General features: G+C 37.7%; 1 protein-coding gene and 1 pseudogene across 2 annotated transcripts; one reads left to right on the plus strand and one right to left on the minus strand.

Annotated features, from left to right (window-relative positions):
* Positions 1-20,706: 20,706 nt before the first annotated feature.
* Positions 20,707-78,703, plus strand: LOC131029878 (probable galactinol--sucrose galactosyltransferase 5; annotated as a pseudogene).
* Positions 78,704-85,554: 6,851 nt separating this feature from the next.
* LOC131029912 (uncharacterized) lies at positions 85,555-101,247 on the minus strand. Of its 2 annotated transcripts, none has more exons than XM_057960587.2 (8): positions 101,080-101,247; positions 100,822-100,935; positions 100,633-100,730; positions 86,895-86,967; positions 86,741-86,801; positions 86,431-86,516; positions 86,222-86,311; positions 85,555-85,960 (listed from the first exon to the last, which is right to left on the minus strand). In XM_057960587.2, exons 1-8 carry the CDS (start codon positions 101,236-101,238, stop codon positions 85,898-85,900), a joined length of 744 nt encoding a protein of 247 aa, XP_057816570.1. In that variant the 5' UTR covers positions 101,239-101,247; the 3' UTR covers positions 85,555-85,897. The 2 variants fall into 2 exon arrangements, with proteins under 2 accessions (XP_057816570.1, XP_057816571.1); XM_057960588.2 differs by having other exon boundaries at positions 85,555-86,009.
* Between the last annotated feature and the right edge of the window lie 42,932 nt (positions 101,248-144,179).

The following is a 144,179-nucleotide window of genomic DNA, read 5'->3' on the forward strand; positions in this document are numbered from 1 at the left end:
TACGTGTGATGAAGACTAAAAATGCAACTACTAACGAATTTTATGCAGGATGCAGTCAAAGACTCTCATTAAAACATCTTGCTTGCGATTTTTAAAGTAGTTGCACATATCATTTCTTAAAGGTTAATGAACACCATGCATGCTTTATCTATTTTTAATTTGTTTGCATGTTTTAACCCTTAGAACTGGGCCTGCCTCCCGATTTGCCTTGCACTTCGTACAGGCATTGGTGAGAGGGAACGACCCAAAGTGGTGACGGTCTAAAGCCAAGCTCTTCCGAACCACTCTAAATAACTGTGGATGCAACAAAAGTTGTAGACAACGGGTGCTGGAATGGTATTGCGATGATTTATTTGTCGGATCAATACCCACCCGAACGGATGCCCTTACTAGAATTTCTTGTTTTTAGATGCCAAAATCCTTCTATCTATTGGCTCAGGTGTTGTGATACATGCATGTCGAAGACACCTCTCATGTACTCCTCAGTTAGAGATAGAAAGTTCTTGGGAAGTGATGCCCCTTGAACTCAAAGCTTGGTATGCCCAAGAAGTGAGTGCACTGTAAGGGGGAGCTAGTGCTACCAAGCGTCTACTATCCGGCTGAGTGTTGTATTTTATGGTTAGAGGATTCAATAGATATTGCCCTTGCCAGCCATAGGATTTTTTGTGAATGTGCTTGATTGTCTTGAGTCAAAGTCAAACAAACATTTTTGTCTTCCATGATTGTCAAAAGTTAAATCAAAAACAAACTTTCAAAAGTGTTCATAATCAACTTGGGTTTTCAAAATCAACAACCTTCAATTCGAAACAAAATCCAAACAAAAGTCCAAATTTGTCCAAGTATTCATCCAACATTTGAACATGGCTTGTCAAAACATTGAATATCTTTGTTTAAAAATTCATGTCACTTTAGGCTAGGTTTTGCATAGTCCAACTTAGGTCCTAGGACATATTGTCATCTCCCTTCATTTTAGTCCTTTTTATTGCAAGCGTCCTCATTTTGCACTTAGGTTCAAAATAATTTCCCTAAGTTTTCATTTCATTGTCATATACAAGCTAGATTTCCATCTAGGTGACATTCATGCATTATCCTTGTCATGCTAAAATTAGGTCTTGCCTAGGTTGCATTTTGCATATTCCAAGTCATTGGTCTTCGCATATCCTTATTATTGTATTGTCATCTTGTCTGGGCTTCATCTTGTCATATCATATCCTTAGATCATTTTCATGTCATATCCTAAGTCATTGTCATAATCATTGCCTTCTTGCATTTAGTCTCAAAATTTGGTTTATCAAACTTGAAAAATCAAAACTTTGGATGATACCCTAAGTTGTTGTTAAGGAGCCTTGACCTTGTCTAAAATTTGTCCTTTCATTAATATCATTTTTGTCAAACCTAGCTTAGTATCCAAGCATATAGGTGAGACATTGTCAATTTGTCCTATTGTCATTTGGTCCTTTGTCCTTTAAGGTCTTGACTTCATTTCAATTTCCCAAGGTTGAGTCTTTAGCTTTGCACTTCAAAAGTTTGTCTCCAAAAATTCAAAAGGTACAAAAACATTAGGTTGCATTTGTCAATCCCATTAGTTGCATTGCATAGTGACATGTTTGTTGAAATGAGGTCTCAACCTTCTTACGAAGCCATGTCATCACAATTGAGAAATCAATCCTATCAATCCAATCTCTACATGTCTCAGAACTTGGATCAAACTTATCATGATGATGTAAATGTCCAAATACAAAAACTAGAGGAGAAACTAGCTCAATAAAAGGAGATTTTGGAACAAAAAGTGAAAAACATTGAGAAGAATAGATCACAAATGTCCAAAATGTTTCAAAAACTTCCAGGTCAAAATCCAAATATTGAGCCAATTGATGTAAGATCTCTTATCGAACAATCAAACATACCAGATCTCCTCTCACAAATAGAGATGATGAAACAATTTCAAAAAACAAGCACCAATTTCAATCAAGTCCCAAATCAAAATTCATTTGGTCAAATTTCATTCAATCGAATCTCGAATCAACAACATATACAACCAACACAACCAATGGTTCAATTTCAACAATATGTCCAACCAACTATATAATGTCCACAAATAGTTCAACCAATGGTGGAATATCAACAAGTTCAATCAACATATCAATGTCAACAACCACAACCAAACATTCAAAAACAAAGGTTGCAGCACACACCAAGCCAAATTTTGAACATGTCAAACCAATTTGATCAACATCAAAACATGACATCAGACCAGAACCAACTCCTTGCCAAACAAGTTCAAATTCCAGATACAACTATGTCAAAACCTTGAAAGAAAGGTGGCCTTATTGCAAGGATCTTAAGGAAATTACCAAGTGAGTTCTTTGAGGAAGATCAAGATAATACACTTATGTCTAGCAATGCCTCACCCCCCCACAAACAAATTGACTCTCCAGTGGCATCTATCCCTACACCTTTAGAAGTTTCACAAGAACTTTCCATATTGTCCTCATCAAACAATACACCCAAGGATGAAATTACCCAAGGGCTATCCATAATTGATTGCCAAGATAATCCAATTCATGATGCACATCCTTGTCATGTTTTAGAAATACAAGACCCAATGCCACCATGCACTTTATTGCCATTACCTATTTTAGAGGACCCCATTTGAAGTCCTTCTTCCTCATGTTCAAGCATTGATTCCTTGCCAAAATCCATCACAAATGTTCAAAGTGCATTTCCTTCATGCCAAAACATTGATTCCTTGTTAGAATCCTCCATGCATATCCAAAGTCCAACCTCATGTCAAGATGATAATTTAGAGCATGAAGAAACGTGTCTTGAAACAGATCAAGATCAAGATCTTGAAACCTTATCATCCCATCCAATTGTTGACCAGGACCCCATCTTCCCAGACACTCATGACAATTCCCCTATTCTTGTCCATCCTATCCAAAGTCCTATTGACACTCCATTCCCCGAGCAAGATCAAGATATCCCAGTCCATCCAATCCCAAATGATCCCCTTCCATTTCATGAAAAAAATGTCCTTTCAAATCCCATTGGCATTCCACTTCCTAAGAAAGATCAAGATATCCCTTCCATCCTTTCCGATGATCCCATTAAAAGTCAAGAGAAAAGCACCTTTAAAGAGGATTCCAATGATCTTCCTCCTTGTCAAGATCAAATTATTCCTGTAAATCCTCCAAAAGATCTTTTTGTTCCTCCATCTCCTTGTCTTAATGCTCTATATACACTCCAAGATCTCATTTCTTTTGATGATCCCATTATTTCTCCCATTCCATCTCTTGAAGAGCCTGTCATTGAACCATGCCCACTACACAATCCTAGTCCCCCTCATGATCCTAATCCCCCTCATGATTCTAACATGTCAGTGCAAGATGTTCATGAACCCTTGACATGCATAATGGGTTCTTCCACTTTGGTACAATCCGATCCACTTCAAGATCTCATTATTTCTCTCACATCATATCCACCTCATAATGGACTCGTGTCTTCTTCCCAAAGAAAAGAGTATCCTACAAGTCAAGATATTCATAAAGGCAAAGGAGTAGATCTCCATAAGCAAGAATCCCTTCATGTTAAAGAAAATATTAAGGGTCATGGCCTCAGTGAAATTCCTCAAGACGTGGGTACCCCTACTGAATCCAACATCCCTTCAAAATCCAAACATATCCCTTCCCCTTTATACTTTCCATCCACTTAGGTCCTTATATCCCTTCGTCCTCTATGCAAGGTCAGCAAAGGCACACATCCTTGAGTAAATTCCATCCGTCCAAAAGAACTCCATTTCATTCATATCCATCCATGCATTCCTTTCCCCCTCCAAGCAATTTGAATGCCAAGTATAAAAGTCATAAGTCCAGCAATCCACATGTATTCAAGGATCAACATGTCCAATATAATCGACATGTCAAAGCAAAGAAAAATTTGATCTATAAAGAAAAGGAAAAATCCAAAAGGTCACAAAGGCCCACTGAGAAAAATAAAGCAAAGTCAAAATATATATGGGTTCCTAAATCCCTTTTGCAAGCAATGCACTCCAAGGAACCACAAAAGCATGAAAAATAAAAAACCATGTGGATCCCTAAGCGGCTCCTTGAAGCACAAAAGCCTAAAGAAACATCCAACTTGGCATCCAAAGTTTCTATTCCTCCATCCAACCCTCTCAAATTTGTTCCTCCATCACCTTCTTCATCCATTTTGGACCCTTATGTCCCAAAATCCCAAGCTATTCCTCCATCCAAATCTCACAATTTGAGATCCATTTTTCCTCCTTCAATCCACCACCCATCAAGGTGTGTTCCAATGTTGATCTTGCCTTCATTTCCATCTAGTGAAGCCCAATTCTTCCAATACCCTATCCATTATCCAATGCATATTTTCCATCCTTCGATCCCTTTGATCCCATCCTTTGCATAAATCCTTGCCTTAATTTCATCTCTTTTTCCATGTCCTTATCCTACCAACGTCTCTAAGCATACTTTTAAAGGTCACGGTCCATTTTTTTCAAGGCTACTATCCAAACAAAAAGATGCTTGAGTCCTTCTTCCATCCCCTATCATGTGTCCATCTTCTATTGAAAAAGTCAAAATAAAAAAAAATAAAAAAAGTGAGAAAAAAAGAAAAAGACAAAAAAAAAAGTAAAGCAAAAATAATTTGTCCACTAGTGAAAACTTGGCAAATAGGCATCATGCGTAATCTATGAACTTCTTGCATACCGTACTTGGGGACAGGTTTTATCCTATCATATCCTTTTGTCCTTCATTATTCCATTATCCTATCATACCATGTCATTACCCTTCATATCCTATTGTCTCTCCTATCCATTTCCTCTTTCCACCTTTGATCTTGACAAGGCTGAAGATCTTCATGAGCATCATGCATCCTATTCACAGCTTTCAGTCTATCATAGCTTTTGGTCATTTATCTATTGACTTATTACAACTTTTCATCCATATTCCATTGGCTTATCACCAACCCTTTGTCCATATTCCTTGGCTTATCGTAACCTTTTGTCATTATCCCTTAGTCTATCACATCCTTATCCTATTCATATCCTTTATCCATTTTTGATCTTGCTTATCTTGTCCATATCCTATCATCGTCAATACTCTCTTCATGTCCCTTGATCTTGATCTGACATAAGGAAATGAAATGCAAAACATGTTTTTCAAAAACCTCTTGACATATCCCTCATGCCATGTCACTGCTTTACATTGTCATATCCAGTCGCTTGTCCCATTGTCTCTATAATAAAAAGCCTTTGTCTTCCCTCTATCCACCAACATTTCAGAAAGCCTATTTATTCACCTATCATATTCCTTGCCTTGCTAGACACTGGGGGCAAAATCCTTGTGCATATGTTTTGGTCCTGTTCACTGTATATGTCTTTCAAATTTTCATTGGGTGCATGCCCCTTGTCATGATCAATTACTGAAGTTATTGCTACGTGCAGACTGGAGCTTTCTTATCATATAATGTCCTGAAAAAATCCCTAAAAAATCATATAATGTCCTGAAAAAATCCCAAAAAATCAAATAATGTCTTGAAAAAAATCCCTAAAAATCAAATAATGTCCTAAAAAAATCCCTAAAAAGTCAAATAAAGTCCTGAAAAACGAACAAAAAAATTGTAAAAAACTCGAAATTCCTACAAAGTGAAAAACAACAAAATCCAAAAACAATTTCCTTGGCATTTTGCATTTTGTCAATAAATGGTCCCCTTTGTGCATAGACAGATTGCTAAGCATACATCCAACGACAATCAATCAAACATTGTGCTTTAATGAAATCATGTATTAATAGATGAACTTTTCAATCAAACCAGGCATTCAAACTGATCAAAATTGTCATATCAATCAATCAACATCAATATCATTTGTCCTTGTCACTATTATCATGGGTCTTATACAAGGTGTGGTATACTCGAAACCAGATTGTGTCCTGTCTTAGACGGGGTACTGCATTCCCTGGAACCAGACAGCATGATCATTCTTATTTTCCACTTTTGACAATGACGATCAGACTGTTTGTTTGACTTGGTTGAATTGGTGCATCTTATCTTTTTACTGATTTATCTTTGGCTTCAATCATGTTCCTATGTTGCTCGATGATGTCACTGAGTGATTTAGAGTGACCGAGATGGTTTATGGTCCCTTTCCTTTTTTTTGTTGTTTTTGTTGTTTGTGGAATGTTTGTCACAAACTGGGGCAACTATATCAATGGGTGTCTATGATAAGTACATTCACTTTGTGAACGGCGCACATACCTTGACCCTTGATGTATGCACCCTAAGATGCTTCACTCATTCCTTGTCTGCGATGTGTCTGTCTTTTGCAAAAGGGGTTGCATTCCAGCTCTGGCCTTCAATCCCATGATGCTCTGCATCCGCTTTGCTACAATAAATAAAGGTTCTCACCTACTTATGTGCATTTGTGAAAGCAAGTTTTCTTTCATCTCTAACTGTCCTCTGTCTAATTTCTTCTTACTAACATTTCTTCTGCCAGTCTAGTCGCAGTCTTTTGCGCCTTCCATTGCTTGTCCTTTGTGCATCTGACCTTTGATTTTTGATCCGTTCGAACCTATCATCTTCTGTCATTCTTATTGATCACTTGGCCTCTTTTCTAGATTTTTCCAGCCAATTCCTCGAGGGGGCATGCATATGTTATTGTTATTGTCTGGGGCATTTTCATTATTGTTCTTTGAAACAATGCTTAAAATCGCATTATCTCAAAGAGGGGCAAAATGTAGACATCTAAAAATGGTCAACGCTTGCGGAGTCATACTTTAACATTTGCGCATTGCCTTATTTTAGGGTTCTTGCATCACATTAACATTTCTTCTATGTTGCGTACTTGGTCTTTATCATTTGCGAGCATCGAGTCCTTCTTCTACATTCCTCATTTTTATCACTTTCAAATTAGGTCTTGTCGATAGCAATCTTCAGTCATGATTTTGGTCGATCTTATCCTGTCGCATCAATGTGCGTGCTCATTTATCATCATTTTGGACATCGTCAATCCTAATCGATGATATAATTAGGGTTTTGTCCTCTTTTCAATCTTTCAATCATCTTTAGCTTGTTAGAAATCATTTGCGATTATCAACTTGTCAGCCTCGTCATTTTGTGATCGATTCGTCATCGATCCTTGTCCTTGTCAATCTCGTCATTTTGCGATTGATTCGTCATCAATCCTTGTCCTTGTCAATCTTGTCATTTTGTGATCAATTCGTCATCGATCCTTGTCATCTTCAATCATGTCAATTTGGATCGATTAGTCATTGTTCCTCGTCAATTGGCGCTTATCAATTTGATCTCCTTGTCAATCTTGGTCAATTTGTCAACCAATCTCAATCATTTATCAACATTGGTCCTTTGTCAATCAAAATCATGATCCTACCTACATTAATTTCTTGTTGTCTTGACCTAATTCTTTGCCCTCTTATTTCTAGGATTTTATGATTTGTTCATTTAATCCTTTTCTTCTTGTTTATGGGTTAAATAAATCTATTTATTTAGTCCTAGGTCTCTTTCATGAATTAATTAATGGATGAAAACCTATTAATTAATTCACCTAATTTCTATTTCATTTTTTTTCCTCAATTTTCTAATTTTCTAATTTCTTCTAATTTCTAATTTCTATTTCTATTTCAATCTTGTCATAATTTGTCATGCATTTTGCATAGCAACTTGCCATAATTCGTCATACTTCTTGCATAGAAAATTGTCATTTGTCATAATGTTGCCATTTTTTATTTGAATTTCCTTTCAAATCTATTCATGCTAATCTTGTCCTCACTCCAATTTGTCTATAAATTGGATGAGTTTCTTCAATCAAAGGAGATGAATCAATCACATTTTCGAGTAACCTTATGCTACGAATTTCATCTCTCAACAACTTGCTTTCCACATGCATTTTGCACTTGTAGGTGAGATCCACATCAAATTTGAAGGTGAAAGAAGAACAATGGAGCCACATGAAGGAGATATCTGCATCGGTTTGCTTCAATTTCATTCAATTTGAATATCTTGTCTTTATGTCTTCATTGATTGGATTAGGATTGCTTTCTTTGCAGTTTTAGGTTTTGTGATTGTCCTAATTGCTATTTGTTTTGATGCTTCTCAATTTCCTGATCTACACCCACAATACATATAAGTATATTGTAAGTAATATCTGAATAACTCAATGTTGAATGGTGGCTCGTCTAGTTTTGTCAGTATACCCGACTCCTTCGTATGGATAGCTAATTTCCACCTAGTATATGTTGTATCCATTCTGAGGTATTCTTCTTCCAATTCTCCAAAATACAAGGGTTTGTCAAGGTTGGTATCCAGGTTAAATACTTCATTCAGTGTACCAACAGAAAACCTAATAAAGGCATCTCCATTAGGGGCCTAAATATACCTCCCCACATAATTATAGTTTTTCACTAGGGTTTCTAGCAATTTCACACTTACATATGTTAGATATTTGGTTAGTCCCAAAGACACTGAGAGGGGGAGGAGGGGGAGGGGGTGAATCAATGTCTAACCGATAGATGAATGATTTAAACTTATTTGCAACTTTACAACCCAAATTAATATACCGGTAAGCAAGTAATAATATAGTAAAGAGAAAGAAAAGAATAAGCATCAATGCACACCATAACACAAATATTTTTGGCGAGGAAGCCCGGTAAGGGAAAAACCTCGGTGGGATTTGTGACCCACAATATTTACTCACTGGCCAATATGAATAAATATTACTCAGTATAACAGGGGCCTGCACATGTAGGAAGGCCAACTGCCTAGAGCTCACTGCTCAATACAAAAATGGAGTCACATTGACTACACAATTGGATGGTTAAATCCAATAACAATGTACTACTCAAAATAGCATCTGAAATGTTGGATTCAATACCAGTTTAAGCTATGTCTGATACCTCTGCCAAAACCTTGATTCGCTCTGCTCTGCTCTTATTTGCTCTTAAGATAAATACATCAAAATGCACATACAATTAATTGCTTTCATATACCGCTTACATACATACCTACATACATACTCTCACAATGTTCAAATGACCTACAAGATCTCATACATATATGAGTCTTTACAATAAATCATGTCGGCTATACAAATATAATATTACATTAGAATACAATTTGCATAAACAATATTAATTCCAAGTAGGCTTGGACTATTGGTATGATCTATTGTCGATGTAACTGGATGCTGGTGTGAATAAACTCTTGTAGTGACTGTCGGTGCTAGTAGGTGAAGTTTGTTGCCGATGTAACCTTTGAACCCTATTACCTATTGGTTGCAATCAATGACAACATCAACCATTCTCATCTGAGTGTATAATGCCAACAATCTCCCCCTTTGGCATTGATGGCAACACTCATGAGAAAAATCAAAACTGATATCCAAAATTTGAATTCCAAAAACTAAGAGTGCTCCCCCTAAGAAAATGATCTCTTTCTGTATATTTTTCTCATTACACAACTCCCCATTGGACATCAATGACAAAGGATGTCAAAAGTATCAAAAATTCAAAATTCACCTAGAAACTTGTAGCCAGTTATGTACATCTAAAAAATGTCTATCAAAACCAAGTTAAGACCTTGCAAAAACTTTATACTGTTAGAAATTATAGTATCTGTCTGTCGAATCATCCCGGTGAGATAATGCATCTGCTACTCTGGTGATCTTTCTCCTTGAATAGTTGCCTTAGATATCTCATTCTGGTGTGTTAACAAATTATCCAATCTAGGACCAAGTTTGTTCTTTAACTCCTGGGTTTTCATCTTTAGCCTTTCTTTTTCTCTTTCCAATTTCTCAATCTTCTCTTCATAAGTAGCCATCTCTTGATCCAAAACTGATGTGAGTTCCAAAGAACCAATCATATTGTTAGCAATTTCATCAATTTATTTCTATATTGTCTTTATTTTCTCATCAATATCTTTTGTTAGGTGGTGAGGTTTACATGCTTCCTTGTACAATTCCTTGTATTCCAGAATGGTGGAATTCAGTGTCGGTAACAATGAATCAATCTATTGTGTGCAATCCTTTATTGTTTTATCAAATAATTCATCCTTCTCCTTATTAACTCTTTCCTTAATGTTCTCCTCATTTATCTTATCTATAGTTTGAATATTAGAAGAAAAGAATTTGGACAATGTGCCCAATTTACCTATAGACCCAACAATGTGATCAACCTTGCACGTTGGTGCAATCATTTGCAAAATTGGTAAAGAATCATCAATAGCCTTAAATGCTAAGGTATTGCATTTCGTTATCTTCTTTATGGAATCTAGTAATACATCAGTTACATTTGTCAGCTTGTAGTCCATAGTAGAAGTACTGGGAGGAGTGGTAGGATCTGTAATAACTTTCTTCTCTTCTTCAAATACCTTAACCTCTTCCTTATCCACCTTCTCTTCCTTATTATCTTCACTTTTATCCTCATTCTTATTTACTATCGGTTCTGATTGTGTCTATTCTTGTTCCTTTTCTTTTTCAGCCGGTATCCCAACATTCTACTGAGTGTCAATAGTCTTGACCAGTGATTCAGGTTTCTCAACAATTATAGCATCATATTTCTTTTCTTCTGTAGTTTCTTTGTCCAACATAATATTGATGTCTTGAGTGTCAACATTCATTGTGACTAGAATGTCTGACTTGGAATCAACATTATATGTTTTCACTTCCTCTGATATCTTTTCATTTTTAGGCTCGTTTTCCTTTTCTGTCGGTGCCTCTGATACTACCGGTGGGGTGTCTTGTGCTGGTGGCGGTAGTTATCCTTAACTGTGATGTCAGGTACACTTCCAACCTTACCCTTGCCCTTATCTATTTTCTGATATACTTTAGTAAATGATTTATCCATTTTCTATCTATCTTTCTCTTCTCTTTTCTCCCTCTCAACAAAGAACATATCCAATTTGTCAGTTGTTTCATCTACAATCTCTTTTACTCTATCGGCCATAAGACTAACTTGTTGGTGACCACTCACAAAAACAGTCTTGTTAGCTTCAGATATTAAGTCATCTATTTCTTGGTTTGAATTAACAGGATGAATGGCTAACAGTGCCTCAACCTTCAATTTCTTATCTAACTCCATAATAGACATTCTCTTTGCTTCAAGTCTTAAGTACAAATCATTAGGAAGAACATCTACAACCTATATAAGAACCTTCTTATATATGTCCAGATACAAAATAATACTTTCCTCAATAGTATCCTTATCAAAAGAAACAAAAGAATGATAGAACTTATTGACATTACTAAGATTTCCTTCTTGAGTTATTTCATTTATTAGCTCTGCTTGTGAAAGAGTGTCTGGTTCCTTTTGTTCTGGTTGCTTCTTAGGTGTGACCTTCTTCTTCTGACCACTAGGCTCTCTCAGACCCTATTGTTTCTTCCTGAGTGTTCTATATTTCTTAGGAGATGGAGTAGGTTCCGGTGAGGGTTTTCTTTTCTTTCTATCCACCCTTTTGAATTCAGCAGTCTTACCACTGACAGAGTCAAATGAGGTAGCCACAGGAGAGATATGTACTACCAGTTGTTGTTCTGATTTTCGTTCTTGTTCAACAACACCTCTCATCGTATCTAGCTTCAACAATCCCTTATTAGTAACTTCTACAAACTTTGAAGCATCTTTTATTTCTTTTTCTCTTTTCTTCCTCTTCTTCTGCATAGTAACATCACTCTCTATAGTTCCAACATTTCCAAAAATCTTCTCAGTGGGTTCCAGTGGAGCATCTAGTAGTATCTTGGCATAAGATTCCAAGATGTGTGAGTCCACTTCATAACCCATCTCTGTTATCCAGACAGTTCTAGGTCTAACTGCCTCCATCCATACTTCATCTCTTTTCACAACAAAGCATATATGTTTGTCATATTTGTCTACAATGCTCTGAGGGATTCTTTCCCTTTGCCTCATTTTTGCTTGAAAGTTCTCGAAATACTCTTTTACCAGTTTGTCACCATCTGAGCCTATGTTGGTAATTGCCTCCTTAATCTATTTTCCAACAAAAATATCATAGGTAGATTCCTTATGTCCAATATTAGAAATCTCCTTTGAGAAATATAGCATTAAGCATACAATTAAATTCCCAAACTTGAAAGTTCCCTTCTTGTCACCTTTGATCTTGCTTAAATTTTATAACAGTTCATCTTTCAGCCATTCACAGATATCAATTTTTACATTATTCATAATCATCTCATAGGCACTATGAATGCATAAACTTGAAACAAAATTCAGTCTATTAGTGTGAGCAACTTTGTATCCAATAACCATACTCGCATATTTAACATTGTTGTCGGTTATATCACTAACCCTAAGTGATCTATTATGAAATGTAGCTCTGGTTTATTTCATAACCTCTTTATTTGGAATTTTCTTTTTATTCTCAGGCCTAGTGTGAGTAGAAGGTAGACCAATAATAGTCTTAATTGCTTCCTTACTGATCTTGAAAACTTAATCTAACCACAAAAATTCACCATGTACTTAGCTAAGAACATAATGGACAATCTCATCTAAGAATTCAGGCATGTGAAGGATGTTAGTGAACCCTAAATCTTCAATAACCTTATGTTTCGGTTTGACTACACCTTGGTTATCAGTAATAACATTCATGAATGCATTCCTTAAATCTTCGATGTTATAGTGAATGTATGCCCTAGGGTCTTCAACAAATGCGACTCCCTTCGGAATTTTTGAAAATGCACCAATGGAGTCATCCAACTTTTCTATCTTAGGGATGATTTTAAAGACTGGTCTAGGACGCTTGACATTTTCTACAATAGTAGGATTTGCAATGAATTCAGGAGTGAAAGATGAAGAAGCCATGTTGTAGGATAAATACCTTTTACTATCGAATGCAAGTGAAAACCTTGGATGCTCTGAAAAACCTTTTCTACTTTGCTTCCTGGATGTTTGTGCTCAACTTTTGTGCTCTTCAAATTCTTGAATGCTTTGGTAAGTTGAAATGAGAAATTCAAGTGCTTTATAACCAAAAAGTTAACTTACAACCGCATTAAATGCTTCATCGGTGAAGTGAATTTCCAACATATGTGTCGGTAAAAAAGAATTGTGACTTCTTACCACCGAGGGTAAATGCATGATCTTAAATTAGTTGCCTTACCCCTAAGGATTATTCCTTAGTTAGATGAAGAATCTCCTATCAGTGCAGAGACAGATTCATCATTCCTCTGATCTCTCTTCTTGATCCATTGTTTAGTTAATTCTTGCTTTATTTAATTCACCTTTTCTTTGCCTTTGTCATTAGATCCTCTATTGTTTGTCAGTACATTCTTGCTTCTACAAAATCTTGCAATATGCCCAATCTTGTTGCATGCATAACAGGTTACATTGTCTCTTTGAATAGATTTTCCATAACCTTGACTGGTTTGAGTTCTGCATTGATTAGATAGATGTCCAAATCTACCACAAACATAGAATTTTACATTCATTCTACAATTGTCTGAGTTATGACCATTTTTATTGCATTTGGCACATTGACCGGTGGATGAGTTTGTATTTTGATTATTCCTAAATCTGCACTGATTTGCTCTATGACCAAATTTGTTGCAATTAAAACATTTGCCATTAAATTTATAAGCATTAGGTTGTCTTGTCGGTTTGTTGTGTGATCATGATTGTTTGTAGTTCCAGAACTTTCTCCATGTTCAAATCCAAGTCCAATTATTTCTCCATCAGGTTTTTGACTTTTCAGTATATCATCAAGCTTGTCTGAACTATTCTTGAATTTGTCTTTGTATTCATTTGCAACAACCAACTCACTTTTCAAAGTACTAACTTGTCTCATAAGTTCCTCTTTGTCATGTTGTATGTGAATCAAATTTGTTTAAGCATATCATTTTCATAACTATGCCTTAGAGATTCATTTGATCTTTCATTAAGTCTTCTGGCCAAATCTTCTTCATTCCTCTTTCTATCTTCAATATCCTTACATAGTCTCATGGTTAAATCTTGCATCTCATTCCTCATGTTACTATTCTCTTGTCTCATTTCTCTGCAATATCTCTGAGAGTTTCTTTTTCTTCATCATCTTGGTTTTGCAGTTGCACATGTAATTATTTTCTCTTATTCTTTTCTATAACCAGGTTATCTTGAAGTGCTTTGATAAATTCCTGAGCAGTTTTAAGTTCATCTTCCAGTTTAATATTCTTCAATTTTTCTACATCAAAATCTTCAAGAGCTCCTTCCAACTGTTGTCTCAAACTTTCCATCGATACCGGTTTCAAAATCTTCCTCAAGTTGTTAGGCTTCTACAAATAGAGAACTAGGCTCTGATACCAATTGTTAGATATCTGGTTAGTCCCAAAGACACTGAGAGTGGGGGGGTGAATCATTGTCTAACTGGTAGATGAAAGATGTAAACTTATTTGCAACTTTACAACCCAAATTAATATATCGGTAAGAAAGTAATAATGCAATAAAGAGAAACAAAAGAATTAGCATCAATGCACACCATAACATAGATATTTTTGGTGAGGAAACTCGGTAAGGGAAAAACCTCGGTGGGATTTGTGACCCACAATATTTACTCACTAGCCAATATGAATAAATATTACTCAATACAATAGGGGCATGCACATGCAGGAAGGCCAACTGCCTTGAGCTCATTGCTCAATACAAAAATGGAGTCACACTGACTACAATATTTGATGGTTACATCCAATAACAATGTACTCCTCAAAATAGCATCTGCAATGCTGGATTCAGTACCGGTTTAAGCTTTGTCTGATACCTCTACCAAAACCTTGATTCGCTCTACTCTGCTCTTATTCACTCTTAAGATAAATACATCAAAATGCATATATAATTATTCGCTTTCATATACTGCTTACATACATACCTACATACATACTCTCACTCTGTTCAAATGACCTACAAGATCTCATACATATATGAGTCTTTACAATACATCATGTCGGCTATAAAAATATAATATTACATTACAATTCAATTCGCATAAAGAATATTAATTCTAAGTTGGCTTGGACTGTCAGTATGATCTGCTACTGGTGTAACTGGATGTCGGTGTGAATAAACTCTTGTAGTGATTGTTGGTGTTGGTAGGTGAAATCTGTTGTCGATGTAACCTTTGAACCCTATTACCAGTTGGTTGCCATCAATGACAATATCAACCATTCTCATCTGAGTGTATAATGCCAACAACATACACATTTGGGACAATCAGCTTACCCAAATTGGTCTTCCATGGGTTGCACAGTGGCATTTCCTTGTCTCTTCTCAGGTAGTGAAACAGGAACAATTCGTATCCTCTCACTTTGGTCCACACATCTCTGACATTTTTTATATTTATCTTCCAATTGGTCTCTCCCGGACAAATGTTGTTTCAATCTTCTAGACTTAGGGCCTAGTGCTTGCATTTGTTGTATCATATCTTGGTTCAATCTTTGAATCGAGGCTTCCTCTTCTTTCTTAGATTTCTTAGCCCTAGATTTAGAGCTTTTTGTCGCTCTTTTCTTTCTTATGGAACTCGAAGCCTCCATTTTGCAATCACAATTTTTTTCTCTAACTCTCACAAATTCAATTCTCTGTTCTATCAATTGCTTTGTTGTGTAAATATTGTGTCAAGCAATCTTGATTACATGCCCAATACATCCGCATACAACTCTTTAATGATGATCCTCTCATAAATCCACCTCTTGTGAACCATAAATCTACCTGATGCAAGCATTTAATAAAAGCTCATTGTTTCAGTTTTAAATCCTGATACAACAACAGCTCATATGCATATGTCTCTCCAATGAAACTTCATTTTTTCCGCCATTAGCAAAATCCCTTTTCCTTTTAGAAACTTTATCTTTCATGTCAGGGTAACATAAGCCGATGACACTCCTTTTGCTTTATCGGTATATGTCAACCCGATACTATCATCGGGCATTGGGGCAACTTCAAATGTGTCATGTCGACAAGCAGAGTTTTCCTGATGACCTTTTCCTTCAGCATAACTTTTCCCGCTATATCATGTTCCATCGGCATAATCTTTCCCGATGATCTTCTGACCAATCACTTTATCGGGTATCGGGGAGACTCAAAATGACATATCCCGACTCCTTTGGCTACACCAATGATCTTTCTTTGTTATACCTTCGTCGATGCACTTTTATCCTTGGTTGTGTTCATCGGGATAAGTCTTACAGATAGCCTCATTGGCTATCGGCAAGACAATATTTTTCCTTTTCCTCCAGTGTATGTTTTGTCGATGACCATAATCAGTATATGTTTCCCCGATCTACCTGACTTCCTTGGCTCCTTGGCAATGATCGATACAATGATTATGATGTCTACATATTATTCATGTTGTCTACTATGTAATTTTTAGCATACGTATCATGTAATTTTTAGCTAACATAAGATAAATGAATTACATATGCAGGAACTTGAACCCCTTTGAGGAGGATCCTGCATAGTGCAATGGAATGGCAGGTATAAGTCAATACACCCTATAGAAACCATTTATTAATTTCTTTCTTTCTCTTTAATAATAAGCCAGGTTTTAGCAACAATATTTTGTCAAAACTTTGATTTTTTTTTTCTCATCGAAACCACATGTTATAGCTCATTCCACATTCTTGGCCCTCCTAGATGCAACAAATCTAATACAGTTATCAACACTTGTGGCCCCAGTTGGGCTTATTCAAATTTTAATCTCAACATCAACTTTAGGGCCGACTTCTTCATTTGATGGAGTGCACGTACCACCGAATAGGTATTTGTCAGATTTATCTTCCTCGAGCGAGGGAAATTAAGGAAGGTACAAAAGTGAGACATGTAGTGCATCTAAAAGAGGGAGATCAACTATAAGTCAAAAGATTAGGAGAAAATTCAATAAATACATGCAATTTTTTCTTGCTCAAGGGGGGTCATATTCTTATGATGATGAAAGCATAGGCGACATCGAGGTGCCCTTGAGGTACAAACATCTACAAAAAACAATGGGTACCCAAGGAACTTCCTCCAATAAACACTGATTTTTGTGTTAACGAGAGGAAATATCGCATAGCACCATTGTCATTACATGGTTTGGGCCTATTTTCCATGGACGACATAAAGGTCCATTACAACAAAGTGGTTGAATTGATGGAGTATGTCGGACCTTGTTACAATTATAAAAATTGGATGCAAATTGTTTGATATAAAAAAATATGCGTAGGTATGCACTCTCAGCGAATTATATACAATGGAAAGATAATGATCAAAGTAAAAGAGTGGCTATGTACATTGATGGAAGGCCAAAAGCAATAGGGAATATTGCAAGTTTTATAAATATTACATGACTTGGGTCAACTAATAAGCAACCCAAATGCATATTTGAGGGGTGTGAGGGAAATCGTGTATTTGTATGTGTGATAAAATCAATAAGTGCAGGGGAAGAGATGCTAATTGATTACAATTTGAATCGCATAGATACAAACTGAAGAGGAGAAAAACTAGCAAGGTGAGATTAAGTGGTTAGTATGCAAACAAAACATTCAAACACATTAAAAACATGAAAACATCAACAAACCATATGAAAACACAAACAAACTGTTTATACCTTGCAAGTTTATACCTTCTCCTTCATATTGAGCCTTTGATGAAGCCAAAGATGCACCCTTCCTTGACTTGATTCGATTGGCTCCTTTGTTGAATGTGGATGACTCTCCAAAATTGTGCACAAGATGATTAGATGGAATGGATGAGGGATTTTGACTAAGTGATGGATGAGTGGAAAATTGAGTAGAGTTTGGGTGTTATGGATGATTTCTCAAACTCAATTTGAAAGCATAAACTTAGCTAACTTGGAGATGTGAAACAAGGGGATGGAGTCTTCAATTTATAGGAGAAGAGGAGAAGAAATGGAGGGCTAGGATTGATCCAAGATGAAGGGCCAGGATTCCATGTGAGCCCACACATGGCCCAAGAGGAGGTGACAAGACAAGTTTGGAGACCAAGAGATATGCCTTAAAGGAATTTCTTATCTCCACACTCCTCAAGGCTCATTGGGAAGACTTCCCAATGTGCCTAGGGAAGAGAAAGGAATAAAATATTCCTTGAGAGATCGGGATGAGGAATTAAAAATTATTCAAAAAGGATGATCATAGAGATTGGAGGAATAAGGAGGAATTAAAAATTCCTTGGAGGAGGGGATGTCTAAAGGAATGTAAGATTTTGAAAATCTCTCATTCATCTAGGAAAAGGGCATTTAAGGAAGGTGGTTGGATGGAAGGGACAAGGAGATGACTTTGTGGCTAATCATGAGGATTAGCCACTAGATACTCATTAGGAGAGGGATTAGAAGAATGATTAGGTGGGATTAGGGAAAAATGGGATTTGTAGGAGGATTTGACTAGGAGAGAGAATGAGTGGAGGGAATTAAAAATTAGAAGAATAATGATAAGTGACATTAGGGGGCTTCTAGAAGAATTCATTAGGTTAATGATGGATTAGGAAAAAAGTGATTTGTAGGAATCGCCTAGATTAATTAATTAATTAAAAGGAGGAATTTGGAGAGAATTAATTTTAGGGATTTTAGAAGAATAAAGGTAGATTGATTTATTAAATAAATCAATCAACAAACTATAGTGACAACATTAATTATATTTAATTAATATTGAGAAGGAATAGGAATTGGCACAATTAATAAATTAATTATGCGAGGAATTAAAATAAATAAATTAAAATAATTAATTTAAGTGTCTACATTTTGCCCCTTTTATCCAGTGGAAAATTTGACGATGGGTAAAAGATAGACGAAAAAAGATGCCCTAGCGTAAAACGTGGGTGGTGTATGCCCCCTCGAGAATTTTTTTGGAATTTTTTAGAAAATTGATGAAAAATTTTCGAAAAGAAGATGAAAGAAGAAGGGGTGAGAAATGAAGAAGAAAGAAAGATAGAACGGATTGAGAAAAATAAAAGAGGAGATAGAAGGAGGGAGAGCATGAAGGGAATGGGCCCACAAGGGGGTCCATATAAGCCACAAAGGGCCCAATGAAGGGTCATTGTTACACATAAGCATTGGAGCAACATAGAGACTAGAAGAAGAGAAGGAGAGAAGGATTGCATTCCCACCCGTGAGCACCGCGCTGAGAGGATCCGATGGTACGAGAGACCCGAGGGCTATGGACCACTGGTATGTACAACTATCCTCTATGATTTTGTAGATTTAGGCTATAATTAGGGCATAGATTAGGGTTAAAGTTTAGTGAGATAGACATGATGATCATTGTTTCAGCACGTGCACCACTAGGGTAGCGCAAGCGCTTGCAACTCGAAGGGGATAACTTGGGGTTTTGGGGTGAGCACTCACATTTATCATGGGCACTCATGCTTAGAGTTGGCACTCGCGGTGGGGGGTAGTTAGGGTTAGGGAAAGGTAGCATGGTGCGGGCAGTCGCACTAGGGTAGGTTAGGGTTAGGTCAGGGAGGGAGAAGGGATATCGCAGCGCGGGTGCTCGTGCTAGGGTAGATTAGGATTAGGTCAGGTGGGAGAAAAAGGTTGTGCAGCACGTGCACTTGCGCTAGTTCAGTCTAGGGTCCCAATTGGGGGTCTGTCAATGCCTGTGACTGTAGAATGGTGTGAGCACCATGGGTTTGGCGCAAGCGTTGAGTAAATCAGTGCATGTGCTAGGGAAGAAAGGGATTGAAAAAAGGCTTAGAATTTTTGGCTTGGGGTAAGGTATAGGTGCATCAGGGGCTAGAATAGGGCTTAAGGATATGAGATAATGAATTGGATTATTGGATGCAGGCGGATTTGGGACCGTTTCCATCGAGGGAGCACTAGCCAGTGACCATGAGATCATATCGATGGTTGCAGTCGAATGAGTTAGAGATCCTAGTTGCTGTGGGGTTAAATTTTGTGGGTAGGTGGTCGAGGATTTGATCCCACACTGCGATGATGATGGCTTTAGTGGAGAGGTGGGATAGTAGATATAACACCTCCCACTTACCTACTGGTGAGGCGATGATGATTCTACTAGATGTATGGAGGATCTTGAAGATCTCCATTCATGGTGTCATCCTAGAGTACCGATTAGATGCGACAGATTTTTACCTACGGGAGGTTTGCGAGTATGAGGCCTTGTCGATGTTGGATACGCACAGGATACATTTAGGTAGGGCGATGGGAATCTGACATTTACCTCATCTAGTACTTGTGATTTGTGGATTTTTGAGTGGACGGATTCTACCTGATCTTGGAGGACATGGGTTTCTAGTTGGATGGGGCAGGTGTGTTTATTTCATGGTACATGATTGTGTGCAATATGCTTGGGGAGCCTTGATGTTGGCTTAGTTGTACCATGATATGCATCTCATGGTGTACAGGGAGTATGTCAGCTTATCTACAGTAGTGACACTTCTCCATAGCTAGGCTTGGGAGCATATAGCAGTTCCACGACCACTAGGTTCACAAGATAGGCGGGCCTGTCGGCCATATATAGACAGGTACAGGGGCCTGCTACATTATAAACGGATACGATCGATATGGTTTTGGCGCCACATTTTTGATGAGCTTATGCAGTTCACATGGCAGAGATTTTTGGATACTGAGATATGGAGGGCGGACTGGTAGCTGCATTGGGCCAGAGTGGAGATGTGGTTGTTTGGTAGGTTTGTATATATTATGGAGTATTATGCCTCTTATAGAGTAGCGAAATAGTTCGGCCTGGTCCAGGACATGGTAGGAGACATACCATTGTATCCTCAGATGACACGAGAGGAGAGGTTTTGGGGCCTGACGGTGAGTCCATTGGAGGGCAAGACTAGTTTCCAGATGACACCATATTTGGTTTAGGATGAGCGGCTCGAGGCAGGAGAGGATCCAGGGACCACAGGATGATATAGGAGCTGGTGGGAGACACATTTTCAAATGCACCTTACCATTCTTTGTGTTTTGGAGGATGATGAGATGCAATTGGCAGTAGATGAGGTAGTTGGCAGAGAGGATGATGGACCAGGTAAGAGGGTTGTGGTTGCAGCAGGGAGGGGTGCTGGTAGACAACAGAGGAGGGTTAGGATGGTATGGAGGAGAGAGCTTGAGGCAAAACAGGGACAGGTAGGAGCACTACTGGTAGGGTTGGCAACTGAGGGAGGGGATGGTGGGGGAGAGGAGGTCGTACCTATGGACATTCTAGAGGCATAGGTACAAGGTGCAGGGTTAGAGGCTAGGGGAGGAGTGTCACATGCTGATTTTGACAGACTCCAACACCAGAGAGATGCCACCTGGGCGAGGCTACACTCGCTCGAGGATGAGCTCCAAATAGAGAGGGCTAGGAGGCAGAGGTGGATCGGTTTCAGCGAAAGATAGCAGAATTGACAGAGAGACTCCATATCGTGAGGATGGAGGTAGATGATCTCAGGAGGGATAGGGAGGATTCTAAGAAAATACTAGAGGAGGCACAGTCAGGGACCGCTATTGGCACCTTATAGGATGTTCTCTACTAATAGGATGATGAGATAGAGGAGCTATGAGGTAGGGTTCAAAGGGTAGAGGCGGATGCAACACAGCTTTGGGGAGAGAGGGATGTGGCCCATCAAATGTTGGTACCTGCTGGGTTTGGGAAGTTGTATTCTGATATGATGCAACAGAGAGAGAGGGCAGAGAGGGCAGGTTGGGAGGCAGCCTACTATAGGGGGATATACAAGGGAGTGGTACCTATGCAGCATTGAGCAACCTTGTACACTGAGAGTGTGTGATCTCATGGGATACATAGCCAGTGGCCCACATAGAGCCAGCAGATAGGCAGATCGGTGGGTTTTAGGCCACCTAGAGGAGGGGGAGCAGGAGGATCTGGAGGAGGAGGTGCAGAGGAGGGGGATGGGGAGATAGGTGGAGAGAGCTAGCTCCATTTTGGCTTATGTGTTATATTTTGACCCTTCAGGGTGATCATTGTATTATGACAGACACATATTCATCTTTTATGATTCTTATTATGATGCATGTATCTTATTATGATGGACTCTATTTATTATTTTATGATGTGATGCATGGATGATGATTATGGATGTATTGTGCTAACCTATTTGTGATACAGGGTGGATGCTTATATATGTATGCTTATGATGTGTTACTAATATTTTTATGGAAGTAGGATAGATGTATGTGCATGTGTGTATGATATGTTATGGAATGCATGATGAGTGATTATGCAGGTCCACATGTTTTGATGCACATATATGTTGTATATGAGGATGTTTAATGTATGATGAATATGCAATACAATAATAGATGTGGATACAAATGATTTATGATAAATATAGTCTAAATGCAATCTGCATGAGGAATGAATGATGAATGTAATGCCACCTACACAAATAATGCAATGTAAATGATCAATGCTATGCAAATGATGCAATCTAAATGAATGATGATATGAATGAATAATGTAATGTAAATTAAAGATGGACAATGAATGTAATCTAAGTGAATGAATTAATGCTATCTAATATGAATGGATAATGTAACCTAAATGACATATGCAAGATGGGTGTAGGATGCAATGCAATCTAAATGCAATCTAAGTGGTTAATGCTTGTGAAAATGATAATCTAAGTGAATAGTGTAATGAAATGAATAGATAATGTAACCTAAATGAATAGATAATGTAATCTATATGAATAATGAAATGAATGATGCCACCTAAGTGGATAAAATGAATGGATAATGCAATGAGTGATGCATTCTAAATGTAGAATGTTTTTGTGAATATGCCCGTAATAATACAATGATCTTAGATAAAAATAGAAGGATAAGGGGGGGGGGGGGATTGAAGACTCGGTGGGATTATTAGTTAGAATTAGGACTTTATGGAATGATGGGGAGAGTTGTACACAAAATATGTGGAAGCCAACCTAGTTTAATATTGCCCTAGGTAACCCACACCACTGATTATAGGAGCCAGGATGCCATGAGAAACCCAAGGCCCGGAATGACTCACAGTCAAATGGGAATTCCTTACACACAACTATGCAAGTGTTGAGGAACACTGATAAAAAAGTTGTGGGTGCATGCAAGGAAACCCTCAAACACACCGATACCTCTTCTACATGAGAAGGTAAGTGTTGATAAACACTAGTACCAGGTTGTCGGTTCATACAAGAGAGATCCAAAACACGCCATGCTATGAAAATATGCCCCAGTATGCACCTATTGTAAACATACCCGGATATGGAAGATCCGAGCAGTCATAGATAGATGCAGTCATAGGACAAAAGATGCAAGTAAAATGAAAATCCAAGAAATCAAACAAGTCACCCATATATGACAAACTGATGTCTCTTTCCAAGAGTAGGATTAGGATGGAGGATTAAACTACCAGACAAGGGAAGGATTCATCCCTAGGGTAAAGGATAGGGTGGGTGGGTTTGGATGAGGCAATTGACCAGATGACCCTAAAGACTAACCTGCAGACTCGAGACTGACCTCAAGACTTGATGAAGCTCACACAGAGGCACAAGCTCAGGAAAAAAGCCCAGTTTGATGGGACAATCTTTATTCACGATTTTGGCGAAGACTCGCCATCATACAAGTGATTATTATGGAGGGAGTGGAGGAACATCGTGGTGAGAAAATTGGATAGTGAGAATGATGGAAACGAGGTGATGGAGTGTTGACCTAATATACGATGGATCTAGATTATTTACCTTTTTCACCAAGGTACTTGCCCATAGCGCCACAAAGTGGTTTTCACTAATGGACGAATTGATTTCTCTTTACTTTTTCGTTATATATATATATATATATATATATATATATATATATATATATATATATATATATATATATATATATATATATATATATATATATATATATATATATATATATATATATATATATATATATGTTTTTTTTTGTGTCACAAGGCACCTGTTTACCAGTTTTTCACCAAAGTCACGATCTTTTTTTCAAGATCTTTTTCTCATTTTTTTTTTTTCTTGAATTTTTTTTTTTTTTTTTGATTTTTTGATTTTTATTTTTTTTTTGAAAATTGATGGCCTTTTGAGGACTAGGCATAGAATCTTTTTAGGTGCATGATGTTCATTGGATCATCCAAATGATCTCCTTCTAGAGTAGCCAATTGATATGCCCCTGATCCATATTTTGTTGTGGTCACATATGGTCCAAGCCAATTAGGCTCAAACTTGCCTTTCTTCTCTCTTTCTTGAAGGTTTCTCTGATTTTCCATGAGGATGAGATCACCAATTTAAAATTCTCGGGTTCTAACCTTCTTGTGATAACTCATGCGTAGGGAATTCTGATATACCCGGAGATGGTTTAAGGCCTTGAGACGCCTTTCATCTAGCAATTCTAGCTCTTGTAGTCTGGTAACTCTGTATTCCTCGTCTAGGAGGATATCCTGCAGTGACACCCTTAGAGAGGGGATCTCGATCTCAAGAGGGAGGATGGATTCAAAGCCAAAGACAAGGGAATAGGGGTAGGCACCTGTGGGTGTGCGGATGGAGGTGCTGTAAGCCCACAGAGCAAGGTGGAGTTGGAGGTGTCAATCACGGCCAACTTCATTGACTGTCTTTTTGAGGATTTTGATTAGGGTTTTGTTAGAAGCCTCAGCTTGACCGTTGCCTTGTGGGTAATATGGGGTGGAGAAGCGATGTTGGATATCAAATTTCTGGCATAGATCTTTAACATCCTAATTTTTGAATTGTCTGTCATTATCTATAATGATAACTTTTGGGATTCTATATTGACAAATCAAGTAGTTCAGAATGAATTTGGATATCTACTTACCAGTGGTGAAGGTAAGAGGGATGGCCTCCACCCACTTGGTGAAATATTCGGTGGCGGTGATAATGAATTTATGACCATTGCAGGATGTAGGGTGGATTTTCCTAATGAGATCGAGCCCCCACTGTGAGAAGGGCCAAGGTGTAATGAATGACAATAATTCTTAAGATGGCGCATGGATCTTGTCACCATGTTTCTGAAAAGAGATAGATTTCTTCACACAATTATATGTATCTATTTCCATTTTAGGCTAGTAGTATCATGTTTTCAAGAGCTTTTTAGCCAAGGTGAGCCCACTTGACTGTGCCCCATAGATGCCTCCATGCTCTTCACGTAGTGCCCATTCAGCCTCTTGTTTATCTAAACACCTTAGGAGGAAACCATTGAAATGCCTTCTGAATAAGGTGTCTCCAAGGATAGTGTAACGAGAACATTGGTGGATGAAGGTTTGTTGCTAGGTTTAGGTAAGATGTGGGGGAATGGTGTTATCTTGTAAGTAAGTGAAGGTCTCTTGATACCAGGGGATTCAGGACCAACGAGTACACACACCATTTCAGATTCTGATAAATCATATGCCGGTATGAATAATTGCTCAACCAAGAACTCACACTTCTGACTATGTGTCGGCATCTAAAGGAGGGAACCAATGGTGGTGATTTCATTTGTAGCTCTGTTGTTTGTTCATGGAATATGATCAAACTTGATTGTTGTAAAATGTTGCTTAAGATCTTCAACCATACTATGATAGGGAAGAATCTTGTCATATTTTGTTTGATATTCATCATTGACTTGTTTTATGACAAGTTGGGAATCACCATGGACTTCTAATTCCAATATCTTCCATTGGATAGCCAAGTGTAGTCCAGTAATCAGTGCCTCATATTCTGTGATGTTGTTGGTACATGCAAAGGCTATCTTGTATGATTTTGGGATACAATCTCCTTGAGGTGTGATCAATAGTATTCCTACCCCCGATCCATTTTGGGTGCAAGATCCATCAAAGTACAACTGCCATGTGGAGGATGTGGTGATAGTCATTATGAATTTGTCTGGAAATTCTGTAACGATCGGATGGTCACCTGGAAGTGGAGCATCAGCTAGTTGGTCTACGATTACCTATCCCTTGATAGCTTTTTTGTCTACATATTCAATGTCAAACTGGCTTAACAACATGGCCCATTTAGCAGCCCTGCTAGTGAGGGTAGCTTTTGACAAGAGATATTTAAGAGGTTCAATCTTAGCAATCAGTTTTGTTTTGTTGTTTAACATGTAGTGTTAGAGTTTTTGTGTACTAAATACCAATGCTAAGCATGCTCTTTCAATGGGGGTATGATTGAGCTCATACCCTACGAGTGTTCAACTGATGTAGTAAATAGCATGCTCCTTTTCCTGATCATCTGTTTGTGCCAATAATGCCCCCAATGCCACTGTAGTAGTAGATATGTACAAAATAAGAGGATTTCCAGAAGTAGGCAGCATAAGAAATGGAGGTGATGCTAGATATTCTTTGAGTTTTTCAAAAGTCTTTTGACACAGGCAGTACCATTTGAATTTTGTGTCTTTACGCAATAGGTGTGCAAATGGATGGCATTTATCTGCAAGTTGCGAGATGAAGCACCTGATAGATTGGAGTTTCCCTTGGAGGTTGTGCAGCTATTTGAGGGTCTTTGGGGAGGCATTTCCATGATGGTTTTCACCTTTACAGGATCAACCTTGATGCCTCTACGGCAAACAATGAAACTTAGTTGTTTTTCTGATGTGACACCAAAGACACATTTCTTAGGATTGAGGAGCAGTTTGTATTTTTCCAATCTTTCAAAGATCTGCCTTAAGATAGAAATGTGCTCATGTCTTGCTTTTAATTTTCCTAGAAGATCATCCACATAGTCCTCCATGATTTTGTGCAACAGGTCATGAAAAACTATTTTCATTACACGTTGATATGTAGCTCTGACATTTTTGAGACCAAAAGGTGTGACCTAGTAATAGAAAGTCCCCCATGGTGTTGTGAATGCAGTTTTGTGTTGATCTTCCTCTGTGATCCTAATCTGATTATATCTAGAAAATCCATCCATAAGTGATAGCATCTCATGTCCTGCTATGAGTTCCATAATCATGTCTATGTTGGGGAGCGGGAAATCATCCTTAGGGTAATCCTTGTTTAGATCTCGGAAATTAGTACAGATGCGAATTCCCCCAGTGGGTTTGTCAATGGGTACAATGTTGGATACCCTTTCAGGGTAGTCTATTGGTTTGATGAATTACACATCCAACATCTTGTGGAGTTTTGCTTTGACCAGGAGTGCATTGTGAATGCATCTTGCATAACTTCTTCTTTATAGGTTTTGCATCTGGATGAACAACAAGATTATGAACCACCAAGTCAGGATCTAGACCTGGCATGTCAGCATAGGACCAAGCAAAGTTGATTTTTTTCTTTGTGAGGAAATTGGTGAAGTCTTGTTTCTCTTGATCTATCAGGGACTTGGCAATGAGCACGTTCTTTGGAATGTTTTCGATGCCCATATTGATATTGTATGTTTCCTTTATTAACAAGTTTGACCTATCCTGTGGAAGATGACCAATGGTAGGGAGGTCAATTCCCTCATCCTGAAGTGCCTTTTCCAGGTTTTTGCTTTCGGATACGCCCTTTGTTTTTACTTTTTTCTCATCCAAAGGTGCCTTAGAGAGGTTTTCACCTAGGGAATCAATTTTTTTCTTTTTATTATCGTTTTTGTGACTAAGGGCATTGACCTAACTACCAAAGTATCCCTTTTCATGCAATTGAATCCTGTGCACTATGTTGCAGTCTTCCAAATTATGCATAGTCAAGAGAGTAATGAGAGTGTTATCATTGACGTAGATGTCTAAAGTGAGTTTGTCTTGTTGGCCCCAGTCTATAAGTTCGAGATGGACAAGATATAGCTCATGTGGAATGGGAGGGGTTATGGGAGTGATGGTGTTGATGTGGGTGTCAAAGAAGATATCATCTTCTTATTCAAAAGGCATTTCATGGAACTCCTCTTCGTTAGGATCTTTGACATCCAAAGAACAACTTGAAGGGGCACCAATGATAGTGATCTTAGGCACTAGAGTGTACCTCAAGCCCTTGTTATATTTGTATGAGATAGGATTTATTGGTACTTTTCTTCCTTTCTCCTCTGGTTCCAAGCCATGTCCTTTGTAACCCATCTTTTCTACTATAGTTATTGCTTTTGGATACATTTTTTTAGGTATTTTTGTTGGGTCTTCATCTTCTTCCTAGTACAACCATGAAGAGACATTTGTCTCAAGGCTCTCCTCATCAAGTGGACCCCATTGTTGAAAGGTGGTATCTTTGCATTGTATAATAGGTTTTTGATCCTTTTTTATTTCTTTCAGTTTGTCGAATAACTTGGGAGATAAGGGGAGATTTCCTATTAATAAGACATCCTCGAGTTTGTATTCTTCGCAGCCATTATCCAGGATCTTGATTTTGGGCTCTGCTTGGGATGAGGTGGAGGCGACATTTGATGTGTTAGATGGAGGAGTTCGAGAGGGTCTATTTAGTGGGCAATGATATGGATGCTTCCCCTCTAAAAACTTGCAATATTGAAAGGGTTGTGGATCACCTTTGATAGTGATCTCTCTTCCATTGAACGGGAATTTGATGCATTGATGATAAGTGGAGGGGATGGCTACAAGGAATGAATCCATGGGTGACCAAGGAGAATTGTAAGGGAGATCAAGATCTAGGACTTGGAAAGGGGTCTCAATTGTAATAGGGCCCACTTGAAGAGGCAAGGTGATCATGTCTTTAGAAACTCTTTCTGCATCATCATATGCTTTAATTGTGATTCTACCTGAAGTATCTACCAGGTACTCAGAAATCCCCTATTGTTTTATTAACTTGTATGTACACAAATTGAGTCTGGATCCACCATCTATCAAGATATGTTTGACCTTGTGCTTCTGGATAAGGGCTTTGATGTGCAGAGGTTTATTATGGTCTTCATCTGCAGGAGCGTCATTGGAAGTGAACCCAACATGTTGTTGGGCAGTGAGGTTTCCAATGAGAGCTTGAAATTGGCCAGCATTGATATTATCAAGAACGTGAGACTCAAGGAGGGCTTGTTCCAAAATTTCCTTGTGGACAGGGGAAGTCTTAAGAAGTTCTAGGATGGAGATCTGTGTTGGGGTCTTCCCAAGTTGGTCGAGGAGGTCATATAGGCGGGTGGAAGACATGGGGGGAGAGTTTGGTGGGGGAGGAGCTCCTTGGATAGTGAATCTGCCTCAGCAGGTGGTTACGTTATAGTCATTATGAGAGTAGGAAGCGGGAGGTGTACCGCCTTGAATGACTATCTTAGTAGGGTTAGGTCTACTTTGGGAAGGGGGAGGGTTAGCTCCTTAGATAGTTATGACATTGACATGGTTGTCTGTAGGCTCAATGCGACCCACTAAAAAGTCAAAGCCCGTTATGTGATTGGTGTAATCATAGTTCATAGTGTTAGATGATGAGCCTTTACCTTTATCATGTTTTGGGAAGGGTTTCTTGTATATTTTGAGTTTGTCATTGTTGTTACCAGGTTTTGAATTTGCTACCTCAATCTCACCTCTATCAATGAGATCTTGTATGTAGATTTTAAGCTTCATACACTTTTTTATATCATGCCCATTGATATGGTGATACTCACAATACTCATTCTCATTATACCACCTAGGTTTGGGTTGATTGGGGTCAAACGGGCGAGTTATTGGGAAGACCACTGCGCCTACTTGGACAAGCTTTTGAATGGGATCGACAAGAGGAGTAAAGTATCTTGCAGTCTTGTTATTGGATCGGGGTGGTCGCCCCTGGACTGAGACATTGTTATGGGGTTTTTGAGATTGATTTTGATGATTTTGATTGTTGAATTGGTGATTGGTGGTGGTGGGCTTTGGAGGAGCGACCACGGTCTGGACCGGTTTTGCATCAGTCACACCATCATTGACTACGTTCTTGTTTTTGGACCAAAATTTTAGTTTATCATTATGGTAAGAGGAAGAATTTTGACTTTATTTTTGGTAATGTTTTAAGGTTCCTTCCTCTAACAAAACACATTCAAGATTTGGGCCCTTTTCAGTTAATTTTTGGAAAGATTTCATTGAGATGTCAAAGGTCTTGATAGTTTGGGCACAAGATTCTTTTAAAATAATTTTATTTGGTGTTGTTCTAGCATGTCCCATTGGAATTCTTGATAAGATGTCACCATCTTTGCAAGAAGTTAGCAAAAGTCTCTCCAAGCCTTTGTTTTGTGTTAAACCAAAGGTCCATCATGGAAAAATCATTGGCAATGTTGTAGGCATAGTGAACCACGAACTTCTCTACTAAGTCAAGGAGGTGATATAACCTCGAGGTAAGGATAAGAACCATGCAAAAGCATCTCCCGTGAGACTCTTAGGGAAGAGCCTTCGAAGGTATAAGTCACTATAGGAGACTTCTTGACATAAGATGTGATACCCTTGGATATGGTCTTGAAGGTCCCCTTTCCCCTCATACTTCGTGAACTTAGGCATCTCAAACCGTGGGGGGTATGGTGCAACTAATATAGATAGGTCATAAGGACAAGGACAAAATTCCTCAAACAAGTAAGGTTTCCTCTTGTTAGTCCCTTCCTTCATGTCTTTGATAATGTTTTGCATGTCCTGGATTTCTTTAATGAGGTCTTGTTGTGGGTTTTGGACATGATGAATTGTGTTTTCCCCTAGAATCAAATGAGTCATGGAAGGTGGACCACCACCACTAATGTATTGATATGATGAGGAAGTGGGGATGTGATATGTAATGACCGATGTCACAGGGACTTGAGTGACAGTTTGTTGTGACCCGCAAATTGTTGTGACAGGAGGAAGTGAGGCTCTAATGAAGTTAGCAATATTGTTGAGAGGAATGGAGGATTGTGGAATAGAAATGTATGGTCGGGTAGAAGAAGATGGCATAGAAGCATGTTGGAGAATAGACGAGATCGGATTTGATATTGGCATAGATGCTAAGAAGGAAAAGGGCGGAATGGATACCACAGGGACAAATTTCGCAGGTGATATTGATTGGGGTTGAATGATGGGCGAGGGTGCAAATGATTGAGTTTGAAGAATGGGTGTGATGGTATGAGTAGGAGCAAGGTCTCCTTGTGGTTGTTGACCAAGAATGGATCTATCAAAATCAGGGGGGAGTTGAGCTCCATTTTCAAGGAGAGTCTTTAGAAGAGCACTAGGATTATGTCGGATAAATTTCTCCAACATTTCTTGATTATAAGAGTCTTCCAAGAAAGTTCGCACTTTCGGAGAGAGTTCATCTTGATCAACCATATTAGGGTCTTGTGGTTGATTTTGGATCCTGGGTTGCACACTTTATGTAAGATCTTGTGTAGAGTCTTCATATAGGACACTAATGGTTGGCATGCCATATTGTTGTTTGACCATCTTTTTCTTTTGAGATCGAGTTGTGACCATACAAGAATAGTGTTAGAAAGGTTGATTAGAGGAAGAAGAAATTTGATGAAAAGACTTGGCAAGGATCTTGGATTTTGGATTTAATTTGGATTTGATGAAATTGGATTTTATTGATTGGTAGAGTCCTTGGATTAGGGCATGGTTTTGATTAAGATTGCACCTTAGTCCTTGGATGAGGATTTTAGGTGGGAGATGTTGATGAAACCACAATCAAGGTAATGACCAAGTTGGGTAAAATTTAGACCTTACGATGATGATCAAAGTCTTTCTTCTACTAAGGATTGACTAATGACCCTCAACAAAGTAAAGACGTGAGATAAGAGTCTTGATCAACTTAAAAGATTGGGCAAAGGTACTTGGAGAGGACTCTTCTTCAAGAACAAAGCCAAATGATTGATTGATTAAGGATGAGATCTAAATAAAACTTCACAAGGCATAAAACCTTAACGTGAGGGTAAAGGATGATTTAATTTGGATTTTAGAATTTATTTGATGATTGATTTGTGATCAATTCATGTGCTAAGTCCTTAGGAAAATATTGAGGATGATTGATCAAAGAGAGATGATAGTGATGATTAGAATAAATTTGATGACTAGGCTATTCTTGGCATGAACATGACTCAATATATGATTGGTTCGGATGGCAAGTTGTATGAAGGGATGCGACCACCCTGATTCTGATGATAGTAGGTGTTAAAAGACAAACCTGAACCTTGATGGAGGGAATGGACTCTTAATTCATCACTAGCATCAAAATCATTGCTATGACGATGGATGTAATCGTGGTAATGGTGCAAAAAGGTCCTATGTTTAAGCAAGAGTTTGTGATTTGTGTACCAAAACTTTCAACGTTTAATAAGTTGTGCTTGTGTGAGCTTCTTATTCTCGATAGGTTGGTGGATTGACTTCTTGGGATGCTTATACGACTTGGGCTTATGAAACATGAGATGGAAGGAGCTCTGACGTAGTTTGGGACTTGATTGATGTTGGTTCAAAAATTTTGTGTGACTAGGACATGACCTTGAATATGACGTGGACTAGATTTGAATTTGGTGATAATGACTAGGATGTTGACTAATTATACTCTTGGCAAGAAGACAAAGCAAACACATTGGACATTAATTCAAATAAGCACATCAAGCATATCAAGCTACCCTAAGGAATTGGATGAGGAGGAAAACCTTTGCTTGCTGATTCAGGTACACACCAAATAGCTAATCAGAATACGGCCACTGGGTCTCACACAATGGATTCCCATTACCACATTAGCCAAATCCAAATGCTAATGGGGGCACGATATGGCAAGTCTCTTGGGGGAGTTACTATCTCCCTTGCACAAAGATTATCCACCTTTCGGAGGTGAATCGGGTGGCCTCTAATCCTAGAGTTCTTAATATGGATTTTCGTTCGAAGACTACTCTTTGTAGTCATGCAAGAGCAATTGAGGCCTATAGCCCTACAAATTACCAAATAAGATGTAGTCACGCAAGCATGATTAAGACCTAAAGGCCCTACAAAATGACCAATATGAGAGTGAACTCCCAAATAGCTCCATCCTCTTAAACTTTAGTCTCAAGATGCCTATTTATTATAGTGAGTCAGAATACCCAAGTCTGGTTGTACTCACTTGGGTCGTTCCCCTCTCACCAATGCCTAAGAAAATTAGGAGGGCAGACATGCTAAAGGAAAGCACACAACAAACTAGAAAAAGTGTCAAAGGTCGAGATTTCTGATTGTCTAGATAGACAAGAGCATACTCTCCTACTATCACACTTTTCCCCAAACAAAATCAAGCACTTTAGTTCTTTTACCTTCCTAATCAAATCTAGGTGCTTAAGATAAAAAAAAACACAAGATTTCTTTGTATCTACTTGGCAACCTACAAAACAAAATGATTAGTAGTTTTTTAATCAATGCATTCTTGGGCAAGCGGGCTGCAAAACAATTGTTCATAGCATAGGATGATGTCTTGGACTGATCGAAAAACCTGCAAAAAACATCAAAATTTTGATTAGAAGAAAAAGGTTTGCAGAAACAGCGGTCGTGTTGTTCTACAGACACCCGCGTTGAAGCGCCTGCGCAGGCACTCAAACGCCTGCGTACGTGCTAAAAAAATAGAAAATTAAAAACAACAGGAACTGTACGAAAAATTTAAAAATAACAGAATATAGTTGCAGTTGCCCTGATGTAAAGTCGGGCGCACTAAAACGTGATCGTAAGCGCTGAAATAGGTTAGCAACAAAAAAAATAACAGACAGAAAGCCGAAAAATTGAAAATTTAAAAATGAGCGCGAAATCACTCTCGTGCTGGCACTATTCACTGGGTGCTCGCGCTGAACCAGAAATTTGGAATAAAAGATTGCAAAAATTATGCTAACTAATAGATTTTTTTATCTTTTTTTGAATTTTTTCCTTTTTTAGTATTTTTTGCTATTAATTAGGTAATAAAAACAAGAAATAAACCAAAATATTAAACTGAAAAGAAATGTGAAACTACAGTTGTCAGACGCACTGTTTTAGTGGTGGTCGCGCTGTTCAAGGATCCTATAGAAAAGGTGGGTTAAAATTTTAAATCTTAAATGCTCGCGCTAAAGTGTGTGTGCATGCGCTAAAACTACTATCGCTTGTGCTGAACTTGTGGCACTCGCGCTGATTTGCAGACACTCGCGCTGTTTCGATACCTGCGACAAAAAAAACTCACAAAAACTAAAAAAAAGTTAAATTTTAAGGACGTGGGTCCCACTGAGCATGCCAGAATGAAGAGGGGAAAAACCAGCAAGGTGAGATTAAGTGGTTAGTATGCAAACAAAGCATTCAAACACATTAAAAACATGAAAGCATCAACAAACCATATGAAAACACAAACAAACTATTTATACCTTCTCCTTCGAATTGAGCCTTTGATGAAGCCAAAGATGCGCCCATCCTTGACTTGATTGGATTGACTCCTTTGTTGAATGTGGATGACTCTTCAAGATTGTGCACAAGATGATTAGATGGAATGGGTGGGGGATTTTGAATAAGTGATGGATAAGTGAAAAATTGAGTAGAGTTTGGGTGTTAAGGATGATTTCTCAAACTCAATTTGACAGCATAAACCTAGCTAACTTGGAGATGTGAAACAAGGAGATGAGTCTTCAATTTATAGGAGAAGAGGAGAAGAAAATAGAGGGCTAGGATTGATCCAAGATGAGGGGTCAGGATTCCATGTGAGCCCACACATGGCCCAAGAGGAGGTGACAAGACAAGTGTGGAGACCAAGAGATATGCCTTAAAGGCATTTCTTGTCTCCACACTCCTCAAGGCTCATTGGGAAGACTTCCCAATGTGCCTAGGGAAGAGAAAGGAATAAAGTATTCCTTGAGAGATGGGGATGAGGAATTAAAATTTCTTCAAAAAGGATGATAATAGGGATTGGAGGAATAAGGAGGAATTAAAAAAAAATTGGAGGAGGGGATGTCTAGAGGAATGTGAGATTTTGAGGAAAAGGGCATTTAAGGAAGGTGGTTGGCTGGAAGGGACAAGGAGTTGACTTTGTGGCTAATCATGAAGATTAGCCAATAGCTACTCATTAGGAGAGGGATTAGAAGAATGATTAGGTGGGATTAGGGAAAATGGGATTTGTAGGAGGATTTGACTAGGAGAGAGAATGAGTGGAGGGAATTAAAAATTAAAAGAAGAATGATAAGTGAGATTAGGGGGCTTCTAGAGGAATTCATTAGGTTAATGATGGATTAGGAAAAAGGTGATTTGTAGGAATCACCTTGATTAATTAATTGAAATTAACTAATTAAAATGAGGAATTTGGAGAGAATTAATTTTAGGGATTTTAGAAGAATAAAGGTAGCTTGATTTATTAAATAAATCAACATACTATAGCGACAACATTAATTATATTTAATTAATATCGAAAAGGAATAGGAATTGGCACAATTGATAAATTAATTATATGAGGAATTAAAATAAATAAATTAAAATAATTAATTTAAGTGTCTACACAAACAAAGTTACTATCATGGGGGTGGTACATACTATATACCATTTAAACCAACCTTCAATTAATGACTCCAATATACGATTTTATTATTAAGTTTTTTTGCTAAGTCTATTGGTTTCATTTTGCTAATGTTTTTTTTTATATTTAATCTTTGTCACAGGGCAACATTCATCTGACACATAGCACAGACAGGGATGTAGCTCCCAATCCTTCTACTCAGCAGGTAAACCTCATTGTAACTGTACAAATTAGATAGAAGCAAAATGATATATTATTATATTCTTTTCTTAAGGGTTTTCGAGTAATTTTGATAATGTTACTATTATTTTTGTCACAGATGGATGTTCGGGGAAAGGCACCCGCATTACCTAATGACAATATGGTGGTGGACTCACTATTATGCGATGATGACATTGCATATTCCACAGACCCTGTCACAATGATGAGAAAGATCCAAAAAAAAATTAATAGAGAAATTATTGCTCTGGCATACCAAGTCCCTCAAACTGATGCAATATAAGAGAGGTTGCAACAATTGATGCAGAGAGCACAAAACTTGGAAGTAAGCAGTAATGAAATCTTTAATTATAACATAAGTTCAAAAATGGTTTATATTTTATACTTTTTTATGTCAGGAACTAAAATATGTACGTGTTGTTTTTACAAGAAATATTGTGTCCTCATCAAGCTAGTGGTCATGATTAGGGTAATCTAGGTAGTTTAAGTGATGACCATGTTCCATATATTAAAACTACTTTGATGGTCTGACATATCCTTTATTTGTTCGTAGACTCCTTGTTATCAAACATGTGACTTCCCTGCACATTTTATAATTGTTGCAGAGCATCCACACTATAACTCATCAACTAGGAACAACCTTCCACCCAAGGTCATCTGACTCACACACCATTTGACTCTATTTTTTATGCCTCCATACATGACACAATACATTCATACATCCTTCAAGGTTTCACAACACCCGGGCTGCCAAGTCACAATTCATTGACTCAAACATACCAATTAGGACAATCATTATCTAAGACTCCATACCCTCACTTTGGAACTCTCAATCACTCCCAATGTAATTCAACATTAATCCTAGGGTTTACTCAAACCCCCACATACTGACACATTACTTGGTTCACACATTAGAGACAATATTCTCACTACATTCATGAGTTGACAGTCTATGTAAAGTTTAGGACAACCACAAATGAATTAGGCAATCACTTGTCATAAACACCCAATCTTGACTCAAGACACTCAACCCTCCTTAAAAACATACACCACACAGTGAGGTTTTCATCCACACTATCTTTCAAGACTATTTTTCATTCAACCCTCACATGTCAAAAGTTTTTTATCATTGTTTTCAAATTTGTTGTCATGAGGCAATACAAGAGGACAATCATGTCACATCTTTGGTTCAACATCTTTTAAGGCTTCAAAACTCCTTTGAAATATCTAAGATAACTACCCACACACCTTATTCAACCCCCAACAATATACCAAAACTCATTCATATGTACTTTTGCACCAAAGCCTCACAAATCTGCCTTTTCACTATCCTTGGATTGAGACACCCAAAACAGTCCCAAAAGTCTTCAAATCACGAGCCAAACTTGGAGTGAAAACCCTACCAACTTGATGAAATGAAAGTACACTATAATACAGATTTATGCCCATTTGTTGGCTTATTTTGAAAAGAAAATAAAATATATTACATTTTGAGTGCTTGTTGCTAGCCCTAGGTAGGGTTTGGACAGTTTTCACCAAAATGGCTATAACTTTTCAAAAATAGATCCAAAATTAATGAAAGTATATTCATGCCACTTCAATATCCAACCAATTTCCAAAGTCAATCAATGCATTTAATGGTGGAAAACATGTGGATAACAGATTGCAATATTCAAAAAACAGAGAAAGAGTGCAGGGAATTCAAAAGTTTTTATTATTTTAAGGCTCTAAAATTGACTATTCTTCTGTAAAAAATTGGTCCTAGTTCCTCATTATGCTCTTGGTGCTCCTACACCACTATCTTATTGCTCATATATTTAATGTTTTGTATATTTAATGTATTATTCTTCAGGTGATGTCCATGTCCCTTTGCAAAAGTCGCCTCATCATATCCCATCATCCCCACATATATTGCCAACTACAATGTTGGCAACACGCAGCATGCAGACATCCAATAGTGCACATCATACTGACCCCAGAGTTGGTAGATCTTTCTTTTGCTCTCTCTTTTTTTATGTGTTTATTTCCCTTGAAGTGTTCTTTCTTGGGGGCATTTCATAGTGGATTCATTTTCTGCAGCAAGACATGTACATGAGGATGCAGAGGCCACTAGTGGTGATACCATAGCAGCGTTTCATATATCTTCCCGTATTGCTAGTACAGAAATGTTGCCGGTCACATTTGTAGTGACCGAAGATTTGTTTCCCATAAAGATAGAGAAGGTTCCAAGTACTTTAAAATTATTATGTTATATAGAGTAATTATAATTTACTTATTAATCACTTGTTTTGGACTAATCATCCCATGATTTGTTTGCAGGAAATGATATTTTTATAAAAATATTAATGAAATTACATTGGAGATCTTCGGGTCCACCATACGTAAACAGTGGAATGAGCAAGGAAAAAAATGAAAAGATGAGCTCATAAACCGTTTGGTTGGGTTGTTCAGAAATGACACATTCGAGAAAAGCAAGGTCCTTGACCAAGCTGACAAATATCTAAAGTATATGAGGGACCAGTATAGGATACATTTAGAGAAGAACAAAAAGTACGAGCGTCCCCCCATGATTCCAGAGAGGGAGTGGAAGGACCTAATTTTGGATGCAAAGGAGAGAGTTGAAAGGAAAAAAGGAAATACACCACCAGACAGAAGAAGGTATGTGATACTATTAAGAATGTAATTATGTACAAGTTACTCTTTATATTTATATAATCTAACATATTTCAAACTTTTCATAGACTGCTCGACACATCAAAGGCAACTAAGGCAAGAATAGAAAAGAATGGGAAACACAAAATCGACTCTGGTGGTTATATGAAAGTTGTCGCACGAATTGTAAGTATCAATAAATAAAATATCACATCGAAATAATAAATTGCAAACATTTTTTAATCATTAAATAATACAAGAAAAATTCATGATATTAAGCAAAAAATGTAGGGCTCTGAATTCAATAGTGCCCACAGAAGATGACATAAAAATTGCCTTTCGGGAGGGCTATAGAGCCATGGTTGAATGTCTAAAACGATTGAGTGGGCAAACAGAAGAATCCAGTGCATTCGTCAATCATGTAAATAAGCTAAATGAAAATGATTTAAAATTGAATACTTGAGCAATAATTTATTCGATGTTAATTTCCAACATAATGTGACCATGTTTGTTTTAAATAATCAAGCAATCATAACAATGCACATAACATTGGAATGCAGCCTGCATAGGGTGGAACACAACATGCACATGATGAAGGTTGTGGTGTGCATCCCAATACTTGAGGTATTCACGTGCTAAACAATTTTTTTTGTATGTAATGATTATTACAATTAAACATATTTAATTGAAATTGGTGTAGTAATTAATGTAACCTTTTTTGTTTTTATTTTAGAGCATGTAGACCATGGTGAGCAAGTTGAGCATGATCCAGGTAGACAACATCAGGAATGTGATGGGGCCCCACCAGGTAAAGAGGACCACTGTTATTCCTTTAAACAAATTTAATTGCAATTGGTGTATTGATTAATGTAACCTTTCGTGTTTCAACTCTAGAAGATTTAGAGGGTGTTCAGGATGTTGAGGATGAGGCTAGAAAAAAATGATCAGGAAGATGATGTGACCCCATCAGGTAAAGAGGACCATTGTTATTCCTTCAAACGAATTTAATGGCAATTGGTGTATTGATTATGTAACCTTTCGTGTTTCAACTCTAGAGGATTTAGAGGGTGTTTAGTATGTTGAGGATGAGGCTAGACAAAATGATCAGAAAGATGATGTGGCCCCATCAAGTAAAGAGCACCCCTGTAATTTTCTTTTAATTAATAAAATATTTGTAACAATGATAATAAAACTCATGAATTTAACCCATTTATTTGTTATTGCAGTGGACCCCCCTTTGCATATGCGTCCTCATCGTGAGTACAGGACTAGGCATGCATTAACTAGATCATGAGTAGGGGGCAGAAGAACTGAAGAGGGGACAAATGATGAAGACAACGATCGTCCACTTAGTCTTTACCTCCAAGCTTCAAAAAGAAAGAAAGAAAAAATGATTGTAATCTTATTATATGTTAACAACCGGAATTTATGTGTTAATGAATGTTAATGAATGATATGTGTTAATGAATGTTGATGAATTTTACTTGTTAATGAATGTTAATGAATGATATGTGTTAATGAATGTTGATGAATGTTACGTGTTAATGAATGTTAATGAATGTTATGTGTTAATGAATGTTACATGATAATGAATGAATGTTATGTTTTATTAATGGATGAAAGAATGTTAGACGTTAATGGGGAATTTAGAGTGATATTAGGGAGGGGAGGGGCCAAATGAGCTTCCACCTTCGTGTGGTTGGCCCTGTTAAGTAGACAATATTAAACTTTTCTTGAAACAAAGAGAAGCTCAATAAGGTAACGCACTTTTCAATATTTCATTATGCTCCACTATTAATCTTATTGATGTTGAGCAACTTGTTTGCAGGTTACATATTCAGTGTTGCGGGTTGTAAACATGCTTCTACGAGACAGTTCCCTATTACAAGTGAATGCATGCCTCATTGGTTTTGTGAGTTTATTTTCTTCTAGAATAGACACACTTTCTTTGTTCATTCCTTAACATTTGTTCATTTTGTTTTAAAATAGACACGCTTCCTCAGTTTGTTCATTCATTGTTCATTTTGAGTTTATTTTGGGTCGAATTTGAAGAAAGAGCATGCATAAAGGAGGTGGAACTGCTGGAAATTGACTGTTAAACTAAGTTATTGATTCTTCACTAAAACCCTTGGATCCTAATTCTGATTCTACTTGGGTCCTGGTCTGAGCCTGATTCCCCTTGGATTCCTCCAAGGTCCTTCTTAGGTGGCTGGGTCTTCATACAATTATCAACTGATTTTGAACTTTAACCCACAAGATTACCAACTTACCCTTCAACACTAAGCCCTCTCAAGGGACCAAAACTTGACTTCAGCCTTCCCAACTTGTTTTTCCACTTCCTAGGGTCTTCTCATACCCCAAACAACATGATTCAATATAATTAAAACTCCCAAATGACTGGTTTATACCCGAACCCCAAACTAGGTACCAACTAGGCTTATTTTCCCAATTAGGTCTCCAAACCCTATTTTTTGGACTTATTTAGATACCCTTTTCAAATTTAAACAACATATCAAAAATAATCACACTACTCCTTTGAACCAACTATACGCAATGATGAATTTTACCCCAAAACTTGGCCTAATTAGACCACTTTTACAAAGAAAGTACCCACAAAACTTACAACCAAGACTCAAAACCCAAAAATAATCTTGAGTTACCTTCCAAAACAAATTATTTTCATGCCCATTCAAAGATCCATGCTAATTTGTTACCCCAAAACACAAACCCTCCTTTCTAGGAACAAAAACTAGGGCCTTCTCAAAATGAACCCCACAAACACTTCCAAACCAAAAAAAAGGTTGTCTCACCTTGCATTCAACATATCTTAACACATTACATCAAAAAAACATACCCTCATTAAGTAAAATCTTCAGATCAAATACATTATACCATGCACCCCCTACTCACACAACACACAACTTGCTCATTTGGTGATCACCATTCAAACATTCATGCTTCTCCTGCACACATATGGTCAGTATCTATTATTTTACAACATATTGGACCCATTCCACAAGTCACAATAGAAACAAAAAGTGGAATGGGTCATTCATCCATAATAAACCCCAAAATCCAATAAAAACTGTCAAATAACAGCCTTAAGGACAGTCAGCATTTCGATGCACAAAAAGATTGATTAAACCTTCAAAATGAATTTAAATTATTCTTAGAACATCCACCAAACACTTTCCAATGGGTGCAGATCAATATGAAGAAATAAAACCACAACATGCTTCAGATTTCACTCATGAAATGCAAGGAAAACGTTGAATTTTTATTGCAATAGTTTGTTTTCACATAGATCAACCTTCAAATCAACATCAGCAACCTCTCCACACATGAGAATGAGATTTTTAAACACTATTATGATTCCTTATGATAAGTCTTCTCATGCATCCTTGTGGCTATTTCATCTTTATCTTCCGGATAATGAAGTACCTATTGCGCTTAATCCTTTGTAAGCTCACTGATATTAATGGTGTTGATATTAATCCTTTGTAATCGGAAAAAGTCAACCGGATGGTAACATCGACAAGTAGAAGTATGTGATCATGATAGCATACACCATTTAATTCCATCGACAGAACACACACTAGTGGCAATGGAGAAATATTCTCTTGTCGATAGCCGATGAGGCTATCGGTATGACTTATCCCGATGGACATTGGCAAAAAGTAAAATGCATCAGCAAAGGTTACAATGATAAAGGGTCATCGGTGTAGACAAAAGCAGTCGGGATTTATTTTTTTTTAAATGTTGGGGAAGGTCAAAATTCTGACGAACACCACAAGACAACCGACGATGTTGCCATACCTATGACAACAAAAATGTCGGAGGATGCAGCCTCATCTGTCATCGTAATCATCAAAATTTTGACATCTCCTTGAAGATGATCCATTGACAGAACACACACTAGTGGCAATGGAGAAATCCGTTGGCAATTGACACTCAAATTATTGGTTTCAATATGTTGTCGTTGATGACAACATGATCCGGCTTGGTTGTTTACCGACAGACACTTCACTGGCACCGACACCGACAGGTATCTTCGCCGGTAGGAGGAATTCTTTGGTTACCGGCATTGCAAGCCGACATGACTTCATCAGGTTATCGGTGTTGGACTCCAACATCATTTTGGGAGATCTGACATCGGCAATTGATTATGATATTTATGTATTTATGTAATTGAGCTGACATGTATGTTCATTTTGTAATTATCTTTGTAAGCCTACATAAGGCATGAAGGATTGTAAGGGTATATAGGTTAGTTGATTCGATCATTTTGTGAGATGATAGAGTATGAGATGTTTTTTAATGCGAAATATGTAAGAGAGATCATGTATGTGGGGACATTTATGTAAGAGGTTATTCTAGTAAGGGTTTAGGGTTTCAGACCGAAACAAACAGAGCTTAACCGGAACCGTATTCAGGCATAGGAGATGTTATCTTTGCAGTTCACCCATTTCGTTGGATTGTAGTCTGAATTTATGTGTAGTTAGTGAGGCTCCTTTTGTGATTGAGCAGTGTGCTCTAGGCTATAAGCCTTCCTGCAAGTGCAGGCCCCTATATTTTGTAATATCTTTTCATATGGCCAGTGGATTGATATTGTGGGTCACAAATCCCATAGTGGTTTTTCCTCTTTGAGGTTTTCCACATATAATTCTCTGTGTTATGGTATTCATTTGTGTGATTGTCTTATTGGTTGCTTTACTTCTCTCAATCTTATATGTACTGGTATACCGGTTGGTGAATGCATGTTTTGATAAGGTTAAAATTGATTATTTCGGTAGATAACTGATTCACCACCCCCCCTCCCCCACCTCTCAATATTCTTGCATTCCAACAATTGGTATTAGAGTCTTGTTCCTCGGAGGAAGTTTAACAACTTGAGGGAGATCCTGAATCCGGAATCCATGGATATGAGTTTGGAGAAGCAACTTGAGGTAGAACTTGAAGATTATGATGCTGAAAGGATGAAGACCTTTAAGTTACAAGATGAATTGAATTTTACTCAGGAATTCATTCTTATCCTACAGGAGAGGTTGTCATTGGTTCAAGCTAGGAGGAAGGAACTTTTGCAGAATAAGGATAATGAAGAGAAGGATGCCCTTAATGAGAAATGTTAGAAGCTGAGTCAAGAGAACATGGTCATGAGGAGTGAAATGCAAGCCTTAACTATAAGGATGTCAAAGGAAATTGAAGACCGTAAGAAAAAGGAAGAAAATCTTGTTGTATCTCTAAAAGACAAATTTGAAGAATGCACTCAGTTGGCTCATAAAAATGAGATGTTGAGAACTGATTTAGTGCAATCCCTGAGTAATGAACAAGAACTTTAGAGACAAATGATAATTATGAGAGATGATCTGACTGCTGCAAGTGAGTACAAAAAAAAATTCAAGGTTGGTTCAGCACAACTTGGTGAGTTATTGAAAAGTCAAAGATAGAATGGAGATTCCAGTGGACTTGGATTTGAACAAGGTCAAAGCTCTGGTACTACAAATGAAGATCAAAATCAGAAGGAACTGGTAAGGCAGCTTAATGCTTACAAATTTAATGGTAGATGTTCTATTTGTAATAAATTTGGTCACATGGCTAGGCAATGTAGAAATAGAGCGAATCAGAACTATAATCCTGCTCCCAGTCAATGCTCTAAATGCAATAAGTATGGTCATAAGACAAAACATTGCAGAATGAATGTTAAATGTTATGCATGTGGAAATTTTCGACATATGGCTAAACAGTGCAGGTCAAGCAATTATACTGGTTTTAGCAAATCAATTCAAAGAACAATGTTGCATGCTATGCATGCAATAAGGTTGGACACATAGCTAAGTTTTGTAAAAACAGAAATCCATCGATTAACAATGAAGGATCAAGTGAGAAAGGAAAAGAGAAGGCTAATGAAATCCAGCAAGATCATATCAAGAAATAGGTTGGGAAGTCAGAAGATCAATCAGCGGATGAAAATGCTCTGGTTACTCAATCGATAGAGGAGGTTGCTCCTGCACTGACACAAAGCTCATCCGGTAACTGAGGCGGATGCCTTAGGGATAGGCAAAATTCATGTCAATACTGCTTATGCCCCAAGAAGAGGTTCAAAAAGATGTTCCAGACATTGGAATGCTTATCGAGCATGGAGATGTTTGATCAAGATCCGGTATCTTTCACCATAAGTCATTCATATCAATGACGGATTAGGGTTTTCTTGGAGGATAAAAGGTTGAATCCACTTCATTTCTGATCACTTTGCATTCAGAGAGATTCAGAGCGAGTCTAAGGCAATTTAGTGCGATCGATATCTTCTTCAGCGATTTCACTAAGGATTGGAAGAGTTCTTTTGGGTTTTCACCAACAACTACTTCACAGGGATTTATCTTTCATCATGGAAGCCTGATCATCCTCTGCACCAACTTTTATTGCAAATCCTACTTTTGTTGAGGTCAAGGACCATCCTAGGACAATTTTCAAACAATGTCCGCATATAGCCACCTTGGATGATTCGGTTGGCGCTATTTCTTGTGTTCCGATAGGAGTCATATATGTTGAAGATGTTAGAGCATACATTCACTGTCATATTGAGGATTTGGGAACCAGTGATATTAAGAGCATGTATATGAGCGAGTTAATGAGAGATTCTGGAAAGATTAAGCCCGAGTATCAGCACATTTAGGATCTAGGGTTTATCGACATTCTAGATATTCCCGAATTTGAGGATAAGATTGTTAGATGTGTTTTAAGCAGAGTGCATGAAGAATTCATCCAGTTGGACAGATCGTATAAGATCTCGAAGGAGGCCATCAGGGCAATCACCGGTTTCCCGCAGATTGGACAGCGTCCAGAGAAGAAGGTTTTTAATGATCAAGTCAAGAAGATTACCAGCGCAACATCAGACAAGCGATCAATGAGGGTTAGTACTATCACCGACAAAGATATCAGATTCGGAAGCATGATTATTGGTTACAAGGTAACTCAATCAAACCGTCTGAATTCTATTTCTAGCTCTTGCATTTATGCAACACATAAAATGATGAGGGAAAATGAGAAGTTAGATCTCTATGGATGGATGTTAGATGAATTGTTAATTAACCTAAGGAAGATCAAAGGAGAGAAGAAGGGAACATTCTGGTATGAAAATCTTATTGCCTGTTTGATGTTATTTTTCATCAATGAAACTCTTGGTTTTGGGAAGAGACGATGAGCATTTGATATCCTGGTAGGAAGGCAACTGAAACAATTTATTGCGAGTTTGGGTAGTCAGCGAGATGACAAAGTTTAGGGCTACTTTAAGGCATTTCAGAAGGCTATGAATTCTAGGGAGAGGGTTCCAAAGCAAATTGTTAAGAAATACTTAACTGAGATATGATTCATGGTTAAGAAAGATGAAACTTTGATGGAAGTTGTCAAGCCTCGGAAGATTTGGATTGAAGAGATGGGTTATGAAGTTGATGCACAGATTTTAGATGCTTATGCATAGTTGCTAATTGATGAACCTATTGATGAAGTTGAGAAAACCTTTGGTACTGCTAAGTAGAAAAAGAAAGAGGTTGAAACTGAGTTTAACCGAAAGAAGAGGGAGAAGCAACAGGGCAAGGCAAGAAAGTTTGTGGAACAGGTATATTAGGATACCAAGGCATTAATTGATATTGTTCCGGAAAAAGGAAGGAAGAGGAAAGAACCAGAAATTTTTATTGAGCCTATTCTTTTAGAATCTGGATCTGATGATGACACACCCTTAGCATTCAAGATGGTATTGAGGAAGAAAACTGAAGAGTCTAAGGTAGAAGCTAGGAAGCAATCAGTTAAGAAAGTTACAATCAGGGTACCCGCACAGAAGTGAGCTCCAAAGGAAACACCTTCTGCTCCATCCGGTACTAGAAGAAGAAAGAAGATGGTTGGCATTGATCTGACACTTGTTACCGGTAATGTAATTATTAATACACCCAAAAATTGTGCAAAATTAGTAGATGAAATAACTAAAGATGGTCTGTTGAAGAATGTACAATTTTATTATGAGCATCTGGGATGATGATGAATAGAGAGAAGTTGAGGAAACAATTTTGTTGTATCTAGATATATATAAGAAAGCCTTGTTCGAAATTGAAAATTAAATACTACCATAGTTATATGACAAATTACATGCTAAAAGTTTATCAGCAATGGAGGAGGACAAGCATATAAAGATTCAAGAGTTGTTATCTACTTGTGCATCTATTACTCCAGACGATTTGGACAAGACTCTTGAGGTTCCAGACATGAAAATATTTCACAGCAAGCATAGGATAGTCAGTCTTATGTTAGGTAGGGTTAATGAGATAGTCACTGAGACCCACAAGGCATGGGTTCAATTCTTTGCAGCAAACCCTGGCTTTTATACTTCACCGAAAGCTAAAATTGATACTACAAACATCTCGGTTGAAGGGAAAGGTAAAGGTATAATGGGTACCACATATACAATTTTGAATTTTTTTAAGATATTGGATATAGAGCCCCCGATCAATAGAATCAAAGAGTGTAAAGGTTGCAAGTGAATAGATTACTAATGTTGAGGACAATAGTCCTCTGGATCCGAATGTACAGGTTGAGGTCATAGTTCATAAGGAGGGACCGGCAGTAACTGATACAACACCAAGTGGTGAAGCCACCGGTGCAAGATTGGAAGCTATAAAAGTTACACCATTGGAGGAGAAGAGAGAGGAATCTGGCAGGGAACTAGTAGTGAGCCCTTCATTATTGTCAATTGACACCTCGTAGGTTGAATAGAAAAGCATTACTGAGATGATTTTTGTTGAGCTCATGATGAGGGCTGCACAAAAAATGATGAAGGAAGGATCTATGGACAAAGGAGTTATTGATCAGTCTATCACTGTTTTGCATAGACTTATCCCGGAGTGCAAATTTGACAAAGAAGCAAGCCCATCTGGTAAGATTAAAGTAATCACAGAACACATTTCAAAGGAATTTCAATCTTTACAGCAGATATCAAACCGGTAGGCACTAGAGAGGTTTACACAAGCTACGGGAGAAATATTTGATCAAATGATTGAGTCAGAGAAGATGGAGATTAATGATAAGCTGAAGTTGATTGATAATGCTTTGAGGTAGTGTACTAATATTTATAGTGTGTTGTAACATAGGTTTACTTACAGCTGAGACAGATAAAGGGATCAAGGATACTCAGGAGAAGATTGTAGGTATAGTCAATTCTTTTGATGGTTCACATTCTTTGACTACATCTATTGATCGTCAGATTGTGGTTTTGGAAGCCCAAGTTTCATCTCTTGAGAGAGATAAAGAAAAAATCATAAGAAGAGCCAAAGGTCTTAGAGGATTGGTGAGTCCCCAGTTGGATTCATTAAGTGTAGATAAGGAGTGTATTGATATGGCTGGTAATCCCACACCAGTAGAACTTAAGGATAAAGAGTCATATGCCCATATGCTTAATGGACTTGTATCTATTTCCCACACACTCAAATCAAGTTGGTATACCTATCTAGAGCTTTTGGAGAAAGCCTATCAAGAAATTTTCAAATATATTCAACTTGGTAAGGTATTTTGGGACATTCTTTGTATAGTCTTTCATTCTTCATCTCGGTTTTTGGTATTTTTTTTGGCATTGATGTCAAAGGGGGAGTATAGGTTAAAATTATATTATTGGCATTGAAATATTTGGAGGTATGGAGTATATTGTTCAGGTCATGATCATAGATGGATATTCAGCTCAGGGGGAGCAGTCTCACGATGAAACCGGAAGATGGAAACCATTATCATTTTTCACATGAGTGATGCCATCAATGACAAAGGGGGAGATTGTTGGAAATTGACACTTAATTGATTGGTTTCAATATGTTTTCATTGATGGCAACATGTTCCGTCTTGTTTGTTTACCAATAGACACTTCACTGGCACCGACAGGTATCTTCACTGGTAGGAGGAATTCTTTGGTTACCGACATTGCAGGCCGACATGACTTCATTAGGTTATCAGCATTGGAAGCTGACATCATTTTGGGAGATCTGGCATCGGCAATTAATTATGATATTTATGTATTTATGTAATTGAGCCGACATGTATGTTCATTTTGTAATTATCTTTGTAAGCCAACATAAGGCATGAAGGATTGTAAGGGTATATAAGTCAGTTGATTAGATCATTTTGTGAGATGATAGAGTATAAGATGTTTTGTAATGCAAAATATATAAGAGAGATCATGTATGTGAGGACATTTATGTAAGAGGTTATTCCGATAAGGGTTTAGGGTTTCAAACCAAAACAGACAAAGCTTAATCGGAACTGTACTCGAGCATAGGAGATGTTATCTTTGTAGTTCACTCATTTCTCTGGATTTGTATGTAGTCAATGAGGCTCATTTTTTGATTGAGCAGTGTGCTCTAGGCTGTAAGCCTTCCTACAAGTACAAGCCCCTATATTTTGTAATATCTTTTCATATGGCCAGTGGATTGATATTGTGGGTCACAAATCCCACCATGGTTTTTCCTCTTTGAGTTTTTCCACGTATAATTCTTTGTGTTATTCTATTCATTTGTGTGATTGGCTTATTGGTTGCTTTACTTATTTCAATCTTACATGTACCGGTATACCGGTTGGTGAATGCATGTTTTGATAAGGTTAAAATTGATTATTCCGGTAGAACACTGATTCACCCCCCCCCCCTCGTCTCATTGTTATTGGATTCCAACAAAATCATGTCTTTCCCGGTAAGACTTATCCCAATGGAAACTGGCAAAAGTGAAATGCATCGAAAAAGGTTACGATGTTAAAGGGTCATCGTTAAAGGTTACGGCGATAAAGGATGCAATGAAGTCAGAATTTAGACGTCTCCTCATCAAACAAACATGCCACCTAGTGGCAATGGAGATATCTTGTCTTGTCGGTAGCCGATGAGGATATTGGTAAGACTTATCCCAATGGACACTGCCAAAGTAAAATGCATCGGCAAAGGTTACGTCGATAAATAAAGGGTCATTGACAAAGGTTACGGTGATAAAGGATGCAACGAGATTGGAATTTCAACATCTCCTCGTCAAAAAAACATGTCGTGGGTGCATAGAAATTTTCGATGTGGTGTCATCTGAATTTTGACGTGAATCTTGTTGTTGGAATCACCAACAAAAAAATAGCGACAAACGAATATGTCATAATTCTGATGTTTAGTTGTCTAAGTTCCTACGAACGGTCGTTGGAAAACTGCTCCAAATGTACTAGTGGATTGCTCACAATTCCAAAAGCTAGACTCATTCTATGGGTCATGTAGTGAATGCCAGTAATGTAGGGTGGATAAGAACTTTCCATCTTTGTGCAAATACCATTCCTGTGACCTTGCATTACTGAAGCTCCATCCACTCCAACACACACCAACTTTTTGGGAATCATCATGTCATCCATACCTCCATATTCAATTAAAAAACTCTTTACTAGTTGAAATAAATTTTTCATTGTTGCACTATCCTTCATTTTAGCAACAGATAGTAGATGAGGTTGGCAGACATGATTCTATACAGTATAAACATGCATGCATACCCACGAATCATCATCTACTATTGTAACTTCGTCTAAAGACAACACAATAAAGTTTGACTCTCTTATTTTTTCCTTTACATCTTATTTTTCAACCTTAGCAAGACAACTTGCCCATTCTCATCCACTATTTACTAACCAATGACCATTAGGATAGTTAGGAACTTTCAAAAAGTATAATAAACCACTCGTTGATGGGTAGTCTATCATAGCACGCCCTCTGCTCAAAATATAAAAAACAACACTTAACTGAACAAATTTTCCTAGTTGTTATATTTGCATTGTTTTTCCAAGAATGACTTCAATAGAACCTTTAACTTCAGCAGGCTTCGTCTGTATTTAATCTTGAAATTAAAAATATTCGACATTCCTCACATGCTTATATTCCTTTTTTTTCCATCTTATCAGTGATTTTTCAACTCCATCTATCATTAGTTTTTCGTAAACTTTACCCATATGTTTTTCTATGGTGTCAATTTTTAGCTACAACCTCTTTTCCTTTTTATGTTTCCAAGTGCAAATCTTACACCTGCATTCTATTGGAGGCTCGCCTTCAATTGGATTCTCCACTGGTTCAATGAATGGATACTTTGACACCCAATTAATTTGAAAATGCTCATTGACATATCCCACTCTCGATCCTTTTTTTAATTTAGCTTTTCTTTTCTCCTTTCGTGCATTATCATTTGTGGCATTATCACCCAAGTCAATTATATCATTTCAGCTAACCTGGGTATCTACCAGAAAATTTTCTTCAATTTCATCATGATCTGAGATACTAGGTTCGTCGCGTTGTTCAATATGCGGTGGAGGTTGTGAATCTTGTGTGTGTACTTGTGATGATGTACCTTCTTGATTTTCACCACAATATTTGCCAACGCCAAAGTACGATGACAATGTTTGGCATTTTGTTTGTCCTCTCTTGGCCTTCCCCACATGCAGGATTCCTACCCTTCTTCCTATTTGACATCTCCAACGAAATAAAGGCTGCAAAAAAATATCAACTTGTTGATAAGTAATAATAGACTATATGATCCATTGGCCCTACAACCTACAATCTAGATATCTGAGGTCTCTCGAGTGACCACTGACGGGTCCCCACTGAATAAGAATGAACTCAAGAGTGCAAACAGATAGAGATTAATTTAGAATAATAGTATAACACTTCAAAAATATGATCACTTACCTTTAGGTCACTAGCAATCGCCAATGCAACTAGCAGCAATGGTTGTTCCTGGTTTGAAACTTCGCTAGTGATCCGAATTGAGAGCTCAGAATCGACCAAATTGTGTAGAGAAAAATATGATCTTTGACTGTATTTATACCAATCCTTATTTAGTGAATTCGACAGGAATTTTATATGGTATACAAATATTTGGTGAATCATGCTTAACTATAACACATCTTATGTAATTTTTGAGGCGATTATGGGTCATCCAATTAATCAGCAATTATAATAGAGTTGGCAAAAATTGGGGTGAATTGAGACATGCTTCCGCAAAATGCCAAGTGAATTGGGTCCTCCTGACCAATAAATCTTTACATGGCTATTAGCGAATTATGATCGTCTATTAAGACAACCTCGAAAAGTGTAGGCGAAAATATTGAATTTACCGTGTGGAAAACGTACATTCCATTAGCAAAACCTTGATAGAGTTACAATTAATTACATAAAACAATGGGTGATTGGGCCATGCATTTGACGAATATTTATAAATTTCGGGCGACATGGCCACCCCCGATCAGTACAATATATTTGCCATTTTCCAGGTCACCGACGAGAAATATTCGCCACTAAAGTAAACCCTAGAGGCACTGTCCTACAGGTCCTCCGCCAACAGATCATCATCCTCTCAAACTAGATCATGTAGGTAGGGAGGATAATCCTAAAGACAAACAACAACAAGAGTACCAGCGGGTGTAGCGCTAGCAACGAGAGCTAAGGACGAGGCAACTTCCACATTCTCATCCAATAGCTCTTGATAGGTGAGAGTCAACGACTGCGTAAAGATCGTAGATAGTATGGAGATTGTTGGCCATATGATGGAATTGATTATGTGTTGCATTGATGTTTTGTCATTGATGTCAACACTAGTTATTATGGTTGTTTACTGACTTTCGATAGAAGGATTGGATTGGAAATTTTATCAGTTGATTGTCACCAGTATGATTTGGATGATGGAATAAGTTTTTAGGGATGGTTCATATGCTTCTGAAGTATGTCTCAGTCAGTTGGTATTGACTTGATGATCGGATGCTATCTTATGTTCTAGTAAGCCTTCTTTGTAGGTCCGATAAGGGTTTCATCGATAGAGCTTTATTGAAGATCTTTGATGTAATACATAAGTGGTGTTGGTGCAGCTTCTAGAAAGGATTCAAGATGTTGATGGCATTTGTATTTATGCCTAGACTAATTGGTGTCCTCACTTTGGCGTGTGTGGATCTAATTTAGGTCTGGTGCTATCTAGGTTATGGACCGATTTTCATGTAACATGTAGGTGGATCCTCTGATGCGCTTACGGGATGTTTTATTGATTGGATGATGTTTGTTTGGCCTTAGGCTAACATATGTTATGATTTTATTTCAAGATTATGTAATGGATCTATTTAATTATCATCTAGGTGGCCGACCTAATTGGTTATTGTTACTACTTATCAGCTTGCCATTAGTTTTATGTCAAAGTTATACTATATACTCTAGTCGGTTATCTCTACCGAGATATTCAGTCGGTATGCACAGTCTAGTTGGTTACAGAAGAAAGCAATCACAAAACACAGTATACACTGAGCTGTCTACCGAGTATCTTTACATGTCTACCGAGCAGCAAAGATGACACACCGAGTTGATATACACCGAGTGAAACATGTTACCAGATTCATTGAACTTGGACATGCATATGAAAACGTGTTACAAGATCGAGGCACATCTAACCGTTATCACATTGGAAATTGCACTTAAAGATTGTGTATGATTTTGAGGTCATTTAACCAATGAAATAATTTGCATGGTTATTCATTCAATAAATCGTGTTTGTAAGATCGAAGCAATGAAAGGATCACCGTCATAAGAGATCTATTTATACAGCATGAGTTAAGAGTTAAAGAGGTGTGTGCATGAGTGTAAGAAGACTATTACAGAGACACAGAGGTCACCGAGAAGGTTTTCAAAGAACAGTCGAAGAATAGAGTAAACAGAAGGGTTTACCGAGTTACTATATGGGTTACCGAGGTATGCTATAAGCAAGGTAATCTTATTCTAAGCACATAGAATCTGCTATAACATTTCAGATGTAAAGTTGCAGATATTTGTAATGATTTTATTGTAATATTGTGAAGTTGTAAGAGAAACCTTTAACAGGGTAAAAACTCTAATCAAGTCTATAAATTGTAAAGCCTCTAACCAGGTGCAGCATTTAGTTTAAGTGTTGTGAAATCCTTTAGTAAGGTAGATCTAACAGATCTTGATACTCCTAACAGGGTAAGCTATCAGAAATAGCTAAACATGTAGCTCTAACCGAGCACTCTTTATGGATGGATGGATGTATGGGCAATGAGCGAATAATGTAATAATCATTTGTGCAGAGGATTTGGTCGATCATAGGTGATCAGTTTGGGTATATGTAAGAAGTTTTAGACCTCCGGTATTGAGCTTAATCGGAACTGTAATCTGGCATGTTTGATGCTATCACTAGCAGTTCTTTTGTCTGGATTGTTGTCCAAATATTTTGAGGTGGTTGACATCTTTATAGTCAGTGAGACTCCATTGTGATGAGCAGTGCGCTCTAGGCAGTGTGTCTTTCTGCATGTGTAGGCCCCTATTGTAATCATATACTTGTCATAGAAGTATCATCTGACTATGGGTAGGGTTTCCCACTGTGGTTTTTCCCTTTACCAGGTTTTCCATGTACAAATCATGGTGTTATGTGTTATAGTTGCATGGTATTGATTCTTTGGTTTTCAATTATGTTTTAATGCTTTATCATTTATTTCAGTATAAGGTTTTAAGTGCTTTAATTTATATAATATGTTAACAATTGATTCATGCCCCCCCCCCCTCTTAGTTGTTCACCGGTTATCCTAATAATTTGTATCAGAGTCTGGTCCTCTTTTTGCAAAATCTTAACAGCTTGAGGAAGATCCTATGGCAACTAATAGTTCAACTACTATTTTCCAAAAGGACAACCCTAGGCTTGATGGAAAAAACTATGGAGTGTGGAAGATTCGGATGGAGACTCATTTAAGATGCATTGGAAAGGAAATTTGGAAAATAACTCAGAATGGTTAAACTCCTCATGATCCGGCATCTGGAAATCCTGCACCGGCAAACTTGGATAAGAACATTAAAAATGACTGCAGAGCTAGAGAATCCCTCTTAAGTGCCTTATCATATCAACAAATCATGGGACTATCAAACAAATAATTGGCAAAAGTTATATGGGACAAGTTGGAGAGTCTGAATGAAGGTGATCCTACTGTTAAAATTACAAAACTTGAATGTTACCGAGTAAGATATGAAAGCTTGAAGATGGAGGAAGATGAAAGAATTTCTAAATTTATGGAAAGGGTAAATGAAATTGTATTAGGAATTCAGTGTTGTGGTGGATGTCTGAGCGAGGAAGAGATTGTTTCAAAATTGTTAAGGGTTTTGCCACCAGCATTTAAGATGAAGGTAACTGCAATTAATGAGCTAAGAACCATGCCTAATTCTTATGTTAATAGAGATACTCTTGTTGGGAAGATATTTGCTTTTGAGCTTGAGGAATTTGGTCCTCTTGGAGCTACAAAGATTGATACTGCATTTAAGGCATCTACATCATCAATCGGCAAACAAGATTGGAAAATTTTGTATGCAAAGGAATTAGAAGAGATTAGAAAAGAAGATGAAAAGATTCGGCAACTTGAAGCCCTATTTGCTAGAAGGATACCTAGAGGTCCGTTAGGAAGTAAGTATGAAGGAAATTCTCCTTTCAAATGTTTTGCATGTAATAAAATAAGTCATTTTGCATCTAGATGTCCTGAAAGGAATTCAAAATTGGAAAAAAGAGCAAGAAGATATTTTAAGCCTAACCTTGAATATCATATCAAGCATAAGTACAGGAGAAACAAAAATAAATCATGCTACTATGCTGATGAGGAAGGAGTAACTGATGACTCAGAGTAAGAACCGACAGGAGACTCAGCTAGTGGATCCGGCAATGGAAAAGACTGGGTATTTTATGCTATGAAGGAAGATGATCCAAAACCAGTTATCATAAATGAGGAAAAGGCCCTTGCAACAAAAGTTGAAGACAAAGATGAATGGGTAATAGACACTAGATGTTCTCATCATATGACAGGAGACAAAAGAAAGTTACTAACCCTGCAAGAATTTGATGGTGGTCAAGTCAGATTTGGTAATAACAAAGCATGCATGACCAAAGGAAGAGGAACCATTTCATTGGATGGTAAGCATAACACTGATAATGTATATTATGTTGAAGGTCTGAAGCATAATCTTTTGAGTGTAGGACAGTTGCTAGATAGAGGATTTCAATTACAATTCAAGGATGGAAAGTGCAAAATCATTAACAAATAAGGATTGGAGATTGCAACCGGTACATAAAAAAAAGCTAACATCTTTCATTTCAACTCCGATGAAAAGACATGTTTGATTACACATATTGATGAAAGTTGGCTATGGCATAAGAGATTGTGTCATGTAAATTTTGATTGCATTGTAAAGATCAGTTCAACTAAGGCAGTTAGAGATTTACCTAAGATTGTGAAGCCTCATAATCTGGTATGTAAGGAATGTCAAATGGGTAAGCAAATTAGAACTTCTTTTAAGAGAATACCTAATAAATCTAATGATATTCTTGATTTGATTCATACTTACCTATGTGGTCCTGCTAATACAAGAAGCTTTCAAGGAGATAGATATTCCATGTTAATCATTGATGACTATTCTAAAATGATGTGGGTTGCTTTTTTAAGGGAGAAATCTGAAGCCTTTGAGAAATTCAAGATCTTTAAAGCTATGGTTGAGAAAGAAAAAAATGAAAATCAAGTGTCTGAGATCAAATCAAGGTGGTGAATTCACATCTGGTGAATTCAATAGTTATTGTGAGAAAAATGGCATTAGGAGATAGTTATCTGCACCCCGAACACCCCAAAGAATGACATTGTGGAAAGAAAGAACAAAACTATTTTGGATGCGGCCAGAAGCATGATGATGGAAGCTAATTTGCCTCATATCTACTGGAGAGAAGCAGTAAGTATAGTGGTTTATACATTCAACAGAGTTCATATCAAAGGAGATACCGGTAAGACACCTTATGAATTATGGCTTGGTCATTCTCTTACTCTTAAATATTTGAGAATCTTTGGAAGTAAGTGTTATATCAAAAGAGATGATTCCATTGGAAAGTTTAACCCTAGATGTGATGAAGGAATATTTCTTGGTTATTCAACTAAAATCATATATATGTTATAACAAAAGATTGCAGAGAATTGTGGAGAGCGCTAATGTGAAAGTAGATGAGCAGTACAAAGACCAAGCTAAATCTTATGATAGTGGAAATGATCATAACTAATCTGGTACTGCCTGTACCGGAACAAAATACTAAACCAGTTACCTCGACATCATCAAAAAAATCAACTATAACTGAAGAGCAGCATAGAGAACCTAAAAATTAGAAAACGCCAAGGTATGTAAAGCTAAACCATTTTGAAAATCAGATCATTGGAGACAAAAACAAGGGAGTTATGACAAGGAGAAGATTGGCAAATCAAGAGGTATGTTTCATTTCTCAGATTGAACAGGCATCAGTATTGAAGCTTGTAAAGATGAATGTTGGATAAAAGCTATAGAAGATGAATTAGATCATATAGAAAAGAACAATACTTGGACTTTAGTTCCCCGGCCTAAAAATAAGAAAGTTATTGGAACTAAATGGGTTTTTAGAAACAAACTGAATGAGGATGAACAAGTTGTAAGAAATAAGGCTAGATTGGTCTACAAAGCATATTCTTAGAAGGAAGGAATTGATTATGGTGAAACTTTTGCACCGGTAGCTAGAATTGAAGTTGTTAGACTATTTCTTGCTTATGCAGCCTATAAGAACTACAAGGTCTATCAGATGGATGTTAAGTGTGCATTTCTGAATGGAGAACTTGAAGAGGAAGTCTTTATTAAGCAGCCTAATGGATTTTTACTGACAGATGACAAAAATATGGTTTGCAGATTAAGGAGAGAACTATATGGATTGAAACAGGCTCCTAGAGCTAAGTATGCAAGGTTGGATAAGTATCTTTTGAAGCTTGATTATATAAAAGGTAATATTGACAATAACCTATATTATAAGATCACTAATGATGATATTCTGATTATTGAAGTATTTGTTGATGATATCATTTTTGGAGGTGAAGAAAAATTATGCATGGAATTTTCTAATAATATGTAGAGTGAATTTGAAATGTCTATGACTGGAGAAATAAGATTTTTTCTAGGTTTGTAGATTACTCAGACTGACAAAGGCATCTTTATTTGTCCAACTAAGTATCTAAGGGAATTATTGAAAAAAAATTGGTATGGAAAATTCTAAACTGGTTAGTACTCCTATGGTTACAAGTGAAAAATTATCAATTCAAGATGTATCCCCTCCAGTAAATTCTACAAGATATAAATCCATGATTGGTGGTTTTCTATATTTAACTTAGACTAGACCGGATATAATGAATGCAGTCAGTATTGTATCAAGATTTCAAAGTAATCCAAGAGAAAATCATGAAAGTGCAATAAAAAGGATATTCCGGTATTTGCAAGGAACAACTGAATATGGTTTATGGTAACCTAAAGATGATGACTTTACTTTATGTGCATATACAAATGCAGATTGGGCAAGTGATGTTGATGACCAGAGAGCACATCCGGTGGAGCATTCTTCCTTGGGAAGAAGTTGGTTTCATGGATCAACAAGAAGCAGACATGCATTTCTTTATCTACTGTTGAAGTTGAATATGTTGCAGCCGCAACCAATTGTACTCAAGTTCTATGGATAGAAGACATCTTCACTAAACCTTTGTCTCGGGAATCATTTGAGTATTTGGGAGACAGATTGGGGGCTTCTACTCCTCTGGTAGAGAATTAAATGATGCAGATGTGCATCAATCCGGTATGCATTATCAGAGATATCTTTTGCCCCGGATTGATGAAATATTGCTACTACTCAGGGGGAGTAGTCAGCCTTGAGATTTAGTGTTTTTTTTTGTTTGATTTTTTGACATTACTGTCAAAGGGGGAGGAATAATTGCTATTCATTTTTCATATTAATTGCACTCCTTAGGAGGATTTTGGCGGTATTTGGTCTTTTGATTCAGTTTTCGTTCAGAGCTTCATTGCTATATCATTTTATGAGAGATTTGTTGGCAGTCTTCCATAGGGGGAGACTTGTTTGGCATTTTCTTGGCACTTGGATGTTTTTCCACATCTAGTGTTGTCATCAATGTCAAAGGGGGAGATTGTTGGCCATATGATGGAATTGATTATGTGTTGCATTGATATTTTGTCATTGATGTCAACACTAGATGTTATGGTTGTTTACCGGCTTTCGATAGAAGGATTGGATTGGGAATTTTATCAGTTGATTGTCAACGCTATGATCTAGATGATGGAATAAGTTTGTATGAATGGTTCATATGATTCTGAAGTATGTCTCAGTCGTTTGGTATTGACTTGATGATCAGATGCTATCTTATGTTCTAGTAAGCCTTCTTTGTAGGTCCGGTAAGGGTTTCACCAACAGAGCTTTATTGAAGATCTTTGATGTAATGCATAAGTGGTGTTGGTGCAGCTTCTAGAAAGGATTTAGGATGTTGATGGTGTTTGTGTTCGTTCCTCGACTGATTGGTGTCATTGCTTTGGTGTGTGTGGATCTAATTTAGGTCTAGTGCTATCTAGGTTATGGACTGGTTTTCATGTAACGTGTTGGTGGATCCTTCGATGCGCTTCTGGGATGTTTTATTGAGTGGATGATGTTTGTTTGGCCTTAGGCCGATATGTGTTATGATTTTATTTCAAGATTGTGTAATGGATCTATTGAATTATCATTTGGGTGACCGACCTAATTGGTTAGGGCCCGGGTTGGTATAAATATATGTAAGATCTCATTGTAGATCATATGGATAGATGTATGTATGGGCAATGAGAAAATAATGTAATAATCATTTGTGCAGAGGATTTGGTCGATCATAGGTGATCGAGTTGGGTTTATGTAAGAGGTTTTAGACCTCCAGTATTGAGCTTAACCGGAACTGTAATCTAGCATGTTTGATGCTATCACTGGCAGTTCTTCTCTCTGGATTGTTGTCCAAATATTTTGAGGTGGTTGACATCTTTGTAGTCAGTGAGACTCCATTGTGATGAGCAGTGTGCCTTCCTGCATGTGTAGGCCCCTATTGTAAACATATACTTGTTGCAGAAGTATCATCTGACCATGGGTAGAGTTTCCCACCGTGGTTTTTCCCTTTACTGAGTTTTCCACATACAAATCATGGTGTTATGTGTTATAGTTGCATGGTATTGATTCTCTAGTTTTCAATTATGCTTTAATGATTTATCAGTCATTCCAGTATAAGGTTTTAAGTGCTTTAATTCATATAATCTGTTAACAACTGATTCACCCCCCTCAGTTGTTCACCAGAGATCTCCTCTAAAGAGTCAAACAAATTCCCCTCAGTAGAAGACGCGAGTAACTTAGCCCAAGGCAGGGAAACAAGAGTCGCATCACTAACCTCTAGAAGAGGGGTGAATACAAACTTCAGAGAAGGAAGAGCTTTCTCAACAACACAAACAAAATTAGAAAAACAAACAAGCACTGTGTTGGGACTGATTAAAATTGAGTCAAATTTTAGAGGCCCATTTCAAAATTTTGCTCTGCATGTCAGAAAAGCACCTAAATGAAGTCAGTTTGAACGGCCTAGTTAGCAAGGGGGTAAAATGGAGCCAGTTGATTTTCAAAGGGTAAGGCTCAGGATTCATGTCCCACACCTTTCATTTGGCCTATTCAGTGATGTGCAACTTTCAGAATTCAATTTGGATAAGTTTATGAGGTACCCAGTTTGAGGGGTGAGCTGGAAGTGCATTTTAGGCACAAATGCATATTTTATTGAGTAGCCTACTTTGAGCGATTATATCTTTTTCCCTGTTGATCGTCATGGAGAAATTCAAAATGGATTCAATTTTATGCATTAATGTGAGTCACCCTGCAAAATTTCAAGTCTTGACGAATCCGTTTGCTCCGTTTTCATAGCCAAATCCGTTTGTTGTTTGTGATGTTTGCACAAGTGTAAAAATGTTCTGGTGAGCGTCACGTCAGAATGTTTGTTCCGGGCTAATGTTGGTATAAATGGTGAGCTACATTTCAAATTTCAAGGCTCTACCAATCCGTTTGATCGGTTTTCAAAAGAGCTCATTTTGCCATCAAATTCAATTATCCGCACTCCCAGTGTTAGATCAGTTAATGTAGCCATTTTGGTGAGTGCGCCGTTTGCATCCTGTCAGTCTGGTGATCGAACTGAGAATTCAAAGATTTAATATGTACTTAGAGGTACCTATGTTCCGAATTTGAGGGCCTACGGAGGTCGTTTGGTATTTTTAAGAAAGGCATCATGTGTTGCCAGAACATTGACTTCCTCAGGTCCGCAGTGTCGACAAAGCCAGTTGGCCGTTTTCGGAAATTAATATCTATTCGCTCAGGACTCATCTTGAGAAACCGTTTGGTAGATTTCATCCTTGTATATCAAAGTACATTCCTGTCAGATGGCGAGCTCCAAAAATGTGTTTTGACAGGTTTGAAAATTACGTCTTCGCGATTAAATGCAAAAATTGTGGCGTAATTGCCTGAAAGATGTAAAATGCAATTTTATGATCCGAAAATGGTGCCGATCGATTCCAGAGGTGTGTTTGAGGTTCCTGAAGCATTCTGAAGGTCAGTTGCGTGAAAACGAAAAAATTTTTAGTCGGACCCACTTTGGGGCCCGACCTGGCTCTTGCCTGTGCATTGTTATTTTATTGGCAACTTTGTTTATTGAGGAATTTTAGAATATTTAAATGTGGATTGTGATGCAATTGGCATGTGAGTACAAAGTAAATGGGATGTGTTTTGAGAAGGTTTTTTGAAACAATCAGCCAACTATGTTTTGGCGACTGGTGTAGCGTTTAAAAGAGCAAATGAAATCCAAGCAAATGTAATTCAGCTGGTGGAGGATAATTAAAATGGAGCTCTAACAAAAAATCTCATTGGTGTAAATTTAATTCCACAACCTTTGCCAGTTCCCAGCCATGAAATGGAGGGTGATGGTTTAAAGAAAACTTTCAGCGAAGTGCACAATGTAAAATTGTTAATAATGCATTTAGAAACCCTCAGGAAAATGCCAATTGATATGTGTATTGCACCAATCCTCCCAGTGGCAGATGGAGTGATAATTGAAAGAGAATAAGAGTTTAAACTATGCAATTTGGTGCCTATAAAAACAAATATAATGGCAGCCCTCCCTGTGGGTTACCATTTGAGCTAAAAATAAAATACAACAGGCAGCATGGAGTGTAGAAGAGTGCTGGTTGGGAGGTAGCAGCTACAGCGGCAACAAGAAACTCCAATCAATGCACATTGGCAGGTTGAAGGCACATCTCCAGTGCTCACATGCTGCGTTGGAAAGTTTGAAGCAGCAAAGTATAATTTCAAACAGCAAAATCCAAACATTTGCACCCTCCCCTTCCATTCTCTCCTTGTTGTGCATGGCATGGTGAAAAGCCACAAGGAAACATTCAAACAAATTTAAATGCTGGCAATGTTTTGTGCCATTCTCCTCCCCATGTGAAGTCTCTGGTAGCAGCTACAGCAGTTAAAGGATTTCTCAAATAAATGCAATGATCAACAAATCCATTATTCCCTCTCACGTGGTAGGGTAAAGGATTAAAACTCTTGCATCAGATGTTTCAAACAAACAAAATGCAAAACGCCATTGAAGAACACTCAAAAATCTTCAAAATACACAGTCCCAGGCATAACGTTTTAATCCCACATTGGCTGTGCACTGGGAGTTTTTGGTATTTATATGCAAAAACGCACAATAATATAATGTTTAAGCCATAAAGGCTTTTGACACAAGGTGCCCATGGGCACCCAAGGCGGGCCCACGCGTGAGCACGCTTCCTGAGGTGATGGAGGAGTTAACTAGACGAAGACCAAGTGGACCCCACGCAGGCACGCTTCCCGAAGCAAACAGGCAAAATTTTGCAGACGAAGGCCGGGTTAACGAGCGAGCAAGTCCGAGAGAGATCAACGGTGCGCGCTATTTCGCGAAGGGAAGATGCACGTTGTTTAAACCCCACGAAATAGTGAAAGTGAACGAGAGCCGTCCACGTGGCGGGTACAGTCAGCGGTCCAGCAGGCGGGTCCCGATGAGGTGGCGCACAGGTGGCAGTCCAGTGGTGATGAGGTGGTGCACAAGTGGCAGTGACGAAGCAGATGACGTGGCGATGATGAGGTGTCATCCCAGGTGGCGTCCGGTCAACCCCATCAGCCAATCAGAGGCCGCCACGTGGCAAGGCGTCAGAGCACAAATGGAGGCAAAAAATCAAATTTAAAATGATTAAATAATATAGTTCAAACTATATTGAAATTCGAAATATTTAAATGATGGATCCATGATGAGAATTAATTCGCCCAGGGTCCAATTTTTGGCCAAAGTATAAAGTGTTATATGTTTTCGGAAAGCTCTCGGAGTGAGGAATCCGATTATGAAGTTAATTTTGACAAATGTGAGATATTTTAGAAGCAGTTTCCACGGGAACAGAATTCAGTTAAATAGGAGACACTTGGCAATTCAGTTGCAGATTTGATTTTCTTCTCTCCTCTTTTTATTCCGAATTCTTCTCAGTTGTAAGGGTTCCAGAATTCTGTGAGAATGGCTCCAGTTTTCATGGCTTCCAATTTTGAGCATTCTTGAAGATTGTACAGGGCAGGGCTTTTCCTTCAGTAATGGAGTTCAATTCTTGCTATAGGTGTTTTTAGTTGCAAGGTCTTGTGTATGTAAGGCATACATAAATTCACACAGGATTGTCTCTAGATTTGTATTTCCATTTTATCAAATCAGATCCTCAAGGAGGATGAAATTTGTTATCTCAAGGAGATAGTTATGATTGTTTGCAGGGATTCTTCAAGGAAGGATTTAAATTCTACACTAAATCATAAAAAATGGAATATAGTTTCAAGATCTGATGATTTTGTGAATGATCTTAGTAATGCATTTATGCAAGGCATTAATGCATGAATATTTAATAATGAAGATGGATTTGCAATCGAAGCTTTCATTTATAGTTTGATGTATGACTCTGTTTCCCTTGGATAAGGCACTGATCTTGCAATTAAAGGGGTTCTCAAACCAATTTAAAATCCAATCAGAATACCTTTAGTTTGTGTTATGTTTTGAAATGTTTCATCTATCTCATGCTCAAGTATAGTTGAGTTTTATGTGTAGATCTAGCCCATCTGCAATAAACTACTTGTTTTGGAGCTTTAGTGAGATCTATCTGTTTATGTTGATGCTGTCATAGGTGTGTAATAGGTTTAATTCTAAGCATCAAAGGTATACCCGCCTAGGTTTTGCAGAGCCTGAAGAGTAGAAGGATTCATATCCTTGTCATGTTGTCCAAGCCCTGAAGTTCTTCATAGATTGAATTGGCTACTTCATAGATCAATTGTAGGTGTTCTTGGGTTATCACTTTTGGTGAACAACACACTGAAGCAGACAATGAAACAAATGAAGAGATTATCAGAGCCGATTTTCGACGATGAAACTCTGGAATGAGACCCTGGGCGAACTTGAATTTAGGTTGTACCCAAGACATAGGCCTCTGGTCAACCGTAGCAGGCTGAAGGATCCCAAGAAAACTCTGATGAAGATGCGGCTACAAATTTGGAAGATCGAAGAAGGTTGAATTAGACACCACCTGTTGGAATCAAGGATCACTGAGAGGGGGGGTGAATCAGTGATCTACCAGTCAACAAATTTTTAGATCTAACTTCAAACCACCAGAAGCATACACATGAAACTGAAATGCAAAAACATAAAACAGTCAACCACAAAATCATAACACTGGATTTTTACGTGGAAACCCAAATGGGAAAAACCACTGTGGGATTTGAAACCATGATATTATTCCACTATGGCCAGTAGCAAAACAATATTACAAAATGGGAATGCACAAGCATTCAGGCACACTGCCTAGAGCTCATTGCTCAAATACAATAAGGGCCACAACCTTGGAAGGATCCCTACCTTACAAATCAATTACAACAAAATGAACTCCAAGATAGCATCTGCAATTCTTGGATGAGTTTTGGTTAAGTGTCAAATATGTCGACTGTACCACCTCTGATGTTCTGCTGTCATGTCCTGTTCTATGTCTCAGTCAACTACTGGATCAAGAATGTGCATGTGAAGTTGTGCCAAAATGGATTATCGATCACCACTCACTAGCATATAATCATATCATCCACCAAAAAGATCATCTACACTAGTCTTATATATCTGTAATCACAAAATAGATCATTTACCATGTTGCCCTGCTAATGTAACGTGTAGTCATATGTCGGCTAGACCGGATCACCAAGGATAAATGTGGATCACCAAAACAACAATAAAATGATGTTTCTATGTCATCCCAATCATCCCAAACATGATTCATATCTTTGTAATCATCGGAAAGCTTCCAGACCAAAACTGTTATGTCCATCCTGAAATATCGATTAACTGGCTACCGGTTGACATCCTCTTTCGGATATCAAGATCCGTGATCACTGGATAAGAATCTCATGAAGAGTTGTCATCAATTACAACCCTAAACAAATAATCAATCACTAGGATCCACAGGATGAATGTCAATTTCCAACAATCTCCCCCTTTGACATTGATGGCAACACTCGTGAAAAAATGGCTAAGTGTTGAGAACTACACACCGGATCAAAAGAAAAGACTCCCCCTTAAACAAAGAATTCCAAAATCTATAATTACACTCTTATGTACATTTTTCACCTTTACTCTCCCGCTTTGACAGCAATGCCAAAGATGGGGTGTTGTCCAAAATGTATATACAGAGATACTTGTCCGAGACTTTACAAATACTTGAAGATGTCAGCAAAAACGGTCTTCAAAAATCCTAGGTGATTGTCCCACCCACTCTTCAAGTTATCCAAAATTGCAATAAATGCACTAAATACAGTTGCATGAATCTCTACTTCCTTCAGCTCAAAAGAAATAGGTTGATCCAATGCCTTCATACAGTCTACCTTATTGCTCAACATGGTGTCCAATCGGGGGGCAATTAAGTTTTTGAGTTCACCAACTCTCTTCAAAATCATGTCCTTCTCTTGATGAAGACTCAAGATTCGATCATTTAGAGCCAAAATTTGTCCTTCAACATTGCTAGTTAGAGCTACATTGGGATGAAAAGACTGGAAATACTAGCAAGTTTGCCCTAGCAAACACTTATTTGCTAGTCTATATCTAAAGTGAATTTAGGCAAAATTAGACAAGACTTATACAATTTACCACCTTTTGTTAGTGTATCTGAAATAATCTGTAGGCTTTTATTCAATCTCACCCTATCATCTTCAATCATCTTTCGGAATGTATGCATCCTTAGATCCTTAAATCTATCCAAAACTCTCTTAGTAGCAGACTTCTCTCAAGAATCAAAACTGGTATTTACACTATTAATCAATTGTGACAATTTATCAAAGGGGCTAGCATTAGAATCTAATTGTGTATTCAGAGCCACCTTTTGTAAAACATCAACTGAAATTTGAATAAGCTTTATGTCCTCACTCTCTGACTTAACTAGCACCTAACTAGCTTGGACTTGAACCGTTGTTGCTAGCATTAACTTCTCTATGGGAGACATCATTCCAATATCTAACGACCCATCAAAATTTATTGATATCTGGGATAGGGTCTTAACCTGAGGAGTGTCAATTGTCCAATCAGCAACTCCTTTTCCCTTATCTGCCTCTGCATTCTCAGCTTCCCTTTTCTCTACTCCATCCCTGTCATCTTGTGCACCGGTGTTTCCACTTGGTGTAGTATCATCCTTCTATATCTCAAGGGTTGTTGAATTGTCTACCACCAGAGGATTATCATCGGTTTCGACATCAATATTTGTGTTACCTTGGTCTTCCGGATGTCCCTCAGTCTAAGTTTTATCCTCTTGATCACCAGGAACACCTTCTTTTTCCTCCGACTGAGAAGACTTAAATGCATCTTTGTACAAAGGATCATTTACAATTATTTTTCTCCATATATCTTTTGTCTCCTTCCTCACCTCTTCCACCTTGCCAATCATTAACCCGTTTACCCTATATATATTCTTATGAATTATTTCTTGTTGGCTTCCTCAATGAGTCTTTTGACTTCATCTCGGGTGATACAAGTGCAAACATTTATCAGTTCTCTTTCTTTCATTTCCATATCTGCTCTACTAGCAGTCAATCTCCTTGCATCAATAAGGTTGTATAGGTCTTTAGGGATTCTCTTCTCCAACTCAATCAATGTTTTACTAAAATTCTGCAAATATAAAACAATAGATTCTTCTACTTTTCTTTGATCAACCTCATTTAGTTTTTCATAATACACTCCAATATTCTTCAAATTACCATCCATAATTACCTCAGCAATTAACTGATATGTTGACAATGAAGGAACAGATGTAGATTTATCTTGCTTATCACCGAGCTCAAGTTGAGTTTTAACTTTTCTTCCTTTATGTGGTCTTCTGGAAAGAGTGGGATCATATTTTTCTTTCTTGCTTTGTTGGGCTCCATCGGACTACAGCTTCCTCACCAATCTAACAAATTCACCCTTATTCTTAGCTTTGCCGGCTTCCTCATCAGATTCTATCTTAGAGGCCACTGGAGACACAACAACATAAGTTCGCTTGGACTTCTCCTTCTGCTTCAACACTCCCTTTCCGGAGGGGCTTTGTCCTGAAGATGGTGGCATTAGAGCAGGGGCAGACTTGGTCTCTTTAGGTTTAGCCTTGGAGGGAACTGGGTCGGCCTTAGGCTTTTTGGTTTCCTCTTTGGCCTCCATCTAAGCATGTTTTTCTCTTGCCTGCTTCACCTCCTCTCGGGTGAATCCCATCTGTACTGCCACTTCCTTAGCCATCTTTGTAACTTTCCTTTTACTAGCAGGTGCAATGAACTGTTTGTGCAATTCAAGGTCTTTCTCCTTGAATGTTCCAAATCTTCCTTCTTTAGGATCAACCGACTGACTCAGTAGGTGTTGAGCATATGCCTCAAGCATGATAGAGTCAACTTCATACCCCATGGGCATGATCCACACTGTCATAGGATCCACGGCTTCCATTTGACATTGATCTTTATCAACCACAAAGAAAATAGTTTTCTCATACTTCTCCACAATCTCCTTAGGGATTCTTTCTTTGTTCTTCATTGCAGCTTGGAAAGATTTGAAATAACCCCAGAGAGAAGATATTCTCATTGTAGCATCTCGTATTCCCCACAATCCCTCTTTGATTTGCATTGCCACCGGTCTATCATAGGCCCATTGGACCTTTCCATTCACATCGGGTATCTCATTCAAGAAATATAAGGCCAAACAAATAAGAAGAGTTCCATATTTAAAAGTGTGCTTCTTGTCTTTCTTAATTTTCTTCAAATTACTCATCAACTCATTCAGAAGGACTATACATAGATCATACCTCATGTCATTCTTCAACATCATATGTAGAGTATTTGGCAGTTTCGGAGACGGAGTGGTATCTGCTTGACTAGTAAACCTTGTATTCGACCACCATTGATGCAAACTTCACATCATGCTCCAGAATGTCATTTATGGTCATTGCTCTGCTATTGAACTTGGAACCAGTAGTCACTATCACTGTGTTATTCGATACTTTCCTTAACCCAAGTACTTCCCAGGATTCACTGAGGCATGTCACAGCTCGAATTGCCTGTTTGGTGATCTTATGAGGCTTATCAAGCCATATAAACTCATCATGGACTCGACTGAGAATAAACTGGATCCACTTTGCTTCGTTGAACAGTGGAAAATGGACAAACTACGAAAAACCCTTATCTTGAATAACCTTGTATTCTGGTTTGATGTTTCCCAAACTGTCTGCCAAATGTTTGTTATACAGGTCCAACATGTCGGCGTTGCCAAGCTCCTCAAGATCACAATGGATATATGCCCTAATATCCTCATTATGAAGGACATCATAGGGTACCGAATAAAATGCACCTTTTGGATCATCTTCAATAGTCTTGAAAGGGTGTTTCTTGAAAACAAGTTTGGTTCTATCCTTAATCTCGACAACCAATGGGGTAGAAATACAAGAAGTTGAAGCCATTTTGATCTTAGGGTTTGTTGAAACAGATAAATACCTTAATTTGTAACCGGGCACTGGAATTCACTTTAGGATCATTGAAATCGTTGTTGTGATCGCCAAGTTGTTTTTCTCTTCTTCTCTGCACTCTTCTCTTGATCACACTGTGACAAATAAAACTTTGAAATGCACTTTTAACCTTCAAAAACCTAATTCTTCATTGCAATAAATGCTACAACCAATTACCTTAATTTTCATGGAGACGCTTATTGGAGCATCAAATCTTCACTAAAAATTTTGGATAACATCTACATATATAATTTAAGCCTCCTGCATCCTTCTGAAATCGATTGTAGATCACCGAAGAGGGAGTTCTTAGAATCTGCATGAAAAGTTCCTTCTAAGGCATAAAGCCCTAGTTACTGGATGAAGATCCTACACCGGATTCGGGTGTCGATCCATTATAAGCTTTGGATTCATCTTTTCTAACCCACATCTTCTCATGTTTGTCTCTGATCTCTTCTACATTTGCCTTTCCCTTCTCATCTGATTTTTTTTTGTCTACTGGAGCATTATTCTTGCTTCTATAGTATTTTGCAATGTGATCGGTTTTATTGCATGCATGGCGAACAACATTCCTCTGCATAGGTTTGAAGTTCATCTGATTTGATCTCATCCTACACTGGTTAGAGACATGTCCAAACATCCCACAAGCATAGCACCTCTTGTTTTGGAATTTATTCATTACTGCTCTACACATATTTGACTTGTGACCAAAATTATTGCATATGAAACACTGACCGATAAAGGTAGGAACATTATTCACATTGTTGTTCATTCCATTATTCATCCTACTTCTGCATTGATTCTCCATATGGTAGTAAAGCATCTACCATTGAATCTATGAGCATTAGGTTGTCTTATTGGAGGATTCTTCCTCTTCTTTTGGTTAGGTTTTGCATCGCCTTGTCCAGATCCAAAGGATTTGCCTTTCTCAAATCCAAGTCCTCGCATGTCCTTTCCATGTCTCTGACTTTCCAGCATCTGATCAAGCCTTGCTAAGATAGCTTTGAATTTATCCTTGTATTCATTTGCAGTAGCAAGTTCATCTCTTAAGGAAACAATTTGTCTTTCAAGTTCCTGACCATTATTTCTTGACTGTGTCAAGTCAATCTTCAACTGGTCATTCTCCTAGGTAAGCTTGAAGAATTCATCAGCTCTTTCCTTCAATGATTGTGCCAGATTCTCTTCATTCTTCTTCTAGTCCTCAATCTCCTTAGTCAGCCTCATCACAATGGATTGCATCTCATTCTTCAAGGCAACATTCTCTCTCTCAAGCTTGTCAACTACATCAGCTTTACCCTGATTTTCCAAGATTTGATCTTCTTTCTCCTTCAGCTTGTCCATCAATTTGTTCCTCTTGTCTCTTGAAGTGCTCACCTAATCCTTCAAGTCATTAATAAATTCATCAGCAACATTTAGGTTTCTTTTCAAGGTACTGATCTCATTTCTAGCTACATCAAGATCCTCAAGTGCCACACTGAGCTGCCTCTTAAAACCAGAATCTATTGATTCAATATCCTAGACCTTCCTCAAGCAGTTAAGCTTCCTCAGAGGAACTAGGCTCAGATACCAATTGTTGGAATCAGGGATCACTGAGAGGGGGAGGGTGAATCAGTGATCTACTGGTTAGCGAATTTTCAAATCTAACTTTAAATCATCGGAAGCATACACATGAAACTGAAATGGAGAAACATAAAACAGTCAACCACAAAATCATAACACCGGATTTTTACGTGGAAACCCAAATGGGAAAAACCACGGTGGGATTTGAACCCACAATATTATTCCACTATGGCCAATAGAAAAACAATATTACAAAATGGGAATACACAGGCATTCAGGCACACTGCCTAGAGCTCACTACTCAAATACAATAAGGGATACAACCGCGGAAGGATCACTTCCTTACAAATCAATTACAATGATGAATTACAGCAAAATGAACTCCAAGATAGCATCGACAATTCTTGGATGAGTTCCAATTAAGTGCCAAATATGTTGATTGTACCACCTCTGTTGTTCTACTCTGTCCTGTCCTGTTCTTTGTCTCAGTCAACTACCGGATCAAGAATGTGCACGTGAAGCTGCGCCAAAATAGATTATCGATCACCACTCGCTCGCATACAATCATATCATCCACCAAAAAGATCATCTACGTCGGTCTTATATATCTGCAATCATAAAATAGATCATTTACCATGTCGGCCTGCTAATGTAACGTGTAGTCATATGTCGGCTAGAACGGATCACCAAGGATAAATGTGGATGACCAAAACAACAATAAAATGATGTTTCTATGTCGGCCCAATCATCCCAAATATGATTCATAGCTCCGCAATCACTGGAAAGCTTCCAGACCAAAACTACTATGTCCATCCTAAAACACCGGTTAACTAGCTACCGGTTGACATCCTCTTCCGGAAATCAAGATCTGTGATCACCGAATAAGAATCTCATGAAGATTTGCCATCAATGACAACCCTAAACCAATAATCAATCATTAGAAGCCACTGGATGAGTGTCAATTGCCGACACCACCTGTGTATGTAGCATGTAGAGGGGCTAAGAGAGTTAAGGCACATTAGGCAAAGAGGTGATGAGAGGAGGTTCAAAGGAAGGAGCGATGAAAACCTAGAACCGTTTCGAGTGAGGCTTGCCAACAGTCCCTGAAGTAGACAAGAGAAGGATAGAAGATGAAGTGAGCACTGGGACAATGGGCTCAAGAGAAGTATGAAAGAAAGAATGCTCAAACATGGCAGAAGCAAGAGAAAACATCGATGACTCACTCGCAACCTTCAAAGCAGCATCATGCTCCCTGATCATTGTTCATCGACAATGATTACACTCATGGGCAAGCTAGTTCCAGTGTAGGTGGGAACCAAGATTAGAGGTCTAAGAAGGAGCATCATGCTCCATAGGAGAGGTCTCCAAGACTGTTGCCATTGAAGGGGACGGCCCAACCGATGAAGTAGGAGGTTTAGCTGAATCATGAACTACAGACACAACCACGGGTGCTCTTCCTCTTTTTTCTCTAGGAGAAGTTGGAGGAGCAAGAGGTACCCTCGGAGGCTGTGATGTAGCTACCAGAGGTGACAAGTGAGCACAAGGTGAGCGCTTACCCTTTACATACTACGTAGGACAAGGGATATCAGCTAAGATCGGGATCTCAAAGGGTAGGTAGACTGCGGACTTGATAGCATGGGTATCTTTCTCTTATCTGTATCAAAAATAGTTGTGGGAATGGAAGAAACTGTCGGGGGCTACATAGTCTTAGGGGGAGGAGGAGGTCTACCCTAGGGAACAGGTCTCTCTCCAACCCAATGAACAAGGGACAGAGGACACAACCCGTTGTAACACAAGAGGAGGTGAAGAGGAGACCAATGTCAGAAGAGGCAATGAATACCTGGGATAAATTGACTTATGAGCCAACTCCCCCATCCTATATTGATAATATGCTCTACACATCAAATCACCATGAGGAAGCAGAGGTCCAACTATAGCAGGCCAAAAGTGATCCAATGAAAAATCCCCATGGGCTACAAGCGGTTAATATCTCTAGTATCTTGGACAGCATGTATTGAGACCTCATGAGGAAACTTTAAGCACTTGTGAATCACTAAGGGGACCACATCCATAGAAATCAACTAGGAAATACCTAGTTTAACCTGAAAAAAATCAACTCAGGGATAATTACACTCATACTTAATATAGCCTCGGCTCCCACAAGGACCGTCAAGGTGATGTTTCCCAAAGGCCTAAAAGAAAAGTCATTATGTGTATAGAGGGTAGGATGACACTCATCATATCTTGGCCTATGTCAACCATTAACAAACAAGGCCTCCTTTGTAATGATATCAACTCTACACAAAGGATCAACCATAATACATGTAACAGTGTGACCATTAACTTTATTGGGATGTCTAGGGGAGCAGGCTCTCCACAATAAGGGGCATCTAGAGGGGTGAAAGATATATCGATGGTTTTCACCCTTTGGCTAGGAGGCGAGATCAAAGTTATGGTAACTATATTAATGTATGGGCCCTCATTTGATTTCAGATCTGAGGATGATGTGGAGACAAAGTTAGACGTGGAAAGGGATATGTGTATATTTGCAATTCATTGTTTGCCTGGTCAACATATTTTTTAGGTTTTTGTGTCCTTTCACCGACTCAGATGGCTCCACTATCTATGTGGTCTTGGACAAGATGTCCAAGATAAATGCCACACTCAATGTCATGTCCAGGCACATAGTGAAATTGACAAAACTCTGAACCATCATACCACCGAGGGTATGGTCTGTTGTCGGGCAGAGGTCTAGTTATCAAATAATCTTATAGCAACCTTTGCATTATGCTTAAATAAGTCATTTAAATTTGTAAAGAGTCTATTTTGTTGTGGCTCTTGTGTAGATCTCTCAGTTGTCTGAGGTACAGTGACAATGTTAGCAATAACTTTGTTCTTTCTAGACCCTTCCATGGAAGACATACCCCAAAAGGTACCATTATGAGAGTTTAAAGTGGATACTCCAAACTAAATCATCGTGTGTTGGTAGTCAATGAGTGCAGAACATAGGTTGGAAAAGTTTTGATAATGGTTAAGGGATAAATTTTCTCTCAATATCAGCTACAAATTACTGATAAACATCCTTTGCAAGTCACTATTTGGCAGGGCAAAGGGAAGTCTGGTAGAGATAGATTGGTACCGAGAGATGAAATTAGTAGTCTTCTTGTTTGGCTTTTTCTTACAATGCACAAGGTCAACTTTAGTGACCCTGCTTCTAATATTTGCTCAAAACCATTTGAGGAACAAATCCATTAGTTGATCAAACGTCTAGATTGAATGATCTAGTAAAGAGCTATACCACTCTAACATGGTTCCCTTAAGGGATCAAGAGAATAGCTTAAGTAGCAAGAAATCCAAACTATGTTAATCACTTCACATGGTCATAATGGAATCAACATGGAAATTAGGATCCTTGTCTCCATTGAATCGATCAAACTTTAATGCCTCAATCCCTTGGGGAAGGATGGTATGAAGAATACTCAAGTCAAGTAGGATCTTGTGATAACAAGTAGGTAACGAAAATTGACTAATGAAAATTGACTAGAGGTGGATGCAAGATATGTAAGATGTTGCAATTGTCCCATGTTTTGCAATATGGTATTTGAAATGAGATTAGTAGGCAAAGGGGGCAGAGGGGGTAGATATTTAACGGATTCCATGACCACCACCTCCACCAGCACTAGCATGAAGTCCAATTTCACCACCAGAGGTAATACTAGTCCCAATGCCAACACTAACAGAAGCAATGCAAGCTACAACAAAATTAGTGGTGGAATTGTTGGATATACCATTGTAACCCTAGGGAATATTAAAGACATTACTGCTAGGGATTGTGAGATCAATTGTAGGTCCAATGTCAATCATGTGTATTGCCTCTCCAGGCATGTCAACACTAATTTGAGGACCAATATGATTGAACTAACCATCTGATAGGGAGCATCTACAAGGGGCACATGACTCTTAATGATTAAGGATAACGCCCTCAACATCTTGAGGCCTTTGTAATCCGAAATCAACATGTTCCTTAAGGTGTTTATCACATTCCCAGCTTGGGGGATAACGTTTTCTCGATTCAAGAAACTCTAAAAGTCTCTTAGGTTCTCCTCTAACCTTTGAATCTGGTCAAACTGAATAGTAACTATGGAATCATGGTCAATAATGGGGGGAGATCCCAAGGGACTATTTACAAGGGTAGTGTTTTGCGATCTTGGTGGAGAAGATCCCCCAGTCATAATACACTTAAGGGGATGAGAAGCAAAAGGATCACTTGGGTTCGACATGTCTATGAACATCAAACTAGGTTGAATGGGATTGTAATGATCAGGAGGGATACTCTGTCTAGAAGTCCTCACAACAGCCCTGGTGGTAGTTTGGGTTGTAAAGCTCATAGACATGCTCTACAACACTTTGACCAATCCATAGGTGTGCAATAAAGGATTCTAATGTAGAATATCACATTGTTTAATTTAGGGAAAACTTTTATGAAGATTAAGTTCTTTTTATCTTTAAGAAAATTTTAAAATAAACTAGGCACACAAATGCACACAACGAAACAACACTTAAATGTTTCACATCAGGTTCACCAAAATGTGGAGTAAATTTGACACTCTCTAGGTGATGAAATTATAGAGGCGCAAATAAGCCTACTCCACTTCACTAAACTAATGCTTTGGTGAGCCCGGAGATACAGACTACTTAACTACCCAAACCTAAAATAGAGTTTTACTAGCTAGGTCTATCGAACTATTAAACTTGAAAAGACAATTCATAGACACTCTCTGGTGCTCTCTACATTATCTCTGCCTAAGGAAGCATGTGCGGGTCAAAGACGACAACATGGTGTGCTAACATCCCATACGAACAAAAAACGCAAAAACTCACACAGAAGGTACAAAGTGACACACAGATATTCTAAATGGACCTTTCAACTAATTAAAGAATGTTAAAAAGTGAAAATGACTGTAATATGAAGTATTAAGAGGGAGAAAAGAGAACGAATGTCTTACACTCAGTCCAGGATTGAAGTCTCTAGCTAGCTCCTGAGCTTAACTCGAAAATCTGCACACAAGGCGAGCAAAGACAAGAATGTTGGGGCTATGTTTTAGAGGTTTGCCATAGTCAAACCCTCGTCTTGGTTTTTCCACCTCCACGGACAACCAAGGTGGTCTATTGATAAATGACAAAGCAAACTATGAGACAAAGATAACAAAAGATAGGCTATGGAGATATAATGCAACAATGAAAAATAGAGATGAAGAAACTCCCCCTTCAACATCAAGAGAACAAGAGTCTATCGATGTGAAGGTAAGCACCAAGAATCCTCTAATACAAAGTTGCGAAGATGGTGGTGAGATGGTGTGTAATGATGGTGGAATGCAAGAAGAATGATAAAGAAGCTGTCAAGAGTCTCCAAATGTTCAAGAGAGTTAAATTTGTTGTCGAAGAGATAAAAATGAATCTCTCAAAGGAAGATAAACAAACTAGGTTCAAATCCAACATCAGTGGGAAAGTATAGATGTGTTACAAACCCTGCCAATTGCAGACATAATGCTCAAACCACCTTCAATCTATAGATTCATGGGACACTAGCGCAGCGTGCAGATGTCTCTACGGTACACTAATGTGTGAGAGTCAATAGTCAATCAAGTCAGGAAAAAGCCAAGGGGAACGCTGACTAGGCCAACCATGTGAGCAAAAAAGGACAAAAAGGTGAAGATGGTCTCCAATCAACATAAAGCGAAGGCATTTTTGTAGCATGGAATTGCATAGAGTGCAATTTACGACATGGTAGTATCATTGGACAATCAAGACATTTTACCCACCACAAAAAAAATGGTGTTCTAAGGAGATTTGTTGGTCAAATAAGATATTCACTTAGACACAAACAAATTTGTAGTATTCTAAGGAGATTAGGTGATCAACAAGGACATTTGCCTAGACATAAGCAGTTTGGGGTGCTCTTAGAAGATTTGGTGGTCAATTGAAATAGTTGCCTATACATAGTGCTCTTTGGGGACATGTCCCTTTCCCAAAATGACCACTTTGAGGGCATGAGGTAAATAGGAAACATGCCCACATTGTCCCCTTTTTGTCAAAATTTAAAAAACATCCCAAGACATCAACAAATTTTCAAGGTACATTAGGGGATAGTTAGCCATCCCCAAGATGGCCAGGGGACATCTAAATGTCCTCCATCTATCCCAAGGACAACTAGTCATCCTCTAACATACCAAAGGACATTTTAGATACTTTCGTAAAAAACCTTACAACCTTTCAATGCTTGTTCGATTTATGACATGTCGATCTAGGATTCACAAAATATGAAAATGGTGTTCACCATGAAGATTTGTGTCGTTTTGAAGGTGTTAATTTGGACTTGGTAGCGAGGTCTTCACCCCAAAGAAAACACTAAAGGCATTGACCACAAACCCCATAAATGGTGTTGCCCCTCAACCCTTTTGAGGGCATTACCGCCAAACCCTCATCAAACTATAAGTATAACCAAGTAATAGACCAATCATGAATCATAATCACAAAATCTACAAAATGAATATCCTTGCTGTAAATCTCTACATTTTCACAATCAAAGCCACAATCAAGGATTATAGGATTTCATACATTAGAAAACTTGTTTAGTATACAAGGATAGTCATAGATAAAGTTGGCATGCTACAATCATTATATTGTTAAATATGAGTAAGTCATAGTCGATAGGAAAAGACATTTCCATAATGCAAAAATGATTTAATCATGCCTAACATAGACAACTCGTAGAACAATCCCATCTATTAGTATCTTAGCTAAGATCAAGCTAAAACATAACCAGTTATCTTTTTACTTAATTGTTCCTCTCAATTAATGAGTTTGACAACAAAATATGCAATCTTGAATGCTTTAGGAAAACTTTAATAATAATCCCTTGCTTGAACATACACGTCAGTCAAGCATGTCTTTATTAATTCATGCCCATATGTATATATAAAGAACGACAAGATTCTTATTCAATTACCCATGCTCATAAAGGTTCTATGATCTCTATGATGAATGATATATCAATGTTATCATATGAATATTTGAAATATCTACTTATTAAAAAAAAAATGTCTCTTGTTGTCCCTTGAATAATGGCTGAAAAATCCCCATAGTAGAAACACATCCATGTTGATGTTATTGTAGCTATGGTTGGATTCCTTCAAGCCGACATAGAGAAGATAAATGTCTAAGTGGATGAGCCAACCTTGAAGGAACAATTCATATTAAATATTGAGTGGAAATTAATGTTTATTAATTAATGCATGAGTCATGTTCTTAAGGGTCGACCCTTTGTGAAAGGGTACCACTCATGTGTATATATATGAGGTGTGACCTCATTCACTCTACCATTCTTTTTTCATTTATTGAATACAAGAGCAGTCCAAATAAATAGCAGAACAGATCGAATAATAGAAGAGCAGTTTGCATACCAAGACAAGGAGGTCTATACATAGGAAAATTGCTCAGGGGAGACGATAGCAGGATATTCTCTATGGTTGGGAAGGAAACAGATCTGAGTTGTTGCCTGTGGTTAAACGAGCACCCAATTAACATTTATGATTGCTTACATCTCTGATCTTAATAATCAACATGGTATCAAAGCGGGTTCCTTCTATAGAGCCTAACCACTTGAAGGTAGATCATGTTCTTTTGAGAGAGTTCAATCAAAGTAATTTGCAAACTGAGAAATCTAAGTGCACGCAAAAGTCAATTATCGAGACCTCGTAAAGACGCCATGTGACCTCGCTGGGAAATTTGAAAGACATGAGGTTCTATAGCATTTTCCGCTTCAAGGTCTAGTGGACAACACTTCGGGTTGGAAACAGGGGCTCCGACATGGAGACCGAGACCCAATTTGTGCTTCTGGATACACCATCCAAAGCGGTCAATGAGGGTTTAGCCCCCCACCCATACACCCTCCTCCTTCCCATAATCGAAGGCTTGTTTAGGGCCTCGTTGCAGCTAGGGGAGGACGGCATCGTGGATGTCTGCATGGAGAGTTGCATCAAAGGTGTTGTAGGTTCGAGCTTCAAGAGTGTTGTGTACGTGCATGTTGGATCAGACCCGTACGATCTCATGAAGGATGCTATGCGGGCTCTGCGGTTCCATCTTAAAACTTTCCGCCTGCGGGAGGAAAAGACCTTGCCTGGCGTCGTGGATAAATTGGGATGCATTTTATTTAATTGTTGTGCCTTCTAGTGTGTGGGAAGGCGTGAAGATGCTTGCTAATGGCAGATGCCCCGCTTGGTCTTGTGCTCATTGATGACGGATGGTAGTCGATTTCTAATGATGTCGATCCGTCAAAAGAAGCCATGGCTCTCACCATTGCAGGCAAATAGATGCCTTGTCAGTTGACGAGCTTCAAAGAGAATTACAAATTTGTTGGTTATGTTGACGAATCGCTACATGACAAGGCTCAAGAAAGCGAGGAGGAGGAAGAAAAGGAGATGGGAATGGGGGCTTTTGTGAGGGATCTGAAAACGGAGTTTCATAGTTTGGATTATGTGTATGTCTGGCACGCTTTTTGTGGTTACTCGGGCGATGTGCACCCTAGGAGTACAAAATTGTCGTCTGAAATTTTGACCCCAAGGCTTTTGCCAATGTTGGAAACTACCATGGAAGATCTGGTTGTTGATAAGATTGTTAACAATGGTGTGGGCCTCGTTCCGTTGGAGCGTGCTACGAAACTTTATGATGCATTGCACTTGTATTTGTCCCAGGCGGGGATCGATGGCGTGAAGATTGACATTATTCATATTTTGGAGTTGTTGAGCGAGGGCCTTGGCGGGCGGGTGGAACTGGCTAAGGCTTATTTTAATGGGTTGAGTGAGTCTGTGAGGAAGTACTTCAAGGGAAATGGAGTGATTGCCAGTATGGAGCACTGCAACGACTTTGTGTATATGGGCATTGAGCAGATTACCCTCGGTCGTGTTGGACGAATCAGAGATTGCATTCAAGGAAGGAAGATTGCTTGCACTTCTTCGTAGAGGAAGAATCAACATTCAAGGGAAGTCTGACTTGGACGAAGAGGTCAGAAGATTGATTTCAGCTTTAGAGGGAGCTTGTCGCTTCAGCTTTAGAGTAAGCCTGATATTTCAACTTCAGAGGGAGCTTGAGGAAGCCTAACATTTCAGCTTCAGAGGGAGCTTGACATTTCAGCTTCAGAGAGAGCTTGACATTTCAGCTTCAGAGGGAGCCACGTCATCATGAAAATTTTGTTAATGAGTTCTTCTCTGTGAGGAAGAAGTTCGAGGTGCAATCCCTTGTTAATGAGTTCTTCTCTGTGAGGGAGAAGTTCGAGGTGCAATCCTTTGTTAATGAGTTCTCTGTGAGGGAGAAGTTCGAGGTGCAATCCCTTGTTAATGAGTTCTTCTCTGTAAGGGAGAAGTTCGAGGTGCAAACCCTTGTTAATGCATTCTTCTCTACAAGAGAAGTTTGAGGTGAAAGCCCTGGTTCCACCCTCTGCGAGTAGGTATGGTGGATCCACCCTCTACAAGTAGGCATGGTGGAGATGCATTCTTCTCTAGGAGAAGTATGAGGTTAGAGCCCTCGCTCCACCCTCTGCGAGTAGGCATGGTGGTAATGCACCCTTCTCTGGGAGAAGGTTGAGGTGAAAGCCCTCTTCCACCCTCTGTGAGTAGGCATGGTGAGCCCACCCTCTGTGAGTAGGTATGGTGGGTATCATGGAAGAAATTTCATGATGTGCTTGTTCACCCTCTGGGAGCAACTATAGTGAACATCATCGATGGGAGTAGCCATGGTGGCTGTATTCACTTACATTTTTCATGGGAGCAGCCATGTATCTCAGATCTTGAGAAGGTCTCCTCCCTAGAGGGAGTGTTGATGTATGTAGCTAGGTCGGAGCCCTTCTAGGGCCGACCTAGCTCGCCTAGCGTGCATGTGGCCTTGCCGGTCTTAGAAGACATTAATAGTCGGGCCCTAATTGGGCATCATATGTAACTTGTGGCATATGTAACTTGTGATTAAGTTAAATGTAACTTGCAACTAAGGGAGACTTATATGTAACTTGTAAAATATAGGTCTAACCCTCTCCTTGGCGCCAAAAGTATATGGTCGACTTGAGGTCCATTAGGAGGTATTGATTCATATATATGCAAGGTCATGAATTGAATAACATGAAGGAAATGTAGTGTGCTTGGGGGTGACGATAAGAGCTTATTGTTTATAATTGGGAAGACAACAGATCTGATATTTGCCTGTGGTTAACGAGCACTACCATAAAATCAACATGGTATAAGAGCCAAGTTCCGAAATTTGATCAGATTTGTAAGTTTCCTTCACAGTAACAACGGAGAGAAAACAGAAGAGAATCCATGGGAGTGTAGGGTTTATGGGAGCTATTATCTCCTGTTGGCAAACGTGTATCCGTCAAAACCTTGGCCGGAAGAAAACTGGCAGCAGATGCAAGCATTTGGATGGTGCAATTTATGAAGGCAATGCAAGTACTGCAAGGTGATTGAAGTGGCAAACGGCTCGCGTGCCTGTGTGTCGTGAAGAAACTTAAGTGCAATGATGTTCTCATGCCAATATTCTATTATGGTGATTACACTGCTTTCAAATGATTTGATCATTCCCTATGCGAAATGAATACCTAGCGCATGATTTATCATCGACGACAATTAATTTGAGACATACTTCTATCATGTCTAAAGTCATGGCTATGCATATGTCTAATTCATGGCCTGCAAAGAATCGTGGTTGTTAAGCAGAAAGATTGGCATATTCCTGGTCGTGACAAATATTATTGGGTCACTGTCATTCTTACACAGAGATCTTCTAGCATCGGCTTCACCCTGTAGCGCATATAATCTTATTCTACTATATTACCAAGTGTGCTAGTTTAATGACGGGCATGATATTTGATAGGAGGGGTTGATATTCCAATTGTTGAAGGTTTCTGACCTTCGCAACCGGTGAATGGGAAACTTATTTCCTAAAGGAGGCTGATATTGGTTAATTTTGTGAGTCGTGTCTATGATTATAGGCTGCTATTGGGAAATCGTGGGATGATTAGTATTAATGGGTATTGGTAAAGGACATCGACCTATATTATATTTCGTAGATAAAGGAGTTGACCGTAGCCATCAAAGAGGTATCCAACACTGGTGTTTTCTTCTATTCGAAGGGCATTGTGAGTGGGGTATTATCTAAGTGAATTTGCTTCTTTAGCGACTCACTGTTGTATATAATGAGATCTGGTTTTCATGCTTGAGTACGAGTGCTCAACCAGAGTGGTTATCTATTAATTTCAACGAATTTCAAACACTGAAAAATTAATACCTTATATCATGGAATACCAATTTGAGAGAAAGGTCTTCAGCAGTTCATGATATCTCCCCCATATGAAGTTGGAAATGAATACACATGCCACCATATTGTTGTTGACCCTGTTGTGAAGAAAGCTTAAGTCACCCGCTTCAAGGAGATGTTCCATGTATATAAACTCTATTTCTTAATTAATCAATCTCTTGCGTGTGTCACAATGAGACTCTAATAGCATGTGAAGGTGGTTCCAGTGTTTGTTGGTGAAGAAATGAATAGCCATTGAGACCGCCAAGATTTTTGAAGGAGAGAGTGAAATTGGGCATTTATGATCTATGCGAGTTGGCGACAACTAAGATGATCGATTCATCATGTGAGAAGATGATTTTGTAGAAGAAGATACTCCTACAATGAGTCTTGCAAGGATGCAGCTCTACACAAGATTCTTCCCAATACCATGACATGAGTCACATAGTCTGAAGGAAGGAAGCACTTGATGCTTGTAGCCATGAGACTGAGTTGGCGGCACATAACTGAAGACATCTCTCGGAGAGGAAGAACCTATTTAGTTTCTCATTGTGATCAATTTCTTCATAGAGGAGGAATTAACATTCAGAGGGAGTCTGACAAACTATTAGAGGCAACCTTGGACAAGGAGGTTAGGAGGTTGGAGCTTCAAAGGGAGTCACATCATTATGAAGGTTTATGTTAATGCGTTCTTCTCTGTGAGGGAGAATTTTGAGGTGTGAGCCCTTGTTAATGCATTCTTCTATGTGAGAGAGAAGTTTGAGGTGCAATCCCTTGTTAATGCATTCTTCTCTGTGAGGGAGAAGTTTGAGGTGCAAGTCCTTGTTAATGCATTCTTCTCTGTGAGAGAGAAGTTTGAGGTGCAAGCCCTTGTTAATGTATTCTTCTCTGTGAGGGAGAGGTTTGAGGTGCAAGCCCTTGTTAATGCATTCTTCTCTGTGAGGGAGAAGTTTGAGGTGAAAGCCCTTGTTCCACCCTCTGGGAGTAGCCATGGTGGATGTCATGTGAGAGACTCCATGACTTAGCACTTGTGTTTATTCATCCTTTAGGAGTAGCCATGGTGAACGTCATGATGAGATAATGACATCACATTGAGTGGTTCCATGATAAGCACTTGTGTTCATTTGCATTTCCATTCATGGGAGCGGCCGTGATGGACCCACCCTCTAGGAGTAGCCATGGTGGATGTCATTTCATGACTACATCGAGAAGGATTCCTCCCTAGCTAAGATGGAGTGTTGATGTTATTGTAGCTATGGTCGGATTCCTTCAAGCCGACATAGAGAAGATAAATGTCTAAGTGGATGAGCTGATCTTGAAGGAACAATTCATATTAAATATGAAATGAAATTAATGTTTATTAATTAATGCACGAGTCATGTTCTTAAGGGTCGACCCTTTGTGAAAGGGTACCACTCATGTATATACATATGAGGTGCGACCTCATTCATTCTACCATTCTTTTGTCATTTATTGAATACAAGAGCAGTCCAAATAAATAGCAGAGCGGATCAAATAATAGAAGAGCAGTTTGCATACCAAGGCAAGTAGGTCTATACATAGGAAAAGTGCTCGGGGGAGACAATAGCAGGATATCGTCTATGGTTGGAAAGGCAACAGATCTGAGTCATTGTCTATGGTTAAACGAGCACCCAGTTAACATTTATGATTGCTTACATCTCTAATCTTAATAATCAACAATCCCCTCATCCCTTGTCCTGCTCGGCCCAAAAACTTGGGGAATATAGCCTAGACATGAGTAGTTTGCGATGTTTTGGATGAATAAAGAGATTTAGTGGAGATACTTTCACAAAATTTCATATTAGTCATTGCGATCAGTCCATGTTTTAGTGTTTCTAATATTTCTTTTTTTGTATTTAGTAATGTTTAAGGAGAGGTGTTGGAAAATTAAGGTTTGCATAGTTTAATAAAAGCACTTAGAATTAATATATAATTAGTTGGCAAATGATTCCTATGAGGTAATTTAGGGAGTTTTTAAAGAAGTTGTATGGAAATGCGATGTTTTATAAGCATTCACACTATATTTATAAAACATTGAAATATTAAGATCTCTATCTCTAGGAAAATGCTTCTGCAAAGTCCTTTCTAAATTGATTAACTCATTAAATTGTGCCCGCTTGTGTCCAAAGGACATGGAATGCCCATTTATATTCTTGTCAAAACCCTAGAAACTTATATATGGTCGTTGAAACAACCAATGACTCACAACAAACATAGTTTGTTATTGTAAAAATCAATGCCTATAAATAGAGTGTTAGTTATGGAATAAGAAGAAGGGGAAGAAACTTTAACATCCACAAGGCTCAAAATCCCTGCTACCCTCTCTCGGGGGAGGTTGGGAAGCCTATGGGACAATCAATGTTGCATTTTTATCTTTTGCAATTCAATACTTTTCCTATTCAAGGAGATGATGAGCACCCTCAACTTCTCAATAGTCCTCTCGTTGAATAAACTATACCAAGTAACAAATAACATATTGTTGGCATGTTTGTCCTTGATGTTCTTGAAGGTATAACAATCTATAATAAAGTATTTTTCAAATTCCACTAACTCAGTATTGCAAAAGATATAATAAAGTGTTTTTCAAAGTGTTTTTCTTCCCATGCTTCTTAAAGCCTTTTCCACCAACATGTTCCACATCGGAGTTGATGAGAGTTAGTTCTTAACTAGGTAATCGGAATCTTGGCTCTCCACAAAATACTAACTGCTATGTACGCTTTTTGTTGAGGATCAAAAAGTGGTGCTGAACTCTTCAAGATAATATTTCTTCTTTCTCCCTAGTACTTTACCCCATATTCGCTTTCAAAACTTGTCCATAATAAAAACTTTTTATCTCTTTTCTATTCTCGAAGAATCCAATCAATTAAATATTCTATTTACTCATCCATTTGTTGTTTTGCTTCATCCAAGTCTTCTTTCTTTAACTCATGTTGTCATTGAAAACAACATTAGGCCATCTACCAACTTTCAATTATTCAATTCTTTTTAAATACCTTATGAAACACACCATAGCAATGGTTTCAATACGGAGTGCTCCTGACTCAACATAATATAATCAGAAAATGAACCTTTTGTTTTAAACTTACTTGTGATCTAGCGCTTTTGGATTTTCTCAATTTGTTTCTACTTTAACTCTAAGTTGCTGCTAGCCCATAATTCAGCACCATAGAGAACCACCAAAAGAAATAAAAGCTTAAAACAAATCTGAGTAATTTTTGAATCCTATAACTCTACCTCTCCACATCTATTCTGAAGAGCATATAGAGCATTCCAACCTCCCAAAGTTCTCTTCATTTTGCAGCCATTCGAACTAAGCTTCTTGTTAAATTCTATCCCGAGGTATTTGAACTCAATTACTACTTCAAGAGTGGTGCCTTCAAAGTAGAAATTAACTAACTACCTTTGTTTTTTATTGTTAAAGGAAATCATGATTTTGTTCTTACTAGTATTGACTTGCATCCCCGCTGCTCTAAAAAGTGTTTGAGGGCATATACGCACTATTGCAACCCATGAGCCAATCTAGCAATCAAAATAAGGTTGTCGACATATAAAAGAAGTCTAATCATAAACTATCCCAAACAAACACCATCTTCACCTTGAAAATTTAGTCATTCTTCAAGTTTGTCAATATATAAACCGAAGAGTGTGGTGGATAAGGGGCACCCTTGCTTGAACCCCAATGTCACTCCTAAAACTCTGAAACATTTCTAATTTTGACTTAACCTCCTCATAGAGCCTATGGACAGCCATTCTTAAATGCATAGGAATCCCAAGTTCTTTCATTGTACGCCATAGTTTATTCCTAGGTATTGTGTCAAAGAAATTTTTGAAGTCAACAAAACAACAAAAAGCATCTTCCCTTTCTCCCCAAACTAGCATCTTCCCTTTCTCCCAAACTTTTTCAACGATGTGCTTGAGTGATACCATGAAACTGTAGAGTGCTTAGGCATAAATCCTGCTTGCCCTTTTGCACACGTATGTTTGTTTATCTTCCACCCATTTGCTGATTCAGTTTTCCACCACACTGCCAAAAAAAATTCAAAGCGGTTCACTCAAAACAGTCACAAAACAGCTTTACATCAAGAATCAAATAAATATCTGCACATCATATTTGTCAGGGTTCAGAATGTTGTTAATGTAGATGTTATACACTTTCAAATTACAGTGCTGATACAGCCTCTTGTTTGTTGTTTGAAAATATGGCATTTAAATTTTTTATTTTTCCCAACATACTGTTGCTATGCTAAGAGTTCAAATAATAGATTTCTTCATCTTTATGCTACTGCTGAAAAAATCAACAAAGATAGTTCAAATATGCACAAGAACTTTAACATGCCGAAGGAAACCAAATGACGAGGCAAAAAATCAATTGAGGCAATATTCAATAGCACTTATCAAGTTAGAAAAAAAAAAAAATTTGCTAGTGACCATCTGTTGACTATGCAAAAGATTCTCATTTGCTTCATCTCTTCAGCAAGTTTTGGAAGACAGTCAAATGAATGAAAAGTAAGAAAAAATTCCATCTATATCTATATAGATTTTAAAATTTACTCATTATTATTATTCCTTGGTAATTTCCAAAGTTGAATGAGCTTTCCAATAAACCAAATAATTCAAGCATGCCTCTTGGGCAAAATATTGTATTGTTGTATTGACATTATCTTCCTTTCAGCTGCAGCTTGAGAGATCTTCGTGATTTGCATCACAACTGATTTGATTAAATACTTCTTACTTTCCATTTCATGAACTCCAATTTATGGGCATCATTTTGATTTTACAACCAGAATGCATTTCTATAAAGTAAAATACATACTCCATCGACATCTGATAAATGATGTCCCGACTCCTAATCATATGGTTATGTATTTTAGCACAGCAGCTCGCACTTTCTCCATGAACAATGCTACTTGGTCCTGTAGCCAAAAGTCATTGCCCATCCATTAGCTTCAACTCAGTGTGACCCTACAAAAATATTTATATATCCATTCTCAAATTATCTCCTAAACCAGATGCATAATTGCTGGTGTCCTTGGGATGCCATAGATTCCTAATTATAAAGGATGTATTCTTCAACTAGAAAATTCCTAATTATTAAGGATGTATTCTTCAACTAGAAACAAAAAAACATGAAATATTTAACTTGCATCTAAATCTTAAAAAGCACTAGTGCTCACCTGGTTAGCATTTTGGGCGGCTACAATGTTTTCATCCAGAAGTGCAAGTAGTGACCTATCAAGCTCATTCCTTTCCACCATCTCCAACAACTATAAGAAAAGAAGGGTCGAACTCATAAACCATTCTCAAGTGTCACATTCCAAAGACATTAAAGAACTGTAAAACATCACAATCACAGAAAAGATGAACTTTTAAGAAGACACAATACCACCGCTTTTTTGTCCTTTGATGCTAAGATTCTAGCAAGGCGATCCTTTGCTCCTATAAGGTCCTCTGTCATCTTATCATATGCTTCTGTTTCAGAAGCCATACAAATTTATCATATTAACTTTTACTTACTCCACTTTGTAACTCTTTCCATTTATGATATGCGACAGTCAAATAGGCTTAAGCACTCGAAGACATGAAAACTACTGTTTAATATCACTCTACCTTCATATATACCAGAAACAAATTGAGATGCTACATATAGTTGGATGATTTTTATTTTCTTACATATTCAACTTCAAAGTACCCACCTAACCCTTCAGTTAAGACTCTGTGCAAGGCTTCCAGCTCAGCTAGCCTGTCGTCCATTTCCTGCAGCATCCAATAATGATATTTTATATGTTCACGTCCTTTCAATACTCTACTTATCAGCTACCATCGACAAAATATGGGTTTGAAAGAGACCTTTGTTCGTTGAAGGGCAAATCTAAGAGTGCCCATTTCAACTTTCAAGTGTTCAAAGAACTCCTGATTTAACCTGTAAAATGTTAAATCCACACGTGTCATGCACAGGAAATTGGCAAAAAATAAACACCACCTAATTTCATATTGATTGATTCTCTTAACCAAATTGTAATTTACCACGTTTACATTTTCTACTTGTATACAGTTAGATGTTCACTGTTAATTTCTATTTTATGGTAATGAGATTTGTGGAATAAACTAACATTTCTCATGTGCTTTTGTTTACGTGACCACTCACAGGAGCAAGAAAAGTGATGAAAGATGGAGGCTAGATGTTAGTATAGGCAGAAAAGCTAAATGATACACTGAGCACATAGAAAGATTGGTTTTATAATGCTTGTTCAGTTAATTTTAATGGATATCTTATATGAACCATGCATTTCATGATTGGCTTGAATGCTACCTTTGTCAGGAGTGTAATTGTTGATGCCTAAAATTTCTTTTCAGACAACAGCCTTATGGGAAGTTCACTGAGCAGGCAACCTATTGTGCCTCAATGAACAACCTCCAGAATTTTAGAAGCTGGCTCTTCATATGAAAAAGGAAAAGGGAGAGAAAGAGAACTGAAAGTAAACAAGCTTACTAAGGCGATACGCCATAACTTTGAAACCCCAGATGCACAGTAAATCGTACATAAAAAGCACAATTTAAAGGCTAAAACACCATAATCATTGTTCAAAACAAGAATCCGCAAGAAGCATAATGTAATTCAAACATAGCTAACACTGAATTGAAAGAGTCTGAAACATGATTCGACCAGCAGAAGTTATGCTTAAATACAAAAGCTTAAAACAGATCTAGAAACTTTAAATGTCTCTTCAAATGACATAGAGCATTATCCCATAAAACACAAACAACCATATGAAAAAGGCTGAAAGTTGGCACAGTCCAATTTTCAGATTGCCATGAAAAACAAAGAAAATGCTAAAGTCTCAATTACAGAGTTCCAATTTCTGTTCCAAATGTGAATTTTCCCCCTTGAAAATATATTTTTCTGCCCATTTTTAAAGACCCGGACATAGGCGCGGATATCAAGGAAACAACAAAGACTTCACCCTCCTCGTGTGACTGCTTATCATGTCTTTTTCCCCTGCATCTCCACTCCTCTTTTGCCATTATTACTGGTGTAACTGCCCTTGACAAAAATGATCGAATAGATTAATCTGCATGGTCTGAGAATGAATGACCATTGTTGGATTGCACCCTTGTCTCACGCGCTCTGGAGCTCTTCAAAAAGCCCTGTCGACGCGTTGCAAGCAGGCGAAGCTCCTTGCTCTTTCATTCTCCTTCTTTTCTCAAAAACCGCGAGCGAGACACACGGCAGGCAGGCGAAGAGTTTAAGAGTGCTTGCCTTCCCTTCCTGGAGAAACCCCGCCCGCTTGACGAGTGACAGGTTTAGCTTGAAATAGCGGGCCCCATTCGAAAACCGAAACAAATATGCCAAGAGTAGACACATGGCATCAAGGTGGAGCCTGACGAGAACAAAAGAGAAGGGCCTTTTCAAAATCACACCCGGCTGACGCGTGGCAGGGAAAAGGAAAAGACCTCAGGCAAAAATAAAAAGGGCCAATAAAACAAGAGAGGGGCCCGCAGAAAGACTTAGGATTTATACACAGTAATCATTATGGGGTCTAGTCATGTCTAATATATTTGTCTGTAATAATGTCTTGGTAACATGGGTGGGGCTGCAGGCCTGAGGATGGGGGAACATTGTTGTGTCTTTGTGTTCGCCAAAACTAGCAACTTGAAGAATGATTAGCAAACAAATCAAAATATAAACGGGGATGAACTCTAATGTGCTGTTAAAAGATATAATTCTCCTTCCGCCTCATTTCAACAAAATCAAATTATTTTAATAATATCCATGAAACCACAATAGCCTATGAGACCACAAGCCAAAGCTGCAATCTGATATAACAGCTGAGTGCAAAAAGAGTGAATCAAGAATCAAGTTTGAAGTGTTGTAGATTCCTTCTAGAAGGTGCACTTTCTGTTATTATTTCTGATCTGTGATTTCCTTGGTTTTGCAAATTTTGCCTCTTCAAGAAAGGCAGACATAGAGCCGACTGTCAGGTTTTAGGTGAAGCAGTCCATGACAAAGTGCAATATTCTATTCCCTAACTTTTCCTTAGGTGTTTCCCATCTATCAGTTTCACATCTAAGTGGATATGAAATAGTCTTCCGTTAGGCTATCCGCTATACGCACCTTTCACCTCCATTTGATTTCTGCACCTATAGTAAGCTTTTTGATGTTGTTAACGTGGAGTTCAATTCATTAAGATAGTTTTGTCATTTCCTAACAAGTTTTTCTGTCCATGTGGTTAGCCCTAAACTTTTGACTTATTTGTTCTTTATTCCATGGTTAGGTTTTTTAACATTCTTTTAAACTTATGACTGAACTATTTATCCATTTATTACATTTCATCCAAGTGCACTATCAATTTTTTTCCAACTACCATTCTAGGCCATCTATTAGTTTCCATGCCTTTAGTTTTCTTCAACTATCCTAATAAACACACAGCTGCTGCCTTCAAAGGGAAAGTGTATGTTTCTGCTAGTAGAAATTCATAGAGGACCATTCTGAGTCTGATTGTGATTCAGTGCTTTTGAATTCTCTTTATTTGTATCCAAAGGGGTTGCCATGCTAAACCATGCATCCACTTACGAAAACTTCAATAAAAAGTAACCCAAATTGGACCCTGGTGGTCTTCCAATTCCATAATTTTGCATCCCTACATCCAATTTTAATGCATAGAATGCTTCCCATTCCCCGTGTATTCTACACTGAAAATTCAGGCCAAGATATTTATGTTGATACTTCCTTGAGTGGGTCTTGTTCAAATATTAGTTTCGGTAACGTTTGCTTGCATCCATACTCTCTTATAAAAAAGTTCTAAGGCCTTCAAGTATTCTCTTAGATTGTGAACTGTTTTGTAGTTAAGATAAGATCATCTGCATATAAAATAATAAAAGTAACTTTGCTAGATAGCTAACTAAGTAGACATCTCCCCTTCTTAGTTCAAGTATCCGTTCTTCTAACTTGTCAATCTATGGGCCAAATAACAGAGAGGACAGCAAGCCGCCTTGCTTGACCACAATGTTGCTTCCAAAGCACACTGAAAGAGCTCTGCACTCTATTGCTTCAACTTTACGCTATATATTCATCTGGCATACCCAATTTTTTCATTCTACTCTACAACTTATTTCTAAGCAAGTTCAAAAAACACAAATATGAAACTCACTGGTTAGACAGAGCCTGCAAAAAACTCACAGAACCCCATGAGTTACTAGTGAGTATTTAGCAAAAACTTACCCAAAAACTAGAGTTATGGGACTCACCCAAACTTGGCAAGTTTGAGCCAGGTGGAACAAGTCCTAGGGATTCAAAACCCAAGTCTCAGTTGAGTATTGGACATTCACCAAATCTTCCAGATTCGCCAGACCTGGCAAGTCCCACTAGCAAGACTCAACCATGGCAACTAAATGAAAAAGCAAAAAAAATAAAAAAACACTTACTCAAAACTAAAACGCACAAGTGATCTTCTCCACCCTAAAAAGCAATTCATTTTGTTTTCAAACACAAGGAGTAGAGGAAAACTACTTTTTGAGCAAAACTTGTAAATCATCAAAGAGAACCAGCAAATTGATTGAGAAAAAAACAGTGATTGAAGATCATTTGGGCAGGTTTGTAGCTGCCATTGACATATCCAAAGGAGCTTAAGAAGGATTTGGAAGAGGCTACCACTGATTTGGAGCCACATTCCTTCATCTTGGAGAAATTTGAAGAAGTTAGTAATTTATTTTTATTTTTCAATTTCCATCCTGTTCTACATTTGTGATATTTTATTCCATTTTAGGTTAATGGTAAAAAAAGAAACCCTTACTGTCAATAATCAAACCCTAGCTTCTTTTTGTGTTTTTCCTTAATTTTTCAGCTGCAAACCCTAATTATTCTTAGTTTTTGTTTTTAAATTTAATTTATTGCAGTCTACTATTCATTTATCTACCCCAGTTAGAAAGGATCCTTGTTGGAAACATGTCATCACTGGGGCAAAAAAGGGAAATAACATGTATCCATTGCAAAACGAAATGTCTTGGGGGAGGTATTGATCAATTGAAGTATCACCTTGCACATACCATGCCATGATGTTAAACCATGCAAAGAAGCGCCCCCTAAAGTTATACGTGAAGTGCAAAGTCAACTAAAGACTTTTGAGAAGCAAATTGAATTAAGAAAGAGGGAATGAGAAGAAATGGCAGCCATTGGTGGATAGAGTTATTGAATTCCTCCATTTCCTTGATCTATGAGTAGGTGGTAGTGTTACCGGCAGTGTAAGTATTAGGCCTCGAATTCATAAATCTTCATTCATTTTAGATTCATATTTTGTTTCATGCACTACTCCAGGTTCCCAATCATCGCTTGAGAGCTTGGGTTAGAAAAAGGACAAACATGAGGCTGCAAAAGGTGTAATTGGAGACATCTGATTTTATTGCACCATTCCACTCCATGCAACCAAGTAATTATTATTATTTTTGTTTTAAAATACATAGTTTGATTTCTATGTCTCTTGATTTTTTTCTTTTAAGAGTATGTAACATCGAAGATTTTAAAATTAAATTGTCAGTTCAAAATACTTATTTTGATTATTTAATTTGTTTTAGGTCTCCTTAATGGCAAAACATGATAGATGCCATTACTATTTGTGGTGTTGGATTAAAAGCCCTTAACAATGAAGAGATAAAGGGCTCCATTTGAGTCAAAAGGTGGCTGATGTGAAAGTCAAAATTGATGGGCAACATGATATATGGAGAAAGAAAGGTTGCACCATGACCAATGGTTGGACTGATAGAAGTAGAACATTGTTGAATTTACTTGTTTCTTCCTAAGGTAATTGTACTTTGTGAAAATCATTTATTTAGCAATTAAGATTTTTAATTTCTAATTTACAGAATTGCTGATTTTTGTTTTCTTAAGTGGCACAGTGTTCTTTAAGTCGATGCTTTAAGAAACACAAAAAATATTGAAATCCTTTATGAGGCCTTGGAGGGAGTCTATCCAAGGTGGGTGAGGAGAACATAGTATAAATAGTTATAGATAATGCAGCAAATTATGATGCTACTGCTAAACTTCTTATGGATAGGTACCCCTCCTTGTTCTAGGCTCCTGTTGCTCATTGCTTTGACCTCAGATTGGATGTTCTTGGCAAACTTCCCTGGATCAAAACATGTATAGAGCACCAAATATATATATATATATATATATATATGTATATATATCATACTTGGGTCCTCAACCTTATGAATAAATTCACAATAAAAAGTTGGCTCGTCCTTGAACAAATCGCCATGCAGCCAATTTTATCACATTGCAATCCTTGCTTCAGTCCAAGGCCACTTTGAGGTGCATGTTTGTAAGTGAGGAGTAATCTACATCATCATATGTAAAGAACAATGCAAGGGTCGACATGTTTGATTGGCTGTTTGATGAGAAAAGTCTTTGGCAACTAACCAAGGAGATTGTAGAGGTAACTTCCCATTATATTTTTGTTTGTATTTCCATTTCATTTGCTTCTTTTGTTCACACTTTTTTATGTTAATGTTTCAGAATGATTGCAATTCACAAAACCTTTAGTTGTTCTCCTATGAGCTGCTGATGAAGAGAAGCCCGCAATGGGCTACATATATGAGGGCATGGATAGGGCAAAGGAGGCCATCAGATCTGTTTATTCAAGGTTGAGGATAAGTATCGTCCCATTTGGGAGATGATTAATTGATGATGGCACCTTCATCTTCACAAACCTTTACATGTAGTTGCCTACTTCCTCAATCCAGCATTTCAATTTCACCTAGATTTCAAGGCCAATGAGGAGGTGTTGAGTGGGCTCTACACAGTTGTAGAGCAAATGGCACCTAATACATTAATTGGAGCGAAGATAGTCAGTGAGATAAAAGTCTTCAAGCTTGCATGAGGAGACCTCTTTGCACAAGAGATATGCAAGGCAAGTCAAACAACATTGCAGCCAAGTAAAAGTCTATTAAAGGCATAATTTAAATTTAAAAAATTAAACTTTTCTCTCTTTTTTACCATTTTACATTAATAACTTAAAGTTAATATTGAAAGTGAACTGTGTCACTCAAAGTTATAGATTAAAATTGGTTTTTTTTTCTCATTTCAAATGCATGGTGGGAGATGTTTGGTGCCAAGATGCCAAATCTTCAGCGGATTGTTGTTCGTTTCTTCAGCCAGCCATCTAGTGCTTCAAGATGTCAAAGCAATTGAGTTATGTTTGAGCACATACACTCCAAAAAGTATAATAGGTTGTCAATGCAGAGGTTGAAAGATCTTGTGTATGTTCATTACAACCTTTGCCTCAGTCACAAACAGAACTTGCGCATTGGCTTGTCTGCTATCAATTTAAAGAGGCCGATCCACAATCAGATTGGATCCCTATAAGGGGCACTACCCCACAACCCCACAAAGGGCTGCTTCCCCAGACCCTTGCTTTAGTTTCAATAGGCAAAAAAGAAAATTCTTTTGCACCCATGTTCTCCATAGGTGAAATTGTAAGAAATTAATAAAAATATGTAATTTATAATCACGTGACATAGTGATGTGAGTTTTTAACTTGTTTTCTGATCTATAAATGATGGGAAAACTATATATGATCTTTGTAAATATTATTCAGTTTAATACATGTTTTCAAAGATTAATTTACAATTCGTGTTTTCTAATTGTTGAAAAATTTTGTCAGGTTTTTTCTCAATTATTTGAAATATTTTAGGTCTACCAAGTTTTTGCCAAGTCCAAATTTTGAACTATGCTTCCACGTAGCATGTCAAAAGGATTTCTTGAAGCCAACAAAGCAACGATAGACTTGTCCATTTTCATTCCATAATTACAATCAAGCATCAAAGAGTTACAAAATGGTCAATTGAATGTTTTCACTTGGAAGCAGCTTATCCTTCTGCCCTCTTTTCCTATTTCTAAATCCCTGATACTAATTATAAGTACTATAGCCTCCCAAATACTTTTGCAAGTAGCAGGTTGATTATAATAATTCAATATATTGAAGGGTTGTCGGTATAACTACTTTCAAACAAGAGAACCACGTGGCTAGCTGTCCACTTTGTTGAGAGCTAGTTGAGAATAGATTTGGGTTATTTGTGCAAGTATTTGTGTTTCTATGTTGTGTATGGTTTTGCTATCATGGCCATTGGCTTTTTGGCTTGTTAAATTTCACTCTCTCATATGTTTAGGGCCAGAAATTTTGGCCCAAACCTCAATATTTGAATTTCTCTAGATATTTGGCAATGAGGTCATTTATGGAATCTAATTAAACCAGTCAAACTATGATTCAAATTCATTTTTGCTATAACTTGTGCCTAAAAGAATTTGATTTGGATAATAGAGATTTTATTGGAATCACTTTTCATGAGTTTCATATTTTTTCTTTCAAATTCTCCATAATGCTGGGACAGGTTTTGTTGAAGCATCTTCAGGACAAGGTTTATTCTTATTTTGTTGGGATGTGGTCTCAAGGGATCTGTCAAGCTATTGAAAATTGTGAAATGCAGCTTTGGCCTGGCTTGGACAGACATGAATCTAAAGGTGAAACGTCATTAGACCCACTCAAGTGAGCTAACATTTCTATTATAGAATTCCCCTTTCTGTTGAAACAATTTAATGGTGGCTTTTGCAAATGAAATGGCCAATAACGCAGGCACTTTTCCATCCACTCCAGCACCTAAATAGTTCTCTCTTCTATTATAGGATTCAAAATTATGTTGCAACAATTTATTGTTGGCTTTTCATAAGACCTGCATTTTTCCTTCTAATCCAGTACTGCTATATTTCTCTCTTCTTTTGGTAAACCTTGTGGCATAAGAACATTGACAAGAATTTAGAAATATTGTTATGAAATCGTTGGAACGATAAAAATCTTACTGAAGCTTGTTTCATTCCACATTTGATGAATAGCTTAACTCTAGAATTGGACTTGTTGTGACCTAATCACACATCGCCCCATCCTAGATAGGGACCCCCTACCTTCTAGGCCCTTTTGGTCGTTTGGTTTTTGCTTTTTGGGGTCTTTTGGTGGCAGTCTCGTCAGTCTCTCTTCTTTGCGAGTGTTCAGGGGTCAAATCGATTAAGTATGCTTTTCGTTTGAGTGATTTTCGTGAAGTCTAGGGCTTGCTTTGTCAATTTTAGGGTCTCTGCCTTTAGTCCTAGATTTGAGGGGTTTTTGTTAGGGTTTTCGAAAAACTAAACATACAACTGGAATCCAGACCCTTCAAGGAACCTTCCAGTAAAATTTGAGCCAAAATGGAGCAACTTTCTATTTTTAAAAAGTTCCTATTTTTTAGGGATTTTACTGAGTCCCGAAATGTCGTCATTTTGCCAAAAATCAAACTTACTATTTTTAGTATTTTCTATTTTTAGTAAGTTTATATTTATAGCAATTCATTTTGTGTCCTATTTTAGGGTCTAACGCTGACATTTTGAAAAGTTTCTATTTATGGAAAGTTTGTTCTGACAAGACCATTCAGGCAAGGTGATAAAGATCAAGCATTCGCGGCTACTTCTAATTCCGGAAAGTCAGAAAGCAGACAGAGAGAGTCAAAAATGGCTAAGTATTGGAAGCCCATTCCTAGAGTGGAAAGCTCAAAAAGATTCATCTAAGTCCATGAGGAATCCAGGACAAGTGAAATTCCTTCACCCATGCCAAATCACACCCATGGAGAATCCAAGGCGCCAAAATTGAAGTGTCATGGAGGAAGGATAAAAATGTTGAAGTCCTCATCCATGGTGAAAATCCGCCCAAAGTCAGAGAAGGGCGTCAGAATGAAGGAGGCAAGGAAGGAAGGAAAAATGATGAATTCCTCCTCCAAGGTGAAAATCCGCCCAAGCACTCCAGAAGGCGCCAAAGTCAGCAAGTCATGGAGAATTCAAAATGCAATGAAATTCCCTCTCCAATGCAAAATTCCGCCCTAGGAAGTCAAAGGGCGCCAAAACTACTCTGTCATGGAATTCATAAAAGGGGTCAAAATTCCTTCCTCCTCGCAAAATGTCGCCCTACTCCCCATGAAGGCGCCAAAGTCAAGAGGTCATGGAGGAATGCAAAATCATTGAATTCCTTGGCCAATGCAAAAATCCACCCCAAGCCAAGGGAGGGCGCTAAAGTTGATACGCCTTGGAGAATGCTCAAACTCATGAATTCCTCCTCCATGGAGAATTTGCACCCAAGGGCTCATAAGGTGCCAAAACACACAAGGCATGGAAGATGGAGAAAATTCAAGATTCCAGGGAATGGATAGGAGATGTTTACACTGAAGCAGGAAAATTCATCGAGGACTTGGCTCAGCTTCATTCAAAGTTTGTAGCCCTCCTGAACAGATTGGAGACAGCAGAAGGATTGTGGGAAGATTTTCACGTGTATCGGGGCTTAACCATTTCGCGGCTCAGGGCCCTGACAAAGATTCCAAGGCAAATTCTAATTGATGGGAAAGTAATTCAAGAGAGCGAGGTTTATGACTTTCCCCGATGGTTCTACGTCGTTTGCTCAGGAAAGAACACCTTTGATAAATTCAGCATGGAGTCCTTAACTCTGAAGGACTCGATCAGAAGGGTGCAGGAGGAAATCATCAATGCAATTGAGGCACTGTTCGCAAGGAAGCTCAATGATAGTGGAATAACAGTGAACTCCCTGAGATCTCAGTTACACGAGTTCTTCTTCGTAGGTTCATTCCCTAAGGAACATTTTGCAAATGTTTCTTCATTTTCCAGTACAATGAAGAAGACACAGGAAATCATGATGGAATGGGAAAGCTTCTTTCCAAGTGCGAGGAAGAAATTGCTTTGATGGAATTCGATATTGAAAATGTGCCAAGTGTCTCCATTGGAGAGCTGGAGGCCGTCGTCAACAAATTCGTTGCATATGTCGTAGATGAACGTGATAATGGTCGTCCATTCTTAGACGAGAATCTTTTGGCCGAATAGTGGCAGCATATTTACTGCTAGAACATTTTTGACTTAGTGGTGGTCCGGTCAATGCATGTTGACTGCATGAGGAATCTTCTTGCATGCAACCGCCTTATTAATGATTTTATGACAGATTCTCTGCGCATGTTGTAGTCGCATGGGGAATGATGGGCATTTATTTCTTGCATGGGAATGTTTATTGTATTTTGGGCATGTTTGATGTAATGGAGTGCATTTAATGCACTAATGAGCACCATTTTGGGGCTTTTGCAATTATTGAATATGGGCTTCATGGGGTATTTATTGTTGATGCCCACCTTGTTGCATCTTGAGTGGAATTTCTTCTAGGGTGAAACCCTAATTAGGGTTTTGCATGTAGTCAATGCCAGAAGCCTATTTAAAGGGGTGACCCCCTCATTTGAAAGGACGAAAGATTATTGTTTGAAATTGTTGCTAAGGATTGTTGAAGTAGCCAACTTAATACATTGTTCAACTTTGATGGTGTATTCTTGTTCTATTTTAGCAATCTACATGGTCTTGCTCTCTTCATAGATTAGATTTGCTTTCATGTTGTTAGAAGAACTAGATTTGATAGGATTACTTGTTGCAAAGTCCTAGGATTACTTGTTGCAAAGTCCGAGCTCATACTTTTGGTGTGCAGCTGATTGTTGCATATCGTGCAAAGTTAGCCTGAGCCCCCTGTTATGTGTGTATGCTTAACTTCGATTATCGGTGAAGATTGTTCGATTCGATGGTCCACATTGGTGATCTGAAAAACCTCTACACACCCTTTGAAGATTGCACCGCCTTCGCGTAGTTGTGCTCTGCTGGCGAAGCAAAGCGTGGTTTGATTTTGCATGAGTGATCCTGTCTCTTGTTCTTAGGATTAGATTAGACTCATCATAGTTCTCTCTACCCTATCCTCATTTACTTTCAGCATATTTCAAAAATCCAAAAATCCCAAAAATAGGCCTCTCATTGCAAATCATTCACATAGAAATCCTTGAACTTGCATGAGTTTGTTATCCTCTTCAAGTGAATACGTAAGGCCCCTTGGGTTAACAGAAAACCCATCAATCAACTGAGTCACGTCCACGCGATGAAGGAACCTTGGAGTTAGCCATCTGAACTTTTTGTGCAATCTTAGCATACGGACTAATTTTGATCAAGAGAGAGTAAGGTGACCGTTGGTAACTTTATTCTGTGTTCGACGCTGTCATAAAAAACACGTCAACAGGACTGTTAGGAGCATTTGAGTAGAAATATGATCCTGACTTAACTGTTGACTTCTACCTCAAACCTTATCTTAGGAACATTTGAGAAAGGTCTAAAACATACAATGCATTGAATGATGATATCATCAGCCATGTACTTGGTCTTAGTATTTCTACTTTTTATGCTAGATATAATTGCATTAGACTCATTATCACTTAGTCATTGTTCCCATGCTATGTCAGCAAAGGTTGCACCTAACAATCATTTAAGTTATAACTGTTCCATTCCCAGTCACTGCTATAAATAGTGCTATTTTCTGGATACTTATACATGTAATTACAATCTCTTTTAGTGAAGCGTTGATAAAAGTTGGTATTATCATCATTACAAATTCGAGTTTAGAATTAGGAACCTTGATGATGTGATGATACATAGCCAAATGGGCTAGCATTTTTTATTAAATATGGTCACATAGGCTAGGTTGGTGTTATTATTGAATGCATGCCTTGGATAAAATAGCAAGCTTAGAATTAAGAACCTTTCCGAGGCTATGAGACATGACCACACATAGGAGTTAATTTCATTAACTGTAGTTACATAGACTAGACTACTTTATTTAATGTTTTACATAATACTTAAAACTTATTGTATAATATTAAACGTCTTACCTACAATTCAGTAGCTTTTCAAATTTGCATTGGTGTACTTCTCATTTTGCTGATAAAACAACAACGAGCTGAATGATAGCTAAACCCCACTTAATCAAGAGGAATAGATTGCTTACCTCTAAACAAACATATGAGCTAGTTATAGTTCATAGTGTCTTCAAGATTGGTAAACTATTGGGCATCAACAGACTCTAGCAATACGTTGGAATGTTGATCCTAAAGAGGTGCAACTAGGATTTGTCAAGCTTCCATTGAACAAACTACTGCTTCTATGTAACAAATAGATCTTTTGATATTGATAGCCCAGATGAGGCATAGTTGGTATTTTGAAGTCTAAGACTTTGAGTTTAAAGTTAAACTTTCTAACTTTACAATTTAAACAATGAAATTGAAATTGGAAATTTTATTGCTGCTATGCTACTGTCATCATACATTTAAATATTTAAATTCAAAAATTTATTGCTGTCATGTTATATTGTTGTCCACTAAATTGTAGAAATCAATCTCTCTCTATATATATACTATATAGCCATCCCCCAAACATAGCCCTCGTACTACAGTCCCCGAAACACATCCCCTGCCTTCTTGTCATTCCCATCTCTATAACGCCATAGAACGCAGGTACAAAGCTGATGTTCTTACAAGAAAGTGTTTGAAATGTACAGTTGTTTCTATGGAGCCAACCAAAATGCAACTTATCAAACGGCGTGAATATTCTAACTAGGAGCACAACTCTTCTAACTTTTTGCAGAAACCGTGTAAAGGGAAGTCTTTCCTAATTATTAAGTAGTATAATGTCTTAAGATCCATTACTAACAGATAGGAAACCTGATTCATAAGTTCAACAGGAAACAAAATCAAGTTGTCAAATCTTAAAGGAATTTCTTCAGGAGAAAGGGTCAGATTTGTCTCTACTTCCACATTTACGTGACTTCTATCTACCCAAACTATTACCTATCAATACAGAAATCTACAATCGTAATGTGGTCCATTAACTCCTAATTTGGACAACTAACAAAGCTTGGAGACTTTATTTTAAAACAATTAAATGCCCATTAAATCGACTGGCTTACAAGTAACAATGTTTTAGTGGTCCCAACATTAATAAACAAAATATTGGAAAAACATTTATCTCTCAAATTTGTGTAGTTTTAGATTTTTTGTTTCATTATTCATTATTTTGATATGCTTCAAACAGAGTTTATTTTCCTAAGCACTTCTACCAGAAAGAGTACAAGGATTGCAAAGACAAATTGGCTGGAAAGAATACGAAGATTCTAAAAGTTGGCATTAAGAAAATAACAATAAGATTATATTTTGTGTAGAAGAATCAAAACAAATTGCATTGTTTAGACGCTGTGTTGGATCCTGGAGACCAATTGAATCTAATGGGTATCGATTTTATCATCATCGTCAAAGAGAATGTACATGCATATGTAAAGCTAGTCTTCTAGAAACAAACATAAACAGTGTTCAATCCTCTATCCCTATCTTCTTAAGGATAGAGTTTGCGCACATTTGGAAAATCAGTATCCTGACAACAAGGATAAATAGAAGTGTGATTCTCTATTCCCATCTTTAACTTGGGAGGAGTTTTGATTTGGGCTAATGGAGTCATTCTCAAGTTACACGCAGGGTAAGTCCGAAGAGAGGAACTGAGAACAGAACAAAAAAAATAATATAAAGGTCATAATGAAATGAGTAGATAACAAAAATTCCTTGATGAAATGTATAGATAAAAAAAATTGTTAAATTGAAGATAATTTATTTTTCAAACATTTCTTAGACCCAATTTTATACAGATTCCATTGATTACCTTGATCTGCACCTTGCAATTTCAAATTCCATTTCTTGGGCTTCTGTGTCTAGAAGGAATTCGACAAGACCAGCAACGGTCTCGGGAACTACCCGACCCTAATAGAAAAACAATTCGATACAAGGAGAAGCAAGCTTTAGAAGAAAGCTGAAACAAGTGAGCCGAAGGAGATAATTAAAATCATTTCACCTGTCGAGCAGCTCGCCTTCGCTCTAAGTCCTGGCGGAGGAGGCGTTCCGTCTGCTCCGCCTCTCTTCTGGCAATGTGCCCGCCTCGGGGAGGCCCGAGAATGCCTTCGGGGTCCTTAACACAAGTTACCATTAATACTCATCAATTTGATATTATTTATTCGCTGAAACTAGTTTCAAGATAAGAGGAAATGGAACAAATAATCTGTGTGCTTTGTGCTTTGTGCTTTGTGCTTTGCGCTTTGCTTTGTGTGCTTACCCATCCCACACACCTGACTGAAAGCCCCCGTGCGCAATTAAGTTTGGTGGAATGAAGTCTGGTGGAATGAAGTCTGGTGCAATGAAGATACGGGCTGCGCCTGCTCATTCCCATTCCCACTCCCACGCCCACTCCCATCGCCACTCTCCCACACTCCATCCTTATCCTTTCCAAATTTCATCTTCAACCCAATTTATACAATTTTATTTTTAAATTGCTAAATATTTTATTTATTATATGTTTGGAAACATAAATGTAATGTGTTTTATTACACTCCGGTCTAACGTAGAATGTCTCTTTGGACACTATAATAATATTTTGATATATAAATGGTTGTCAGGGCCACTCCCATTGCCACTCTCCCACACTCCATTCTTATCCTTTCCAAATTTCATCTTCAACCCAATTTATACATTTTTATTTTTAAATTACTAAATATTTTATTTATTATATGTTTGCAAACATAAATGTAATGTGTTTTATTAACGCACGTTATTACACTCTAGTCCTTACTAACGTAGAATCTATCTTTGGACACTACAATAATATTTTGATATATAAATGATTGTCATATTTAAGATCAAAAATAAGAGTTTCATTGATATGTTCAAATGAATGTATATGACATTGATTAAATATTTGATTAGTTATTTGTTATCTGAGCTTTAAAGTTGTATAAGAATTAGCATGCATATGTTAAATATTAATATATATAAAATATGTTGAGAGATATCCTTCTCAAGGTGCTTATTGCATCTTACAAATTGATAAAAATAGACACACACATATACATCCCACCAAGGAACCCTAGAGGATAAGAGCAAACTATACAAAGAATGTCCATAGAAATATTTTTTGGTCAAGCAATTAAGTGTCATCATGTATTACATATACAAGTGCATTGCTCAACCTCTAGATAAATTCAACTATATGCTAACCAACTATGCACATGTGGAAGACTAAACTCATGGAACTCCATCTGAGATAACTCAAGTCACCTCTAAGAGTTTTGTTGTTGGGCCTTTTGACACACCTAACATGCAAGCTTCATGAAACAAAGCTTCTCCTGAAAAAGCGTGAAGAAGTAAAAACTCTCACCCATCCAAGCTCTCTTTAGTTGGGTCACAATAGTGCAAGGGTAATTCAGTGTTCACGTGGCTTGTTCAATCAAAGGGTATATTGGTTTTGCAAGCGGAGCATGCAAATTAGGTCTATACTAATCAAACAAAGTCAAAAGATAGATCAGGATCGTAAGAGATAAAGTGAAGAAACTTAAGCAAACATGTAGCTTACAAAACAGATAAACTACATAACTTGATACTATCAATGACATTCAAAACAGGATTTAGCACTATTTCCTATCAACATGCAAGATCATCAATTCACATGCAAACAGAGCAATATTTTAAGAACGAACTCTTAAAAATACTATTCAATCCTCTATACCATTTACATGTGCAATATGATTCATAGAACAATAAAGCTTGGAACAATCAAATGCTTATTTGGAATGAAAGAAGATATCAAACTACAGAAGATTACCAATTAAGAAGGACACATCTTATTGACCATGCAATCCATAAATTGCTTGCATAATTCAAAAAGAAGCATCAACAATCATTGCTATTGTAGATGTTCAACTATCTACAAAGAACTTGAAACTTGGAAAATTGCTTTAAAGTAAAATTTACTAACTATTGGCCTCAAATCGGACCCTTACAATTTTTCAAGAAATTACATTTATAGGCTCGAAATCCTAAGACTTGGAACAAATTTCTCCTTTGATTCAGTTACAAAATGGGAGGAGTCATAGTTTGACTTGCAAGTCACTACACCCTAACTGAGCAGTCAACAGCTTATAAACAAGCCTTCATCAACTGGGAAAACAACTACATTCTTCCTTTGAGTGCAATCTCCTCCTTGTGACGCCATGCATGCTAAGCAAAATTGTTTCTTAAGTATGTCGTCAAAACTACAACTTACTCGATGACACTATCGGCTATATTATAACTGCCTCTCTTCTCCTTGAAGCAATTGGTGATACATGTGTAGTTATTGTGCACTTACTTCTTGTTTTTTTCTTATAACTTTGGTAGTTTGTTGTATAACACTCGATTGAGGCTTGAGGTGGATCTAGGAGATAACCTATATGGAACTTGGAGACTCTAATACTTTCTCTCAGCTCATTCATTTTATCTAATAAGTTGTCTACCACTTGTGTTGCCTGGTAAAATTGCAAATGAGGTACATGTATCTCTCTATTATAGTGGTATCAAACTTGACTTCTGAAGAAAACTTTTCAACTACATATTGATCCCACTCCTTGACTACTACCTCCTATGTAAGTTGGTTATTTGGAGTGCTAGCAAGCACACACTCTCCAAGCACCTTAACAATATAGTCTTCATACTTCTTCAAAATTTCCAAAAAGGTGGGATGTTCTCTCAATGTTTCAGCTCTATATTGATCAATGGCATCCCTTTTGAACTCTAATCTATCAATACAATTCTGGAGGGTAGTAAGATCTTCTCCTCCTAATAAATCTTCTCGCTTAATAACATCCTCTCCCAAGTCCTTGACTTTCCTCAACACCTTAACTTTTTTTGTGAATTGATTAGATTGGACTTCCCATTAGGTTGAAAGGAAAATGAGACCCTTTTCTAGGATGCAAGCATCCTCATAAATCTCCATGGTTTCCTACAAGAAAAGCTTCACCTTTCTCAATTGATTCCTAGCCCAAGTATCTACAATCGTTGCTTTCTCTCTCATAGCATACAAGGACTTAACTTCTTGTTGAGGGAGTGCTAAGGAGGAGGGTTGAGCATCCACAGGTCTTGAATCAAGTGGTCATGATAATTCCATGAGTAGTTGTCTATATTGCTCCAATTGAGCCTTGGCCTACTGCTTAGACTTATGTTCTTTTACAATTCCGATCTTCATGGTAGCAGTAGCATCATCCAAAGTAGTTATCTCTCCCCACTTAGTTTGTCTACCTAGTTTAACTTGAGAAACTTGGTAGTTGATGGGAGTGTGTTCTTCTCCTTCATTTCTAGGCATCTTGGTAGCTATGTTGGCCATGAGCTCTCCTGATTCACTTATTGCCAAGTGATGAATGGTTTTTGCTTTCTTAGTTTTTTGTGGGGATTCAGTGACTACATCCTATAAAGTCACTATTGGCGACATAGTCTTTCTTTTCTTTTCAAAGTTAAAACTTAGCCATTGTGGCATGCTTGGGTCTTGTTGCTCACCTTGTGGAGTAACATGAGTAGTTATTGCATGAGTTATTGGTTCTTGTTCTTGTTCCTTTTCTTCTTCTTCATGTTCTTCATCTCCATCATGATGTTCATCTTTCTATTGTTCCTGGGGCTCTTCATGTTGCAGTGGTGGCTGTGAAATTTGTTGAGAAAATTGCTCTCATTGTTATTGTTCCTTAACAATCTCCTCAAGATTTTATCACGCCTCTTGCTCAAAAGCTTTTGTATTTGTTTCAACTTATTGTTTTCTTTGGCTCTCTTCAACTTATTTGACAAGCACTTCTTGATCCTATGGTGTAAGAACAAGACAATCATCTTCATCGTCAATGTCCATAGGTTCCTTTTGTGGTTCATCCACCTGCAATTGAGTGGCTTCAACAATTTGATCCATAGGTGTGGCAATAAATGGTTTAATTGGTTGCTCATCCTGAGTAGTAACAGACACTTGAACTAGAACAGGCTCTTCCAAGCCTTGTCTTGAGGTCGCTTTCTTTTTCCTTGGGATTACTTTCCTTTCTCTAAGCTACCACTGATATTGGTTTATCATCAAAATCAAAATCAATATCAACATTATGAATAATAACATGCTCCTGAGTTGGCCTAGTTGTAACTATAGGGACTTGGGAAGAAGTGGTTGCTTGTTTCGGATATGGGTTCTGTGATGTTAGTTTCGTAGGAATAATCCCAATGGCTGGCAAAATAGGGGCAATTGAATCTTTTGGAGTGGCAAGCAACCCAATAGTTACTCCTTGTTCAGATGTTGTTTTCAGGGATCCGAACTCCTTGATTTTCTTGTCTGACTATTTTTGCAATTCTTCCTTTCAACTTGAGACACAGGAGTCTCCTCTTAAATTGGAGTAGGCTTTCTGGAATCATTTCTCCTTTTCCTTACATATTCTTGGGTTGCTTTAGACTAAAGGTTCCCTGTGGCATTTTCTTTATTTTTCTTCTTTGAAACACTATCATGGAGCCTTAGCTCGAGCCAATCTCTACTTATTTGAACCACTTGCTCAGAAACAAAATCAATTGATACCTTCTCAGGCTTAGACCACATTATAGGAGAGAGGGATCTTTGGTCTACCTTATGTTCTTCATAAAGTGGATCCAATATTATTCCATCATCTCTAAAATCTTTAGGAATGTCAGTTTCTAAGTCAAAAGATTTCATTTGATAAGCACTCAATCTACATAACTTCCTCTTTCTTGCTTCAAAATTGTCCTGCATCCCTGACCAAAAGTCTTCCAGTGTCGACTTATGTCCCTCATATGAATTTGGCATCATGCCCTTCAACTTGCCAAATGGATCATAGTATTTCCAGGCATAGTCAAACTCCTTGATATTTAGGTCCTGAAGCTCACAGACTATTGTTTTGGTAGTCTGTAAGTTATGAAACTTGCAGTGCTCGAGAGTGAATCAGAAACTTACCCTAGTCTTATACTTTTGGGTCATCAAAGCTTGAGCATATACAATCTACCTAGAATATTCAATAAAAATAATCTTATTGCTGCAGTAACGGGGAAGGAGAAAAGGAGTGCCAGTAAATCCACTCAACCTAATGTATGTTGACCTTTGGTTTTGAATTAACCAGGTCCCCCAAATCTCAATTAATCTCATAGCTCCTAGAGATAACCGGCATCCAACATCACCAGTCAATCTACATATAATGGCAAACATGAAAGCATCATTTATTCTCTTGAAATGATCTTTTTCTACCCTAAAGTGTAGTTCAGTGTAGTATTCCCACACTTTCTTTTCATTAATACCTTCCCCTAATCTACCCTGAGTGTTTAGGCCTAGATACACAACACTTCTCACAACCATCCATACTACATATGAAGTCATAAAAAACCTTTTAGTCTCTATTACTTTACAAATCTGCACATGGATGTTATCAAAAATAATTTGTGCCCAATCAAAATATTTTTTTGCCTTGAGGATAGTGAATATATAATGATACATCTATAAATGATAATGCTTAGAATCTTCTTTCCCAAAATATTTTCTTACCATGATGATTAAATCACAGGGAGCATCCTTGAAATCTATTTTGCGGATGTTATCAGTTGCCTTCAAACCTTTTTTTTCGGTTCCTTGAGCCAAGTATCATTTATATAGTCTCTGTTCTTCCCCTCGACACTATTAAAATCCTTTACAACTTATGCCTCTGTAGTCTGCAAAACTTCTTCAAATTGTAGGATTCCAAAGGTCAAAGCAAGCATATCAGATGAAAGGTCCACAACTACATTTCCCTTTGTGTCCACACATTTACTGGTATCTCTATTATAATATCGTGAAATTGCTAGAATTAACTCAGATGATTGAACTGCTTGAGGAAAAATAGTGGCTTCAACTAGTCCCAACCTTCCAATTCTCCTCCAAGGGCTGCGACGATTCTAAGCATATATCTCTCGTCTAATTGCTTCTAATTCAATCTAGTCAATCTTTGTGTTTGTAATCCACTGCACCTTATTCTCAAACTTAGAAGCATGTGGTTGGCCTTGATATTAATATTTCATTGTAAATGAGACCTTTTCCAACTTTATCTCACTCCTTGTCTTCTTCCTCGAGCTCCAAGGAGCATCTGTTGCTTCCATATGAGCTTCTTAGCTTGCAAGAGAAAACTCAATCTAGAATCTTAGGATTTCGAGGTTCTGGTTGAGAAAGTCTAGGTTACTCTAGATCTTAGGATTTCAAGATCCTAAACTTTACAATGCAAGGAGTGAAAGGAGTTCGAAACTCCAGGATTCTGGGGTGAGGGTCTTTTACACTAAATAACAAACTTTGCGGTCCCGGGATCCTGGGGTTCCAAAGTGTCTCAAAGAATGTGATGCACATGAAAGGGGACACAACCAAAGACAAGGTTCGAGTGTTAGTTTGTTAGTTTCCAACCATAAAACCCAAAACAAATGAACTAAAATCTTTCACATACACGTCAAAAGAGATTTAAAAGCACACAAAGGAAGTAATATCAAATAAAAGAAAGGAGAAGAGACTCCCTAAGATGCTTCCATGATGCCTTTGTTGTTTCTCCCTTGTTTCTCTCCTCTCCAAGATCCAAATGAGTGCAACGCTCAGTTTTTAGCACTAACCATGGATGCCAAATGGAGATTCAAGATGGTTGAAAATGAAACACTAATGCTATTCTAATGCTATGAGAAAGCTTAAGTGTGAATGCAAGTATAGTAACAATGCTAAAATGCTTCCTCTTTTGCTTGAGGAATGAGGCTCTATTTATAGGCAAAATAGTGGATTGGAGGGTCAAGATTGACTTGTCTTGTGACACTTTCACACCAATGGAGTGATGACAAGTGTCACCATGAGAGGGCTTGAGAGGAGAGAGAAGAAGCATTTAATGCCTAAGGGGACATGAGGGTTACCATGGATGGTTGGGTTATTGGATAAAGATTTTATCCAAAGGATAAACTCTTGTGCAAGGGTTGAAGGGATAACCATAGTCAAAGCAATGAATGCTTGAAGGGACCCATGGGTTAAAAGGATGGTTAAGTTAGAGAGATAGTCTCTACCTAAAGGTCAAAGGTGAGTTAACCATAACCATTAATGGATATGTAAGAGCCTTACAAGTTTGGAAGACTTTGGAGATTATCTTGTTGAAGAAATAAAGCCCTTAATGCTTTATGAAGACTTTGCATGTTTTATGAGAAGTGGCCCCTTCTTAAGGAATGTGAAAATGTTTAGGAGTGAATTAGGCTAATTAGAATGGATTAGAAGAATCTAGAAGGGGGTTAGAAGAATCTAGAAGGGGATTAGTGAGCAAGTGGGTGAGGCAAGTGGGTGAGAATAAATAGGCCTTTTTATTAAATGTTTTATTTAATTAAAATAGGGAGTTCAACTTGCCTTTGTAGGAGAATGCAAGTGGATGGGATTTTTAAATAAATAAGGATTTATTTAAATAGTGATTTGATTTGTGAATTTTAAATAAATGTTAATTTTTTTAAATGAGAAGAAAGGGGGAATTAAATAAATTTATTAATTTATTTAATAGATGGGACTATAGTCAGTAATTAGATAAATTTATGAAATTTATTTAACTAGAATAGAAGAATAGGCTAAGGTGAATTAATTAAATGTAAATTTAATTAATAGAGGAATATTAGCGCATTAAATAAATATTAAATATTCATTTAATTAGTGGACAAAAATTTATGTGTCTACATTTGCCCCTCTTTAAGACGGTACATTTTATCATGTTGTTTCAAAGAAAAACTGATGGTATGCCCCCTCGAGAGATGGGTCAATTTTTTAAAAAAATTGGACGATCTCTCAAAAAATTAAAAAACTAGGCATGGTAGAATGGAGGATTTGGGATGAAGTGGGGGTGAATTATGGAGGAGAAGGATGAGTTAGTGAGTACCCTTAGGTCATGCAAGAGATACTATGTAAATGTAGTGTGGCGCATTTGATTGATGTTGTTCAATTGATCAATATGGTTTGGATAGTCTGGTGCAATTAGGTGAATTGCCCTGGTTTTAGTCAAAGTGTGACAGTTGATGTCAGATGGTTGCTTGAATAGGATAAAGTCTGAGTAAGTGAGTCAAATTGACCTGATAAGACTTAGACAATTGATGTAATTGTCTGATGAAGTCAAGGTATTTGAAGCAAAATACTCGTTGAGACTAAGACAATTGATGTAATTGTTTGTTGTGATTGTGTTGGATTGGTTGACCAATTGACAGTTGGGTTTAAAAGGCATACACAGTATTGCATACAAGATGACCTCGATGACACCGTCTACGCAGCCCCGCCATTTAGAGATGGACGATGATGAACGTGGCTTGATCAATTGGATGGGACATGGTTTATGGTATGAGGTAATGACCTGGATAGGGAGGGTGAGGTGGGGAAGTCAATTTTAGATAGAAGGTATGGAGAACCTAGTACTCATTCCTATGGAAGAGGATTAAAATATAGTTATATATTGGAATAACTATGTATGAATGATATGCAACGATATAGATTTATGGATGGATGAAATGCAACAAAATGCAATATATACAGATGAGATGAAATGACGATCTATGGCTTATTCATAATGCTTTATTTCCTCATTGAGCATGGTAGTATCTATCTTGGCCAAGGTATCTGAAACCAAGGTTGAGCGCTCCACCTGTAAACAAACATCGTAGACAAGTAAAAATTCCCCTCCATTCCGTGTCATATACACATGGTCAAGGTATACATTGTAGTCAATAAGCCATAGTGATCCATGACTTGTATTTTTACATAGGATCTCGTAGCTTAGTGAACTTCCCACATAGACACCATTAGTACATACCCTAGAACTTCATTGGAACAATCCACAGACAGAAAACAAAGATAAGAAAAAGATATCAGGAACCATCTTGGCCACTCTAATCACTTGTGGATATCCTGGAGCAACACAAGAACCTAATATAAAAAAGCAACAATCTGACCAAATGCTTAGCAACCAAACATAATCTTCTTGTCAAAGAGTATGTCACCATGTTTTATTTTGAAGGAAGGATGTATCCTTGTTTAAGATGGTCTCATTTATGTGTTGCTCAGATGTTTGTTTGTTTGCTGATCTAATAGTTGGTCATCTTGTAGGTAGCTCAAATGTTATTTTGCGTCTGACTAGATGTTTATGTACTAGGAACAAATTTATTGCAAGGTTTTTGATTGATTTTGATGTTTTCTCATGTTTTTGCATTTTTTTGTTTGTTTTGAATGTTTTTTACTTTTTGTTAGGACATTTTCTGAATATTTTTGGTTTTTTCGAATGTTTTACGAATTTTTTTGGATTATGTCAGAACATTTTCCGAATGCGTTTGGTTTTGTTGAAATTTTACCAATGTTTTTGGTCTTTTTGAGATTTTATGAATGTTTTTGGATTTATTTCAGGACTTTTTCCCAGTGTTTAACTTGATGAATCACCATTATTGAGAATCCACTCCCATCATTAGGTTAGAAAAGCTGCCCCCAGTTAGGTGTTGGTGTGAAAGCATGATACGGGACATATGAGGCAACAACCCTGATTTCAGATCAATAACAAGCCATGATAGATATGATGTATGAGAAGATGCAATGGATGTGATCAAAACAAGTCTGAAAGACAATGGAGCCGCGACCTTTACGAATGGTGCTCGTTTGCCAGGTTTTCACCATCATACTTATCCAAGGCGCCATCGAAGTGGTTTTCACAATTTGGATGAACGATTTTTCTTTACTATTTTTTTTATTTTTTCATTTTTTTGTACTTTTTTTTTCAAGACATTTTTTGAATGTTTTTAGTATTTTTCGATATTTAATGAGCCTGATGCTCTGCATGGCTTATGTATGAATTTTTTTTAGATGCATGTTGTTGATTGGATCTGCCAGTGGTTCTCCTTCTAAAGTTGCTAACTGATATGCCCCAAACCCAAAGACTACAGTGATGACATATGGACCCAGCTAGTTGGATTCAAATTTGCCTCGATGTTCTCGATTTGGTTGATTGCGAGGATTTTATCTGACAACAAGCCTACCTCAAATGTGTGAGATTTGACCCTATGATTGTAGCTTATACTCATGTACTACTGATATGCTATTAGGTGATTGTAGGCAACTTATCACTTCTCATCAAGCAGTTCCAAGTCTTGAAGATGTGAGACTAGATACTCTTCGTCATTTATCAGATTGTGCAAGGAGACCCATAAGGATGGTAATTATGCCTCAATAGGCAAGATAGATTCTACTCCATATACAAGTGAGTATGGGGTTGCACCTGTAGGATTTCCAATGCTAGTTCAATATGCCCATAGTGTCAGATTCAGATGAATGGGCCAATTGTATGTGTGAAAAAGTGAAAAGGGTTTGATAGTTGCAGGCACAACACTTCAATTAAGTCATTACATGTATGGTTAATAAATCAATAATCAATAAATAATAAACCATAACAAAGTGACTAATTGCCTTCTAAAAGATGCGAGCATAAGCTTTCTCTCGTATTTTTATAAGCAATACCAATGACTAGACTACACCAAGATGAAGGATTTAATCTATATGAGCATGATATTTAAGCTATATGGATGCAAGATGGATGAATAATTCAAGCAATAATGGATTCAATCAATCATGAATAAACTAAATATACAAAAAGCTAAACTAAGATGCAATAATCTCAAAAAGCAAGCACAAGATCTTAAATGACTCCAGAGCAAAATCAACATAATAATAATCTCCAAGGTGTTTCTCAAATATCTCTGGGGTGATTTGAATGAGAGTTGAAGGCTAAATTTATAGAAATTCACAAGAGAGATCAAGAAAAAGCACAACTTAGAATTAATTGAAATAATTGAGAAATCAGGTTCAGTTAACCTTGAGATAGATTCAATTATAGTTTAATTGAAATGCATTCAGATAAGAAGTTCAAGTTGCATTAGAAATAAGAATTAATTAATTCCATGCACTTGTGATAAAAATAGATAATTCTTTGATTTATTCAAAAAAAGAGTCTTTTAATGCAATTGAACTTCTTTTTCTCAAAATATTTGAGTTCTAATTTTAGAGAATGATTAATAATTCAATTAATTGCTTTTCTAATTTCAAGTTCTCAATTTAGAAAAAAATAATAATATCTCAAGTTTGATTTCTCTTTTAATTCAATTCTTTTATTTTCAATTTAACTCTTGCTTTGTAATTAATTCCTCTTTTGTAATAAATTAATTCTTTTTTTGCATGATTAAATGGCAAATTTATTAATTAACTAAATATGCTAGGATATTTAATAAATTAAACAGGATAGTCCAAGGGGTTGAGCTTAACTAGTTAAAACACTGGGTTCTCATTGTGGAGACCCAAGTTCAATTCCCAATAGGGACATCTAAAGTGGAATTCTAAGTTGTGACTCTTAATTCATAGCTCCAGTCAAAAGCTATTCAGGCTTCGGCCAATTACCTATCAAAAAATAAAAATAAAAATTAAACAGGATAATTGATCAAAATGATATTCTTGGAATGATTCAATTAATTAAATAAATATTTAATTAATATTGAGTAATTCATTTGCCATGTAATATTTGATGATTAAAGAATTAATTAATGTGCTCAAGATTGATTTAATTGCCTTTGGTTAGGACCTTGGTGATGTTGTCAAGATTAGGGGCCCATTGTTTAAATGACCAATTTTAGGGTATTACATTTGCCCCTCTTTGAATTAATGTATGAGCAATGTGTTGGTTCAAAGAATAGTTGATGTCTAGGAGATACCAGTTCTGAACTTGATTGATCATGAACCAGATGAAGAGCAAGGTGTTTAGCTTGATTTGAAGCGATGAAGCTGAACAGAGTTGATTAAAGCAGTATCGATCCCAAACTTGATTGAACTAGGAACGATAGAGAGCAAAGATACTGAACTTGAACTTGATTGATCAAGAAGCGGATCTTAGCGATCTACAACTTGATTGAACTAGACACAGTGAGCAAAGATAAAATCGATCTTGAACTTGATGGATCAAGATACGATGAGCAAAGATAAACTATCCAGCTTGATTTGATGCAATGAAACTAAACACCTGCTTAGATTGAGGATGTGATCAAAGATACTCTTTAAACTCTTGATTGAGTTTAAACAAATAATCAGCTTGATGTAAAGCGATGAAACTGATTAACGTTAAGAGACTGATTCAGATGAAGACAAATATCAGCTTGATTTGAAGCGATGAAACTGATATGCCCCTAGCGATTGATTCGATTCAGATGATCGAGTGATCTCAACTTGATGTGAAGTGATGAAGCTGAGATGCCCCTTAGCAATAAGAATTTGATTTTCTTTAGTTGAAAAGATTTTTTTGCTTGACTTTGATGAAGGTTTGAAAATTTTCTCAACTTTGAAGATGTGAGGTTATAAGGTCATGACTATGCCCCCTCGGGAGTGAAATCAAAAGATAGCGAGGGTACATGATGATTAGGCAATTATTTAGCGATGATAATTATTTGAGCACAAATTGATTCAGAGGAAATTTTGTAGATTTAGCGTTGATTGATGAGAAATTGAGCGCAAAGTTGATATGTAGAATTGAATTAAGATTCAACGTTGATTGATGAGCGCAAAGTTGAAGCGAGAATGAGCATTTGATGAAAAAGCGCTAAGTGGTCCAAATTGTGAAATTGACTAGGAAATGATCTCGTATTTCGATTTTGATCTCGAAAATGGAATTAGAACGGGCAAATTAGCTAAGGGTACAATTTTCATGTCCATCCGAGCAAGTTGAAAAATTAGGGTTTTGACTATATATGGGGTAAAAGTGTCATTTCAAATCATTTTAACCCTCCAATTTTGAAAATTCAAAAAGCCTTCTGTGAAGAAAAATGGTGGTTCCCACTCATATGCATCGATTTGAGTGCCAAAGATGACATAATCGACCTCGGAACTATGAGCCAACGGTAAGTGATCTATCTTAAGCATGTTATTCATTTCAATTTTGAATTTTTTTGTTGAATTTTTCAATTTTTTGCATGTTTAAGTCGGGCGTTTCTCGTTTTGTCATGCGAGACAGGATCCTGTCTCGTACGACAAACTGAGTAAGTTTGTTTTTTTGTTTAAGTCCATCAATTTTGTCATTCTAGGCGTACCCTTATGTCGTACGAGAACATTCAAAAGAGCCCCTTTTGTCATCCTAGGGCTAGTCTTTTGTCGTATGGGAGTCTTTTGTCATACTAGACCTATTTCTGACTTGTACGAGTTGTTGCCTCTACTGTGTTATGTCATTTGAAAAATAGTGAGCATTTTTAAAGGTGCAAACTTGAAATTTTGATTTTGCAGTTGATGTAGTTGGATTTGCGTGATGTTTTGCTTCTCTTATAGGCTAATTTGAAATGTTTCTTGATGGTTTGTTGTTTGATTTTTTGCAGGTTCGATTGCCTCGTGTTCTTTCCAGATGTGTCTATCCACCGATGATGACCTTAATGTGTCAGTTGTTAGATATTGATCGGGCTCATATTGATTTGTGCGGACTGACTCATCTTCTCAAGTTGCCTGATATCCGTGTGAATCATGGTATGCTCACTGCATTAGTTGAGAGGTTCCATTCAGAGCACAATACGTTTCATTTACCAGTTGGGGAGCTGACGATCACTCCTGATGACATTTCCAGGATTCTCCGTATCCCTTTTGTTGGGGATAAGGTTGATTATGATGCAGCACAACTTCCTGGGTTACTAGCTATTAGACAGGTTTTCAGGGATCCTGATATTCTGACTCGTTCTCTCAGTTGGGACATGATGATGACCAAGTACAGTGAGGACTTTCCACTGGCTTGCATCTTGGTAGGTTTCATCAGTTGTTTTCTTATGCCAAACAGGGGACAGCAGGGATTTTTGTGTGGATGGGGTAGGATGTTGGAGAGACTTGTGGAGAACTCCAGAGGTTAGGATGGGGTTCATGTATATTGGCACACATGTATCGTGAGATGCATGAGATTGTCTATCGAGAGGGGAAGAGTATGGCTGCAGGAGTTTTGATTTTACAGGTATGGGCTTGGGAGAACCTCCCAGTTTGCAGGTTGATCGTTGATGAGGGCAGGGATCCTGGTCAGCCCATTATTTATAGATATTCAGGTTATGTTACTCAGCCCCATCTGGGCAAGACAAATTTTTGGAGATGATAGCTTGATGACTTGATAGTCGTGACATGGAGACCATATAGGGGTCTAGAGTCATGGGATGATTGGAGGGTTATTCACAGGGATTTTCTCATGACTCGCCCACTCATCGGTAGATCACAGATAGTAGTCGAGCGATTCATTATTTCCCGAGTGATGAGGCAATATGGTAGACCTCAAGGGATCTCGCAGGAGTTCACTGCATACGGGCGTTATGCAGATGAGGAGAGGCAGGGATGGGCACCGAGATTATCTTATGCCTTGAGTATGCTGGAGATGACTGGATTACAACATCTCAGATGGGACTATATGGATGATGTTGCAGATGTGGGGGTCTTGCCCCAGTATAGGGATTGGTTCCAGCAGCATCCATTCCCAAGATTTACAGATCCAGCTGAGCAAGTACCTCGCGTAGAGGAGATAGAGGATGATGCCCTTGCGCAGGGATAGGGATAGGGACATAGACAGGGATAGAGAGTTGAGGCTTTGAGGCGAGTAGGTGGTGATCCTGGTGCTAGCAGTAGCAGGGTACCAGCTGGTGGTAGACAATAGAGAGGAGAGGATGGATCCCTAGGTACGGTTGGAGTGAGACTTGGTGGAGTGAGAGTGCCAAAGGGTAGAGGAGAGGAGGAGAGAGCAGTGCCAAGATAGGTCCGACAGAGGAGAGAGGAGTAGGGGGAGCCAAAGGCGAAGATGGAGGAGTTGATATAGGTGGAGAGCCTGCGAGGGATGAGGGGGTCAATACAGCGCAGTCAATGAGAGCATGTTTAGCGAGGTTACAGTCACAACTGACAGTGGCACAGACTCAGTTGGTGGAATGAGACCATCAGTTAGTAGAGATGAGAGCAGAGCGAGACTCTTTGCGACAGGAGGTCCTTCATCAGACGAGTCAGGCAACCTATTATGTTGTGGCTTACAGTATAGCAGTTCCAGTAGCGCAACAGGTTGTACCATATTCATAGTATATGGCTCAATCTGAGGGAGCTTGAGCACCTAGGCAGGATTCAGGCCAGCAGGCTCCACCTCCTCCACTAGGCGATGAGGGATAGGCCGAGAGCTAGATTTTATTTTTGTAGCCCTTACAATTCTTGCTTCGATGGGAGTTTGTATATGTCAGTTGACATTATTTTGTACACCGAGACTTGATGATTATATATACAAGATCTGATTGGACTTCATAGTACTTATGTCCATAAATTATGAGATGTCTTCTATATGCTTTATTCTATATGTATGCATATTTATTTAGCATGGGTGTATGTAATGCAGATGAATATGAATGTTTATTTTTGTTTCTTTTCATATGCAAATAAATGATGAAAATGAGAAATGATTAATGCAAAAAATTATTTTATTTTTCTATGCAATAAAATGAATGCAAATGAGTGATAATGAAATGTATGAATCTATAAAAGATGCTTATGTATGCAGCTAACATCTCAATACACAAGTACTCGATTAGAGAAGTGATGAAGAAGAGACCACTTAGCTAAGAAATGATGATGCATCCAACTCTCATTCAAATATAAAGAGATTATTACCATACCAAAATCACTCTAAATTCATAAAATACAGAATGAAATGCAAAATGGGATGCAAAATGAAATGCAACCTAAACCTAGTCACTGTATTTAAAATGCTTAAGTTTCATCACTGAGCATAACAAAAATAACAGGAAGATTACAGTTCCTTTCTTTTCATGTGCAATATTAATTATCTTGTCCGCAATGACCCTTTTTTCGTTCACATCATTGGACAGATTTCGCAGGGACCCGGATTGCATGATAAAGAAATTCCCTCAAAATAGACAAATAAATGATGGGAACCTCCCTGTAGCATACAAATAAGCGAGTCGAGGTATGTGTGGCTATTTCACCTTGATGTGAAGGCTCTTATCATAGACACCCAGCTTATTAGATGTTTCCAGATCATCAGAATCATTCCTACAAGTAGAAAACAAAGACAAATATTATGCCCCCAATCCTTGCTCCTCTTAGTCAAGATAGACTTCCTCGAGTTACTTAGAGGGATAATAATCGAAAATCAATATAAAAGATAGCACAAAAAGAAAATTTTCATGCATATCTCAAACCGTTTAGTGATTGCTTTCCGTTATGTTGTTTTGCTTGTGTACTCAGTGATAAAACTCTTTGGTAGTTAGGAGACAAGTGACTGACTGAGAGTGGACGACCAGGTTTCACTGACGGAAAGATGACTTGGTTGATACTGCTTAGGACACGTAAATTGCTCAGTTGATTAAACTAAGACTAGGACATTGATCGGTTTCAAGCCATGGGGGTTCTAACAAACCAGAATGTCAAAAATTTGACTGAAATATGTACAAGCGATAATAAAGATACATGAAAGTGGGAAATGCCAACGTTGTGTTGATAGATGGAGTGTTGGGTACAAGAGGCACCTGTTTTCCAAGTTTTCACCTACTTGGCAGAGATTCTTTTTTTTTTTACCAAGGTGCCTGTTTACCAGGTTTTCACCAAGGCATTTTTTTTTCTTTCTTTTTTTCAGGACTTTTTATGATTTTTATGATTTTTTTCAGGACTTTTTCAGTTGTACAGGTTGTTGGAGTAGAGAATGCTAAGTGAAGAATTTCTTCAAATGGATGGTATTAATCGGTTCATGGAGTTGTTCTCCTTCTGATGTTGAGCGCTGATAGGCACCAGAGCCAAATACTACAGTAACGATGTAGGGACCCAGCCAGTTGGATTCAAACTTCCCTTTGTTGTCTCGAAACTGTTGATTTTTAGGATTTTCTCTCAAAACTAGGTCACCAATCTGAAATTCTCATTGTCGAACCTTCTTGTTATATACTCTAGACATTCTCTTTTGATACACTCTGAGATGATCAAATTCCACTTGTCGACATTCATCCAACAATTCGAGTTCTTGCAATCTAGCTATCCTATAGTCTTCATCAGTAACAAGACCTTGCAAAGAAACTCTTAGAGATGGTATTTCTACTTCAATGGGTAATATTGATTCGGACCCATACAACAAAGAGAAAGGTGTAGCCCCAATAGGTGTTCTGATACTTGTTGTGTAAGCCCATAATGCAGGACTGAGTTGCAGATGCCAATCCTTCCCAAATTTGTTAACTGTTCTATGTAAGATAGTCAACAGGTTTTTATTAGATGCCTCAGCTTGTCCATTACCTTGAGGGTAATATACAAATGACCAGTGTTGTTTAATTTTGAATTTCTCACAGAGCTCATCCAGATCTCTATTTTTGAATTGTCCTCCATTGTCAGTCACGATGGACGAAGGTATCCCATACCTGCAAATGATATGGTTTAGAATGAATAGAGCTACTTGTTTACCGGTTGCTCTGATGAGCGGAACCTCTTCTACCCACTTAGTGAAGTACTCAGTGGTAGTTATGATAAACTTGTGTCTATTGGATGATGCAAGATAGATCTGACCTATGCGATCAAAGGCCCATTGTTGAAAAGGCCAATGTGTGATGAAGGGTATGAGATCCTTTGCTGGAGCATGTATGAGATTTCCATGTAGCTTACACTTCTCACAAGTTTTAGAGAACTTTATAGCATCCTTCTCCATGTCTAGCCAGTAGTAGCAAGCCCTTAGTAGTTTCCGAGCTAAAGTAAGACCATTCAAATGAAATCCACAAATACCTTCATGGACTTCCAACAATGCACGTTTAGACTCTTCAGTTTCTAGACACCTAAGCAATGTACCATCCAAACTTCATCTAAACAAATTGCTAGCGATGATGACATACCGTGAAGCGTTCCAGGTTAAGTTCCTTTTCTCATTATGGGTAAGATTTTTTGGAATAATTTGGTCATGCAGATAAGAGTAAATGTGGTTATATCGAGATGAGTCATGTCTAATAATAAAACAGACTATCTGGGACTAAGGAGAATCATAGGCAAGGGAATGTAACTCTTCCACCAGGAATTCAAAGAAAAAATTAGATTCATATAACTTAGGTATAGACGCCCAGGTGGCCATAGTATTTGTTGCTCTCTTTGTTGATCTGGGAATCTGCTGGAATGATACAAAAGTAAAATATTTCTTGAGATCATCGACCATTCTCTTATAAGGCATCAGTTTCTCATCTCGAGTCTGATATGTATCATTGCTTTGATTGATAATTAGTTGATAATCTCCATAGATATGTAATTCCAAAACCTTCCATTCAATAGCTAGCTTGATCCCGTTTACCAAAGCTTCATACTCTGCAATATTATTTGTGCAAGGGAAAAGAATCTTGTAAGCCTTTGGGATTGAATATTTCCGAGGAGTAACAAATAGTATTCCAGCACCGAAACCATTTTGGGTGAAAGATCCATCAAAGAACATCTTCCATGATTGTTGAGTAAGGTGCATTATTGATTCATCTGGAAACTCTATATGTAGCGGTTGAGTGTCTTCAAGTGGAGCTTTAGTGAGTTGATCTGCAATTACCTGTCCTTTGATGGCTTTGCGTTCCATATATTCAATATCAAACTCTGTAAGTACCATGACCCATTTTTCCAATCTTCCGGTGAGTGTTGTTTTGTTGAGAAGATACTTGAGCGGATCAATCTTAGCTACTAGCTTGATGGAATGTGCCAACATGCAGTGTCTCAATTTTTGTGATGCAAAGACTAATGCCAAGCATGCTTTTTCTATTATAGTGTAGTTCATTTGATAAGACACCAATGTTTTGCTGATGTAATATATATCTCTCTTTTTTGTTTTCATCTTGTTTTGCCAGAAGTGCCCCCAATGATGAATCAGTGGTTGATATGTATAAAATCAATGGTTTACCCTGAATTGGTGGCATCAATATTGGTGGATTGGGCAAGTACTCTTTGATCTGCTGAAGGTGTTGCTCACATTCTCAATCCCAGTTGTATATTAATCCTTTCCTCAATACTTTTGGGAAAGGTTGAGCTTTGTCTGCCAGATGAGAAATGAAGCGTTTGATTGATTGGAGACGTCCCTGTAAACTTCTAATTTGACTGATGTTCTTCAGAGGCAGAATTTCCATTATAGCTTGGACCTTCTCAGGATCAACCTCAATTCCCTTCTTTGAAATGATATAGCCAAGTAGTTTACCAGATGTCACTCTGAATGCACACTTTTTTGGATTTAGCCAGAGTTTGAATTTTTCCATTCTATCTAGTGTAGGGCCTAGCTCTTGAATATGCGTGGATCTCTTCATAGTATTTACTAAAGTGTCATCAATATAATCGTCCATATTCTTATGCATCATGTCATGAAAGATAGTAGTTACCGCTCTTTGGTAAGTTGCTCATGCGTTCTTCAGCCCAAATGGAATGACATTCCAACAAAAGGTTCCCCATGCACATGTGAAAGTTGTATGTTCTTGATCTCTAGGAGCTATTTTGATCTGATTATAACTGGAGAATCCATCCATTAGTGAGTACATCTCATACCCAACAGTCATATCAACTATCATATCAATGTTTGGTAATGGAAAGTCATCCTTCGGACAAGCTTTGTTGAGATCTCTGAAGTTTGTGCAAACCCTAATAGATTTGTCTACCTTTGACATAGGTACTATGTTTGAAATCCATTCTGCATAGTCTATAGCTTTGATAAATCTAGCTTTTAGCAGTTTTTCTAGCTCAACTTTGACTAGTAGTGCCACGTGAGGGTGCATCTTACAGAGTTTTTGCTTGACTATTTTAACTCTCGGTGTGATAGAAAGATGATGCATGATAAGATCAGGATCCAGGCCTGGCATATCAAAGTATGTCCATGCAAAATTGATCTTCTTTTCTGAAAAGAGATGAGTGGAATCTTTCAATTCTTTCACTGATAATTATTGAGCTACATGAATGATGTGTGGTGTCTCTTGACTCCCAATGTTCACTCATTGAGTTCACTCAATCAATATAGAAGACCTCTCTTGGAAGTGACTTGGCAATATATCAAGTATCTCACCTTCAGGCATCTCAGAGAGGTTTTCACCCTTAGGTAGGTCCTTTATTTTCTCTTTTTTAGATTTTGACACCACCACAATGTGGTTTTTGCCATCAGATCTTTTATTTTTTTATTTTTGCGACTAAGATACTTGATATTTGTTTCAGTCATGTTTTCACTTTATTCGCTGGCAAAAGAGTACATGGGTTCAACTGCGTTTAGGTAATAGGCTAGTGTGTATTCATTGGCAAAAGTAGGTACATTCATGGGTTGGTCTTGTAGATTATAGTCAATTAATTCAGGATGTACCAAGGATAGAGTGTGGATAGGTTCAAGGGAGTTCACGGTATTGTCATCACAACTGCGGATCAAAAAGTCGAGTTCTAAAAGGATACCTTGCATAAATGTCTCGAGACCAGGAAAAGTCAGAACATGATTATTAAAGTGTATGTTAATATTTAGTCAACCTAATCCAATAGACCTACTTATAGCATCATTCTCTACGCTAGGCTCAAATTCATATCGAGGTTCGACAGTAACAAGATTAGTAGATGGATTCTTGCCATTTATATCAGAGGATTCAGAGTTTGATGATGAGTAGATATTGTCATAAACATGACTATTGTCAGAGTCCTCAAGGTCATTGGATGAAGTTTCCGAGTCTTCTTCAAGTGATTGAGTGAATGTGTGTATGGTATAACACCAACATCTTTAATGTTGCAAGTTCCTTCATGATTTGGCTCATTTATCATTTGTATCTGACACACCTGTTGACATGATCTTGATGGTTCTATGACTCCTTGTTGTCTACTCCATTCAACTTCCTCTAGACTGATGACCAGTTTTGCTTCTATAGCTTCCAATTCTTCTTGTGTAATCCCATACTTGATTTGTTATGTCTTTTTAGAGGGGTATATAATAGATGAAAAACTTTCTGGTATTCTTCCTTCCTTCAACCCTTGTTCATAGTCTGCTTGTCTTTTTAGTCTGATTTCTCGTATCTCCTTTTCTAGCTTTAAGCGCATCAGCTCTTGAGTATCATCCGTGATACTGCTAGACTCTTCTGGAGTTTCTGTACTGGATGTATCTGAGAGGTGGTCTGGACCCCATTCATACTTGTTTGAGTCAGTCTCTGAATCATCTACTTGCTTCCTACTAGTGTATGTGACTGGAACTTTCAGTGGTGCAAATAATTCTCTGATTCTTTCTACTTCGTCTCTTATATCCTCTGGGACTTCAACTCCTTGTATTGTTGTAGCTGACACCATTAGAGCTTGAGTGTTGAATGTTTCTTCTTTCTTGATTGGTAATTCCTCTTTTTCTTTTACACACTCTTCTTGAGTTTGTTGAGTGTTTGTTTCCTGCAATGTTGAAGGTGATATCATTTTTGCCGCTTAGACTTAGAAGCATGTTTTTGGTTTGATGTCCTTTTTGGATAGTACCCCAGTCCAACCTTATCATTTGTTGATTTTGTTTGCAGCTGAATCAGTTCAATAATACCCTCTTGGTGTTTTCCCAGGGGACAAGTACCTGAATATCCCATGCGTTGAATCATTTTGTAGCCTAGACCATATTGTGTGAGGAAATCTCACAATGTCGTACTTCTTTGTTTTCACTATCTTCCTTAAAAAGTCATTTGAGAACGACATCCTCTTCTATTTCATCTGCTAGAGAAGTAGAAGATTGTACAAAAAGACCATCATATATGATATTTGGAGTTGAAGTCTGTGTTTTCATAGGCCTCTGATGGTTTGCCCAACTGTTTCGGCGACAGAGGAAGATAGACTAATGAAAGTACTGGTTCTATCTTGTATCCATCCATGCTAGTATTGGTAATTTTCAATTTCTTTTCCAAGTCTTTCATCAGGGCTTCTGAACTTTCATTTGTAGAGGTTGCTCTATTATGAGGCACAAAGGTATCAACACCTTTTATCAATGCATTACAAGGGACATTGGTATCAGCAGGAATAATGAACTCAACTCCATTATAAGGAAATTTTAAGCATTGATGGTATGTAGATGGAACTGTCTTCATTTCATGAATCCATGGCCTGCCCAGTAAGATATTGTATGACAGAGGAAGATCAAGTACCTAGAAAATGACATCTGTTTCTACAGGTCCTACCTTGATTGGTAATGATACCAGACCTTTAGAGGTCCTTTCCTCTTCATCATAGGCTTTAATTGTTATTTTCTTGCCCAGATCAATGACATTTTCAGAAAGTCCTAGTTGTGTAAGTAGACTATAAGTACAGATATTCAACTTGATGCCTCCATCTATCAAAACATGTTTGACTTTGTGCTTATGGATCATGGCTTCAATGTGCAATGGCTGGTTATGTGGATTATTTAGGGAGTTGTCATCTTCTTCAGAGAAGGTCAAATAGTGAGGTGAAGTGAGATGACCCACCATAGACTAAAACCAATCAATGTCTAAATATTTTGGAACATTAGTGGTGAGCAAGGCGTTGTCCAAGATCTCTTTGTGAGCAGAAGAGATTTTTAGTAATTCAAAGATGGAAATTTGAGCGTTTGTCTTTTTCAACTGTTCAACAATGCTATATCTAGAGTATGATGATGAAGTTAGCCTTTTAAATTTACCAAATGTTGATTCTTTTTGTTTGTTTGACGAGGCTGGTAGGTTTGACGTTGTTTGAGCTGGAGTTGAAGAACTAGCTCCTTGGAGAGTGACTTTCTGTTGAGAATGGGTGAGAGCCTTTGCATATCGTGATTCATTTTGTTTATCTTGGATTATAATCACATTGCAATATTCAGATTGGGAAGGCTCAATCATGTTGATGACGTTGTCATTGTTGGTATAAGTATAATTTACTTTGGCATCTCCTTTGGTATTTGAGGAATCACCTTGTTCATAAACAAGTAAGGGATCCTTAAAAGCTTTATGATCAACATTTGTCGGGTGATTCCCAACAACAATTTTAATAGCGTCTATGAGATATTGAATCTCATGCTTGAGCTTCATCCAGTTGTTTGTGTTATGACCTTTATTCCGATGGTAGTCATAGTATTCATTTTCCCTCCACCATTTTGGTTTGACTTCTGGATCATATGGCCTAGAGTTATCTAGTAATGTTATCAGGTTGTTTGCTAATAGAGTTTTGAAAGTGGATTCGTATGATTCTTTCAGAGGAGTGAATTCACATCTAGGTTTCGTAAGCCATGGTTTCTCTTTGAACCACTCTTTTGCTTTCTTCAGAGGATTTTCTACTACAGTTTCATTTGCTTTGAGTGCTTGTGTGCCACTAGCCAAGTTGAATATCGTGGGCTTTGAGTTGGTTTTAATAATGTCTACTACTTCATCATTAACAATGTTCTTATTGTTGTCTTTGCCATACTTCCAATACTTGTTCTTCTCTTTAGAGCTAGATCCTAGTTGTGCTTCTTTCCAAGGCATGATATCTCCTTTCTTTATAAGCACATCTTCCATTCAGATAGCATTATCTACGATTTTGTTAAATGATGGGTGTACTTGCATTTGGATACTATATTTCAATTAAGGGATCAGACTGTTGACGAATATATCCATTTTCTCAACATCTGGGATAGGTCGTGAATACCTAGAGAACATCTTTCTCCAACATTGGAGGAAAGTGAGAAAAGGCTCCCCTGTTTTCTGTTTGGTATTGCAAAGTTCGATCATAGTAATAGGATGTCGAATTTTCTAGGAGTATTATTGTAAAAATAGTTGGATCGGTTCTTCAAAAGTTTTTATCCCCTTAGGTAGACTTGAGAACCATTCCATAGCTTGTCCTCCCAAACTCCTCGAAAAAAGGCGCATGAGATATGTTTGATCGTGCATGAACTCCATGCAGGCAACACAAAATTCTCTGACATGATCTTGAGGATCTAAGGTACCATCATATTTTTCAAATTTTGGGATCTCAACTCTTGAAGGGAATGGAGGCATGTGTAGGTTTTTATCAAATGGAAATGGGCATATTGTCTCCAGAGAATATTGTTTCGAGGATTTATCCTTGTTTTTCAGTTCTGTGATCTCAGTCTATAAGGCTTGTAATTGTCCGTGGACCATTATTATGGGCGATTCTTCCTTTTTAGTGATGAGAGTCTAAACATCATATCCAGTAGGAAGTTTGGCACCTTGTTTTGCTAGTTCTAGAAAATACTCTTGTTTTGCTCTAGCCATGATAGCCTTCATCAGTTTTCAGAAATCTTTATCCTTTTGATATTTATGAATATCTTTTTCTGGAGGTTCAGAATCTTCAGCTTCACTTGATGAAGAATCATTATTGGTTTCATGAATACTGAGGTTCTCTTTGTCATATTGTTCTATTATAGGTATAGTGGGAGATACAGGCTCATCATAAACTGGTATCTCTGATGATGAAGGTTTGTCAGTTAGGGGATCCTCTTCAAAAAATGGATTATCTTTATATGAAAAGGGTTTCCCTTTGCCTTTGGCATCTTTCTTACAAGAACTCCTAGTTTGAGTAGACATTTTTATTGATTGGTGTGACCTAAAGCTGTTTGTGATGTAGAAGTCAAGATCAAATTCAGAGCTAGTTGTTCAATTAATGTATTTATTTGAGAGGAGCAACTAAGATTTAGTCTGGTTTCAGGAACGATCTATCCTATATGATGTTTATCTAGGTTGATCCGAGAGAAGTGACTAAGACTCAGTCTGGTTTTAAGAAAGATCTATCCTGTATAAGATGTTTATCTAAGTGACTTAGGTTTGATATGTAGTTGATTGAACCAGCTGAAAGATGATCGACAAAATCATGCAACACAAGTGGCAGAGGTACACTATTTTGATATGTTTATGCTCAAGATGATGATAATCAGTTTTATGCTCGTTGTAGACTATTTTAGGTAAGTTTGACTATTCTTGACTGACAAAATCAGAGATTCGTACGATAATTTAATAGCTTCAGGATGACAACAACAATGTTTTGTATGAGTTGCTGCTTTGTACCATACGACAGATGGGTATGTCTAGAATGACAGACTGATCAATATAATTTTTTATCGTACGACACAGAATGCGAAGTGAAATGACAACTCTCAGAACCAGACGACTGATAATCAGGATTCGTACAACACATGATTGAAGATGGAACAACAGACTATTAGGACTAATGGAATCGCGTACGACATAGGATATGAAACCAGATGATAAATCAGAGGAATCATACGACTGTTTACCAGACAGGGGCAAATTTCTGAGTTTTCAATGACTGAGTATAACCAGATTTGAGATGGACTGGGTTTTGATTGCTAACTGACGATGCGCAGTTTAGAGGTGTATTGAGTTCTTGACAGCTAAGGTATACTAGTTTGTGACACGGACAGAGTTTTGACTAGGATAGACTAGTTTTGGATAGAGTTTCGACTAGGATAGACTAGCTTTGGATAGATTTTCTACTGGGATAGACTAGTTTTGACAGAGTTTCGACTTAGGATAGACTAGTTTTGACAGATTTTTTGATCTCTGAGTTGTTTCTTGTTTTCTCCAGTTTTGGTATTTCAGTTTCAATTTCAGGGATGAAAACATAGAAAACACATAGTATGAATAATAACTCCAATCACAACATGCAAACCCTACAGAAATTGGTGAGAGAAGAAAACCTTTGCTTGTAGACTGAGGTACACACCTAATAGCTAATCAGAATACGACTACTGAGTCTCACGCAATGGATTCTCAACGTCGTATTAGCCGACTCCAAACTCTAATGGGGGCACGAAATGACATGTATCTTGGGAGAGTTACTATCTCTCTTGCACAAATATTTGCCCCCCTTTCAGAGGTGAACCGAGTAGCTTCTAATTTGAATTGGAACTAGTAAGGGGTCCATTCGGCGCGTTGAGGTATAAACCATAGATTAGAAAATTGCCAAACTTGGCGAGTTCGAGTCCGAGACATGCTCGCCAAGTCTCTGGGACTCAGACTTAGACTCATCTAAGTCTGGTGATCAAACTCGCCAGACTCGCCAAGTTAGCGAGTTTGGCCAAAAATCGCCAAACTCGGCGAGTCCTGAGCCTCAAACTCGGCCAGCATTAAGATGCAAAAAAGACCAAAAAAAAATCTATTTTAAGAGCTTTTTCAAATCTGTTTTTTTGTGGTTAATTATCTTCTACCCCTAAAAGTGAACTTCATTTCATTCACTTGCAAAAATGGGAGGAGTAAAGTGAGTTGGGAAGAAAAACAAGGGTGCATAGAAGAAAAATCAGCAAGGAGGAAGCTCAAGTTTTCTTCAATTTGTCACATTGGAGTTGAATTGTGTTTGGATTTGGTGCATCAAGAGTTGGATAGGAAGAGTTTGTAGCTAATTTCAAGCTTGTTGTAAGAGGTAAGATTGTTTTTTTGAAGATTATTTTGTTTCTTGTATGCAAAAATTCCATTTTCTATTCATTTATTTTGAAAGTTTTACATTTTCTTCCAAAATCTTTTGTATGTTTATATGTAGTATGTAGTATGTAGTTGTACTATGTAGGGTTGTATGTAAGGTTTGTAATTTTATTTTTTTAAAGTAGGGTTTGACAAACCCTACAATTTAAAAAAATAAAAAATTACAAACCCTACTTTAGTTTTTTTGAATGTATGTATTAATTTTATTTTGTATTTGTAATGTTTTATTACAACAAACTTCACTTTATTATTTTCCTCAACTTCAAGTTTCACAAAACTATCCTACAATGTCTACTTCAGCTTCTAGACCCCCCATTAGAAAGAACCCTACTTGGAAATATCATGAGGATATTCCAGGGCAAGGAAAGGGGCAAACAAAATGTACATTTTGCAAAACAATATTCCATGGAGGTATATATAGACTGAAATACTATATTTCTGGTGTGCGTGGACATGATGTCGAACCATGCCTAAAAGCACTCCCTAAGGCCATATGTGAATGTTATGTAATGGTTGAGGAAATTGAAAGAAAAAAGAAACAAAAGGAGGATCGAGCGACCATTGGGAGAGAGGCAAATTTAGGAAGAGGGACACAGTTAGGTTGTGTTGGAGGCCCTTCTTCCTTACCTTCATATCATCCCACTCAGTTTGCTACTGCTGGCGCTTCCACTTCTACTTCTATAAGTGGCAGTGCCATTGCCACTTCTCATGCTCCTAGCACTAGTAGTTGTAGTGGGAGTGTTAGCATTGGATCTAGGATTCGTAAATCTAGGTTGGATACCTTCTTTGTGCCTCACACTACTCCTGGGTCTGAACAGTCGCTTGATGACATGGGTTGGAACATGGAGGTCCATGATGCTGCTAAAATGGCAGTTGACAGGTTTTGGACCTACAACAGTATTCCATTCTTTGCAGCCAGGTGAATGTTTTATAACTTTTATGTTTGATTGTTTTAATTTTTATACTTAACTTATCTCATTGAATTTTTATACTTAACTTATCTCATTGAGTTTATTTGTGACAGGTCTCCTTATTGGCAAGAAATGGTTGATCCCCTTACCATATGTGGGGCGGGGTTCAAATCCCCTATTGAGAGTGATTTGAGGGGACCCATTTTGTCTCAAATGGTGGATGATGTGAAGAAGGATTTAGATGAACAACGCCAGATATGGAGCACTAAAGGTTGCACCATCATGACTGATGGTTGGATAGATAGGAGAAATAGAACTCTCCTTAATTTTCTTGTTTCTTCTGCAGGTGATTGATTAATTTTAGTTTCATATAGTCTTTATTTTTTTTTTTATCTAATGGTTTATTGAATGATCATTGACCTAGCTTAATTTTTTTTATTTCAGGGGGCACCATTTTCATCAAGTTCATTGATGCCTTTGCCCATTGCAAGAATGCCACCTACCTATGTGAGCAAATAGAGGAGGTGATTGATGAGGTGGGTGAGGAGAACGTGGTACAAGTGGTGACCAACAATGAAGCAAATTATGTTGTTACGGGTAAACTTTTGATTAAACATTGATTTTGTTTGCAAATTAATTACTATCTTGTAGTTTGTACCTCCATTAATTACAATTTACAATGCAACAAATTATGTTGTTGTAGGTAGAATATTGATGGAGAGGCACCCATCTATAGTTTGGACTCCATGTGCTGCTCATTGCATTGACCTCATGTTGGAGGATATTGGAAAAAATCCCATGGGTCAAGAGATATGTAGAAAGGGCAAGAAATGTGTGCAAATTTGTATATAATCATTCATGGGTGTTGGCTCTTATGAGACAATACACAGAGCATAAGGAGTTAGCTCATCCAGGAATCACAAGCTTTGCCACAATTTTCATCACATTCCAGTCCATGCTTAGGTCTATGTTAGCCTTGAGACGTATGATTGTTGGTGAGGAGTGGTCTTCCTCATCCTATGCTACCACCCCTACAGGGAAAGATATGGCAAACTACATTTTTGATGAGTGAGATTTTAGGTCCCTTGTGATGAGATAGTGAAGGTAATTTTTTTATAAATTCTATAATTTAACTCATGTTTTATAACTTATTATATGTATTCTCTTATTTGCTCATTTTTCTAAATTACACAACTTTTAATTTTGCAGTTTGTTAAGCCCTTGGTAGTTTTGTTGCGAGTTGCGGATGGAGAAAAGCCCGCAATGGGATATATATATATATATATATATATATATATATATATATATATATATATATATATATATATATATATATATATATATATATATATATATATATATATATATATGAGGCCATGGATAGGGCGAAGGAGGGCATCAAATTTGTCTATGGAGGAGATGAGAGCAAGTATGGTCCCATTTGGGAGATCATTGATAGGAGATGACATCATCAGCTTCATGGGCCCATCCATGCAACAACCTATTATCTGAATCCAACATTCCATTTTATCCCTTCTTTCAAGGCTGATGTGGAGGTCCTTAATGGGCTATACTCAATCATGGAGAAGATGGGACCTGCTGGTACTACTCAGATTGAGCTTATTCGAGGGCTACAGTTGCTCTTAGATGCACAAGGGGAGACCTTCTCTCATCCTATTGCCAAAGATGGTAGGACAACTATGATGGCAGGTAAAAATAAATTGTAAGACTTAATTTTAGTTTTATTGTATATTGTAACTTGTTAAATGAGTTCATGAGAGAGACTAATTTTATTCATTTTTCTCATTTCAAACTCATATCATTGGTGGAGCTTTTTTGGCCCAACGACACCAAATATTCAGAAGTTGGTCATTCGCATCTTGAGCCAGCCATGCAGTGCATCAGGTTGTGAGCGTAATTGGAGTATGTTTGAGCACATAGACTCCAAGAGGCGCAATAGATTATCTATGGAGAAGATAAATGGTCTCGCCTTTGTTCACTACAACCTCCATCTGAGAATGAGAAAGAATGCATTAGTTGACATCTCTCCTATCATTCTAGATGAGGTTGATCTTGAAGGAGAGTGGGCCAATGAGAGTCGGACAAATCCTGATATTCCTACAACTATCTTTAGTGATGATGACACTGATTGGATCGACCAAGTAGATATAGAGGCGGAGGTTGTAGCCATGGCAGAGGAGGAGCAGAGACAAGAAATACTGAGAGTGACACAACTATTCCTGATGTTGGTGAGCATGGCATGGTGTCACGAGGAGCGACTATGGCTGGTGAATCATCTAGGACCTACCTTAAATGCCTTCGCAGGGGGCCAAGGCAAGAGGGTGCACACTCCTCTGAGCCAAAGGCTTGTAGTTGTATTTAACTTTGGTATTTATGTGGAACATTTGATGATGATCATCATCATCATATGATGACATGGATTTTTTATTCCATGAGTTTTATTATATTGTATACATTTGACAATATTTATATATTTATGTTTGTTATTTCCTTTAGCTACAATTTGTGTTTATGCTTATGTGATTGATGCATACTTGTGTATGTAATCAAATGAGCCGAGTTTGATGATTTTATTGTGTCTTTAAGGTGTATTCAATAAAGGGTGCATGAAACAAGTTTTAAATCTTTAAAAATCTCTAAATTTCTTGAGTTTTTCACTTTCCCGAGTCCAGTCGAGTCTAGAGCCGAGTCTGAATCTGAGTCCCGAGTCTAAGTCTAAGTCCCGTTTCTTTGGTATAAAATTAATTAAGAGGTCTCCCAGCCTTGAAAACCAAGGTTTAATATACCCGAGGGTACAAAGGCGAGCTATTCCCGAGCACTACCGTTGACTTGATTTTCATCAAATCACATTTATTTTATAGTGGGTTGGATTATTTGGCATTTAGTCGTTCCCACTTGGGTTGTTCCCCTCTCACCAGTCGTAAAGGCTTTAAGAGTTATTAGCTCCTCGGGAGGGCAGGCCCGCCAAAGATGTACAAATCTCAAACTTAAAGAAAATGCCTCAAGGGTCTAGATTTCTGATTGTCTATGTAGACAAGAGCATACTCTCCTACCTCTTAGAATTTACTTAAAACACGAAATACAAATTTGTTCTTTAACCAGATAGCAAGTTAGGTTCCTAAAAATGAATTTAAAGAATACACGATGTTTGGTCGCGTCTTCTCAGACAACCTGCAAAGACAACGAATCAGTAGTCATGTTGTCTTTGTGCGACAAGCATTCTGCAAAAAACTGATTAGGTTATAAAATTCTCAGATAGACAGGTAAACAGCTAGGGTTAGCGTCAGTATAATCAATTTGGACATAAACCAGAAGAAATGAATTGCTTTTTAACTAGGAAAATACAGAATCGTATGACAATTCTTACCAGATCGTACAATAAATCGTACCAGATCATACGACACCTTCAGTTTTTCATTTGGCCGTATGGGAAATGTCGTATGACAAATTGCAGAAACTGTACAGACGAAAATTCAAAAAAATAAAAATAAGCAGTTAGTCTTGGAGGCCGAAAAATGTAGTCTTTTGCCCCACGGTGGGCGCCATAAATGTGTGTGTGAAAACGTGAAAAGGGTTTGATAGCTACAGGCACAACACTTCAATTAAGTCATTACATGTATGGTTAGTAAATCAGTAATCAATAAATAATAAACTATAACAAAGCGACTAATTGCCTTCTAAAAGATGCGAGTATAAGATTGCTCTCAGATTTTTATAAGCAATACCAATGACTAGAATACACCAAGACGAAGGATTTAATCTATATGAGCATGATATTTAAGCTACATGGATGCAAGATGGATGAATAATTCAAGCAATAGTGATTCAACCAATAATGGATTCAAGCAATCATGAATAAACTAAATATGCAAAAAGCTAAACTAAAATGCAATAATCTCAAAAAGCAAGCACAAGATCTTCAATGACTCTAGAGAAAAATTAGCATAATAATAATCTCTAAGGCATTTCTCAAATATCTCTGGGGTGATTTGAATGAGAGCTGAAGGCTGAATTTATAGAAATTCACAAGAGAGATCAAGAAAAAACACAATTTAGAATTAATTGAAATAATTGAGAAATCAGGTTCAATTAACCTTGAGATAGATTCCAATTATAGTTTAATCAAAATGCATTTGGATAAGAAGTCCAAGTTGCATTAGAAATAAGAATTAATTAATTCCATGCACTTGTGATAAAAATAGAGAATTTTTTGATTTATTCAAGAAAAGAGTCTTTTGATGCAACTGAACTTGTTTTTCTCAAAAGCTTTGAGTTCTAATTTTAGAGAATGATTAATAATTCAATTAATTGCTTTTCTGATTTCAAGTTCTCAATTTAGAAAAAAGAAATAATATCTCAAGTTTGATTTCTCTTTTAATTCAATTCTTTTATTTTCAATTTAACTCTTGCTTTGTAATTAATTCCTCTTTTGTAATAAATTAATTCCTTTTTTGCATGATTAAATGGTAAATTTATTAATTAATTAAATATGCTAGGATATTTAATAAATTAAACAGGATAATTGATCAAAATGATATTCTTGGAATGATTCAATTAATTAAATAAATATTTAATTAATATTGAGTAATTCATTTGGCCATGTAATATTTGATGATTAAAGAATTAATTAATGTGCTCAAGATTGATTTAATTGCCTTTGGTTAGGACCTTGGTGATGTTGTCGAGATTAGGGGCCCATGGTTTAAATGAGCAATTTTAGGGTATTACACCAATCATGACCGACATCATAGACTATCTTCTTTAAGATTTTCAATATGTTCTTGTTTGAGGCTTCTACTTGACCATTCCCTTGTGGGTAGTATGTGGTGGAGAAACAGTGTTAGATATGAAATTTCTCATAGAGTTCCCAAACATCCTGATTTTTGAATGGAAACCCGTTATCTATGATGATGGACATGTGATGCAGAGAGGTTAGGCTCTCCTACTAGGTTTGCTTACTCTTGATGTCTCCTTAGGCTGTCTCTTGAACCATCCAATGGTTCCACACTTGTCAACCTTACAAAGGTTGTAGGGCCCACCCTTACTGACCTTCCCAAGGTCCTTAAACTAAGGTGACCACTTCTTGTTTTGTGAGTGTCCCACACTCCTTATTAGAGATCTTCCTACTCAACTCCTTAACCAAGAGCCAACCCCCTCTACTATAGGATCTTCACTCACACAAGACCAACACACTTAGGGATTATTTTTCTTTAGTTTTCCAACCCTATCCCTTCATTTAGGACTTTGGTGTTTACCAGTTCCAAGCTTTAGATCCGATCTTCTCTTTTAGGCCTACTAGGAGACCTAATAGAATTAGCCCTACCAGTGAGGTATTTTGCAGTTATCTGTCAGAAGTCCTAAATACTCGTATAAAATCTTTGGCTTTTCAGATACCCTTTTGGAAGCTTCATATAATATCTCAAAATTGGATATAGGTTTTGTCTCTAACCATCCTAACCCTTTTTAGGCCTAATTCCTCCTTTTAAGCCTAATAGGAATTTGTTGGTATGTATTCACCAGTTCATTTTCTCAAGGATTCTGATGATTGGTGTAGGTATGTAAATCCATGAGGATGTCTAATCCAACCTTGTCTCAATCCCATCCATCGGATTTACCCATCTAGGGCATGCTGTCCATAATCCCCAATGCTTACCAACTCAATGTGCCAAGCCTAGGGTATGGTGGCAAATTTGAAGTTGTGCCTTCCTTGTCTTAAAATAAAAAAGAAAATATTATATACAAGGCCACATAACATTCCATAAGGCTTTAGTATATATTTCCACCATGGAATACTAGGAATGGGCCATAGAGTCCTCAAAACCCTGGTGTTTAGGTCTTTAGGACCTGTCTGCAACAAAAATGACAAAACTTGCAATCCATAACACTTCAAAACTTCAAACCACCATCAAATGAAAGATATGTCCCTGCTCTAACAATTCATGCCTTGGTTTGGTCTTGGAAGTCCATACAGACTGTACAAAACCAATTGAACTCAACTAGACTTGCTGAAAAACACAAAAAATTGAAAGGCTAAACTTGCTCTTCTTGTTTCAATTCTTCAACCAACATTCTTATCGGTTTTCCCAAGCCTTATATCAGCCTTGGTTTGGTTACAAATGCCTACAACTGAAAAAGACAACCAACTAGCCGTTGGTGTGTGAAAGTGCAAATGTTGCAAAGTTGCTATGAGCAACTTTTGCAACTTTTTACAACTTTTTACAACTTTTTACAAAAGTGAGCAACTTTTCTCAAATCCAACCTAAGTCACTTCCTAATGATCCAAATGACCTTATAAACCTCTAAACAATCATAAAACCCACCTATACTAACTCAATAACAACTTATTCTACCAAGTGCTCTATCTGGCAGCCTGAAGAGCCCATATGCCAAAATTGGCCAATCAGTGACTCCTAGGGTCCTTACAAACATTTGAGAACTTATTCAAAGACCTATTGACCTTATTACAAACCAAAAAAACATGATTCCAGTCTCCTGGAATCAACACAACAAAATTGCCTTTGTGCCCCTGCACCATGCTTCGGGGGTAAGAAGAACTCAAGTCTCTTGAGTGGATAAGGCTTGGATAGTGGTACCGTGTTGTAATATATCTTTCTATCATCAATGTAGCCTTTGACTTTGGCAGCCCTATCCATTTGATCAGATAGTCTTTATAGACTCCTTTCCTAGTCTTTTTCACAACCTTAGAATCCAAAATGCATTCCAATGTGACCGGTTGGCTTGGAGGTAAATCTTGTAACCAGTCTACATTATCAGTAGCAGTAGTCTCTTCTTGATTTGTAGCTATCTAATACCCTTTGTATGGAGACAAATCACATACATTGAAGATTTGGGATATGCCCAAGTTTGGAGGTAACTCTAACTCATAGGCATTGTTGCCAAACTTATGCATTACCCTAAGAGGTCCAGTCTTTTTCATGCATAGATTACTAGGTTGTCCCTTGGGTAGTCTCTCCTTCCTCAAGTAGGCAAGCACTAGATCACCAAACTTATAGTGTACTTCTCTTCTCTTTTTATCTTCTAGTGCCTTGTACTTCTCATTGTGCTACTGCAATGTCTTCTTGACCTGCTCATGTATCTCTTTTACATTCTCTATAAAGTTTTCACCTTGTGCACTTCTATGGTCCATAGAACTGAGATCTCTAAGTTCTAAGATGCCCCTAGGATGACATCCATATACTATCTCAAAGGGACTCCGACCTGTGCTTCTATTAACTGAGTCATTGTAGGCATACTTTGCTTGACCCAATACTAGATCCCAGGCTTGTCCATGCTATTTGGTGAGACATCTCAACAATTTGCCTAAGGATCTATTAACTACTTTAGTTTGACCATATGATTGTGGATGGTATGCTGATGAAAAGGAAAGTTTTGTGCCTAGTTTCTTCCATAAGGTTCGCCAAAAGTGACTTACAAACTTAGTGTCTCTGTCACTCACAATGCTAAGTGGTAATCTATGAATCCTCACAGCCTCTTTGAAGAATAACCCTGCTATGTAGGAGGCATCATTAGTTAATTTACAAGGTGCAAAGTGTGCCATCTTGCTGAATCTGTCCACTATGACAAAAATAGTGTCATACCCTCTTGGAATCCTAGGCTAGCCAAGAACAAAGTCCATGCTCAAACATTCCCAAGGTCTGGTTGGTATGGCCAATGGCTGATACAAACCTGCATTGTTGGAGGTTCCTTTAGCTCTCTGACATATAAGGCATTGCTCCAAAAACCTTCTAACATCTAACTGAAGTCTAGGCCAATGATAGAATTGTCCTACTTGCTCTAAGGTCTCGTCAAGACCAAAATGTCCTCCTAAGCTGCCTTGATGTTTCTCCTTGATGATGTTGTCTCTCATAGAGCACTATGGTACGCAAAGTAAGTGTCCTTTAAACAAAAAGGCCTTCCTACAACATAAAATCAGAATATGCAACATGACAAACATGAGCAAACTTGGTGCAAACATCATATGCTTAACCAGAATCCTTGTCACCTTGGTATAGGTCTTTGAGATCACTTAACCCCACACTTTGGAGCTACACTTCTTAGATTGTAAGAACTTTTCTACTCAAGGCATCTGCTACCTTATTGGTGACTCCTTTTTTATGTTTGATGGAAAAATTATAGGCTTGCAAGTGCTCAACCCATTTGGGGTGTCTTTGGTGCAACTTTTCCTGTCCATTGAAGAAGCTAAGTGCATGGTTATCAGTATAGACTATGAATTTCTTAGGGAGCAGATAATGTCACCATTTCTTAAGTGCTTGTACCATGGCATACAACTCTAGGTCATAGGTAGAATACTTTTGCTTTTCCTCATTGAGTTTCTCAGAGAAAAATGCTACTGGGTGACCCTCTTGACTCAAAACTGCTCCTATTGCCAATTTGCTAGCATCACACTCCACAATAAAGAGCTGATAGAAATCAAGGACCCTAAGATAAGGTAGTTCTGCTACTTTTTGTTTCAACAACTCAAATCCCTTGTCTTCTGCACTAGTCCATTTAAATTGATATTTCATTCCACCTTTGATGGTGTTCAATATAGGTGCACATACATGGCTAAAACCTCTAATAAACTTCCTATAGAAAGAAGCTAATCCATGAAAACTTCTCAAATCTCCTATTGACTTAGGAGTAGGCCAATTAACTATTGTATCTACCTTGTCTGGATCCATCTTCAATCAATCTTGAGAAACTACAAAACCAAGATATACTAGTTCAGTTTCGAATAACTCGCACTTGTCTAAGTTGATCATCAACTTTTCTTGATGTATCTTCCTCAAGACCTAGTCCAAATGTCTGATATGCTCCTCCCTTAACCTGCTAAAAATTAGAATGTCATCAAGATAAATAATCATAAATTTACCAATAAAATCTGCAAGCACTTCATTCATGAGTCTCATGAAGGTGCTAGGTGCATTTGTGAGCCCAAAGGGCATCACCAACCATTCATAGAGCCCCTCATTGGTCTTAAAGGCTATTTTCCATGCATCTCTAGGTTTGATCCTTATTTGATGATAACCTTATTTCAAATCCACCTTTTTAAAGTAACAAGCTCCTCCTAGGTAGTCCATTAAGTCCTCAATTCTTGGTATTGGAAACCGATCTCTGATTGTAATCTTGTTGATGGCTCTTGAGTTAGTACACATTCTCCATTTGCCATTTTTTTTAGGTACCAAAATGGTAGGTATTGCACATGGGCTAAAACTCTTCTTTATCAACCCCTTATCTAGCAACTCCTGCACTTGTTTGGCTATTTCCTCATTTTGAGTAGGTGTCATTTTGTAAGTAGCTTTATTTGGCAAGGTAGCTCCGGGTATGAGGTCTATGTGATGGTTCACATCTCTGTATGGGGGTAAATCATCTGGTATCTCATTTACAACAATGTCTTTGTACCGGTCCAACAAGGTCTTCACTTCTTGAGGTACCACCAGTTTGGGTTCAGTCTTTGCCTCCACTTTTAGTTTCACTATGATGGCACATCCTTGGTTCCCTTCATGCTTCAACTCCTTTAGGAACTCTTTCCCACTAAGAAAAATAACACTTGATCCTACATGTATTTTGTCTCCCTGAACAACCAAAGGATCCATTTGGAACTTCCTACCTTCCTTGGTGATAACATAAGAATTCTTATCCCCATCATGCATGGCTTTGAAATCATATTTCCAAGGGCATCCAAGTAACAAATGACATGCATCCATGGGTAGTATATCACATAGTACTCTATCCTTATACTCTCCAATTTCAAAGTCTATCCAAGCTTGCTCATCAACTAGCACATGTTGTCCTTTACTCAACCATGATACCTTATAGGGATTGGTGTATGGAAACCTTTTCAACTTGAGTTTGTCTACCATCTCAACTACTACAATGTTCTCAGTAGACCCTGAATCTACTATGACCTTACAAATCTTACCATAGGATCTGCAAGTGGTTTAAAAAGTGTCTTTCTTTGAGTAGGTTCTTTGGCCTGTGGTACCTTCAACAAGGTTCTTCTTAGCATCAGATTATCTCCATCTAGGATTGGTCTGACTTTGTTGATTGGTGAGTTAACACTTTGATTGTCTTCCTCCTACACCAATTGAGTTCTCCTTTCACCTACATAAGAACTTGAAGTCTTTTTAGGACACCGGTTCATGTGTGGCCCACTTGATGACAATGAAAGCATTTACCAGTGAAGACTGTGGGTCCTCTTCCTTGAGTGCCAAATCTGCCTCTAAAGTTGTTTCTTCCTCTAGAGTTGCCTGTAAACTGACCACTCTTGCTAAAGTTATCTTCACTATTTTCAGATTGATTGCCTTCTTCATTCTTGCCAGAGTTATGACTCCTTCCAAAAGTGCCTCTTCCTTTGAATCCTTTACCACCTCCGCCTCTTTGATTGAACTCACTTTTCCTCTTGATCTTGTCCTTTGCTCTCAAAGACAACTGTAAACACTTATGGACTGTATCAAGTGCTAAAATGTTGACTTCATCTTGAATGTTTTGTCTTAGGCCATTTAGGTATCTTGCTACCTTCTCCACTTCTTCCTCTTGCTTCCTTGCTCTTAGAGTTAGTTTGTTGAACTCCTCTGTGTAGGCACTCACATCCATTTCTCTTTGCTTCAAACTCATCAACTTCTTGTGTATCTGCACCTCATAGTCTAGAGGTAGGAATTGAATTTTGATTCTAATCTTCATTCTCTCCCAGGAGTTGATCTTTTTTCTCCCGGTTTGTTCCCTTTCTTCTTGCATCATGTTCCACCACACTAGAGCTGATCCTTTCAACTTGGTCTTACCCATATTGACCTTCTTTTCTTCTGCAATCTCCTTGTATTCAAAATGATTGTTCAAAGCTTCTATCCAATCCAATAGCTCTTCTCCATTTAGGCTTCCACTATAGACCGGTAAACCATCTAGGCTATCTTTGTTGAGTGATTTAAGGGCATCCAAGAAGATTTGCTGATCTTTCTCCAACTCCTTCTTTTTTGTCACCACTCCTATCACATCTGCATCTTCATCATCAATCTCATCACCCCACTCTGTGATCTTGCCCTTACCTTTCTTGGTGTCTTGCTCACGGGCTTCACTAAGCATGTCTTGGACCAACTTCCTAATGGCCTCTTGACTCATTGCCTTAGGCGGCATGCTGCTAGCTTTTGACTCTACCTCTTGGTATGACATACACCACTTTGTTCAAACAAGTGGCTTTGATACCAATATGATGTAGAGAGGTTAGGCTCTCCTACTAGGTTTGCTTACTCTTGATGTCTCCTTAGGCTGTCTCTTGAACCATCCAATGGTTCCACACTTGTCAACCTTCCAAAGGTTGTAGGGCCCACCCTTACTTACCTTCCCAAGGTCCTTAGACTAAGGTGACCACTTCTTGTTTTGTAAGTGTCCCACACTCCTTATTAGAGACCTTCCTACTCAACTCCTTAACCAAGAGCCAACCCCCTCTACTGTAGGATATTCACTCACACAAGACCAACAGACTTAGGGTTGATTTGATTTAGTTTTCCAACCCTATCCCTTCATTTAGGACTTTGGTGTTTACTAGTTCCAAGCTTTAGAGCCGATATTCTCTTTTAGGCCTACTAGGAGACCTAATACAATTAGCCCTACCGGTGAGGTATTTTGGAGTTATCTGTCAGAAGTCCTGAACACCGCTATGAAATATTTGGCTTTTCATATACCCTTTTGGAAGCTTCATACAATATCTCAAAATTGGATATGGGTTTGGTCTGTAACCATCCTAACCTTTTTTAGGCCCAATTCCTCCTTTTAAGCCTACAAAATAGGAATTTGCTGGTATGTCTTCACCAATCCATTTTCTCAAGGAATCTAATAATTGGTGTAGTTTTGTACATCCGTGAGGATGTCCAATCCAACATTTTCTCAATCCAATCCATCAGATTTACCCATCTAGGGCCTGCTGTCCATAATCTCCAACCTTTTCTCAATCCAATCCATCGGATTTACCCATCTAGGGCCTGCTTTCCATAATCCCCAATGATTGCCAACTCAACCTTCCAAGCCTAGGGTATGGTGGCAAATTTGAAGTTGTGCCTTCCCTGTCTTAAAATTAAAAAAGAAAAAATTATATACAAGACCACCTAACATTCCATAAGGCTTCAGTATGGAGTCCCACCATGGAATGTTGGGAATGGGCCATAGAGTCCTCAAAACCCTGGTTTTTAGGTCTTTAGGACCCACCTACAACAAAAATGACAAAATTGCAATCTATAACACTTCAAAACTTCAAACCACAATCAAATGAAAGATATGTCCCTTCTCTAACAATTCATGCCTTGGTTTGGGCTTGGAAGTCCGTACAGACCATACAAAACCAATTGAACTCAACTAGACTCAATGAAAACACAAAAATTTGAAAGGCTAAACTTTCTCTTCTTGTTTCAATTCTTCAACCAACATTCTCATCAGTTTTCCCAAGCCTTATATCAGACTTGGTTTGGTTACAAATGCCTGCAACTTAAAAAGAAACCAACGAGTCGTTGGTGTGTGAAAGTGCAAATGTTTCAAAGTTGCTATGAGCAACTTTGCTCAAATCCAACCTAGGTCACTTCCTAATGATCCAAATGACCTTATAAACCTCCAAACAATCATCAAAACCACATATAATAACAATAACAACTTATTCTACCAAGTGCTCTATCTAGCACCATGAAGAGCCCATATGCCAAAATTGGCCAAAAGAACATGATTCCAATCTCCATGGGTACACCATTGTAGTTTAAGATGAATGAGGCAATCTGCTTGCCGGTGACTTGGGTGAGTGGAATGGCTTCAATCCACTTTGTGAAGTATTCGTGGTGGTAATGATGAATTTATGACCATTGGATGAAGATGGATGGATTTTACCCACAAGGTCTATTCCCCACTGATAAAAGGGCAATGGGATAGTAATCTCTACTCCATTATGTGGAAACTTGAGACATTGATGGTAAGTGGATGGTACTCCTTGCATGGGATGAATCCATGGTCTACCTAATAGGAGATTATACGGAAAAGGGAGGTCTAGGACTTGACAAACCACATTCTTCACCATAGGTCCTACTCTCACTGGTAGAGTAACACACCCTTTAGAGGAGTGTTCTGCATCATCATAGGCTTTGATGGTGATCCACTTTCTGGCATCAATTGCTTTTGTTGCATATCCCAATGTTGTGATTAACTATAATGTTAAAATGTTAAGGCTAGCTCCATTGTCAATCAAGACTCGCTTGATTATATGTTTATGTATGAATCCCTCAATGTGGAGAGGGGCTTTATGTGGTTGTTGAAAGGACGTATCATCATTCTCAACAAAAGTGAGACATGGTGATGATTTGAGACTTCCAACCATGGGTTGAAATTGATTTGTATTGAGGTTGGATGGAACTGACGCTTCTTGGAGAGCTTGGTCCAAGATGGTTTTATGTGAGGGTGATAGGTGCAAAATCTCTAGTATGGAAATGAGTGTTGGCATCTTATCCAATTGGTCCACAAGGCTATATTGTTTGGGCACGTATGCTTCTCTTGATGGTGCTCCTTGTATAGTAATCTTGCTATGGCGAGTAACAACATTGCATGCAAGATCTTTGCCTTTGATTGTAATGGTTTCAACTTGTTCATTGACATCATAAAGGTTATTGACGGTATAGGTATATGGTGCGCGGGTATAGTTTGTCATGTTATCTTGGTTCTTCCCTTGATGGGAGGGACCTCATTTCTCATATGATGGGAGTCAATTTTTGAATATGGTGTGATCTGTGTTAGAAGTTTTTGCATTTTGGTCATCCACTTCTATATCACCTTGATCAAAGAGGTCTTTAATGATATCTTTTAACCGATGGCAGTTGTTTGTTTTTTGTCCTTTTCCCTTGTGAAATTCACAATACTCATTATCTCTCCACCATGAAGGTTTAACCTGTGGTTCATAGTTTGATGTTTTAGGCAATGTGATGAGATCAGAAGATATGAGTTGTCATAATATCTTTTCAAGAGTTTCTCCCAAGGGTGTGTATATTTAATTTTGTTTGTAGGAAGGGTACCTATTTTTAAGTGCCTCTTGTTGCGTGTTGGGAGTTTGATTGCCTTAATTGTTTTGGGGATTTCCTTGGTTGGTGATTATTACGGTTATCTTCTTGTCCTGCAATTTTGACTATGGGTTGGGTGATTTTGACTATGGGTTGGGTGATTTTGACATTTCTTCCATCTACAACACCATCATTAATAATGTTTTGTTCTTGGCCCAAAATTTGGGTTTGTCACTATTGTAGGTTGGTCGTGGACCATCCTTGATGTCTTTGTATATTTTGACAAGTCCCTTTTTGATAAGGGATTTCTTGATTTTAAGCTCCTGGGCTATCACATCTTTGGAAGTGTTTGAACATTTGATGTCTCAGTAGAATTTCGTCTCTTCATTTAAGTTTGAAATGAAAATTTCAACTAATTGTTCCTCTACAATGGGGAAGGAACATCTACTAGAAATGTGTCTCCATCTTTGTAAAAATGTTGAGAATAACTCTCCATTATTTTGTTTTGTATTGCATAGACCAACTATGGAGACATCACATTATATGTTATGTGAATAATGAGTGATAAATGTTTGTACTAGGTCCTCAAATGTTCATATTCCGTCGGGTAAGCGTGGAAACCATTGCATTGCCGATCCCCCTAAACTTTGAGGAAAAAGGCGCATTAAATATGTTTCATCATATGCCACCTATAAGAATACATAGTGAAATTCTCTCACATGGTCCCTTGGATCTCCTTTCCCTTTGTATTTATCAAATTTTGGTGTTTTAAAATTTTGTGGGAAAAGAGGCATGAATATGTTCTAATTAATTGGATATGGACATATATCTTCGAGAGTATATTGCTTTTGTGAACTTCCTGAATTTATTTATTGGGAAAGGTCTTGTATCTATTGTCTCAACATATCCATTTATGTGGGAGGAGGCCAGATGTTCCCGTGTTGATAGTTATCATCATAGTTGTGGGTATTCCACACCCTCCTGTCATCTTGATTTATTTCTTGCCGATGGTTATGTTGGGCTTGTTCTAGTGCATCCCTAAGTTGCGATACGTCAAATTCTGGAGGGAGTTTTTCTCCCTCTTGAGAAAGTCTTAGGAAATGGGCATTCGCATTCCCCCCGAGAATTTCCCCAAAGAGTCTGTTAAATCTAGGATTACTAGTTGCTTCTTCTATTTGTGTTGGTGTAGGAGTGTCTGGGTCTTCTCTTCCAGAAAAGGGGTTAACATTCTTTTCCTCTTCCCATATTTCATTTTGAGGTCATCTCTGACTTTGAGACCTAGTCCTAGCCATGTGGAAGTGTGTGTTTTGAGAATGAGACGAATGAAAAAGTGGATGGTTGATCCCCTCTTATAGTTCCAAGCTTTTATAATGATGATGATGAGTCTAAAGTATTTTGTGGATGTTTGATCTCCTACACTAAAGGTTGGGTATCAACAAAGTTCTTTTTAGAATTGCTTGTTTAGTGTTTCAATTATTGTGAGATGAGGTGTAGCAAGGTTTGTGTCATTACAGAGCACAAACTACCTAGATATGAGATGATGTGCTCATAAACTAGTTTTAACCTATCTAGATTCTTAGTAATGTATTTTAGGATGATTTATCCTAGATGTAGAGACACACTAGAGAGTAATTTTGTTGGTACGATTAGCAATATCTTGAAAGAACTAAGGACAAGACCCTTGTGTGTTGAGAGTGGAAGGTATTTTTATGTTTGTTGAAAAGAGTGTAAAACTTTGGAATGATTGTGTGAATATGAAAGTGATGTAAGAAGATACAAATATGGAAGATGTGTAATTTGAAAGTGACGTAAGAAGAATATGGAAGGTGTGTGAATTTGAAAGTGACGTAAGAAGATGAAAATATGGAAGATGTGTGAATTTGAAGTGTGATTGTGAATTTGTGGAACAATTTAGAAGATGAACTGATGAAAGACTAGCCTATATGGAGAGTGACTCAATACTTGTGATTTTT

Source organism: Cryptomeria japonica, chromosome 3 (genome assembly GCF_030272615.1).
Source record: "Cryptomeria japonica chromosome 3, Sugi_1.0, whole genome shotgun sequence".
Lineage (NCBI taxonomy): Eukaryota > Viridiplantae > Streptophyta > Pinopsida > Cupressales > Cupressaceae > Cryptomeria > Cryptomeria japonica.

What these genes read in the sequence shown, in the direction of transcription:
- LOC131029912 (XM_057960587.2), bottom strand. Translation starts at nt 101,238, where the DNA reads ATGGAGTGTGGGAGAGTGGCGATGGGAGTGGGCGTGGGAGTGGGAATG. An exon ending in CAGTCAGGTGTGTGGGATGG is followed by an intron (nt 100,936 to 101,079) that starts GTAAGCACACAA and finishes ACTTGTGTTAAG; the next exon opens with GACCCCGAAGGCATTCTCGG. An exon ending in CCGCCCAAAATGCTAACCAG is followed by an intron (nt 85,961 to 86,221) that starts GTGAGCACTAGT and finishes TTTTGGCTACAG; the next exon opens with GACCAAGTAGCATTGTTCAT.